Here is a 144,179-nt window from a genome sequence, read left to right as displayed (position 1 = left end):
GACCAGCCAGGCGCGAACAGGCGAAGGCCACGCGGCTCGAGCAACAAGCTCGTATTCATCTTTACAATTACCCCCGGTTGCAAAAGGAGCCAACCTGGCGACTTAAGGGGTGAAGGAGACCACGGTGTCATTGCAAGGCTTGATGTGTTGGATGTGCACTGTCTCGCGGCAGCGGCGAAGATCAGGACACGGCAAGAGAGGCTCAATAATATACCTGACAGGTGATGTCCGCTCCAAGACACGATAGGGATCATGATATTTTACGAGAAGATTCCTGGAGAGGCCTTGTGTAATGGGAGGTATTAATAGCCAGACGAGAGGCAGGCATGAAAAGTGGGCAGGTGGATCTTCTCCGTAGCGAGATTGTTGGTGGCATTGGGTAGCCATCGTGAGGGACCATGCGATCTGGCGACAATCTTCGACGTACTTGGCAGCTTGCTAAAGATTGTACACTGTGATGTGTCATGTTGGCAGCGTAACACAGTATAGACGGGAACGGAGAGAATGCGAGCATAAAGAAGAAGAAAAGGGGGAAATCCTTTTGTGGATTGTATGGAAGTATTGCACGCGAATGTAATATTGGGAAGGACAAAATCCTAATTGGTGTGGGTCGAGCTCACGCACATAGCCAGTATGTCACCCATATTGTGATTAAAACACTCAGTGAGGGCGTTACTTTGAGGTTAGAACGCAATGCACGTCTGATGAATTAAGCTACACTCTCGGATCCGAGATTGAATGGCGTCGGGCAAAAATACGCAGCCTCTGGCGCTGAGCAGCTCACGAGGGACACCGTGTCTACAGGTGAACCGCAGCAGAAGAAAGGATGCCACATCTTGCGCTGTCGCAGAAGGTATAGCGGCGCTTTCAGCATACTGCGTCAGGGACCTATGGCAACAATAATCCATCGTTTTCCAGATGCCATGTGCGCGACGGGCCTGCCTAATTTAATGCCAACACGGTCGAAAGGACGAAGCGGACAAGGGAGAGGCTGCGAATCTCCAGTAGTATGGTGAATGAGAGTTTCTCGGCGTTGTATTGTGAAGTACGAGCTCACGTATTTCAATACGAAGTTGTACATGCCACGCCAGTTATATCGGAGGCTGAGGCGTGTATACGTCTCGAAAAGGCCCGTGTGACAGCATTGCACGGCAGTGGCAAAACATGGCAAATTTAGACCCGTAGGTGTAGTGGAATGACGAAGAGTCATTTTCGTCCCTGGGAATGGTAATTTAGACGGTAGTGCAAGTTGTCGCGGTGGTCAAAATGTGAAGCTTGACGCCGCGCTACGCGCGATGGTATAGCCCCCGAGGGGTTGCAGAGAAAGTCGAAAAGAGCCTTAATCTAAGGATCTTTGTGCTGCTCAGAAGACATGTTTCTGATGGCGAGAGACGAGGCAGGAGTCTTGACGTGGAAGAGGCTAGCTATTTCTGCTGGTAGCACGGTGCGGGACAAGGAATCGGCGTCCTGGTGCTTACGGCCGTACGTGTAGGCGATGTGGATGTAATATTCATGGAGCCGCAACGCCCGTCGTGCCAACCGGCCGGAAAGATCCTTTAATGAAGCCAACAGAGGGCATGATGGTCCGTAACGACATAGAAAGAACGGGCATACACGAAAGGGTGGAATCGGCCAACGGCCCACACAATGGCGAGGCATTCTTTTCCTGGTACAGAGTAGTTCTCCTTGGCTTTGGTGAGTGTGCGGCTGGCATACGCAACGACATATTCGTCGAATCAAGCTGTGCGCTGAGCAAGCACTACTTCGAGCAAGACCAGTACCACTGGCCTCCGTGTAGACTTCCGCTGGAGCCCTGGGGTCGAAATGGCGCAAAATTGGAGGGGTGTTAAGTAGACGACGCAGGGTGTTGTAGGCATTGTTGCACGCAGGTGACCAAGTCTAGAAAGCGGTGTCACTGCCGAGCAGCTTGAAGGCGCTGCAATTGATGCGAAATTGCAAATGCATAGCCTAAAATAAGAGCAAAATGACAAGAAACTTCGTAGTTCCTAATAGAGGAGGGCTTGGAAAACACTGTCCGAGAAAAAATTGTGGCGGGATTAGGGCACACACCATCTTTGAAAACAACGTGTGCGTTTATTTGAGAGTATTGTTGCTAACGTGGTGAACCATTTGAATAATAGCTGCACCGCAGCAAGATTCCTGAGAAGAGAGGAGTAAGTACAGGGTATAATCTCTGATGGACATAGTGACTTTACACGAGAATTCAAAGGAGCTATAAAAAAGAGCTCTTGAAAGTAGTGATGGACGTCTTCAAATAACTTTCGACATGAACAAACAGAAGATGAAAATAGGCCAATTTTTTAAAGCAACAAGAGGGCCTATTATCGCAAGTAAATAAAGTTGTAAGATTATGTAGGTGGGCAAATGGTAGGTACACTTAGTGTATCGGTAATCAAAATGAATAATTCTGTGACTTAGTAGTTTCGAGCTAAACTTGCTCCAGAAAAGTCAGGAGTGAATCAAACGTAAACGTACACAGCTTTTCGAAAGGGTAGATCAGATTTATGTACCTAGCTGTGCTGGCCGGTGTTCCAGCGGCCAGGTCGGCTGATTTTCATACATGCCAGAATGGAACCAATAATATAATTTGAGTGGGGCAAGGAGAAATAAAAGACAAATCTTTATAATGGCAATTATTTTTATACTGAACGAAAGTATTGATTATGGGGCAGGGAGACCAGATGATGAATCACTGTGGAATTAGATAGACACAGAGGGACGGTGATTAACAGCATATTTTATAGCGAAATATAACGCCACAAGCGCAGCGGGGACACACGATAAGAGTTTTTTAAAGAAGAACGCTTGATGTATAAAATATCTTCTGTTGAGCCCAGCCTAGCAAATGCAGCACAACCAAAGCGATGGGTGGTGCAGCCATCCGTCTAAATATGCGAGGCGTGCTTACGAGAATAATATCGGGTTGTTTCGAAAGTAGATTGAATAAAAAAATTGATTATAAGGAGCGATGATCAATCCAGGGATTGAGCAGAGGTTGCGTTTCATTTTAATGATAAGCTATATTACCACACTCTACAGATAGTCGTAGTGAGAAGAGCATAAGCTGGCCGCATAATTGATCGCGATAAATTGGCCAAAGAATTAGATATTCAAAAAAAATAAGGAAAATCGCTAACGGTACTAACGTATAGAAGCACAAATAGCTAGATGGGCAATTCGTTGAAATTAGAAAAGACAATCTTTTAGCCGAGAAAGAGAGATGCGAAGCCACCCATTGGAGTTGCTTAGGCAATTATGGAAAGGATAACCTTTTCATAAATTTGCGTGAATGTGGAGAAATCCGGAAATAATAGGCGGACCAAATTTAAACGTTGACTGGTAGAAGCAAGAATTTTAGTTTATGTTTAACATAAGGTATGAATATATATAAAACAGCGCTGAGAACTGGTCGAAATACGAATGGAGATGAACCACAGGCACGGGCGCTGACTAACAACCGAAATTTGATTTGGGAGCAAACGCATTTAAAGGTACATGAAAAAAGGGGCTAGGGGGTACATGAAGGGATGGAGCTATGGCGATGCTGCATGAGCTTGGAAGCGGAGTCATGAGAAAATAAACATAAAAACATTGCAAAACTAAGAGCGATACAATGGTCTAAAGGCCGGGACGTAAACAAATAAAACCACATGAAAACACAATAGCGAAGCCTAAACGGCTTATAAAAGCGTTAAAAGACAACGGTCACTGAAACACAGCGTAGTTACACAAAAAAAAAACATCGGAAAACTAAAAGCGATAAAAAACGGCGTAAAGGCCGTAACAAAAGCAGGTGAAACCAGATAAAAACACAGTAGTTTGACAAAACGACATATAAAACCATTAAAAAGCGACGGTAGAAAAACAGGGTAAGAAAAAGTTGCTTAAGGCTACTAAAATGGGAGAAAGCGTGAGAAACACTAAACAGTTACCGTGCCTCTCAAAAATTGTACTAGTTTTTCTAACAAACACAGGGAAGAGGCTCTTACACATTGCTCGCTGGCGCAGTGAATTTCAAGTGCTTCGGCGATTTCTCTAGATAGCCGATCTCGTCCTCTGCCTATAATGGTGCAACTATTGAATTTAGGGATACAGATATCATCAGGGCTATGAGTCTTGCACTTCATGCAATGGTTGGCGAGGCGCCTGGAAATTGCAGTGCTGCTACCGTTGTTATCATGCTCTTGAAGCCGAGCCTGCCTGTCTGACCAATTATCTCTTCCCACAAGAGACAGGTACAGCGTAGATGACGCAGGTTTCACAGGGAACGTGCAGTAGAGAATGCGTCTGCCTGCACCCACAGGCGATCGGTTTATTATTTACTTTTAAGCAGAGGGCAGAAAGCTTGTTCGGCGCTGAGAAAACAACATCAACCCCTCAACGTTTAGCGACTTTTTTGAGGTTGTGGCTGACATGGGGGGGGGGGGGGGGGGGGGGATAGGGCATCACGACAACTCTACTTCGCTAATTACAGGCCGCAGACTGCGTGCCATGTTGTTTTCGTTGTTTGCTGACGGAGCCAGCCACGGATACTTGAACGTTCAGAGGGTAACCAGCGGTTGAAAAGCACTCAACCTGGTTGCGAAAACTATCCTGAAAAATTTCTCACAGGATGCTTGAAGCGCAGCCTGTGCAAACACCTGTGAGCACTTCCTGGTGCCCCGTTCGAGCAATGACGTCCGCAGCTTTTTGGGTCTTTGTTCCTACACTCGTAGGTTCTTTCACGATTTCGCCGACATTGCTCATGCGCTCACAGATCTTCTTAGAAAAGGTGTACGGTTTTACTGGCTGTCCTCCCAGAGTCAAGATGTTTCCTAGTTTATCCGAAAGCTTACCACCGGGCGGGTCTAGGCGCACTTTGATGTGTCAGCTCCAACAGAAGTCGGCACTGATGCCAGTGGCCATGGCATCGGAGCTATCCTTTCCCAGAGTCTATCCGGAACTCATCGTCTATTTGCCTATGCCAGCCGCCCCTTGTCGCATTCACAGAAGAATGCGACATTCCTACTCCATTACATAACAGGAGAGCTTGGCCCTGGTCTGGGCTGTTGGAACATTATGAGCCTACCCATACTGCAGACCATTAAGAGTTGTCACCGATCATCATACACTGTGCTGGCTTTCTTGCTAAAGGATCCTATTGGTCGCCTCGGGCGTTATGCGCAACGACTCCAAGAATATGACTACTCTGCGCTCTACAACTCTGGTCAGTTGCAGAAAATGCCGACTGATTCTCTCGATATCCTGTTGCCCATACTGATAATCCCACGAGCGCATGCGACATTGACCTGCTGTCTCTGTCACCGCTTAAAACAAATGGCGAATAACAGCGTCTTGATGCGGAGCTTATCTCCATATTTGATTGCCTAACGTCCGCCCAAACCGACCCTTCACTGAACTGCTTTGTTCTCGTTGATGGCGTTTTATACCACTAGAATATACAGCCCACTGGTCTTGACCTCCTTGTAGTCACCAAGCAATTATGCAGAGTCGTTCTCCACGAACTCCGTGATCTCCCGACTGCTGGCGATCTAGCCGCTACTCGCTCATTCGATCGCATTAGTCATCGTTTCTTATCGCCTAGCCTCTACCGCTCAGCCCTCTAGATAGGTGCTTGCATTAGGTGTCAGCATCAAAAGTGGCCTGCCTACATCTCTTCCCGATGGCTTTCTTCAGCTCATCGCCGTCCCTCCGCAGCCGTTCTACCGTGTTGGCTTGGACCTTCTTCGACCTTTTCCCGAGTCCACGTATGGCAATAGATGGGTTGCGGTAGCCACAGAATACACGACCCGGTACGAGATAACGCGCGCGCTCCCCACGAGTACTGCTGCTGGTGTCGCCGACTTTCTTCCTCACGACCTCATTCTTCACCATGGAGCTCCCTGGCAACTGCTTACTGATCGTGGCCCCACCTTCCATTCAGCAGCTGTGGACGACATTGTTCGTGCGTGCTCAAATAAACACAAGTTGATGATGGCTTGGGGTGATACTAGCGCCAACGTATCTATTATGAGCGTTGAATTAAAGCATCGCTTTGCGGAAAGTGTTGTTTCAGTGGGACGAAAGTGTGCTGTTTTGTTGTGTTAGTGGTGAACCGTTGTATGCTATTGGAGTGTGCAGTTTTGAAGTGTCTTTGGGTGGTGAGGTGTTCAGTGCAGAAAGGTTGGTGCGCCCGATCAAAGCACGACGTCATTCTTGAGCTTGACGTTTTGAAGATGTATGGTGCCAACGTCGTTTTTCGCACTGGAGAGATTAGCGTCGGCAAATGTGTTAACTCAGCACTCATTTAAGACTCGTGTAGTGATGTAACCGTGTTTTCTGTTTCCAAAGATACCATTGTGCCTCCTTCATCGGCGGTGTGCGTACCGGTTACCTGCCGCGACACCACCATCGACATTTTTGACGCAAGTGTGGAACCAATGCACGACACTTGCTTAAAGAAAAATGTATCCATTTCGCACGCTTTGATGTCTGTCGCCAAATGTTACGGCGCTGTGTACTGTGAATTGCACCACCGATCCTGTTGTTATGCCCAAAGGCTTGAAACTTGCATCCTTTAGCGCCGACTCGCCTTCTGTAGCCTTGGGTACAGACGCCATCGACACAAACGTGACTGAGTTCCCAGATGAATCGCGATTAGTTCGCGTGATTGACCCTTCGTTCTGAACGAAGGAACGCCGTGCCCTGTTGGCTGTTATTGGGCGACACTTATGTTTTCTCAGGGTCAGCTTTCATTCCTTCTTATCGGGACCTCCATAGGATGGACGCTCCTGCCTCACATCCAATCCCACAAAAGCCCTACCGAGTGTCACCAGTTGAACGAAAAGTGATTACCGAATAAGTTCAGATGTTAACGCAGGGCGTTATTCAAGAGTCTTCTAGTGCTTGGGCTGCACTAGTAATTCTTGTCCGGAAGAAGGACGGCCCATGGCGTTTTTCCGTTGATTATTGTCGTCTAAATGTGGTCACCCGGAAAGACGTGTATTTGTTTCCCTATATAGACGATGCAATTGACTGCTTTTTTTCAGCGTCCTAGTCTTCTTCCATTCATCTGAGGTCTCATTATTGCCAAATTCTAATGCATCCAGCCGACAAAGAAAAATACATTACATCCGATTGCCTTTACGATTTAAGGTGATGCCATTCGGCCTGTGCAATGCACCAGGCACCTTCGAGAGATTCATAAGTACTACATTACATCCGATTGCCTTTACGATTTAAGGTGATGCCATTCGGCCTGTGCAATGCACCAGGCACCTTCGAGAGATTCATAAGTACTGCACTTCGCGGATTAAAATTTGTGGTCTGCATGTGCTACTTGGACGATTAGGTGATTTTCGCGAGTCGTTCAGCAAGCAGAACTACCGTTGAGATCTTTTGCTGGACTTTATGGGTAAAGAAGGCCTTATGCTTAACTCGAAGAAATACCGTTTTGGAGCTCGTCAAGCGCTTGTTCTCGGGCACCTCGTGGATAAAGACGGTGTAATACCGGACACTGCCAAGACTGAAGCGGTCGCGTCATTCAAGCCACCCCAATCTGCCGGAGAGCAACGGAGCTTCTTGGGCTCGTACTTTTGCCGTTTTATACATCGCTTTGCGGACATAGTGCACCCCTTTACAAGCCTCCTTCACAAATATGTGCTTTTCGAGTGGACATCTGAGTGCGACTCCGCCTTCCGCCAACTAAAATTCTTCCTCACCTTGTATCCCGTACTCCGAAACTTTCATTCGTCTGCGCCAACAGAGATTAATACCGACGCGAGTGGCGTTGGAATCGGTGCAGTTCTTGTTAAGCGCTCCGAAGGCAAGGAGCACGTTAAGGTCTGCACCAGCCTCTCAATTAGTATTCCTGAACGAATTTACACCGTAACAGAACAGGAATGCCTAGCCGCCATCCTTGCTACGCAGCGTTTGCGATCCTATTTTTACGGACGCCGATGATTCTTTGTCGTCACAGACCACCATGCTCTCGGTTGGCTAATTATCCTCAGGGATCCGTAGGGCCGCCTTGCAAGATAGGCCCCGCAGCTACAAGAGTGTGATTTCACAATTGTGCACAAAAGTGGTCGTCGGCACGCTGACACAGACCGCCTTTCATGCCTCACGGACAGAGGCACTTTATTTGTCTTTACTTTTGGTCTGCCTCACATTAATATATGTCCATATATATGTATTTCATGCTTGCCCCTTTCTACAACAGAGCCCGATGCCGATAATTCCGACAATTGCGTCACGTTGGTCTCACCGGCTCTTCTTTACATGTCGATGTTCAAGAAAGAGCAAAAATCTAACCCTAATCTTCATTCGCAGAAGCTCAAGACCAATCAGGTATACACAATGTTTGTGTGAGTGAGGGCCTGCTATGGACGCACAACTTTTCTTTTACGGGCTCCCGCTTCCACCTACTTGTTCCTAAAATCCTGTATACCTGTCTTGCAGACCGTGCATGATGACGCTACCTCCGGCCATCTTGCAACTGCGCGAACATTCCACCGCGCCCAGGAATGGTTCTATTGCCCAAAAATGCGAGCGACAATTGAGAGACGTCGCCAGCTGCATTCAGTGTCAGCGCTATAAACGTGCCACGAGCGTTGCAGCGGGGCACCTTCACCCATTGACTCAACCCGTGTACCATATGAGCAAGTGGGCGTTGACCACCTCGGACACCTCCCGGTATCGCATAATGAAAATCGTTGGATTGTTGTTTGTGTTGACGACCTGATTAGGTATGTCGAGAGGGCAGCCCTAAACGCGGCCACCGCATCTTATTTGTCGTGTTTTCTGCTCCAGGTAATAGTCCTCCGCCACGGACCTTCGAGAGTTATTATTAGCGACCGTCGTCTCCAGTTCACTGCCGACGTTGTGGAGCAGTTGCTTCGTTCGTGTGCCTCTCATTTTCGCCATTCATCGCCTTACCATCCTCAGACGAACGACCTAACTATAACGAGTGTCCTGTCCTTGTACGTTGATTCCAAGCACATTAAATGGGACAGCGTCCTGCCATATATCACGTACGCTTTTAATACCTACCGCCTTGAGAATACTGGCTACAGCCCATTCTTTTTGCTTTACGCTCGTTCTCCCCGATACACACTGGACACCATCCTCCCTCTCCCTGCCGGTCCTGGTGAAGATTCCTCTTTAGTGGAGACAGTGTACCTTGCCGAGGAATCCCACCGCCTTTTCCGCCTTTGTATTGTCGCATCTCGAGATCGCTCAAAAGCACGCTACGACGCTCATTGCTGTCACTTCACGTATCAACCGGAGGATTTGGTCTTGTTGGCGGCTTGTGAGGAAGCGGGGCTTGTCCCGAAAGCTGCTGTACCACTATAATGGACATTTTTTCATCCTTGCTAATCTCGGCGAGCTAAATTACCGCATCACGCGCCTCACAACCAGCGGCCGTCGTTCCGCGAATAGTGAAGACGTACACGTTCCTTCTCTGGAGCTCTTCTAATCATGCGACGTCATTTAATTCGCAAATAAAAAATTAGAAATACAATAACGCACACAGGTAATAAAATGGCATATGAATCAAAAAGAAAGCGCAAGTAGAGAAATGAAATCAAAGTAACCGCAAAAATAAATGCCTTACAGTAGGAAATACAAAACCTCTCGGCAGCATTAATTATGCAGTTCTGCAGTGCAGTTTCTGCAGCGACCTGTAAGTCTTTAATATAACAGCAGCGATCTTCCCTAGCAAGCATCAGTAAATCATACCCACCACTTCTCGTTCACTACGTGCCCAGCTAACACGTCTGATAAGAGCCACTCTTAGTGGTCTACGTGTTGCACGCCCGTCTGGCATGCAGGTGACCTGGGTTCTAACTCAAATGGCAATAAATTGATCTCATTGAATGCATTTCATTGCTTTACGTTAAAAAAAAGGGGGGGGGGGATTTAAATCTCCGCAACAGGTCATGTGGTTGCAAATTCATAACACTGTCGGCCAATCAGCATTTTAAACACATATATTACCGACAGGATTGACCCGACTTTTACTGTTAAGACACCGACAGCTTTAAAAAACAAACAAACTGTATACGCTTCGCGTAATAAAGATATAGAAAATGTTTTTTACATCTTCATTTGACTGGAGAAATGATACAGTAAGAGTAATAATTTTATTTTTAGTTTTTTTACATACAGGCAACCTACGGAGGGAAAACATCCCGTGTGTGATTAGCAACGGAGGAAAATTATAAGCACACCCCCTTTCCATATCCTCCTTTTGCAGTACATTAAACAAGATTCCGGCAGGCAACCGATGTGGATACCGAAATTCACCAACAAATAGGCCTGCCACCCGCTAGAATATTTATGCTAGCATGAAAATAGCATACTGATCAGAGGGGATTGTTCAGTGCTTATACGACGAACACCTAATATCAGCGGAGCTGTGCCCAACGACAATGACTATTTTATAACAAGGCTCACGTCTTTCGGAAAACCGCGTAGCAGATTCCGTTCATGGCTGTCACGTGCGCTATCCTGAGAGGATGACAGAAATGCCAGAGAAAAAAAAAGACTTCTTCCTTTCAAATACTAAGCTTCCTGCGTTTTATGATATGCCTGCATACATTCATTTTAGTATCACTCACTACTATACGGACGACGCTGCTGAACTTCTGGCGCATGAAATGTGAGAAAAACATATTTTAGGGCCTAAATAGGAAGATTTGTCGTAGGCATACAGTGTAGGTGTAAACACGCACGACTATTACTTTGTTGGGCGGCATGGGTATAGGAAGTGTCAGCCTCCCCGGTTCATTTTACTTTCAGACGAGCATTCTAAAAGGAGCCATAATAAACTTACATGCGAAATAGTTGGCGCTGCCGTGGTTGCATAGCTCAAAGGTGAATACGTCAGCACAGCGCTCTGTTATTTGGACCTATTGCGCACTTTACGGGCTGTGATTATATATATATATATATAAATATATATATATATATATATATATATATATATATATATATATATATATATATATATATATATATATACGCATAAATTTTTTATAGGTCTGGTTCGAAGATTACACACTCAGTCCTCCTGTATACCGTTCTTATCATTCTGTGTTAGTCTACATGCGAATCGCTGTCAAATATTTATAATCATTATTGTTTTTTTTTTGTGCTTTAAGCATTTGAATTCGCTGCTGTTCGAACTACTGCTTTGCTGTCCATTCCTTTGTTTTGCTCTTTAAGACTGTATTATCTGTTCGCATACGAGGAATAAATGGTACTTTAAAAAATGTTTGCGCTTACAAGCTTGAACGCGTAGTCTCATTAGGCTCGTTAAAAAATGTAAAATGACCATTAGAACTTTGTCGAATAAATGGCACGACGTTGTCACTGGCCTATTTTGTTTTCCAGATTTACGTCATGATAGTTCCACGTCACATTACTGTTTCTGTTAACACCGAGCTTGGCTTATTCATATATAGCTATTGTAATTTCTACATCTCGCCACTTTGCACTTTGCTTTTATATCAGCCGCCCTTTTTTACCACGTGTTCACATTCCCCCTCCCCCTCCGCCCCTCGTAGGCGCATTTTCTACGTCTATATATGCAGTAGTTTATGAATTAGGAAAATAAAGTTGCAGTTCAGCGCTTGTTTACTCACTGGTTTCCTCCGTGCTCATCCTGATAAACACACCTGAAATTTGACATTACCTTATCCTCTCGATTTTACTCTTCGTCACTTGATGGGCCGCTAGGATCGTAGCGATGAAGCTACTTTGATGATTAGAATATCCAACAGTCGACATTTCCAATGCAGGTTTTGTTTATTTATCGATTTTTTTCATTAATTCAAATGACCAAGTCAAACATCGTAGGCACGACAGCCGAACCGATTCCCTCAATTAACGACGGAAAGCTGAGCTAGGACACTGGTAATGTCACGCACGCCATCTGCTTCTACGGACAGCGCCTCGGGCGCGCTTACAAAATCTAAATTTAAAGCCATCTGCACGAACTTCTCCAAAGAATATATGCAACTCCTTTATATAGTCACACGTCGCTAATGCTATTTTAACTATTTCACAGAACTAATTTTTCTGCAGCTACTTTTCCGTAGCAATGCTGGGATATATTTAGCTGGATGCCTCAATGTTTCTGAGTTCTGGTTTCTGAGTTGTGCTGCTAACTTCGGCTTCAAGCTTTCGGAAACTTTATCGGCGTCACTTGCGGACGACAACTTAAGCAGTTTCAAACCGAGGACACTAAGCTTTCGCTAACAAGGAACTGCGCAAGAAACTGCGCAAGGAACTGCGCTTACCGGAACTGCAGCACCGACAAAGCGCGGTGTCGGTGTTGTGAGTAGAGATAAGAAGGCCTGAAAAACGCTGAAATTTTGGGAGAAAACCAGCTTTTTTTTTTCTTTTCATTAGAGAAGAAAAAAAAAGGATAAAAAGAAGCAATCGACAACTTCCCAATGCAATTTCAAGAGTGTATCAATCTCGCTTTCAGTTTAAATCACTACAGCATACAGTGTTGAATGACTGGACTAGCCGTCGTCATCGCCGGTGCCAGTAGTGCTTTTCAAACGTTCGTGCTGCGAGTGCACGGGCTGAGGGCCAGGCCACATAGATTATCGAGGCTTGACTTAAAAGCACACCTTTATTACTTGAACTCACGGCTGAAGGTGAGAGAAATGGCTGAAAACTGTTCAGCGTAACGAACACCGCACAATATAAAATAGGCTGCTGGGCACGTAAGTGGCTTAAGCCAAATACAAGCTTAGCATCTTGACGACAGAGATTAGGTGGGATGGCTATACGGTAAGACCAGAAACTGTGGTAACACTAAATGAGGTCTAGCGTGATGAACTAGCACTACCACTAATGAACTGTAGGCACATCCAAGCGGGACCATTAACTACTAACGGCCTATAACGACTATAGTGGACAGGGCTTCAGAGTGCTGCCATCTGTACTGTAATCAAACGCAAGAACGATTACTCGGAGCGCATGCCACTTCGTTAGCGTGGTAGACGCTTCTGGTTGTGACAATGGTTCTCCCGCGGTCGGATGTTTCTTTGCGAAACATCCACTGGCGGAACAAAGCTAGTAGTGTGCAAGTCCTTCTGTATTCAGCGTGGATTTCCGAATGCCAGCACGTTTGACAAGGCATCTGTTGGGATGTAAGAAATGCTCGCTGGACATCAGGGAAATTGGCTTCAAGGAAACGAATACCAAACATCCTGATGGTGCGTCAACTCAGTCATAAATATAATCAAGTGAGTCAGAACTCTGCATACATGATGCAGAGCAGTCACAGGCAAACAATATCAAGAGTATTGCGTCTTTTGGTCACCGCATGACTACAGAGCTGCTAGGCCAAATCGACACTGCTTTGGCTCGAGCGTCTACTCAAGCGATGTTCCTCTTCCTGTGACTGAGAATGAACATTGCAGAGCAGCTTTTAAGATCCTTCGATCATTATATTCTCTGCCTTCCCGGCACCTTCTGAGTAGACCTCTGCTGGACCCAGAGTACACGCGAGTAAAGAAACACGCTGAGGAAATACTGAGAAACGCTTCGTGTCTGACATTTTTGACAGATGGATGGACGAACATTCCTGGCGAGGCATTCATGAATTTTGTCATGGCAACGCCAAAGCCATTCTTCTACAAAAGTGGTGAACGTGGCCAAAATCATCACACTGCGGTGTATGTTGCTGCCGAGATCTTCAAAGTGATTTAATCGCTTGGAAGCGATAAAGTAGTGGCGCTAATCACAGACAATGCCAACAACATGCAAGCAACCTGCAGTATTGTTGAAAACAGATATGAGCATAGCACATGTATTGGATGCGCTTTTCACGGCCTGAACTCGCGTTTGAATGATTAGATGAAACTAAAGACGTTGTAGGATGTCCAATATACGGCAAGGCAAGTTATAAAATACGTGAAGCGTACCCACATAGTTGCTGCGACGTTGCAGCAGAAACAAGAATCAAACGATGGTAAAGGGACATCCGAAAATTGAAAGCTTACGAGCAAAACAAGCTGGAGAGGCATGGCTCTGTCACTTCAAAGCCTTCTGTGAAACAAGGAAGCCCTTCAGCAAACCGTGACATTAAGTGAGCCCAAAGTAAATATCTCTGTGTGAGAAGCTTTTCTGGACGAAGACGGTTTCTGGAAAGCCGTGCAAAAGCTACATGCTCCTAAATACAACAATTGCGCCAGCCATAACCTCAATAAGTTTGGACGCTGAGATCGCTTTGAAGAGGCGATTCGAAATCGTTTCGGGAATACCGCGACAAGACGAAAATCTGCTGAGCAGACTTTATTCCAGCGAGCCCAAGTGCCTGGCGAAGCATGTACAACGTACATTGAAGAGGTCCTAAAACTCTGCAAAGCGTTGAATCCCAGCAAGATAGAGTTGGCCACCTATTAACGAGCATCGCGGTGGGCGTATATAATTTTTAATTACAATAAGCAACTTTTATTCTCCCACAACCGGGATCAAGCACTGTCGTACGTTCGAAGCTTTAAAGCTGCGTCGCACAACCTCGAAATTCGGCCGTCGGCCTAACGTGACCACTGTTGCAAGCGTGGATTCTCACGAGCATTCACATGAGCCCCCGCATTTAGCCGACATGATTCGCCAAATTGTCCGTGATGAACACTCTCCCGCCATCAAGATGTTGTGAGCCGCAGTGCAATCCCCTGTGATAGCTGTTCCCTGCAGGCAGCTCCCATCCAGCACTCTTCTTCTTGGGGTTCTACGGCTCCTTTACCCGTCCGTGACCACCGATACGACTCTTACGGCCCTGTTAGCCTAGCTCGTTCCCACTACACTGCGCGACCTCCTCCGCAACGACCCCAGCGGCTGGACTTTGCTGATCGCTTCGATCCTGTTTCCGAGGACTAATATTCGGACCGTGTTCGTGAACCGCCAGTGTGTTACCGCTGTGGTATGCTTGGCCACATATCCAGATTCTGCCGCCGCCGGAACCAGGCACCACGCTATTAGCGCCAATGGTTAAATCGTCATTCTACCATGAGTCCAGAAGTCCGTGACCCGACCTATCCTCCTCCTTCGGGCTCCTACCGCCACGCACCACCACGAAACGACTCTCCAGCTTCTGGCCGCTGCCTGAGTCCTCCTGCCCACCGCTCCCGACATTTACCCTCTCCCCGCCGTTCTTCTCCACCACCGGGAAACTAGCGTGTGCAGCCGATGGAGGTGCGGCCGCCAGGTCATCGATATTGCCAATTCCTCTATCGGTCGTTATGCTAAAGAACCGCATGGAAGTGTTAGTGGATAGTGTTTGTGCTATGGCCTTAGTAGATACGAATGCTACAGTTTCCGTTATGACCTTAAATTTTAGGAACCATCTCAACCGCAAAATTATGTTTGGTTGAAATAGAACTGTCATATTTCGAGGGGGGGGGGGGGAGTATCATTGGTTCCGCGTGGTATTTGTTACGTACATGTAGCGATCGCTGAACACGAGTTTAGAACTGAATTTATGGGGCTCCCTCTCTCTACACACGACGTCATTCTAGGAGTTGACTTTTTACAGCAGTGTGGCACAATTCATGACCTCAACAGTGGCGAGATATCAGTAAGCCCCAGCTTTCAATCAGCCCTCATAGAATAATCACCGCGGGCTGTCCAAACGTCTTCTGTTTACGAGGATACCGTAGTTTCGGCGATGTCCGCCATCTTCGTCCCAGTTGTGTCCTCTGGCGCGGTATTTAATTTCTTCGACGCTCTGGCGGAATCCATTTGGCTTTCCTGTGCAAAAAGAGTGTGTTGGTGCCCCGCAGCGTTGTTCGAATGAGCGATGGCCACGCCGCGCTTTGAACTGTCAACCATTCCAACCAACTTCCCGTATTGCCGCGTGGTTTGAAACTCGCCGACTTTGAAGAAGGCCGCCTTTCTATACACATCGCCACGTTCAGGGATGGCGTTGCTCGTTCAACTATAGACGTCCAGATCATGCCGATTCCCAGTTTCAGTTCATGATAAACGAATCGCTACCCACCAACGACCGCCGAATATTGATGTAGGTTCCTATGAAACATGGGGATGTGTTCGACTTTGCTCGAGATCAGCTACCACCGATTCTGCCTTCCCGCACCCATCACATGATCGACACTGCATCTGCACACCCGTTTAGACAGACGTCGTACCGTGTCTCTGTATGGATGCGAGTGTTGTACTGTGAAAAAGGCTGATCGCCGAAGAATTGACGCGTTTGAATTGTGGTGCTGGCGAAGACTCTTAAGAGTTCCTTGGACTGCCAGAAGATCAAATCAGTCGATATTGTCGACCATAAACCCTGACTGCTCATTGGAGGGTCAAATTCTAAAGTTAAAGCTCAGCTACTTTGGTCATCTGATTAGAAGAGAGGAGTCGCTGGAGAAAGATTTGATGTTGGGAAAGGTTGAGGGTCGCCGGAGAAGGGGTAGGCAGCGAACGCGATGGTTAGATGGCATTCTTGAGGCATTGCAGATGAAGCTATGTGATGTTAAGAAGATAGTGAGAGACCGGAAAGCGTGGCGTGACATGGTACATAGGGTCACGAAGAGTCGGACACGACTGAACGCCTGAACTGAACTGTACCGTGTCTCACCTTCAGAACGTAAGAAAATTGACGAGCAGGTCCGTAATATGATGTAGAGGAATTATTCAAGAATCATTTAGCCCGCCCCTGTGATTCTCGTGAAAGAGAAAGATGGCACATGGCGATTTTGTGTCGACTATCACCGCTTCAATACTGTCACAAGGAAGGATGCTTACCCGCTCCCGTGTGTTCATGATGCCATTGCCTGCCTCCATCCAGCTTCTTACTTTTCCTCCGTTGATTTACGGTCCAGATACTGGCAGAAACCGATGCATCCGAAAGACAAAGAGAAGATGGCATTCGTGACTTAAGGTGGGTTATATGAATTTAACGTGATGCCTTTGGGCCTATGCAGCGCTCCAGCTACCATTCAAAGATGTATGGACACTATTTTGCGTGGACTGAAGTGGCCAATTTGCATGTTTTAACTAGATGACGTAGTGATCTTCAGAAGGATCTTCGCCGAGCTAAACTGCCTTTTAGCTATGGTCCTTAACTGCATGTAGAAAGCGGGTCTCGTGCTGAACTCTACGAGCCGCTTCGGTGAACGCCAGATCGTTGTGCTTGGGCATTTGGTTGACAAAGATGGTATTAGGCCTGACCCACCGATGATTACAGCTGTCAGCTCTGTCAAAGGGTCCAAGTCTGTGAAAGAACTCGGGAGCTTCCTGGGACTTTGCTCTTACTTTCGACGCTTCATCCCTAACTTTGATGACGTAGCGTACCCGCTCACATGCCTCTTGCAGAAAGATATTCCTTTGAAATGGACTTCTGAATATGATTCTGCGTTTCGCCAGCTCAAGTTTCTTCTTATCTCGCGGCCCATACTGCTTCATCTCAGCTCGAAAGCTCCCACTGAACTCCACACTGATGCAAGTGGCATTAGCGCGGGTGCAGTGCTCATACAGCGGCATGACGGAAACCAACACGTTGTCGATTACGCAGGTCGCACCCTTAGCACGTCTGAACGCAACTATACTGTTACAGAGCAAGAGTGCTTTGCCGTCGTTTTTTGCGTACAGCGGTTTCGCTCGCACCTTTATGGACGTGTTTTTACAGTCATCACCGATCATCACTCGCTTTGCTGGCTGATGAATCTACGCGACCCCTGCGGTCGGTTGGCCCGCTGGCCATTACGCCTTCAGGAGTTCAACTTTACAGTGTCGTGCAAAAGTGGCCGCCAACACGCTGACGCTGGCTTCATCTATCGGCTGTCTCTCGCTGCTACCTCTTCCAACTACCCTCTGCGATGACAACTTTAACGACTATGTTGCCGCCGGTTCCGTACATTTCCGAATCTTGCCGCTTTCCAGCGAGAACAACGAAAAGATCAAGACTTGGTACTACTTTTTGAAAAAGCCCGTGATCTGGCATCTTCGAACCCTTTCTGCATTCGCGATGGTTTGCTGTATCGAAACAATTACTCATCTGGCGGTGCGCGTTTTCTGCGAGTCGTTCCGGCTAGCTTCTACTCCTCTGTTCTACACTATATGCACGACGACGTTACAGCTGGGCACTTGGTGTTTGCCAGGATTCTTACCCGCATTAAGGATCGTTTCTACTGGCCAAATATGCGTCGAACGACTCAGAATTACGTGAACTCCTGCTTGCAGTGCCAGCGCTACAAGCTTTTCACTTCTCCGCCAGGCCACTGTCATCCGGTGACACCACCGAGCACGCCATATGCGCAAGTGGGTGTTGACCTCATAGGCCCGTTTCCCCGCTCGTTCAAAGGCAATCGTTGGGTCATCGTGTGCGTTGATCATCTCACGCGTTACTGTGAAACTGCCGCCATCCCTTCCGCCACCGCCGCTGATATCTCTTTCTTCTTCACGCTGCCGTCCTCCGTCATGGGCCTCCTCGTGTTAATATTAGTGACCGAGGCCACCAGTTTACGGCAGATGTTGTGGAACAGCTTCTGCGCTATTTTACTTGACAGTGGTGTCCCTGTACGCCGTACCATCCCTAGACAAATGGTCTCGTTGAACATACAAACTGGACACTGACGAACATGCTTGCGATGTATGTTGACTCGCAGCACAAGAATTGGGATGATGTGCTTCCATTCATTACTTGCGCCTATAACACCTCGAAGCATGAGACAACTGGTTATAGTCCCTTTTCCGTCCCTACGACCATGCGCCTCGACGTTCTCTCGGCAACATTTTGCCGTTCTCTCTCGACACCGAGCCTTTTGTTTCGAGCACCCTATGCCGCGCTGAAGAGGCTGTTCGGGTCGCCCGATTACGCACTCTGGCCTCGCAGGACCGCTTCAAGCAGCGCTACGATTGTCGGCATCAGGATGTCTCTTATCTTCCTGCGACGTAGTGTGGCTCTGGACACCTCTCGGCGAGCGTGGTTTGTCTCAGAAGCTGTTGTCGCACTATACAGGCCCATTTATTGTGCTCACACGCATCAATGAGTTGAATTACATCGTGTCTCGCCAATGTTCCCAAGGCCGCTCCTCTCGGAAAAGACAAGTAGTCCATGTTGCAAGAATGAAGCGCTGCCACTCTCGGGACTCTGACTGACAGCCCAGGGGCATCGTCTGCGAAGAGCGAAATATCAGGCATTCGCACAGAAGAGGCCAAGGGGGTGTCCTCAAGGAAGTGTCGAAAACTTTTTTTCGTAACACAGGGAATTAATAATCACTAAAAGCTAGAGTGTCGCGCTTAGCTTACTTGCTGTTTTGGCCATTCTTGGTAACAAATTACACAAAATATGTGATATATTAGGTAGCTAAAGACTATCTGACTAAATATATGCATGTCTTTATTGTATTCGGGTAATTTTGCTTTTCTGTGTAGTGTAGACGTGTTATAAAATTTCGCAAAATCGGCCCTGGGAGCAAACATTTACCTGCTTTTCAGGCCTTTATGTCAAAAACATTTATGGCAGAGCAGCAATAATCCCACACTATGTTCTCAACAAAGTTATCTATCAAACAGCTAAAGCTTATATTCGTACGCTTCGACACATAGATACCACCGCGCTAATTTCAAGAAAACGCAAGCAATGAAAATATGAAGACAAAAGAAACCTTTTTGGTATATTTTTTTTAATTTGTCCCACTATTATCCTCGGCTTCAGCCTTCAGAATCGTTAAATGCATGTTGCATAATTTTGTTGCATTCGTAACTATCGCCACTTCAATAAGACCCTTGTTCAAGGCATTGTGCACCACGCCGGCATAAACATTCAACGGCATTTGTAATTGCCCACAATTTAAAAATTTGGCATAATATTGTAACAGGGAGAAACAACAGAGGATCAAATATATATACATTGAGAGACAGATAAGCAGCAATGCAATTATGACCTAGCTTTCGACGTAATTCCCTTCATCTTCCACAAACGAGAGCGCCACATTGTCCCCTAGTTCTCCACCGCTTATAAAATTGCATCTAGTAATTTTTTTCTTCACATTGCAAATTAGCTGTGACAGATACAGCAATGAAGGATTCCGAAAAATTTTTGTACGTGCGGGGTTCCTGATGCGATGTGGCATCGGGCAGCACACAGATGTTTTCGCATTCATCATCACCATATGTGGATGCCCAAAAGCAAGATAAAGTTCAATGAGGAAGCAACATATTTCGAATCATTTTTAATGAAATAAAAAAATTGTGAAGGGCATGCAGAACTGCCTCAGTAAAACACAGTATTTGCGGGCTGCATTCGTTCATTCGATTGATTCTACAGCGCACATTATTTGCATTCCTGTAGTTTCTTCCGTGCAGTGCCAGCTATGCGTGCCAGCATTAAGAGTGAACAGCAGATCAAACACGCGCGTATCGCTCTCACGATGGCTTTATCGAGAAACTTATTATATGTTCACTGCGCTCTCCAGCCGTATCAATATTTTTGTAGGTGAGGCGCCTTTTAGCTGCGCTCTACCATGCAATCACGCTAAGCTCTTGGGTGCGTATTGCAAGGCGGAGCCTCAGCATATAGCGTATAAGCAAATACTTGCTACGTGTGCAGAGAAGTTAGGTGAAGAGTTCTCACGCAGTGTGCCGAGTAACGGTGCAGTAGCACCCGCCTGTATATCCTCTCTAAACGTAAAGGTGAATCTCGCGCAGTTTGTGGCAAAGAATTTGCGCGGTGTCTTGGGCCAAAGTAGACCTCTTTTTCTCGGAAGGGGGAAGGGGTGGAGGGGAGACTTCATAACTTGCTTTCTTCGGCTGTAACAATATTTTGGTAATGGGGCATGCATAAAACTAACTCTGATATGTATTGTTTAATTCAATTACATGGAATTATATGCATCAGCTAAGTGCAGTAGCAAAGTACAATTAAGAATCAACAGTTATTAGGTATGAAAGCGTATACGAGTATACGCGAAGCGTGTTTAACACGACGAACGTTATCGTTGGGGAAACTAAGGCGCAGTGTCTCCATTCTCAGTGGACACCTGAAGTTGTCAGATGTGCGTATATTGTCGGTTTGAATCGTAATTGCAAATTAGCCTTCATCTGGACTAGAAAAAGGATTTAAAATGGGGAGCAAAATGGCATGACCGCACACTGAACGCTGCACAAATTATTCGACCCCGCATACTTGGGCACAGTAGTCGAGCACCCTGACCGCTGCACCACCACGACAACGTAAGGGTGACCTGAAAATAATCAAGATCGTTCGTACTACATGATTGAGCTCGTGCTCTACTGTGCCTCGCTCGGCGATAGGAACAGAATCATGTAGTGTAGACATCCTGAACATGACATGCGTCGTCCTTGCCTTTCGTAGTGCTGCAAATAAGTTGTGAAACAGATCGAGTATAGCTTTCATATCCCAGTATTGAAAGTCGTTTCGATAGAGGTGTTCGAGAAAAGATTCACGTGAAGAGACCTATTCTGTTAATTTCAAAAACAACGATGTTCCTTGCATAAACATTTGCTGATAATTTCAAGAAAAAGTACATATATACCATGCACTGAAAAAAGTCTGTCTTATATATAAAGAATATGCTGTTATATTTGTTTTAAGAATATTTCAGTACCCAAAACAGAAAATCTCCTGTTTTGTTGTGTTATTTATCATATAACACAATAACAGGTCAGCGACTCAACGCTGTAATAAAGGTTCGACTTCTGTCACCGCTTTTATATAGGAAGCCTATCTCACAATAAAATAAGCTCGATAAAACGTGTGTATCGCGACTATCGTCAATCGGCCTAATTTTCTCTCCACAATTAGCGTCGGCGACCCTTCCGGGCCGCTTGAAGCATTGCACGCCGCACCGGTGTCCCAATGGCACTTCGTGTGACTGTATGCGCATTCTGCGATATAAGAAACTGTCGATTTCAGTTCACTGTTGCCAAAACTAAACTTAATGATCGTTTGTATTCATTATTATATGTGAATTTTCTTTCAACAATCACCAGATTTACACACATGAAGCGGCGTTCAAAACGGCGAACGAAAGCGGTGCCTCGACCAGAGCGATTCAAATTATATACTCGCGAGCATTTACGTGCACTCGTTCATAGTCGAATATTGCAGGAATTTGTTCAAAATTGTAGCAAAGCGAGCGACCGACATCGGCTCAGCTACGAGCAACAATTTGTCGCAGGGCGTTAGCGACAGCTGCGTGCAGGCGACATCGGCATGTTTCCGAATATTTCGTGTTGTTGCGGCGTGCCAGGATCGCTAAAACGACGCAAAAATCATGTTTACTAAAACAGTTGAACCATTTTATCCGCAGTGTGACTCCGCCATGAGAGCGTAATGCATTGAGCGTTACAGCCTAATGAAAGGAGAGGTAGAAAGTGTCACGGGGAAGGCGACAAAAGACAGCTGACGCGTCTTGACAACGGATTGAATGGGGTCGCCCATGAAGGCAGTCTGCCACCATAGCCCATAATATTTCATCTCTGAGCTCGCTATTACTGGAGCAAAGTTATTTGCTATATATAAGCTATGTACTTAATGCCGCCGCCGGATTTATAGCTGCTCGGGACCCTTACGCTATCACCTACTGAAATAAATTTAGCCATTGGTTTTAAACCAAGGCACATTGCTGGATAGGCGGGCACTCAGGCTATAGACCACGAAGGAATGAACACATTGTGATGCTTATAGCTTCACAACTTGTGTTCTGTTCGGGTACACACTAATGTTACAATAGTAATGTACTCAATTCAAAAGAGAAAATTTTTAAAATCTCGACAAGAAAAGGCGGTTTTAAAGGCCTGTTGCGGGTACAGCTAAGACGAAGCTTGAGAATTCACCTAATATTTATTTGGCCACCCCCTCGACATCACGCTCGATTACTTCAGTTTCATGGGGCAGTTATTTTGAGCTGTCACGCACGCCCTATTCTGTGTTGTGGTTGGCAAGTATTTCATCGGTTCTCTAAAGGAATGCTTAAATATAAAAGCATATCATTCAATCTCCACTAATTGCGCACATTATGTTTGTAGTGTAGCTGCTGACGATGAACACCGGCGCAATTGTTGATTACACGCTCTTTAAAATATATGCGACAATTCAAGTGGCAGACAGCTCTGTTTAGTCTAACTGTTATTTTTCGTCCAACGCCGCTAGTGTCTTGCATGTTTTGCACAGCCCGATAAATCTTTCAAGCTTATGAATGCGGAAGGGTGCGAAGAAACGCATGCTAACATTGTTACCGCCGCGCACGACAAGCGCTTTTTTATGGTTTTATCTGGCTTAGCCAATTTCACAAAATCTTGACATAAAATGTTTAGTGCGAAAGCACTTCTTCGTACCACTAAATATTTCGTCAAGTTCCGGAATGTTGTCTTTGTCCGCCTGTGTTGCTATTGCAACAAATAATCCTAGCTTTGCTAAAATGGTAACAATTAACTAACCCAAATAATGTGTATTCGCTTCTGTCTGTTTGAAATAAACTAATTGAATGGTGCGGTGATTATAAAATAGATATTTACTCTAAAAAGAAAAACGCCTCACACTTTTACCTCTTTTAATGTCATTAAGGGTTTTCTATGAATGCTGCTTTTCTACAAAAAGCTGGTAATCAGCAGTTTCTATTGCAGAATGGCATGGAGCATGCTAGAGTTTAATCATTTTGCGGAATGCTCACGTATATCAGATTACCTTAAAGCTTTTTGAAAGTTTGGGATGCTTAGCCGCCATTTCGTCATTGCAAATTCTTTCATAACAAATTAAAGTTACCAAACTCTTATTATTCAAGCACAGAATACGTTTTATCTGATGACGCCCAGTTCTACCCTAACCGTTTCAACCCGCAATAAAGGAGCTAATTTCATTTCTTCAGCATATTTTACAACCAATGCAGTGTTTATTAAAAGTTTCAATTCACAATCTGTTGCTTCACGAAGGAGATATTTATTGTTTAAATTTTTTTCATACCATATATATCAAACAGACATTGAGAATTTTCCCGCTCCCACGTTGTTACTTTATCTCGCGTCTCATCTTTTCTTCATCACGCCAACAAAACCAGCCTTTCGTGTGTACGAAAAGCACCTAAATTCACCCCCGAATTGCGCAATAATGTAATGAAATGAGTTGCTGCCTAATATCGCCGTTCTCTGGAATTACTAACCGTTCAAAGATTTCTAGCCTTTTTAAGTCCCTTGCAGTTTTGTCATGCTCTGTAAAGACACCTTTTTTCTTTCTGTGTCATCTGTGTGTCTTTGACTCGATGTTATTGCAAACGCTTTTTGTTACCCTTTCGACTGCGTATTGAGTTTTCGGCTGTGATGATTCGCTTTATTGTAATGGTGAGCGTTCAGCTTAGCAAGCCTCCATTCATATTATACATGCTTCTAATATTTGTTTTCTTGTGTTGTGTTGTGTTGTGTTGTGTTGGGTTTAGTGGCGCATAAGCAACTTAGGCTATCATGCGCCAATTTCATGGTTAAGAGTGTTGTATTTATGTAATTTAAACTTACATTCTGTTTAGGACGTTTGCTTCTATTAAAAACCTGAAAACACAGGGCAAATCAACAAGCGCATTTTCACCTAAAAGCAAAGCTGGATGAAGAGGAATGTGTTGTTTGTAAAACTGTGTAAAATGTTTTTTCCTCAGTTTTTCAAGTTGTCTGCATGAGATTAAAATGTGGATGTCTGTTAGCTCGTGTCCGCATGAATCACACAGGGGCTTATCCTGTTTAGTTAAAATGAAACTATGTGTTAAATGTGTGTGTCCTATGCGAAGACGGCATAGAGCCACTTCTTTGGAACGTTCAAGGTGGGTGCTCGATTTCCACTCTTCTATTACAGGCTTTATGAGGTGTAGTTTGTTATTTGTTTCAGTGTTCCAAGTGGACTGCCATTTTTGTATCAGTCTACTCTCTACCAATTTCATGCAGTCTTGAGATGGTATCTGCACTTGTTTTATTTTCTTGTCTCGAGCTTTGGCAGCGCACATATCTGCTTTTTCATTACCTCGGATTCCTACATGACTGGGTACCCAGCAAATTTTTATGCTTCGTCCTTCATCTGTAAGTGTTGCTATGCTGTGTATGATGTTTCCAAGTATTGGTATAACTGCATTTCTTGTGTGAAGGGCTGTGACTACACTTAGGGAATCTGTGTAAATAATACTTCTCCTGAGGTTTTCTTTCATTATTTTCTCTATGGCAACAGAGACAGCATAGCATTCAGCAGTAAAGATGGACGCGCACTGTGGAAGTCTCATTATTTCCTCCCATTCGCCTTGAACAACTGCGCTTCCGACATAATGATCTGTTTTCGAGCCATCCGTGTAAAAGTCTGTGAAGTTACTGTATTTTTCTTTCAGCTGAAGGAATTCTTGTATGAAGTGCTCTTGTGGGGTTATTGTTTTTTGGAACTGTGTAAGAGAGAGGTCGCAAACTGCAGGGACCAGGTACCAAGGAGGCAGAGGGTTAGGTCTTTTGGCAATGCTAGGTAAACAATCCGGTAGCTCAACCTCTTGACACATTTGCTCAAATCTTAGGAGCAGTGGTCTCACTGCATTGGGTTTGTTGGTGAATAGTGTTCTAGAAGGGCATTTAGTTACTAGAGAATAGCAGATATGCTTTGGCAGAGATCTGATTTTAAATATATAGGCACATGTAAGTGAAGTTCTTCTGATTTCAAGAGGAGGTTCATTTGTTTCCACAAGCAGACTGGATATAGGAGAAGTTCGGTATGCTCCACATGAGAGTCGAAGTCCTGTGTTATGTACCGGGTCTAGTTTTTTTAAATATGATGGTCTAGCTGACCCATACACTATGCAGCCATAGTCTAAGGTGGAGCGTACGACAGATCTGTAAATGTGTTTAAGGCATGTCCTGTCAGCGCCCCAGTGTTTACGGGAAAGAACTTTTAGTATGTTTAGAGATTTGGAAGCCTTTTTCTTCAGGACATTTATATGAGGAAGAAAGGTGAGTTTTTTGTCAAAAGTTACGCCTAGAAATTTGTGTTCGTTTTTCACCGGTAGTTTCGTTTTGTTCAGGTGTAGTGTAGGATCTGTTTGTAAGCCTCGTTTGAGAGAGAATAGGAGAGCCACTGTTTTTTGAGGAGAAAACTGAAATCCGTTTGTGTCTGCCCATGCTGCTAGTTTATTTATGGTCAACTGCACCTGTCTCTCACATGTAGATACGTTAGAGGATGTGTATGCAATCTGTAGATCGTCAACATAAGCTGAATACATTACGGATTTTGGGATAACTGTGCTTATGGAATTCATTTTTACTATAAAGAGAGTTGTGCTTAAGACGCATCCCTGTGGTACGCCATTCTCCTGTACAAAGTTCTTTGAAAAGGTTGAGCCCAAACGCACACGGAATGAGCGATTTGACAAGAAGTCCTTTAGACAGTTTAACATCCTACCACGTATGCCTAAATATGCTAGGTCACGGAGGATGCCAAACCTCCATGTAGTATCATACGCCTTTTCCATATCAAAGAAGACGGCAAGGCAGTGCTGTTTGTGAATAAATGCTTCATGAACAGTGTTTTCAAGGCGGACTAGATGGTCCGTGGTAGAACATGCTGTTTTGAACCAACATTGGTGTATGTCTAGAAGTTCTTGGGAATGAAGGACAAAGGCTAATCTGGTATTAAGAACACTTTCAAAAGACTTTGCTAGGCAACTTGTGAGAGCTATGGGTCTATAACTGCTGGGGGCGGTTGGTGGCTTTCCTGGTTTCAGGAAAGGCACAATAATAGCTTTTTTCCAGGCCTCAGGAATACTCCCGGATACCCATACTTTGTTGAAAAATTTCAGAAGTGCTTCTAATGCAGGTGTAGAAAGATGTGCAAGCATCTGATAGTGAATTTGATCTGGGCCAGGTGCATTCTTCTTGCCGGCAGATAGAACAGTGTTGCTTTCTTCAAATGGCTGCATATTTCCTTCCTATGGCAGCTCTGTTTACTTGTAGTAGTGTTTGTTCGCATACATCACCCAATTTTATGCAGCCTTATCTTCTAAGTTATCTTTTACCCTGGCCTATTTTGATAAAATCATATCTGATTAAGTCTGTGCTTGAATTTTGTTTTGCTTTGATATTTTTCCTGTGTAATCTCCTGCGGCGAATTGATGGCATTTCAAGTAGCAAAAGAATACTATGACTTCATATGAGTGGTCATGTCTGCCACAAAAATTACAAGCATGCCGGAAGCCGAAAACAATTCAGATTATGCCTAATTACATTGAATATAATATGTGAAATATAGGTTACGATCTAAATTTTGAACTTGCCTGAACCCACATTAACATAAGTATACCTTCGTAAGCCTGGTTAGAGATGCAGGCAAAAAGTAACTTTATGAACCTACCCAGACCTCAAGACCTCTATGGTCGCATTAATGTATCATTTTTCTATGCTCTGTGAACACATATTAGATGTGATTACACCTTCCTAAGTCGAATTGGATTTAGAGAGGTTAGAATGGCCGAACAGAAAACAGAAGCCTATTTTATTGCGAAATAACTTCTTGATTTTGCGCGTGAAATTTGCGCTTAGCCGCACAAAGCCACTGTGTTTTCTACAAATATGTTCAGTGACCGTCCGCCATAAATAAACAATTTGGGAGGACAGTGAAGTCCTTCCCTAAAGGGATAATACGACAACCGTAAAGATTGTCGTTTGCCATCTGCCAGTACGGATCAACATTCAAGTGCATGTCCTTTGCTACACGCTTATTCACTGATGTTGAATTTGCTGTTCTGTATTCCTAAACAGAATAGTTATGCACGCTCTTAAATTGCGAGAAAATGGGATTTAATGAAACGGAACATGGAGAGGTAAGCAGGGGGTAAAGAGACCCTGGTCGGTAAGTCCACAGTGGGGAAGGGCAAGAAGAGAAGTAGAAATAAACAATAATTAAATGCCGAAAGAAGCATACTGGGGCATTATAATAAAGACCATCCTGAAACGATGAAGAGCTCTGCTTGAACCAAGCCAAAAGACGCGTCGGTATGTTTTTGGGGCACTGCGTACCTCCCCTATCCAACATTCCTGTAAGACTGGATTCTGTTCTCGCCCTCCCAGCTCATACACGAAGGCTGATTTGACAGCACCTACCAATGCATCAGGTCATGCGGTCCCACGACGTCGCACACCTGACGACCATTCAGTCTATGCTCATGACAACGACCAGATGCCACCTACCCGAGTCATGCTCATGATTTTCAGCTCACAACTACAGATGTAAAAGTACACGAAATTTCCAATGGCGTGAAAAAAACACATTTCTTTGCTACAGCACAACGATCAAAATTAATACTCCGAAGTTCAGTCTAAAATGCAGTCATAATGTCGTATTGTGAAACAAAGTTCTTGTTCTCTTGCACCGAGAAGGTAAAAAATGCATTGCACTTCAGGCCACTATGGAGATACAAATACCATATTGGTGGAACAAACTTCACGTTCTATTGCACCAAGAAATGAAACATGAATACTGATCTATAAGTCATTCCATTTAGAACTCAAAGTCACTGTCGCTGAATGTGGCACTATGCGAAGCAGCATAGATTGAAGTTGTGTCCACATCAAGGCTCTACTGCACATACACAAGCTATTGAATGCGTTTTCCTGAAAGCATATTGCGATCATAGTATGGACGTTTCCGAAACGTGACCAGTTTCGTTCGCAGCGGACGGAGTGTGGTAGTATCTGCAGCAGTCGGTAAGCCAGGAGAATTAGCGGTTAGTTGGTAAAAAGGCCACGCCAGCAGGTGGATGGGGCCAACTGCTTCGCTGAGTCCCATACCCTCTCCAGGACCAAATTCTTGCTGATGTCCTGTACTCTGCTACGTTGGAAACCAGTTTAATGATGTCCAGTGAAAGGTGCCCTGCTTGCAGAGATACTCAGTCAAAGCTTCCTGCAACCTGCGCAACGTCGAGGTGTTTTCCTCTATACGTTGCATCCAGCAAATTAGCAGCATGTGTACTGGTCACAAACAAAGGCTTTCGCGCCTGCTGATAATTTCTTTCGTTCAAATCGGTTCCTGACTTGTCAGCGCGGAGGTCGCCAAGTTTGCAAGTTTGCTTCTAATGGAATGAAGGCTTCTGGAATGTCGGACAGTAGAGTATTGTCCAACTTTATTAAGGTTATGGCTAACGCAATTGTTGTATTTAGGAGCATGTAGCTTTTGCACGGCCTTCCAGAAACCGTATTCGTCAAAAAAAACCTCTTGCAGGTAAATATTTACTTTGGGGTCACTTAATGTCACGGTTTGCTGAAGGGCTTCCTTGTATCACAAGAGGCTTCGAAGTGGCAGAACCATGCCTCTCCAGCTTGTTTTTGCTCGGAAGCTTTAGATTTTCGGATCTCGCTTTACCATCTTTTGATTCTTGTTTCTGCTGCAATGTCGCAGCAACTATGTGGGTAGACTTCACGTACTTTGTAAATTGCCTTGCCGTATATTGGACATCCTCAAATGTCTTTGGTTTCATCAAATCATGCAAACGCGAGTTCAGACCGTGAAAAGCGCATCCAATACATGATATGCTCATATTTGCTTTAAAATACTGCAGGTTGCTTGCATGTTATTGTCATTGTCTGTGACTAGCGCCACTAATTTATCGCTTCCAAGCGATTTAATCACTTTGCAGATCTCGGCAGCAACATACACCGCAGTGTGATGATTTGGGCCGCGTTCACCACTTTTGTCGAAGAATGGTTTTGGCGTTGCCACGACAAAATTCATGAATGCCTCGCCACGAATGATCGCCCATCCATCTTTCAAAAAGTGTCAGACACGAAGCGTTTCTTACTATTTCCTCAACGTGTTTCTTTCTTTACAAGCGTGTACTCTGGGTCCAGCAGAGGTCTACTCGGAAGGTGCCGGGACGGCAGAGAATACAATGGTCGAAGGATCGTAAAAGCTGCTCTGCAATGTTTATTCTCAGTCACAGGAAGAGGAACATCGCTTGAGTAGACGCTCGAGCCAAAGCAGTGTCGATTTGGCCTAGCAGCTCTGTACTCATGCGGTGCACAAAAGATGCAATACTCTTGATATTATTTGCCTGTGACTGCTCTGCATCATGCATGCAGAATTCTGACTCACTTGATTATATTTAAGACTTAGTTGACGCACCATTAGGATTTTTGTTGTTCGTTTCCTTGATGCAAATTTCCCTGATGTCCAGCGAGCATTTCTTACATCCCAACAGATGCCTTGTCAAACGTGCTGGCATTCGAAAATCCACGCTGAACACAGAAGTACTTGCACACTGGTAGCTTTGTTCCGTCAGTGGATGTTTCGCAAAGAAACATCCGACCGCGGGAGAACCATTGTCACAACCAGAAGCGTCTACCACGCTAACGAAGTGGCATGGGCTCCGAGTAATCGTTCTTGCGTTTGACTACAGTAGAGATGGCAGCACTCTGCAGCCCTGTACACTATAGTCGGTATAGGCCGTTAGTAGGTAATGGTCCCGCTTGGATGTGCCTACAGTTCTTTAGTAGCAGTGCTAGTTCATCACGCTAGATCTCGCTTAGTGTTACAAGAGTTTCTGGTCTTACTGTATAGCCATTCCACCCAATCTCTGTCGTCAAGAAGCTAATCTTGTATTTGGCTTAAGCCACTTACGTGCACAGCAGCCTATATTATATATTGCGGTCTTCGTCGCGCTGAACAGTTTTCAGCCATTTCGCTCACCTTCAGCCGTGGGTTCAAGTAACAAAGGTGTGCTTTTAAGTCAAGCCTGGATAATCTATGTGGCCTGGCCCTCAGCCCGTGCACTCGCAGCACGAACGTTTGAAAAGCACTACTGGCACCGGCGATGACGACTTCTAGTCCAATCACTCAACAATGTATGCTGTATTGATATAAAACAATCCGAAACCGAAAGCGAGATTCATAAACTCTTGAAATTGCATTAAGATATTGTCGATGCTTTTTTTTTCCTTTTTTTTCTTCTCTAAACAAAAAAAAAGCAGTTTTTCTCCCAAAATATCACTGTTTTTCAGGTCTTATCTCTACTCACAACACCGACACCACCTTTCCTTGCTAGCGAGAGCTTAGTGTCCTCGCTTTAAAACGGCTTAATTGGTCGTCCGCAAGTGACGCCGATAAAGTTTCCGAAAGCTTGAAGCCGAAGTTTGCAGCACAACTCAGAAACCGGTTATCATTGAGGCATCCAACTAAATATATGCCAGCATTGTTACGGAAAAGTATGCTGGAGAAAAATCAGTTCTGTGAAATAGTTAAAGTAGCATTAGCGAGGTGTGACTATATAAAGGAGTTTTATATAATCTTCGAAGAGGTTGTGCAGATGGCTTTAAATTTAAATTTCTTAAGCATACCCGAGGCGCTGCCCGTAGAAGCAGATGGCATGCGTGACATTACCGGTGTCACAGCTCAGCTTTCCGTCATTAATTGAAGGAATCGGTTCGGCTGTCGCGCCTACGATGTTTGTCTTGGTGATTTGAAATGATGAAATAAATCGATAAATAAACAAAACCTGCATTGGACACGTCGACTGTTGGATATTCTAATCATCAAGGTAGCTTCATCGCTACGATACTAGCGGCCCATCAAGTGACGAAGAGTAAAATTGAGAGGATAAGGTAATGTCAAATTTCAGCAGTTTTTATCAGGATGAGCACGGAGGAAACCAGGGAGTAAACAAGCGCTGAACTGCAACTTTATTTTCCTAATTCATAAACTACTGCATATATAGACGCAGAAAATGCGCCTACGAGGGGCGGAGGGGGAGGGGGAATGTGAACACGTGGTAAAAAAGGGCGGCTGATATAAAAGCAAAGTGCAAAGTGGCGAGATGTAGAAATTACAATAGCTATATATGAATAAGCCAAGCTCGGTGTTAACAGAAACAGTAATGTTACGGGGAACTATCATGACTTAAATCTGGAAAACAAAATAGGCCAGTGACAACGTCGTGCCATTTATTCGACAAAATTCTAATGCTCATTTTATATTTTTATCTAGCCTAATGAGACTACGCGTTCAAGCTTGTAAGCGCAAACAGTTTTTAAAGGACCATTTATTCCCCGTAGGCGAACAGATAATATAGTCTTAAAGAGCGAAACAAAGGAATGGACAGCAAAGCAGTAGTTCGAACAACAGCGAATTCAAATGCTTTAAGCGCAAACAAAAAAAAATAATGATTATAAATATTTGACAGAGATTGTCATGTAGACTAACACAGAATGGTAAGAACGGTATACAGCAGGACTGAGTGTGTAAAGCTTGAACTAGATCATTAAAAAATAGTATGCCTGTATGTATATATATATATATATATATATATATATATATATAAATCTTCCTATTTAGGCACTAAAATATTTTTTCCTCACATTTCATGCGCCAGAAGTGCAGCCGCGTCGTCAGTGTAGGGGTGCGAGGTACTAAAATGAATGTAGGCAGGCATGCCACGAAAAGCAGGAAGCTTATTAGCATTTGAAAAGAAGAAGTCTTTTTTTCTCTGGCATTTCTGTCAGCCTCTCAGGATAACGCACGTGACAGCCATGAACCGAATCTGCTAAGCGGTTTTCCGAAAGACGTGAGCGTTGTTATAAAATAGTCATTGTCGTTATGCACAGCTCCGCTGATATTAGGTGTTCGTCGTATAAGCAGTGAACATTCCCCTCTGGTCAGTATTCGTTTCATTGTCATGCTAGGATAAATATTCTAGCAGGTGGCAGGCCTATTTTTCGGTGAATTTAGGTATCCACATCGGTTGCCTGCCGGAATCTTGTTTCATGTACTCCAAATGGGAAATAAGGAAAGGGGATGTGTTTATAATTTTGCTCCGTTGCTAATCACATACGGGATGCGTTTCCTCCGTAGGTTGCCTCTATGTAAAAAAATACTAAAACTAAAATTATTACTCTAAAGGTATCATTTTTCCAGCCAGATTAAAATGTAAAAAAATTCCTATGGCTTTATTACGTGAAGCGTATACAGTTTGTTCTTTAAAGCTGTCGGTGTCTTAACAGTAAAAGCCGGCCCAAGCTTGTCCCTAATATATATGTGGAAAATGCTGATTTGCCAACAGGGTTATGAATTTGTAACCACATGACCTGTTGTGGAGGTTTAAACACCCTATTTTCAAAGTAAGGCAACGAAATGCATTCAATGAAATCAATTCATTGTCATTTGAGTTATAGCCCAGGTCCTCTGCATGCCGGACGGACGTGCAACACGCAGGCCACTAAGAGTGGCTCTTATCAAACGTGTTAGATGGGCACCTAGTGAACGTGATGTGGTGGGTATGACTTACTGATGCTTGCCAGGGAAGATCGCTGATGTTTTATTAAAGACTGCAGAAACAGTGCTGCAAAAACAGCACTGCGGAATTGCATAAATAACGCTGCCGAAAGGTTTTGTATTTCTTACTGTAAGGCATTTATTTTTGCTGTTACTTTGATTTCATGTCTCTATTTGCGCTTTCTTTTTTATTCATATGCCATTTTATTAACTGTATGCGTTATTTTATTTCTAATTTTTATTTACTATTTTATTTCATTATTTTATAACTACATATTAGTAATGTTTGCCAACATCACTAATAAATATTATTCATTTTGTATATAGCGTAATAATTATTTTGCACTATTAATCATTGGTTTCCAGTAAAGGAGAGGCGCTGTCTCGGTCACTGCTTTCTCTGGACACCTAAGTCGTGCCCTAAGGCGGTGGTAACAACTTTTATTGCCACAAAATGCAAGAAATTATTTTGGACGGGGGTGAGTCCAGGGTGGCCTCCAGTCGGAAGCGACATCTTGAGCTCGCGTGACGAGGGCCAGTTGCGGTGTTTTTCTTGGGCTGACCAACTACTTGTCCCATTCCTCCGCTGAGAAAGCTGGCAAGAGTGTCTTCGGAGGAAGAATGCTGGCGCATTACCATAGTATATGGTCTTGGGTGGCCAGCGTCCCGTCACCCCAGTGCCGCAATGCAGGGTTTTATCCTCCGTTTGTAATTAAACAATCGGTAGGGCCTAAGGAGGAGGAGGAAGGTGAAGAGGAAAGTCAAGGAGGTTAACCGCGGTAAAAGGGGGATAAGAATGGTCTTTGTTTGTAGGCGTCTGAGTGTCGTGGCTAGCGCCCAGTCCAGATAGGGGTTAGGGGCGAGTCATGTACGTGCATCTTAGCTCGCGATAAACGTTTATCTCCGCGTATGTGCGCGGCGCCTGGACAGGCGCGTCCGTTCCGATAGATCTCCCGTCTCCCGGTTGGTTAAGCCTCGGGCTAGAAGGTCGACCCCTTCGTTTCCGGAGTTACCCGCGTGTGCCGGAACCCATACGAGATTGATGTTGTGATTGAGAGATCGGTTGCGCAGAATTGGTGTCGCGAGAAAACAAGCAATTTTGAATGGCGCTCCTTGAGTCGCTTAGAATAGTTTTTGTGCGAGGATGCGCGATGTCCAGTGCGATAGCTACTTACTCTACCTCGCATATGGAGCTAGCATGAAATGTTATGGCGTTAATGAAGGCTGATGTTGGAGTGGGCCGCATATGCTCCGTTTTTGATGTGTTGAGCTTCATCCACGTACAGTGAATGTGGATTGTTCTCGTGCTCTTTCTCAAGTGTTTGTGTCCTTGTCTTCCTGTGGGCATCATGTCTGCCTGGTAGCATGATTTTGGCTATTGGCTTTACAAATAGTCTGATAGTAATATCAGCCGATAAATGGGATGTTGCGCACATCTGGTCAGTGGGGTGTGGGTGGAGCTTGTCGAGAATTACGCGTCCCGCAGCGAAAAGGTTTGGTTTATGAGGTTTAACCTTTTAAGTGACTAGGGCTGTAAGAGACGCCGTAGTGGAGGGCACGGAATGTTTTAACCACCTTGGTTTTTTAATGTGTACTGACATCGCGGAGGACAACAGTGCCTATCTTGCTTCCGCTGAGGAGCGGTTACCATGGCCGGAATTCGATCCCGCATCTTCCAGAACAGCAATCGAGTCTCCTACCCAAATGAACTACCACGGAGCGCTGTAAGAATAGGAAGTGAAAAGAAAAAAAGAGAAAGACGTACCTCAGTGGAGGGCATCGGAGTAATTTCGACCACCTGAGTTTCTTTCCTGCCGAATGCTGCTGATCGGTCTGGCCCTTCATGGCCCCCTTCTGACATCAGAAGAGGACCGTGAACAGAGGCTTACGCGGCCAGCGGCAGTCGCCACTGAGATCCCTAACTAGTGTCTCCACCTATGTTTGTAAGGCTTGAGGCTCCCCGCGAAGCATACATCTTTGTACACATTAACCCAAGATAAAAATGTCTCCCCACCACCAGTGCGCCATTGGTGTGGTCTGTACTGTGGCTACAGCCTAGGATTTAGAAAACGTGTCAGAAAAATTAATCTATAATTTAATACAGACACTGTGGCGCAGACGTTCTCTACTAGCCTGCAGGGTTATTTAAAACCGTGTCTATTCCAATTTAGCATCCATCTTCAAGTCAATTTGGAGCATAGGTTCGAATAAAGACTTCAGCCGATGAAGTCAGCCCGTACAATTTTAGTTGGGAACGCACTTCTCTTATGCTGCTCAGTACCGAAAACCAGGTAAAAATAGTGCTCAATCTTTTACACCTAATGAAATTTGGGCAGCCCCTAAAATTGTAACTTCCACCCAAATGTTAACACGTGGGCCAGCCCGGACCGCGCCGGTACTATTCGGGTAATCGAGGGATTGTTCGTTTGAGCGCTAAAATGATCAACACTGGGGCGGCACCAGCTTTTACTGATTTGGGTATGCTGCCTACGTTCGCCCCAATAGCCAAATGTAGGCAGCCCTATCTGGGCTGCTCACAAATTGGTAGCCCAGGCTGGGCCCTTCTGGGCAAGAGCTGCAAATCCCGCATGGGCTGCCCCCATGGGATAAGCAAATGCCCACACTTCATAGCCCACTGTGTGCTGCTTGGACGTAAGTCGCCATAATGGCTCCTATTAGGCTCAGGACACATTGTACAGAAAACGACAGGGATAGCTCGAGCCGCACGGTCATCACCTGGTGCACGCGGCTGCTTGTTCTCGCTGATTTTGCCTGCTTGTGCGTCTACTTCAATTCCGTAGCATTTGCAAATAATCCCCACCTTACATTGGTGATGCTCTGGAGGCATGTTCTGTTGCAGCAGGGGTATTTTTAGTCGCCTCGTGAGTTCCTTCAGTGCATCAGTCTTGCGGCCCATATTCATAAGAAACCTCTGGTCCTATAAGTGTGTTTCGTCCTTCTGAGAATTATCCAGTCTTTAGCGGTAGACGTTTTTGCCCACTACCTCTTCTTCCAACATATTGTACACCCCCAACAGTATTAAAATATATGTTATAAAAGCAGCCTTGATACAGTAGCGTGGCTTCAAATACAAATCTCGCAGATGTTTATGCCAGACAGCAAATTTACTTAAATACCGGTGATCTTAATGTCGGGATTGTATCTCTGCTTCTTTAACACTAGACTATGCACCAGGTTTCGCTAATGAACGTATTCTAAATGCAATATCTGCATTTTAGGGGTCAGTGAGGAGGTGTGGCGCCGTCTGGTGCGTTATTACCGAGGATATATTCTATAGGATATATTGTTATCCTTATCAGGATAAGAATATACAATAGGGAGTATATTGGGGGTTGAATAGATATGGAGTGACATGATCCGTTAACTGCCTTCAAGTGTAAGGAGAACACCGCAACTAGACGACCTCTAGGAGGGGCGAGATGCGAGGATGGCGAGGAGGGGCGAGATTACAACGGCACGAAGCAGTTTTATTAGGCAGTATTCTCTGAGGCCTTTTTTTCCTGAGAGAGATTCGCCTGAATATCCCCGTTGCCTGGTCGACATACGTCTGAAGCATTTTTCAGGATGGTGGTGTTTTTCCTATTCTGCTGTAGGAAATACCGCAAGATCCTAATGGTACTGACTCTCGGTACCTTGCTCCCTCCCACGTATACCTCCAGTGGTTTTTGTAGGTGCGGTAGGTGGGAATCTCTGGTTAGTTTTGATTTGCTGCCCATTGAGTAAAGTTCAAATTTGTGAGGAGAGCAAGGTAGTTCTCTATCTAGGGCGTAGTTTTGAACTCTATACACCGCTTCCTGCAGCCTATGCGATATATCGGCGCTGGAACCTCCATCGGTCCAGATTGTTATATCATCTGCATAGATGCTATGTTTGATGCCTGCTATCTTATTAAGATGAGACGAGGGATCTTTCATTGCAAAATTGAAGAGTACCTGGGAAGAGGACAGATCCCTGGGGCGTTCCTCTGCCCCCGGTACTGATGGGCTCGGACCTAAGTCCCATGAATCTAAGTTCAATTTTCCTGCAGGTGAGGAAATCTTTGACATAGATGAAGCACTTGTTTCCCACTCCTGCCGAGTTGAGGTCTTCGAGAACCCCTCTGTGCTCAACATTATCAAATGCCTTAGCGAGAGCAAGTCCCAGGATGGCTGTATATGATGCATCGTCCTCGGGAGCGTCCATGATGTCGTGCTTTAATCTGAGCATGACATCCTGTGCGCTTAATCCCGGTCTGTACCCTACCATCTCCACTGGCCAGAATTCCTTAGTTTCCATATGCCTAGAGATTCTGATTTGGACCACTTTTTCCATGAGCTTTCCCAGACAAGAGGCGAGAGATATGGGCCTCATGTTGGATAGTTCAAGTTTCTTGCCGGTTTAGGAATAAAGACCAATCTGGAGATTTTTCACTCCTCTGGGATTTCGGCCCCTTCCCAAATTTTATTCATTACTTCGCAAATGAAGTGTAAAGTGTCTTCGTCCAGATTTTTAAGCATAGTGTTAGTGATATTGTCTGGCCCTGGAGCAGATCTCTTTTTGAGATCCTGCAGGACCGCCCTGATTTCTGCCAATTCAATTGGAGCATCTATGGCCTTATTCTCGGGCCCGGTATAGCAGGGTAGAGGGGGCGTGCGGTATTCTGACATGTATATGTTGTCCTGATTGCATCTAGCCGCTCCTCGTTTCCCCCTTGGAACTTATGCTTGATCTTAACCTAGTCTAGTCTGGTCCATCTCTTAGTGTTGTTGGGATCAATGAGGTGGAGGAGGATAGCCCAGGTCCTCGGAAGGCTCATGTTGAAGTTCATCTCATCACACACCTCGACCCAGCTCCTTTAGGACAGCTTGTCTTTATACTGTTCATTTCCTTATTGGGGTTAGAACCCCTCTTCTGAGATTTCTGTTCCATTTTTTAGTTTCCCACCTTCCCTCCAATTGTGTCTTAAATTTAAGATGTAGGAGGTGTTTTTCTAATTTTGGGACTTGGAGATTCGTCGCCTGTCCTTCCGTGGCCTCTTTTATATGCCGATTAAATTGTTGTTGCCACTCAGTCAGAGAAGACCAAGATTTATTGCTTGCAGCCCTTCTGGTGGACCGAAATTTATCCCAGTCTATGATTTTGGCTCATAACACGGTATCCGGAAGATTAAATATAACGTGTACTTACATCGCACAGAATACTGGCGCGTCTTTCTTTTCACCCCCATTTAAAGGCGGCTACTGTCGCGAGAATTTGACCACGGTTTTGCTGCCGAGCACCCTTACCACTCAACCATCAAGGACGGAGAAAGGATACGCTGCACAGGCAATACAGGTGCGGATTTGATTGGTTACAGTACTTAACTGCACAGGCAATACAGGTGCGGATTTGATTCATTACAGTATTTAACTGCACAGGCAATACAGGTGCGGATTTGGTTGGTTACAGTATTTAACTGCACAGGCAATACAGGTGCGGATTTTATTAGTTACAGTGTTTAACCTCCCAAAGCAACTCAGGCCACGATAGGCGCCATAGGGGATTGAGGACTCCAGAAATAACGACCAACTGGGGCTCTTTAACGTGCATTGACATCACACAGCACACGGACGCTTATTCGTTTCCCCTCCGCCGTAGCAAAGCCGGCCGCAGTCGGGTACGAACCCGGGTACTCCGGTAGAGTAGTCTGGCATAATAACCACTGCGCTACCACGGCGGCATGATTGCGAATTATCATGGCCGTCCTAAAATCAGTAATAGGTATACCGATCAGGATACCTGGGTTCGAACGAGACAGCGGCGGACGCATTTCAATGGAGGCGAATAAGCATCTTCTTCGCCGTGGGCAAAAAAAGCAAGATATCGGTGTGCTGTGCGATGTGAATGCCTCTTCAAGAAACCCATGTTGTCGAAATTATTTCGTAGCGTTCCATTGCGGCCCGCCTTTCAACCGGTCTCTCCCACCTCATTCCCTTCCTTCACAGTGCTGTTTGCCCACCGAAAAGAAATTCAGGCTGGTACTGAACTTTTCTAAATGGCTCCCCGACAAAGCTAAGAGCGGGAGCCTGCTCCGGTTCCTCATGGAAAACCATTTACATGAGTTTATATAATATGCCTTATGGCAAGCTTGCGTACAAAAAAAAAGGTACTGGACATTTCCCTTTCTCAAATCAGCTTTCCATTTTTTATCCGCTCAACCTCAGAGTTCAGTTCTAAAGCGGTGCATTCAGACGCTGTTCAAGCAATGTACACACAGCCACCTACCGCGACGTCTGCATGAGACATGCTGACAATACACCGTCTGACCGTCCTTAAAGGGAAGCTGAAACGTATTCCGCACAAAAGGAGTTATGCGCGGCATTTTATAGCTTTTGTCCGCTGAACAAGACTATCATACTTAAAAGAGGCAGAAAGGAGCGCAAACGGCTGTTTTTACAAGAAAACGAGCACCAGCGGGACCACCCTCCAAGCAAACACCGCTGTTGTCTGTAATTGGCCGGACCGATCGTGACGTCAAGTTTGGGTATGTGAGGCCAGCGCTGGCGGTGTTGCTGCGTGCGCGTCGCTTTAGGGCACTTGAGAGCTCAATCTAAAATTTTATTTATTATTTGAACAATGTAAAACACCTCTAACATTTACCGTACGCGTTTGAGCAACCAGCAGTAAAAAAAAAAAAAAAGAAACGGCGCCACGAAAGACGCTATCGACGAAAGCAGAGTAAGCACATTTGCGCGAGTCGGAAAGTACAAGAGCTGGTCCGCTTTAGCAACTGCCCTTTACACACCAAAGCTCGTCTCAGTAGCAACAAAAGGAATAGGCATTGTATATAATGCAATCGTAGTCGACAGCGCGTATATACAACTTTCAAATATCGCCTAACAGCGCAACAGCTGCCCGTCCTATATACCATTGCGGCTAGTTTGCGCGGTGCGCCGTTCAACGCAACGCCGAAAATGGTCCGGCTTCAACCGCATCATGAAATCACAAATGTTCGCAGCGCCTACAGCGCCGGATGAAGCGACCTTACCAGAACGGTGCCGGCATCGAGCGTGGCGGACGAGCGCCCTGGTCGTCGCTAGGCCTATGTTTTGTTTCGCTTCGGCGCCACAGCAGACGACGCTTGGAAATTGAGCAGCGCTGTAGTAAACAGGCTACTCGTAAACTGCCTAATATGTAAATCACTTTGTCTCACAATGAAATGAAGATATCATTTATTACGATGTTGCCTCAGAAAATGAGCTAATGTATACGTATACAAGAAGACCGGATGAGCAGCGACGGAACCGGCGACTGCCGCTACACAGCTGTGAAGAGAAACTTGCTTGTGTCGCAGTTATCCTACCAGCATCTTGGTACGGGTCAGCGATCCTCAATAAGGGTTAATTTTTGAGATTCCACTATCCCTGCGCTTATTTTTAAGACAGCAATAAATTTGAGTACGCTTTCTTGACGCTAACGCAAGGGATCCACGGACAGCTTGTGGAAGGCGCGGCCGGCGCGGCATGTGGGGGCAGTGCTGCGTTCGAACGATGCTTGAGCGCGCGCTGTTGCCGAGCGAGCAGCACGGCAATCCAAACACTACGTTGTAAATGATAAATGCGAATGCAGCTTCATTCTAGCGATCATATTAATTTCGTTTACTGTACCTAATTGGTAATTGTTGACGTAGCCAAGAAGGGCGGCGAGCTGTGTAACCGGGCCGCGAATCGCGTTTTAATTCCGTATTCTCGGTTAAGTGTTACAACGGTGCTGCCAGCCGTACAGCACTGGTATTAACCTAATTAGGTTTGGGAACAATGACAGTACGACCGCGGATTTCAGTTGTACTGATTGATTTGAAATCCCAAATGGCCGCAATCGCTGCCAAGATTCGGTTATAGTCATCGGCATGCAAATCATCTGTGCAAAACACAGCTGATTCCAAAGGCAAGATTTTTTTTTCCTTTTCACGACAGATGCCCACAGCACCGAAAATTTCTTATCCTCTGGGGAACTACAAAGCGCCATATGTCGCCTGGACAACCAAAGTTCGCACAACGGAAAAACCGTGCTGATAGCCATCAGTTGCTTCACGCACTCGCAGGAATGCTTGTTTTCTAATGACACAAAAAAAAATTCTAGCATTGAACGACGTTTATTTTACAACTGAGCAAAAGAGGCTCACTAGCCAGCGGGCGTCGAACAGCGCGAAGCGCCACTCCGGAACAGCTGCGTATCTGCTGGTTGAACTCATGGGATCTTTGAACATGCGGGACCTCCAGCATAGAATATTAGAACTGGTGAAAACAAAAAACGGCACTAGCAGCAGACTACGCTGATCCGTAGATCCCTAAACCGCTGGACGGAGCAAAGCAAGCTTGTAAAACGCGTGGCCCGCATAGCCGGCCGGCCGGCATTCCCAAATTGACGTCACCGCCGCCTGTTCCCCAGCTTCGACGCCACGCCTCCTCTGCTCCCGGCAGCGACGAGGGCGTGACCGCGGCGAATGTTTAACACGCGATTTCTGTTTTTCTTACCAACAGAATTGAAAAAAATATTGACGCACATGATTAACAATACCCCTTCTTTCCAACCACCGAATTTATTGAAATTTGATAACCGCTTCAGCTTCCCTTTAAAGCTTAGGCGCAAACTTGCTCTCTCATGCTGTACTAACAGCATGGGAGAGCAACATTCGAAAACGTCTGTCGATGAGAAGCCAGGTTTACGTTATGAGCAGGTGCTTTGAATTATATTAGAGCCATATTTTTGTCCTGTAGCAGTACAAGCAGTGCATGTAATGTTACAGAGTGAAATATTTTTTCAGTGCAGAAAAAAGTGATGCTCCGCCTGCATACACTTGGCATTTTTTCCTCGTGGTGTAGCATAAGAACTACACATTCTACGCCGCTTGCTTCCAAGATGTACATAAGCAGACGAGAAAAACTATAGGGGACACTTAAGCTTCTTCTTCGAGGTCATTACGCGATAGCATAGCGCAGATTCAACCAAGCCTTACCAGCGTGTCCTCGTGGCATAGAGGTAACTGGAATGCAAGGCTTCTAGCAGGAAGTCTTGATCATCATCATCATCACCAGCCTGACTATACCCACTGCAGGGCGAAGGCCTCTCCCATATTTCTCCACTTAACTCGGTTTTGTGCTAGCTGCATCCACTTGACCCCTGCGAAAGTCTTAATCTCATCCGCCCACCTAATTTTCTGCCGCCCCCTGCTACGCTTTCCTTCCCTTGGAATCCAGTTTGTTACCCTCAGCGACCATCGGTTATCCTCGCTTCGCACTACATGTCCCGCCCATGTCCATTTCTTCTTAATTTCCACTAGAATGTCGGTAACTTGAGTTATTTCCCTGACCCACTCTGCATGCTTCCTATCTCTTAATGTCACCCCTATCATTTTTCGTTCCATAGCCCTCTGGGTTTTCCTCAACTTAAGCAGAACTCTCTTGGTTAGCCTCCACGTTTCAGCCCCATAGGTGAGTACAGGTAAGATGCAACTGTTGTATACTTTCCTTTTGAGGGATACCGGTAAGCTGCTAGTCATAATCTGCGAGTGCTTGCCAAAAGCGCTCCATCCCAATCTTATTCTTCTTGTTATTTCCTTTTCATGGTCCGGATCTGCGGTTACTACCTGTCCTAAGTAGACATAATCGCCAACTACTTCCAGTACTTCGCTACCTAATGTGAACTGCTGTTCCTTCCCGAGACTGTTGAACATTATCTTAGTCTTCTGCATATTATTTTCAAGCCTACCTTTCTACTTTTCCTGTCTAGGTCATCAATCGTTTTTTGCAGTTCATCCCCCGAGTTGCTCAGCAAGGCAATGTCATCAGCAAATCGCAGATACTGAGGTATTCTCCATCTACCCTTATCCTAAACTGCTCCCATTCCAAGTCTCTGAACACTTCCTCTAAGCAAGCTGTGAATAGTACTAGGGAGATTGTGTCTCCTTGCCTAACCTTTCCTTATGGGAGTTGTCACTTTCTTTATGCAGAACTATGGTTGCTGTGCAGCCACTATACTATATATATTCCAGCACTTTCACGTACTTCTCGTCTACCCCCTGATTTCGCAATGCCTGCATCACAGCCGATGTTTCAACTGAGTCAAATGCTTTTTCGTAATCAATGAATTCTATGAATAAGGTCTGGTTATATTCCGAGCATTTTTCTATCACCTGATTGATGGTGTGGATATGATCGATAGTAGAGTACCGTTTCCGAAAACCTGCTTGATCCTTTGCTTGGTAGCAATCTAAGGTTGTCCTGATTCTATTAGCGATTACCTTAGTAAACGCCTTATACGTAACAGACAGTAAGCTGATTGGTCTGTAATTTTTAAGGTCCTTAGAGTCCCCTTTCTTATGAATGAGAATAATGTTTGCATGAAGGAGAATAATGTTTGCATTCTTCCATGGTTCCGGTACCGTCGATGACACCAGGCACTGCGTATACAGGGTGGCCAGTTTTTCTAGCGCGATATCTCCCCCCCCCCCGTCTTTTAGCAAATCTGTGGTTATCTGATCATCTCCAGCTGATTTCCCCCTTTTCATAGATTCTAATGCTTTCTTGACCTCGTCCTTCGTCACTGGTGGAACGTCTGACGGTTTTTCCCTGCCGCCAATCTCGTTACGGTCCTGACTACTTTGGCTGCTGTAAAGATCAGTATAGAACTCCTCGGCTACTTTGACGACCTTGTCCATATTGGGGATTACGTTGCCCGCCTTGTCCCTTATCACATACATCTGGTTTTTGCCTATGCCCAATTTCTTCTTTACCGCTTTAAGGCTTCCCCCGTTCTTTACAGCATGGTCTATTTTCTCCATGTTATACTTCCTTATATCAGCCACATTGCGCTTATTGATTAGCTTTGATATCCCGGCCAATTCGATCTGGTATGTTGGATTGAAAGCTTTCATTCCCTGGCGTTTCTTAATCAAATCTTTCGTCTCCTTCGACAGCTTACCGGTATCCTCTCTAACTATCCTACCGCCTACTTCTACCACACACTCCGTAATGATAGCTTTGAAATTATTGTTCATTGCTTCTGGAGTAATGCCGCCAACCTCGGTTAGAGCCAAATATCTATTCTGTAGCGAGATCCTGAATTCTACTACCCACCCCCTCACCGCTAATTCGTTGATGGGTTTCTTACTAATCTGTTGCGCTCCTTGTTCTCATCTAGGCCAATTCGGGACCTCACCATCCTGTAGTCACTGCATCGCACTTTCCCAACTACCTCTACATCTTGCACAATGGCGGGGGTTGGACACATTACGAAGTCAATTTCATTTTTAGTCTCCCCGTTAGGACTTTTCCATGTCCATTTCCGGTTCTTGCGTTTGCTGAAGAAGGTATTCATGATTCGTAAGTTATTGCGCTCTGCAAACTCAACTAGTAACTCCCCCCTGCTATTCCTAGAACCAATGCCATAATCACCTACTGCCTGGTCTCCTGCCTGCTTTTTCCCTACCTTGGCACTGCAGTCGCTCATTAGTACAGTATACTGCATCTTCACTTTTCGCATTGCCGATTCTACATCTTCGTAGAAGCTTTCAACTGCCTGGTCATCATAACTACATGTAGGTGCATAGGCCTGTACAACCTTCAGTTTATACCGCTTATTAAGCCTAATTACAATGACTGCTACCCTCTCATTAATCCTATAAAATTCATCTATACTACCCGCTATATACTTATTGAAAAGGAAACCTACTTCTAGCTGTCGCCTTTCTTGTAAGCCTCGATAAGACAGTACATGCCCATCCTTCAAGGTCCACGGAAACGGCCCCCAAGAAACCACTGATAAACGTGTTCAGTGTGTAGAACACGTCCTTTTGAGCATTAACGCAAAGTATAACTCCTTGGAACAATGCCAGCGATTTATTATTAATTTTTAAAAACAGCGTTTTTTTAAATTCGCGGGCAGAGGGAATGTCGCTTGGCGGTGTCGCATGGAACTATTTCCTAATCCCGTGACGTCACGGGTCGGTTGACTGGCAAGGCTTGCTAGAAGCTGCCATTCGCTGCGGTCACTGCAACCATGACGTCACGAACACACTTCCGGTAGCTGCGAAAGTCGTCTGCTCGTGCGCTGCTCGAACTCTGTGCGGGCTGTTACAGCTCGCCGCCCTTATCGGTTAGGTGGCCATTGCCCATTAAGTGCAACAACCGAAGCGACGCAGGGATCGGCAGAACGAAGCTGCATTTACAAATATCTTATTTATATAACGTGGTTTCAGGAGTATCGGAGTGTCGTCCGACGAGGCGTCAACAGTACGGTCAAGCACCGCACGATGGCAGCACCTCCTTGACCGCCGTAAACATCGCCGCTGTGGCCCCTCCTCCCGCATACCGTTCGCGAACCACACGGCGGATCGTTCGCACCGATGTCCGAAATAAAGCGTGCTAAAATTTGTTGGCGTCTGGAATATTGAGCCAAATATCAAGTATGAAGCCCTCGTGAGGATCGCTGACCAGCAGTAAATTGCTGGTAAGAGCGATAGCCGTGATACAAGCTAGTTTCTGCTCAAGCCAGCTGCCGCTGGTGCATTTCGGCTGATCCGATCTGCTCGTACTAGCTCTGCGATTAATGCGTCGGCAGAGTTAATTCTATAATTATTTTACTATGGCAGGATAGGAATCACTATAAGGCAGTTTCATAAGTAGACGATTTACGACAGCGTTGATCATGTTCCAAAGCGTCGACCGCCGCGGCTTCGAAGCGAAAGGGACGGTCATGCACGGCGCCGGCGTTCGCCGCGCTCGCACGTTCCACCCCCGCGGTAATTGTGTAACGTACCTCAGCCTGCTCGTGGCATCCCGTGCTGCAAGCGTTGCAAACTCGTGTACTTTCATAGCTAAGGCCGCGTATTTTTTGGCGTTCTGCTCAGCAACAAGCCGTTCAAACGATACTGTAGGCACGACAAGGGTTCAGTACGCAGTCGCTGCGCTGTTGGCCGTAATCGAAGACGTCGGGCGGCACCATAATCTATACATCGATCTTTAAACGTGATACAGTGGGCAAATGAATAACTTTGTGAAGCAGACCCGCTCGTACGTTTCGCGCACTCGGGCGCCGACGAGTAGCTTCCGTCAACAGACTCCGTCATAACCTCGGTTAACGACGCAAACCGAGGTCGTCAAGCTCGGTTTGCGGTAACCGCGGTTAGTGGTGCAACCATGGTTTGGTCCGCCGTGTAACATAAGATAACCACGCGTTCGCGGTTACACTAACCGTCGCTGCGCGAACTGGCGAACTCCTCAGGCGTGTGCAAGCGAGGACGGGTTGGCGGAGTACGCCAGCGAGCGAGCGCGCGGCAACCGGAAGTTCGTCGAAGTGACGTATGTCTGGGCGGAGCTTTGAACTTGCTTGTATTCCTTGTTTTTTTATGGCTCCCTTCGGCGTACGAGTTGAGATGGAAAATTGGAAGGGTCATTTTTAATCGCCGATATCTCTGGTGTTGCAGAAGCTAGATCGAAAATTTTTGCGGGAGAATGATGGGTGGTTCAATAGTGTTATGGCGTTGTTTACCCTTCTTGGTGACCCCTTTCTGGGGACCTTTCAGTACAGTATATGCCTCATTCGGCCTCCTAACCTCACTGAGCCCTATGACATCCCATTTCATACCTTCTATTTCCTCTAACAGTACTGCTAAACTAGCTAGGGTTCTAACGTTAAACGTTGCCAGGGTCAGTTTCCAATGGCGGTCTGACCAGCGGAGCCAGGAATTCTTAGCACCCCCTGCTGCGTCACAGGTCTGACCGCCGCCGCGGTCAGTTGTTACGCAGCCGCTGGTGACTGAGGGCCGGGGTTTTATGGAGCTTATCATGAGAGGTTGCGGCGAATTACTGCACCAGGGTGGCGAACTCCCGTTCTGGTTAGGGAGTGCGTTGCCGGAGGTGTTCACCGGCATCAGGTCGCACCCCGAACCTGTTTATGCAATTCCATCGACACGCGGATTTTTTTTTTAATTTTAATACGGTGGAGAATGGCGCGGCACCGGAATTTGAACCCCGGTCCTCTTGCATGCGAGGCGGATGTTCTACCGCTGCGCCACCGCTGCAGCCTCTTGATATTACCCTCATATACGAAACGAGAGACACGAGTTGGCAACGCGTATCAAGCATAACGTCATTCGACTTGATGTTGATGGAGTGCCTAGCCGTGGAGTGCGGGGCAGTCAAAGCCACGTTCGTGATTTTTCATTCACAATGCCAACGCCGGCGCCGGATTTTCTGGTGGGAGGGGTCTCTAACGCTATCGCGTTTATGATCCACGGACCGGTATAAATTCTCGGTTTGTTACGGCCCTGTTGGAACATTCTGACGTACTTTGGCAGCTGAGCACAGTAGGATGCTCCTCTGCGTTCATCATTTTCGAGTGAGAATCGAAGGCCTTTCTTTTTCTAGTGGGCTGTGGACGTATCCTTGTGAATTCAGAAATCCTGGTCCACCTCGGTACTGAAGTGATTCTGCAGATGCGGGTGGGGGGCAAGCTCGCGCATTTGGCTTTTTCGTCAAGGTTAATTACGTTACTGAGAAGACAAATTTGTGAATTGCGAAACAGAGCTTTCGTGCTCGATGTTGCGCAATCGGCCGCTCGTTTTCAGTTGTGCTAATCGACCCACGTTGCGCGTGTAACGGTTATCTGTGATAACTCACATTCAAGGGTTTTTACCGCTTTCTGGCTGACTTCAGTCACGATCGGAGAGCGTTGGAAATCAAACGATCTCCTGCGAAAGGGTGAAGAATTCCAGGTAGACGATAGAGGCAGCTCTCCACAGACGACTCGATGACGGGGATTCTCTGGATGGCTATATACGTACGTCAGCCCGATGAGAACCACCTTCCAGGCCTGTATTACGCGACCATTTCCAAAAAGTGGCCAAAATGCGCTTGGAGTTGGAGTTTGAAAGGGAAACAGGAACGATAGTCACGTATACGTGTTTCTTCTTTCGATCGACAAGGCGTCACCGTGATTTTTTCTTATAATGAAAAAAAAAAGAACACTTGTTCTCAATAATTGCAGAGCGTGACAATGTTAGGTTGTTTTCGCTCTTTCAGCAGTTTCAATATATACATTTCGTTGTATAGATGCGGCTACGTTGCAGTTTATTCCGCTGGCAATTGGTTTTCGTACGCGTTTGTTCTCTAGTGGCACGACCATGTAATGGACCTAGAGCGCGGCAGCAGCAAGACTGCCATTGGCAGTGCGAATTGTGCATGAGACGGGTTGCTTGCGTATTATTTAGAGACGACGGCGAAATGAGGAGTGGAAATTAGACAGTCTGGAGCCGGCATCAATAACGGGAGAAACATATAAGCACCACCCACACTATTAGTGGAGCGGGCTCGGTACGTGACGGGAAGGGGTGAGGGAAGGAACAGCGCGGTACTAACTCTCTGCACCAGCCAACGTATAAAAACGGTCGGTACCCAAATTACGAATGACATCAGCACTGACGGAAGATATGCCCAACGCGCGAGCAAGTCAAGCAGATAGGGCGATATTAGGGGTAAGCCACCAGTAGGTTTGTGTTACCAAAGACGGGGCGAGAAACACTGTTTGAGGGACTGAGAAGCGATCCCAAGCAGGCGCTCGGCTTGACGACACGTCCATGTTCGAACATTGCCTTGAGCGAACATTGACCTTGATGAAGTATACGTTGTCTCGGCGTGTGCGATATTGAGATGAAGGGAGTCATGACTTCGAATTCTCGGCGGACGATCAGGGTCATGTTAATGTGGATCGAGAGATGTCGCGGAGTTGCGGGTCATCACATGAAGAGCTACATCAAATTAAATCTGCGTGGCACACGTTAATTTAAATGTCACATTGGCGAGCATCAGTGTTGCATTCCGCCTAGTGTGCTCGCTGATAAGTTCAAATGGGCTAACTAGTGCTCCAAATTAATTTCATCGGTCTGGTAGAGTATTCCCTGGTCCCAGGGGTGGTCCACGAAGACCGGTGTCACGGTGGCCAGACAGTCTTCTACGTACGTTGCGCCTGTACCAACCCAGTGGCTGCGGGAATAAAGTTTAGCACTCGATAAATTGCTGTCTCCTCTACTAGGAGGTGTTACGCTAAAGATTCGCACAAAATTGCATTTCACTTTCTATGGCAGTTCATCTACAAACAACATCATCGTTGTCGACAGGGAGACCATGTCATTTTACCTTGCAACGCAAAGGAGGTGTTTTTGGGACAGTTTTATTCTAAACAATATCTCATATTCGCTAGACACCAGCAGAAACTTCTGAAAGCACGAAAGATGGTAACTAATCATAGCCTTTCACGCCGCCAAAACTTATTGTGCGCGTTTCTTTTATGACGGTAGCAATACTACCCAAGGCAAAACCGTTCTTCACGGCAGCCGGTGGCCCCTCGCGCCGCCCGCCGCTTGACATTAAGCCACCGCCGCGTTTAACTGATGACACGCTGTCGCGATGACAACGCCGTTGCCGTAGCAACGCGATGACGTTCGCTCGCTCTCTCCTCTCTCGCCTTAATGCTCGCTCAGCGGTGGTTCCGCAGGAAGAGAGGGAATATGTGCTCGGCGGGGAGAGGACAGGAGGTGACGCTTCACAGATATAAGGGCACTTGGCCTCAGTGGAATCAGCCTGCCATAAAAATTGAATTCACATTACCTCTATGCCGCGTACAGGAGCTGCCAACTTGGATCGCTGCTTTCTTATGGGAGAGTGATATCAGAATCATCCTGCCAGAACGTTTGCAATCTCGTTATCCCTACCACACGCAGGCACGTCCATACGGCTTGGCTGAAGCGTGACTTTATATGTCACGCTTAAAGGATAAGTTTGTGTCCCCAATAATGTAGCACCTTACACTAATAGGCCACGATAGTGGGATAATGTAGCAAGCACAAGAAGCTTCCGCCGTTGCTTTCACAATTCAACTAGGATTAACCAGAGCTAAACCACAGTGATCCCCTTCATGGATCACTGCCTTGTCGTGGCGGAGGGGCTTGCGAAACTCGATGAAGTCGTGAGCTCTGCTGCGTAGGGCAACCCAAGATAGACAGGTCACGGCAGAGAGTTCTGACAAAATGTGATTCACTGGAGAAGGTAATGGCAACCCACTCCAGTATTTCCTGCCAAGAAAACCCTATGGCCAGTCACAATACCATTAATAATATGGCGCCGGAAGATGAGCCCCCCATGTTGGAAGGCGTCCCACATGTTACTAGGAATGAACAAAGGGCGATATCCTAGTAGCTCCAGGACGAATGAAGCGGCTGGGCTAAAGCCAAAAGGACGCTCAGTTGTCGATGCGTCGGGAAGCGACCGGAAAGTCCGATGTTGCAAGGAGATATATCACATAGTAACATGGAACGTAAGATCTATGACGCAAGGTAAACTCGATGTCGTCAAGCGAGCAATGGACAGATTGAACATTGATATCTTGGGTATCAGCGAGCTCAAGGGGACCGGAATGGGAGAATTTAACTCCGGCGACCATTATGTCTTTTTTTTTGTGGGCACGAATCCAAGAGAAGGAATGGGGTCGCTCGCATAGTAAACAGAAGAATGGGCAAAGCAGTGCTAGGGTACAACCCCAAAAACGAACCGAATTATTTCACTTCGGATCCAAGGTCACCCTTTCAACGTAACAGTTATCCCAGTCTATGCACCGACCACTACTGCTGCAGAAGCTGACGTTGATAGATTTTATGCGGACCTAAAATGCCTTTTAGACCGCGCCCCATCATCAGACGTCGTTTTTCTCATAGGAGACTGGAATGCTAAGGTCGGGAGTGAAGAAATATTCGGAATTATAGAGAAGTTCGGTCTTGGCGAGCCGAATGAGGCTGGGCAGAGGCTAGTAGAGTTTTGTAAAGAAAACAACCTGACCATAGCGAATACTCATTTTCAACAGCACACGAGGCGCCTGTACACATGGACTTCACCGGACGGTCTGTACAGGAATCAGATCGATTATATACTATGCCGGCAGAGATGGGGAAGCGCTATACAAGCAGTAAAAACAAGGCCTGGGGCCAATTGTGGCACCGATCATCAGCTTCGTTTTGCCAAAATTAGGCTTCGATTGAGAAAAACGCACAAAACTAGAAGGCCTTTCTGGTATGATCTGGATCAAATTCGATTAGAATATGCTGTGGAAGTGAGGAATCGATTTCAAGAATTAGATCTAGAAGACAGAGCCCGAAGAGATGTAGACTGATGTTCGCGATATAATACAAGAAGTTGCTACTAAGGTAGTTCCAAAGCAAAAGAAATGCAAGAAACCAAACTGGTTATCTAAAGAGGCTTTGCAAATAGCTGAGGAAAAGAGGATGGAAAAGGTTATGGGGGAAAGAGAAAGGTACAAGGTTCTCAATGCGGATTTTAAGAAAATAGCAAGGAGAGATAAGAATGCCTTCCTGAACATACAGTGCCAAGCAGTTGAGGACAATAGCCAATTAAGGAACACAAGAGCTCTGTATAAGACAATCAAAGATATCAAAGGAAGCTTCTCTGCTAAGCTGGGCGTGATAAAGGACAAACGAGGCAAGGACATCACTGAAGCCTCAGAGATAAAGAAGAGGTGGCGGGACACAGAAGAACTGTACAAGAAGGACCCGAATGTGTAACCCCAACATAAGAGGGTTGTGATTACTGATCTCGAGCCGGGAATCCTGAAGAGTGAAGTTGAATGGGCCTTAGCCAGCCTTGCTAAGAACAAAGCTAGCGGAATTGATGGAATTCCAGCTGAGTTGCTTCAAAACCTCAACCATGACGCTGCTAACATTCTGCATACATTATGTCAGAAGATTTGAACAACCCTGCAGTGGCCACAGGGTTGGAGGAGGTCAGTTTACATCCACATTCCAAAGAAAGGCAGTGCCAAAGATTTTTCCAACTACCGCACGAGCGCGCTTATTTCGCATGCTAGCAAGGTGATGTTGAAAATCCTCAAAGGTAGGCTGCAGCACTATGTTGATCGGGAGCTTCCGGACATGCAAGCTGGGTTTCGCAAGGGCAGAGGAACTAGAGACCAAATTGCCAATCTTTGCTGGATCATGGAAAAACCAAGTGAGTTCCAGAAACTCATCTACTTCTGCTTTATTGATTATGCGAAAGCGTTTGACTGCTTAGATCTCAGCAGATTGTGGCAAGCTCTCCAAGAGATGGGAGTTCCAAGTAACCTCATTTGTCTCTTCAGGAAACTGTATGAAGGACAAGAGGCCACAGTCAGAACTGGGCATGGTCTTACTGATTGGTTTCCGACTGAGAAAGGAGTGAGGCAGGGCTGTATATTGTCGCTCTGCCTATTTAAACTATATGCAGAGTGCATCATGAGGAAGGCCGGTCTGGACGAGTCTTCAGCGGGAGTGAAGATTGCTGGAAAACGTATCAACAACCGTAGATATGCGGATGATACCACTTTAATGGCAGAAAGTGAAGTTAAACTCAAGAGACTTCTGATGCGCGTACAAGAAGAGAGTGAGAAGTCTGGGCTTAAACTGAGCATTAAAAAGACAAAGATCATGGCGTCTTGCCCTATCAAGTCCTGGAGCATCAATGGACAAGAAGTGGAAGCTGTGACAGATTTTCTCTTCTTGGACTGCAAGATTACCTCGGAAGGAGACTGCAGCCATGAAATTAGGAGACGCCTGCTTCTGGGAAAGAGAGCAATGGTTAGCCTTGACAGCCTATTAAAGAGCAGAGACATTAGTCTGCCAACCAAGATTCGTATAGCTCGTGCTATGGTTTTTCTAGTTGTGATGTATGGATGCGAGAGTTGCACTGTGAAAAAGTCTGACCACCGTAGAATTGACGCGTTTGAAAGGTGATGGTGGCGAAGACTCTTGAGAGTTCCTTGTACTGCCAGAAGATCAAATCAGTCGATATTGTCGACCATAAACCCTGACTGCTCATTGGAGTGTCAAATTCTAAAGTTAAAGCTCAGCTACTTTGGTCATCTGATGAGAAGAGAGGAGTCGCTGGAGAAAGCTTTGATGTTGGGAAAGGTTGAGGGTCGCCGGAGAAGGGGTAGGCAGCGAACGCGATGGTTAGATGGCATCCTCGAGGCACTGCAGATGAAGTTATGTGATGTTAGGAAGATAGTGAGAGACCGAAAAGCGTGGCGTGACATGGTCCATAGGGTCCCGAAGAGTCGGACACGACTGAACGACTGAACTGAACTGAACTGAAACCACAACTAATTTTTTTCTGCTAATTACATCTCTATCTGCGAGTACAGAAAGGCTGCTCTTGAGATGGAGCAGTCGCATGCCGAAGATATTGGTTGCAGAAATCTCTAGACTTCACTTCGCCTGGTGGCCGTCTAGTCATCGTGGATACGAGTGTAAAGCTCGCTGAATGAGCGCGATGCGACGGCTTTCTTCAGGATAGCCACTTGGATATTCAGTTAGGTCAACTGATTTTGATGCCTGTCTGAGGCGTCCGTTTCCAGCTTTTACTAAAATAGGCACCTATTTGCTCGGCTCGGCAGCTGAGGTCTTGAGCGAGAGTGTGTGCCTGGGCGTTTTCGCTGAGCGACTCGTGGGCTAGAGCCCAAAGAAGTAAGCGAGATGTGGAAGAGGGTGCTGTAAAACGCAGAATTTGTAACGCCTGGCAAGAGCTACGGCCAGCACCGTAATTGCGAATAGCCTGTTGAGAGTCACTGATGACGACTTTGGTATTAGGGTCGGCTAGCGCTAGCGCAATGGCAACCTCCTCAGCTGCGGTGACTGTTTCTGCATTGCGAATGCTGCAGGCTGTGTACCAGCTGCGGTGAGGGGTGAGAGCTACTGTCACCATCGCTGGCCTCGATGAATGGTAAGAGGCGTCCGTATACGTGACGTCCGGACGTCCGCTAAAGCGTTTCTCGAATTGACGAACCCGGTCGGCCCGTCTCTCGGCGTGGTGTTCCGGGTGCATCCGTTTGGGAATAGGAGGAATGCGGAGATTTAGGCGATATTCCGGTGTAAGTTCTGCGTAAGTTGGAGCCGATCTCGGCGGGGAGATCCCAACTTGCTGCAGTACCGCTCGGCCAGCGTGTGTGAGTGAGAGCCGCTCATACTGGGCGGTGAGGGTTGCCTCGATCAGTTCGCTCACGGTATTGGAGGTTCCGAGAGCCATGAGCTTATGGGTAGCTGTGGACATGGGAAGACCTAGGGCCGTCTTGTATGCTTTTCGAAGTGACGCCTCTTCGCTTTCGGCAAGTGAGACGTAAGTAGGGTTCAGAGTAGGTGATGCGGGAGCAGATGAAAGCTTGAACGAGGCGCAGGAGGTTGGACTCTCGCTTGCCATGATGCTTGTTGGAGATTCGCTTAAGGGAGGCGTCCGATCTGTACAACCAACTGGTCGATCAGCCACCCTGCTTCCACTGACACTGATATCTCCCGCGCATCTCTACTCCCCACTTACACGGACATACTCCAGCACTACCGACTCCAAAGGTGCCCGTATTCTCCCGCACACCGCGATCTAACAATACGCGAAGCCGTCCGATGGCGCAAATTACAAACTGGCAGCTTCCCACACCCACTCTTATACAGCAAGATCTTTCCGGATTGTATAGCCCCCATGTGCAAACACTGCTCAACTCCGGCCACACTCATAACATGGTATCGTCTTGTACACATTACAACACAGACAACACAAACACCCCAGAGACGTGGGAGTGTCTCCTGTGTACTTCCGAGCCAGCAGAACAACGCTTGCTTATCCAGCGTGCGGTGAAGGCCGCGGCATCCCAGAGGATCCCCGCCGACCTCCTCTAAGTCAGCGCAACCGGTCCTTTGACTGGTCCCCTGTTTTTGGGCGCAATAAAAGAGTTCACCGTGCTCGACGCGCAAAACACTCCTGAGGAGATTCATTATGGAACTCTACTCGCATTTGACCAGCGTGCGTGCTTTCACTTTCACAAAACATTGTAAGCAGATTTAGTTCTTTGTTGCGTAATGATCAAACAAAGAGAACACGTGTACACCACCAGTTTAACATTGAAAACGATTTACTCTTCGAAAGCTAGTACAACGCTGGTACCTTATTCACGTGGCTTTCTCAACGGCGTCGTTCGTTCAGGGCCGCCGCAGTACGCTGCGAAAAGCACTTACGACAATGCCGACCTTTGAAGTGCAGGTATGGTTCATCACTAAGACACCACGTACCACGGTATGAGTCCTGCCTTCTGTGTGGACTGCTAGAAACTACTGGTATTTGTTGTATTGCGTAATGAGCACCAACATAGAAGCCCCCCTGGAGCAGAGCTTCGGCATTTCCTGTTCCCGCACCGCACTGTTATGAACTATCAGATTCGTCTCCAGACAGTGACGTCACAGCAGACGGGAAAAGCGGGATCGCGTTGCCTGTGATTTTTGTCACATTCATATAGCGGGGGTCGCCAAGTGGTTGGAGCAGGGTGCGATGCCAGGAACCACGTGATAACCGAATGCTCTTTACTGCGGTTCTGCGGCAAGGCGTCAGTCGGCTTGGGCGAGCTCAAGTCACATGGGGACATGTCAAGCCCTCCCTCTATTGGTATAGATAAGAAAGTTCTCTATTGGCTGAGTATGCTGGAGTGGGCATGCTGGAATCTTTCTGTCAGGAATCTCATTCTGCTACTTCTTTTGAATTTGAATCATCGGAAGGCGTGTGGATGGATGCAGACGGCTCCGCGAGTCACATGCCCACGTAGCCATTGCCAACCTAAGAGCACAGACATGAAGTGCTAGAATAAAGATGGATCCAATTATGAAAAAAATAGCACTTGTGTGCACAGTTTACGCATGGTCTTACACAAAACGGAGAAAAGAAACAGTAATAGATAAGGTGCGAAAACACATTTCCGTTTTAAGTGTTCTAATTATTCCGGTTCATCACGCTTTAGGTTGGCATTACCAAATGATTTCAAACTTTTATCGCTGCATTTTGGGATTTGCGAATTGTTCCGCTTGATTGAAAGGACGAAGCAATTAATGTGATAAACAATATTGTTTCCAGAGACGGAACAGTGTTCCGGACAAATACAAACATTATTTAATGACTATCCGCCTCCAAGTTTTATTGAAATTTGCAAGCATTAGCAGCGGGCGTCAAATTACATGGCGTGATTTCACACCTAAGTTCACGAAACACGAAGTACCGGAGTGCCTCTTTACCCTATTTCGTTTTTCAGAAATGTCAAAGTTGGGGGGGCGGTGAAGCTTCGCTTTAAGAATATATACGATGACACCCTTAATGCCTCTTTTTCATGATGTGAATTCAAAACTCACGTTATCACGTCGCATGTACCTCACTGTGCAAACTAGGACCCCATATATCATCGTTGGCAGCGATCACCCTTAGCGGCCTATGCGTTAGTAAAGCGCCAGACATGTAGAAGGCCTATGTTCGAATCCTAATGTCTGCATGTTTTATTCAATTACTAATATATTTTGAAATACCCCATATATAGAAAATTTGTCGACAATTAGTTCACTTGGACTTTCCCGTAGTTCGTGAGCTCGACTTGAGTTCGAGGCGTTGGAAGTTCTCACGCAAAGATGTGCGATATGTAGTGATGTCACGCCTCTGTCGACGTAACATGCATTTTTCCCTGTCTACGGTGGCGGCTGCTGCTTTCTGGCGGATTACCCAACACGTGTTGAATGGGAGCTATGGATTGAACTGTATATATCACCTGCTCGTGTGTTTTAGGATGCTAATCATCCATTCCTTGCCTTGCAGGGCTTCTCTCCTTTATACGTCAGTATGTACTTTATCAGTGGAGTACTCAGAAAGAAAATGAGAATATTTAAAAACAATCAAAAGTTGTGACTTTTAAGATTGTTTTTTATTTATCGGGTATAACATCGAAAACGACTCAGACGATGAGAGGTGCCATAGTTGAGGGTTCCGTAAGTGTCAACCACGTGAGGTTTTTTAAGATGCACTGAAATCATACAGCACAAAGGTGTAGGTTTATGGCTTCTATTAAAAAGCGGCTGCCTTTCCAGGATCTGATATCGCATCCTTATGTACTGTACCGCCTCCTGCTATATAAAACATGTGACTGCATAGCTGCCACGCATTGTGAAGCGCGGCACGAGAGTGGCCATCGAACGAGGTCGCAAGATACATACGTAGTAAGTAGCACTGCCTGCACTCTCGCGCAAGGAGATAGTGCCTTAAACTATCGCCAGTTGTCGGCCGAAGCGGTGGCCTTGTGGTAGAGCATCCGCCTCGCATTCGGGAGGTACGGTATTCGATCCCCAGTGCCGCCGGGTACCCACCGGTTTCCAATGGGTACAACATTTCCCCCGGCCTGGTGGTCGGCTCTTTGGGGGTGAAATGATTAAGAAAAGGGGCCATGAACCAAAATGTTGGTTCAAGGGGCCTACATGCTTCACTTCTCGAAGCATGTAGGCTACGTGTTATCATGTTCCAGTTAACATTGGACCACACTGTACAGCAGGCGAGCATCCTAACCACGAGGGCACCCTGGTTGGGCGCTCCTTTAGCGAAAATATACCCAAATACTGACTACAAAACTAACATAGCATGGACTCTTCTTCTCTCAGAACTGTTCGCTAAGAGGCAGAAAGGCCGCAAATTTCTTGTGCGTGGAAATTCCTTGGATGGGAAGTATTGCAGAAAATGGAAGTTATTTATGATCTTGACCTTAATCGTGTAGTTTTTACTTCCTCCTTCCAACGTAGTTCAGGTGCACGAAATAAACAAACATCGGTGATGAACGAAGCACATAATTTGAAAAAGAAACAAAAACAAGGACTCGATATGTTTTTGCCAGAAATATTATTTTGTAGGCCCAAAATATCACACATCACTGTATACTGAAAGAAAGGTCTCTAGTGCCATGTGTTTGAGTTGCAATTTCTCCGCCGAATATATCGTTTACAGTCCAGCTTTAATAAAAAGGCGGCCGATATACTTTTGACCTTGGCAGATTAGCAACAGTTTTACATCATTACAGCCTCGTTGCCGTCCATTCCCTCGTGTGCCGGTATCCACAGGATTGTATGCTTCAAGTTGCCCACCTTTTTTTCCCGCTCCATCATCCGGTGTGAATGTTTACATACGCGCCCCAGGAAGAAGGCCCGACAGGCCTTTTCGGAATCACCCCGCCGGGGTGGCGGAGTAGTTAGGGCGTTCGGCCACTGTTCCCAAGGATGCGAGATCGAATGCCGGCCTCGGCGGCCGCTTTTCGCTGCAGGCGAAAGGCAAGGCGCTCGTGTGCTGTGCGAAGTCAGTGCCAGGTAAAGAACTCAAGGTGGTCGAAATTTCTGAGGTTCACCACAATGGCGTCTCTCATAGCCTGAGTCGCTGTGGCCCGTTACACCCCCCAAACAAAACCTTTTGGGAATAGCTGAGTATTATATGTTTTCCACATTGGCTGCTGGCGTGTTTAACTGCAGGGGCGATTGCTACTTCCTCTCCATCTTCTATGTTGTCATTGGTGTTGATCGATGAGCTGGTCACCTCTCTTCCGGTGTGGTCAGCTGTGGTGGCTACCGCCGCTTTTCTTGAGGGCATACGTTCCGTGCACCTGCGCCAGCTGCCCCAGAAGCTTAAACCCCTCTCACATATGGGGAACTGACACTTCATAGATTACTGCCTTGTCGTGGCGGAGGGGCTTGAGAAACTCGATGAAGTCGTGAGCTCTGCTGTGTAGGGCCCCCCAAGATAGACAGGTCACGGCAGAGAGTTCTGACAAAATGTGATTCACTGGAGAAGGTAATGGCAACCCACTCCAGTATTTCCTGCCAAGAAAACCCTATGGCCAGTCACAATACCATTAATGACATAGCGCCGGAAGATGAGCCCCCCAGTTTGGAAGGCGTCCCACATGTTACTGGGAATGAACAAAGGGCGATTCCTAGTAGCTACAGGACGAATTAAGCGGCTGGGCTAAAGCCAAAAGGACGCTATGTTGTGGATGTGTCAGGAAGCGACCGGAGAGTCCGATCTTGCCAGGAGATATATCACATAGCAACATGGAATGGAAGATCTATGACGCAAGGTAAACTGGATGTCGTCAAGCGAGAAATTTACAGATTGAACATTCATATCTTGGGTATCAGCGAGCTCAAGTGGACCGGAATGGGAGAATTTAACTCCGGCGACCATTATGTCTTCTATTGTGGGCACGAATCCAAGAGAAGGAAGGGGGTCGCTCTCATAGTAAACAGAAGAATGGGCAAAGCAGTGCTAGGGTACAACCCTGAAACAAACCGAATGATTTCACTTCGGATCCAAGGTCACCCTTTCAACATAACAGTTATCCAAGTATATGTACCGACCACTACTGCTGAAGAAGCTGACGTTGAGAGATTTTATGGGGACCTACAATGCCTTTTAGACCGCACCCCATCATCAGACGTCGTTTTTCTCATAGGAGACTGGAATGCTAAGGTCGGGAGTGAAGAAATATCCAGAATTATAGCGAAGTTCGGCCCTGGCGAGCCGAACGAGGCTGGGCAGATGATAGTAGAGTTTTGTAAAGAAAACAACCTGACCATAGCGAATACTCATTTTCAACAGCACACGAGGCGCCTGCACACATGGACTTCACCGGACGGTCTGTACAGGAATCAGATCGATTATATTATATGCCGGCAGAGATGGGGAAGCGCTATAAAAGCAGTAAAAACAAGGCCTGGGGCCAATTGTGGCACCGATCATCAGCTTCTTGTTGCCAAAATTAAGCTCCGATTGAGGAAAACGCAGAAAACTTGAAGGCCTTTCAGGTATGATCTTAATCAAATTCCATTAGAATATGCTGTGGAAGTGAGGAATCGATTTCAAGAATTAGATCTAGAAGACAGAGAGCCCGAAGAGATGTAGACTGATGTTCGTGATATAATACAAGAACCTGCTACTAAGGTAGTTCCAAAGCAAAAGAAATGCAAGGAACCAAACTGGTTATCTGAAGAGGCTTTGCAAATAGCTGAGGAAAGGAGGATGGCAAAAGTTATGGGGGATAGAGAAAAGTACAAGGTTCTCAATGCGGATTTTCAGAAAATAGCAAGGAGAGATAAAAATGCCTTCCTGAACATACAGTGCCAAGCAGTTGAGGACAACAGCCAATTAAGGAACACAAGAGCTCTGTATAAGACAATCAAAGATATCAAAGGAAGCTTCTCTGCTAAGCTGGGCGTGATAAAGGACAAACGAGGCAAGGACATCACTGAAGCCTCAAAGATAAAGAAGAGGTGGCGGGAATACACAGAAGAACTCTACAAGAAGGACCCGAATGTGAAACCCCAACATAAGACGGTTGTGATTGCTGATCTCGAGCCGGGCACACTGAAGAGTGAAGTTGAATGGGCCTTAGCCATCCTTGCTAAGAACAAAGCTAGCGGAATTGATTGCATACCAGCTGAGTTGCTTCAAAACCTCAACCACGACGCTGTTAACATTCTGCATACATTATGTCAGAAGATTTGGACAACCCTGCAGTGGCACAGGGTTGGAGGAGGTCAGTTTACATCCCCATTCCAAAGAAAGGCAGTGCCAAAGATTGTTCCAACTACCGCACGATCGCGCTTATTTCGCATGCTAGCAAGGTGATGTTGAAAATCCTCCAAGGTAGGCTGCAGCAGTATGTTGATCGGGAGCTCCCGGACGTGCAAGCTGGGTTTCGCAAGGGCAGAGGAACTATAAACCAAATTGTCAATCTTCGCTGGATTATGGAAAAAGCAACAAAGTTCCAGATACCGATCTACTTCTGCTTTATTGATTATGCGAAAGCGTTTGACTGCGTAGATCTCAGCATATTGTGGCAAGCTCTCCAAGAGATGGGAGTTCCAATTCACCTCGTCTGTCTCTTCAGGAACCTGTATGAAGGACAAAAGGGCACAGTCAGAACTGGGCATGGTCTCACCGATTGGTTTCCGATTGAGAAAGGAGTGAGGCAAGGCTGCATACTGTCACCCTGCCTATTTGACCTATATGCAGAGTGCATCATGAGGAAGGCCGGTCTGGACGAGTCTTCAGCTGGAGTGAAGATTGCTGGAAAACGTATCAACAACCGTAGATATGCGGATGATACCACTTTAATGGCAGAAAGGGAAGTGGAACTCAAGAGATTTCTTATGCGCGTACAAGAAGAGAGTGAGAAGTCTGGGCTTAAATTGAACATTAAAACGACAAAGATCATGGCGTCTTGCCCTATCAAGTCCTGGAGCAACAATGGACAAGAAGTGGAAGCTGTGACAGATTTTCTCTTCTTGGGCTCCAAGACTGCCTCGGAAGGAGACTGCAGCCATGAAATTAGGAGACGCCTGCTTCTGGGAAAGAGAGCAATGTTTAGCCTTCACAGCCTATTAAAGAGCAGAGACATTAGTCTGCCAACCAACATCCGTATAACTCGTGCTATGGTCTTTCCAGTTGTGATGTATGGATCCGAGAGGTGGACTGTGAAAAAGGCTGACCGCCGAAGAATTGACGCGTTTGAATTGTGGTGCTGGCGAAGACTCTTGAGGGTTCCTTGGACTGCCAGAAGATGAAATCAGTCGATATTGTCGACCACAAACCCTGACGGCTCATTGGAGGGTCAAATTCTAAAGTTAAAGCTCAGCTACTGCGGTCATCTGACGAAATGAGAGGAGTCGCTGGAGAAAGATTTGATGTTGGGAAAGGTTGAGAGTAGCCCGAGAAGGGGTAGGCAGCGAACGCTATAGTTAGATGGCATCCTCGAGGCACTGCAGATGAAGTTATTTGATGTTAAGAAGATAGTGAGAGACCGAAAAGCGTGGCGTGACATGGTCCATAGGGTCACGAAGAGTCGGACACGACTAAACGACTGAGCTGAACTGAACTGAAACCACAACTAATTTTTTTTCTGCTAACTACATCTCTAATCTGCGAGTACAGAAAGGCTGCTCTTGAGATAGAGCGGTCGCATGCCGAAGATATTGGTTGCAGAAATCTCTGGACTTCACTTCGCCTGGTGGCCGTCTAGTCATCGTGGTTGCGGGTGTATAGCTCGCAAAATGAGCGCGATGCGACGGCTTTCTTCACGATAGCCACTTGGATATTCACGGAGGTCAACTGATTTTGATGCCTTGTCTGAGGCGTCCGTTTCCAGCTTTTACTAAAACAGGCACCTATTTGCTCGGCTCGGCAGCTGAGATCTTGAGCGAGAGTGTGTGCCTGGGCGTTTCCGCTGAGCGACTCGTGGGCTGGAGCCCAAAGAAGTAAGCGAGATGTGGAAGAGGGTGCTGTTGAACGTAGAATTTGTAACGCCTGGCAAGAGATACGGCCAGCACCGTAATTGCGAATAGCTTCTTGAGAGTCACTGATGACGACTTTGGTATTAGGGTCGGCTAGCGCTAGCGCAATGGCAACCTCCTCAGCTGCGGTGACTGTTTCTGCATTGCGAATGCTGCAGGCTGTGTACCAGCTGCGGTGAATGGTGAGAGCTACTGTCACCATCGCTGGCCTCGATGAATGGTAAGAGGCGTCCGTATACGTGACGTCCGGACGTCCGCTAAAGCGTTTCTCGAATTGACGAACCCGGTCGGCCCGTCTCTCGGCGTGGTGTTCCGGGTGCATCCGTTTGGAAATAGGAGGAATGCGGAGATTTAGGCGATATTCCGGTGTAAGTTCAGCGTAAGTTGGAGCCGATCTCGGCGGGGAGATCCCAACTTGCTGCAGTACCGCTCGGCCAGCGTGTGTGAGTGAGAGCCGCTCATACTGGGCGGTGAGGGTTGCCTCGATCAGTTCGCTCACGGTATTGGAGATTCCGAGAGCCATGAGCTTATAGGTAGCTGAGGACATGGGAAGACCTAGGGCCGTCTTGTATGCTTTTCGAAGTGACGCCTCTAGCCGTTCGCTTTCGGCACGAGTGAGACGTAAGTAGGGTTCAGAGTAGGTGATACGGGAGCAGATGAAAGCTTCAGCGAGGCGCAGGAGGTTGGACTCTCGCATGCCATGATGCTTTTTGGAGATTCGCTTAAGGAGGCGTCCATCTGTACAACCGACTGGTCGATCAGCCACCCTGCTTCCACTGAGACTAATATCTCACACGCCTCTCTACTCCCCACTTACACGGACATACTCCAGCACTACCGATTCCAAAGGTGCACGTATTCTCCCGCACACCGCGATCTAACAATACGCGAAGCCGTCCAATGGCGCAAATTACAAACTGGCAGCTTCCCACACCCCCTCTTATACAGCAAGATCTTTCCGGATCAGATAGCCCCATGTGTAAACACTGCTCAACTCCAGCTACACTCATAACATGGTGAGGTCTTGCACACATTACAACACAGAAAACACAAACACCCCAGAGACGTGGGAGTCTCTCCTGTGTACTTCCGAGCCAGGAGACCAACGCTGGCTTATCCAGCGCGCGGTGGAGGCCGCTGCATCCCAGAGGATCCCCGCCGACCTCCTCTAAGTCAGAGCAACCAGTCCTTTGACTGGTACCCTGTTTTTGGGCGTATTAAAAGAGTTCACCGTGCTCGACGCGCAAAACACTCCTGAGGAGATTCATTATGGAACTCTACTCACATTTGACCAGCGTGCGTGCTTTCACTTTCACAAAACATTGTAAGCAGATTTAGTTCTTTGTTGCGTAATGATCAAACAAAGAGAACACGTGTACACCACCAGGTTAACCTTGAAAACGATTTACTCTTCGAAAGCTAATGAAACGCTGGTACCTTATTCACGTGGTTTTCTCAACGGCGTCGTTCGTTCAGGGCCGTCGCAGGACGCTGCGAAAAGCACTTACGACAATGCCGACCTTTGAAGTGCAGGTATGGTTCATCACTAAGACACCACGTACCACGGTATGAGTCCTGCCTTCTGTGTGGACTGCTAGAAACTACTATTTGTTGTATTGCGTAATGAGCACCAACATAGAAGCCCCCCTGGAGCAGAGCTTCGGCATTTCCTGTTCCCGCACCGCACTGTTATGAACTATCAGATTCGTCTCCAGACAGTGACGTCACAGCAGATGGGAAAAGCGAGATTGCGTCGCCTGTGATTCTAGTCACATTCATATAGCGGGGGTCGCCAAGTTGTTGGAGCAGGGTGCGACGCCAGGAACCACGTGATAACACGATGCTCTTTATGGCGGTTCTGCGGCAAAGCAGCAGTCGGCTTGGGCGAGCTCAAGTCACATGGAGACATGTCAAGCCCTCCCTCTATTGGTATAGAGAAAAAAGTTTTCTATTGGCTGAGATTGCTGGAGTGGGTATGCTGCAATCTTTCTGTCAGGAATCTCATTCTGCTGCTTCTTTTGAATTTTAATTATCGGGAGGCGTGTGGATGGATGCAGACGGCCGCGCGAGTCATATGCCCACGTAGCGATTGCCAACCTAGGAGCACAGACTTGAAGTGCTAGAATAAAGATGGATCCAATTATGAAAAAATTAGCACTTGTGTGCACAGTTTACACAAGGTCTTACACAAAACGGGGAAAAGAAGCAGTAATAGATAACGTGCGAAAACACATTTCCTTTTAAGGTGTTAATATTCCGGTTCATCATGCTTTAGGTATCCATTACCAAATGATTTCAAACATTTATCGCTGCATTTTTGGATTGGCGAATTATTCCGCTTGATTGAAAGGACGAAGCAATAAATGTGATAAATAGTATTGTTTGCAGAGACGGAACAGTGTTCCCGACAAATACAAACATTATTTAATGACTATGCGCCACCAAGTTTTATTGAAATTTGCAAGCATTAGCAGCGGGCATCAAATTAATGACGTGATTTCACACCTAAGTTCATGAAACACGAAGTACCGGAGTGCCTCTTTAGCCTATTTCGTTATTCAGAAATGTCAAAGTGTGAGGGCGGTGAAGCTTCGCTTTAAGAATATATACGTTGACACCTTTAATGCCTCTTTTTCATGATGTGAATTCAAAACCCCCGTTATCACGTCGCATTTACCTCACTGTGCAAACTAGGACCCCATATATCATCGTTGGTAGCGATCACCCTTAGCGGCCTATGCGTTACTAAAGCGCCAGACATGTAGAAGGCCTATGTTCGAATCCTAATGTCTGCATGTTTTATTTAATTACTTATATATTTTGAAATACCCCCTAATAGGAAATTTGTCGACAATTAGTTCATTTGGACATTCCCGCAATTCGTGAGCTCGACTTGAGTTCGAGGCGTTGGAAGTTCTCACGCAATGTTGTGTGATATGTAGTGATGACACGCCTCTGTCGACGTAACATGTAATTTTCCCTGTCTACGGTGGCGGCTGATGCTTTTTGGCGGATTACCCAACACGTGTTGAATGGGAGCTATGGATTGAACTGTATATATCACCTGCTCGTGCGATTTAGGATTCTAATCATCCATTCCTTGCCTTGCAGGGCTTCTCTCCTTTATACGTCAGTATGTACTTTATCAGTGGAGTACTCAGAAAGAAAATGAGAATATTTAAAAAACCATCAACAGTTGTGACTTTTAAGATTGTTTTTTTTTTTATCGGGTATAACATCGAAAACGACTCAGACGATGAGAGGTGCCATAGTTGAGGGCTCCGTAAATGTCAGCCACGTGAGGTTTTTTAAGATGCACTGAATTCATGCTGCACAAAGGTGTAGGTTTATGGCTTCTATTAAAAACCGGCTACCTTTGCCAAGATTTGATACCGCATCCTTATGTACTGTACCGCCTACTGCTATATAAAACATGTGACTGCATAGCTGCCACGCATTGTGAAGCGCGACACGAGAGCGGCCATCGAACGAGGTCGCAAAACACATACGTAGTAAGTAGCACTGCCTGCACTCTCGCGCAAGGAGATAGTGCCGTAAACTATCGCCAGTTGTCGGCCGAAGCGGTGGCCTTGTGGTAGAGCATCCGCCTCGCATTCGGGAGGTACGGGGCTCGATCCCCAGTGCCGCCGGTTACCCACTGGTTTCCAATGGGTACAACATTTCCCCCGGCCTGGTGCTCGGCTCTTTGAGGGTTAAATGCTTGGGAAAAGAGGCCATGAACCAAAATGTTGGTTCAAGGGGCCTACATGCTTCACTTCTCGAAGCATGTTGGCTACGTGTTATCATGTTCCAACTTTATGGGTCACTGCCTTGTCGTGGCGGAGGGGCTTGCAAAACAGGATGAAGTCTTGAGCTCTGCTGTGTAGGGCCCCCCAAGATAGACAGGTCACGGCAGAGAGTCCTTACAAAATGTGATTCACTGGAGAAGGTAATGGCAACCCACTCCAGTATTTCCTGCCAAGGAAACCCTATGGCCAGTCACAATACCATTAATGATATGGCGCCGGAAGATGAGCCCCCCAGGTTGGAAGGCGTCCCACATGTTACTGGGAATGAACAAAGGGCGATCCCTAGTAGCTACAGGACAAATGAAGCGGCTGGGCCAAAAGGACGCTCAGAGGTGGATGTGTCGGGAGGCGACCGGAAAGTCCGATCTTGCAAGGAGATATATCACATAGCAACATGGAATGGAAGATCTATGACGCAAGGTGAACTGGATGTCGTCAAGCGAGAAATGTACAGATTGAACATTGATATCTTGGGTATCAGCGAGCTCAAGTGGACCGGAATGGGAGAATTTAACTCCGGCGACATTTATGTCTTTAATTGTGGGCACGAATCCAAGAGAAGGAATGGGGTCGCTCTCATAGTAAACAGAAGATTGGGCAAAGCAGTGCTAGGGTACAACCCCAAAAACGACCGAATGATTTCACTTCGGATCCAAGGTCGCCCTTTCAACATAACAGTTATCCAAGTCTATCCACCGACCACTACTGCTGAAGAAGATGACGTTGAGAGATTTTATGCGGACCTACAATGCTTTTTAGACCGCACCCCATCATCACACGTCGTTTTTCTCATAGGAGACTGGAATGCTAAGGTCGGGAGTGAAGAAATATCCGGAATTACAGGGAAGGTCGGTCTTGGCGAGCCAAATGAAGCTGGGCAGATGCTAGTATAGTTTTGTAAAAAAAACAACCTGACCATAGCGAATACTCATTTTCAACAGCACAAGAGGCGCCTGTACACATGGACTTCACCGGACGGTCTGTACAGGAATCAAATCGATTATATTCTTTGCCGGCAGAGATGGAGAAGCGCTATACAAGCAGTAAAAACGAGGCCTGGGGCCAATTGTGGCAACGATCATCAGCTTCTTGTTGCCAAAATTAAGCTTCGATTGAGGAAAACGCAGAAAACTAGAAGGCCTTTCTGGTATGATCTGGATCAAATTCCATTAGAATATGCTATAGAAGTGAGGAATCGATTTCAAGAATTAGGTCTAGAAGACAGAGAGCCCGAAGAGACGAAGACTGATGTTCGTACGTGATATAATACAAGAAGTTGCTACTAAGGTAGTTCCAAAGCAAAAGAAATGCAAGAAAGCAAACTGGTTATCTGAAGAGGCTTTGCAAATAGCTTAGGAAAGGAGGATGGCAAAAGTTATGGGGGAAAGACAAAGGTACAATGTTCTCAACGCGGATTTTCAGAAAATAGCAAGGATAGATAAGAATGCCTTCCTGAACATACAGTGCAAAGCAGTTGAGGACAACAGCCAATTAAGGAACACAAGAGCTCTGTATAAGACAGTCATAGATATCAAAGGAAGCTTCTGTGCTACGTTGGGCGTGATAAAGGACAAACGAGGCAAGGACATCACTGAAGCCTCAGAGATAAAGAAGAGGTGGCAGGAATACACAGAACTGTACAAGAAGGACCCGAATGTGCAAACCCAACATAAAACGGTTGTGATCACTGATCTCGAGCCGGGCATCCTGAAGAGTGAAGTTGAATAGGCCTTAGCCAGCCTTGCTAAGAACAAAGCTAGCGGAATTGATAGCATTCCAGCTGCGTTGCTTGAAAACCTCAACCATGATGCTGTTAACATTCTGCATACATTATGTCAGAAGGTTTCGACAACCCTGCACTGGCCACAGGATTGGGGGAGGTCAGTTTACATCCCCATTTCAAAGAAAGGCTGTGCCAAAGATAGTACCGCACGATCACGCTTATTTCGCATGCTAGCAAGGTGATGTTGAAAATCCTGCAAGGTAGGCTGCAGCAGTATGTTGATCGGGAGCTTCCGGACGTGCAAGCTGGGTTTCGCAAGGGCAGAGGAACTAGAGACCACATTGCCAACTTTCGCTGGATCATGGAAAAAGCAAGACAGTTCCAAAAACCAATCTACTTCTGCTTTACTGACAATGCGAAAGCGTTTGACTGCGTAGATCACACCACATTGTGGCAAGCTCTCCAAGAGATGGGAGTTCCATTTCAGCTCATCTGTCTCCTCGGGAACCTGCATGAAGGGCAAGAGGCGACAGTCAGAACTGGGCATGGTCTTACCGATTGGTTTCCGATTGAGAAAGCAGTGAGGCAAGGCTGCACACTGCTGCCCTCCCTATTTAAACTATATGCAGAGTGCATCATGAGGAAGGCCGGTCTGGACGAGTCTTCAGCTGGAGTGAAATTTGCTGGAAAACGTATTAACAACCATAGATATGCTGATGATACCACTTTAATGGCAGAAAGTGAAGTGAAACTCAAGAGACTTCTGATGCGCGTACAAGAAGAGAGTGAGAAGTTTGGGCTAAAACTGACCATTAAAAAGACAAAGGTCATGGCGTCTTGCCCTATCAAGTCCTGGAGCATCAATGGACAAGAAGTGGAAGCTCTGACAGATTTTCTCTTCTTGGGCTCCAAAATTACCCCGGAAGGAGACTGCAGCCATGAAATGAGGAGACGCCTGCTTCTGGGAAAGAGAGCCTTGGCTAGCCTTGACCGCCTAGTAAAGAGCAGAGACATTAGTCTGCCAACCAAGATCCGTATAATTCGTGCTATGGTCTTTGCAGTCGTGATGTATGGATGCGAGAGTTGAACTGTGAAGAAGGCTGACCGCCGAAGAATTGACTCGTTTAAATTGTGGCGCTGGCGGAGAATCTTGAGAGTTCCTTGGACTGCCAGAAGATCAAATCTGTCGATATTGTCGACCATAAACCCTGACTGCTCAGTGGAGGGTCAAATTCTAAAGTTACAGCTCAGCTACCTTGGTCATCTGATGAGAAGATAGGAGTCGCTGGAGAAAGATTTGATGTTGGGAAAGGTTGAGGGTCGCCGGAAAAGGGGTAGGCAGCGAACGCGATGGTTAGATGGCATCCTCGAGGCCCTGCAGATGAAGTTGTGTGATGTTAGAAAGATAGTGAGAGACCGGAAAGCGTGGCGTGACATGGTCCATAGGTTCACGAATAGTCGGACACGACTGAACGACTGAACTGAACTGAAGTGAATACAATACTTTAAATTAGAAAATAAGTGATATGAAGAACCACACACAGACCTCAGCAGACAGCAGGTAGTAACCTGTAGGAACATACAGGCTAGGACCTAGCAACGCATCACAAAATCTGGTCCAAAAAATTCAGAAATAACACATGCACTGCATGCGGTGAAGTCTCGGACATCCTTCACATGATATGGAACTGCAAAGAGCAATTTGATATGAAGTTCGAACACTCAGCCAAGCGAAGTGGGAGGCAGGGCTGGCCCACACGGGCCTCTGTGAGCAGCGCAGCCTGCTCACTAATGATATCCTGGACTCAGGAAACCACCCACAATTTTGTTAAACAATTAAAGTTTACTCGCTCTCTCTCTTATATCATTACAAAGTAGGCCAAGCATGGTTCACGCGAAACAATTTTAATTTCTATTCCAACCGAGACTAGGGCTGCAGACCAGTTATCACTCTATTTTGATCACAAAAGGGAGAAAGGTGGCCCAATGGTTTCAGCATTTCTATCAATGTTCTCAGAGGAGTTGTATTTCTTTGCGCGAACCAGGTATAATGTCTATTGATATTAATTGCGCTATATTAAAGAACACCCGCTTATTTCGTCGTAACCTCTGCATATTAAGGCAAAGAACGCGCTTCAACAAATATTTCATGTAAATAAAGGAAATTATGAACTACTTGATGAGAAACAAGGCTATGGCCGTTAAGACATGAAGCATGCACCGCTTCACGTGCTAGTGGTATTTTGACTGTCACGCACTGGCGAAGCCACTCGCTTTACTCAATTCGGCTTCTTGCCCAATTCCTTGAGAACTTCATCCACAGACTTTCCGGACATTCCCTGAATGTCTTCTGGAGCCAACGTCTTGCTGACGAGGTCATCAACGGAGCCGCAGATTCCGCCGTCAAAACCGTCCTGGTAGCAAATGCAGTTTCCGCTACATCCGTCCGCAGGATGATATTGGTTGCACTGCATGGGCAAAAAATAATAAAGCTTTATTTGGTGCAAAACGTTAACCCATGGATTCCGCTTTAATAATAATAATAATATTAAATAATAATAATTGGTTCACAGGAAGGGAAAGGCGAAGTATCTGTCACACTTGTGTCTGTGGACACCTGAACCGCGCCGTGTGGGAAGGGAGGAAGGTGGGAGTTAAAGTGGAAAGAGAGGAGCCGTAGTGGAGGGCTACGGAGTAATTTCGACCGCCTGGGGATCTTTAACGTGCGCTGACATCGCACAGCACACGGACGCCTCTTCGTTTCGCCTCCATCGAAATCCACCTAATCGTGCAGATTTCAAGTTATATTACGTAAAGAACTGTTTCATTGAGTTACTGAGCTTTAAATTCTAATTTAACGTCTGCAGTTTGGGCATCCTCTGTACACCCAAATACTGATCTGTGAAGCTGACATTTATACTTCCTTCAGACAGACTGCATACAAAAAACGTTTCAGCAATAGTATTAATTTTATAAGGCACCTCAAACTAGCATTCTCTGAGCCACACCTGTGACAGTTCGTGCACTTGCACCACAGCGATTTGAAGAAAATTAATATAATGAATAATAGTTACCATTAATTTACTCATTTTATTGCAAAAAATATACTGCATTTGATTCCTGTAGACCCTTTACGTGATATGTTGCGTAGGATGGCACCAGCTGATTACACAAACTAATATAAATCCTTAATCTATACGTCACAGTAAGGTTATCTACTGTGCGCGCCGTTGTGCTTCCCGTCAAAGGCGGTGTTGGATGCAAGATACCACAACACGGCCAATGCATCGTGTCCAGCCCACAACCTTCACATCCTACATTACGGAATCTTGCATCAAATTTTCTTGTTCATCTCTACCCTTCACGTTTCCGGAAGAAATTATCTATGATATGTGCAGTAGATCATTACGTGAAGATAACTAATATCTTCCTCTTCTCTTTAAAATATATGCCATCTATGCGCGTTACCTGTTTTCAAACACCTTTTCTGCACACTTCGAAAGTGGTCACTCATCAATAAAATACACTTGTATACGAATGCATTTACAAGCTACATTTGCACAGCTGCTTTTTCGATTGTGAGGGTCGCTCTCCGTTGTGACCTGCCCGAGTGCACAAACTACCGCGCAAATGACGTCACAATTTTTGGTTTTCTATTGCTTGAATGTTTTGTTCACAACATCGTGCATTTGAGATGCCCCCAAAATTTAGTTTTATCTCTTGAGATACAGTAACGATACTGGAAGCGCTGCTCGTGCATTCCAAAAGCAATTATTGTAATAAAAATTTGGCACAGCACCCACTCATGCAGTGGCTGCACGTGGTACTCATTTGTCCGCTCCGTGTACGAATTGCCGTTATGAAGCATGTCACGCTATATATTGACCTTCTTAGTGCACTCTTGCCAGGACAAGACCCATTAGAGCAGGTACATTCTGAACCATTTAATCGCTTTCTCTGCGTCCATAACCTACACATGGGGGTGACATAGACAGAACGTCGCACCATCATAGCAAAATTGGAAGTTCCGCTCGTCAACTGCCCTCAAATAAACTCGACACTAAGCACCTGTGCCAGGCACCGTGGTTTTAAGCCCTATACAAACTTCTGTATGCCACGATTGCAAAGAACCCTGCCGAAAAGCCACCAGCAATGTCACTATTATAGAAAATGCCTAGATAGCAAATATCTGCAGCAGCATCAGACAGCAAGATGAAATATTTTACGTATTTCACCGAACACATGATTTTACAAGCCGTCCTGGAGGACAGCAGAACACACAGGCAAGGACAGAACGCAATGTGCTCACACCCGTTGATTTTTCATGTTCAAAGTCATGTGTAGATTCATAAATTATAAGCGTGCCACAGATATGCCGCTACTGTACGCTCAACCGAAGGGGAAAATTCTTCAGGTTAAATGTCTCTCTGTGTGTTATTTAAATAAAAGATGGTGCTGGCCTAGTTGGTGAATCATACTCGCTAAGAAGGCAGCGGAAAAAAAAAGTACTCCCCGGAAGAGAGGACATGACACGAGAAGAGGTGTAATGCCCGCTCTTCTGTGTTTGTCCTTTTTTTGGGCTATCTTCTTACCGAGCGTATTATTGGTGAGGCTGTTATAGAAAAATGTACATGCTTTAAGGCCTCTGACTATACTTCTGCTAGAAGTGAGCCCTCTAAAACCGTTATGGAGAGACTGCTTGCCAAACAATTGTTTCTGCTCATTCGTTCGCCACTCTCACAATAGTTTATTTGAATTGTGTTGCTGACAACGTTATCTGAGTTCCACCCACAATTTTTTCCTCGTCCTTCTTGAAGTTCTGTGAGTTTCATTGTATATAAGTTGCGCAATTTGTATTATATTTTTATGTGTATGGCCTTCCACTTTCTTTTTATGATATAGAATGTTTATCCTCCGGCAGTCATGGTTAATGAGTGATGTCGGTATATCCCTAAATAAATAAAATTTGCTGTTAACCTCAAATTTAGCATTATGAGCCAAAACGCACGAGCGCCCGTGTGCTGTGCGATATCATTAAACGTTAACGAACCCCAGGTGGTCGAAATTTCCGGAGTCCACCCGACGTATCTCATAGCTTGAGTCGCTTTGGGACTTTAAACACCATAAACCAAACAAACCACAACCTGACGAGCATACCTCTGTAGGGTGGCAGTTAGCAGCCAGATTGAATGATCTCGGCAGACGTCATTGAATGACATCATCAGACATGGACGAGTTGGCAGGAGCTTCCAGTTCACATGGCTTCTGTGCGATGAGAGCATATGGCAAGATAACTCAGCCAGTGAAAACCATTGAATCTTAAGCAGGATACGCTACGTATACGCCGCGGGTGTACGTTAGTACGGCTTGATTAAAGTGGAGCATTATTTTAGGTGACCTTTCACCCTATGTGTAGCTGCCTGTATCGTGAGGAGTGCGCGTGACATATTAGAGGCCCAAATTAAAGGCGTAATGATTAAGCGAGCAGCAAAGATCATTTGAGCAAACGAGAAGCCACCAAGGGAGCCAATATTATCATCGACCTCGCGTCATCTCATTAAAGCAGAAATTAACTCGCCCAAATTTTATTTTTTTCATTGCTATTCAGCAATTCAAGTTTGCGCTTAAACTGAACATTAAAAAGATAAATATCATGGCGTCTTGCCCTATCAAGTCCTGGAGAAGTGAAAGCTCTGATAGATTTTCTCTTCTTGGGCTCCAAAATTACCCCGGAAGGACACTGCAGCCATAAAATTAGGAGACGCCTGCTTCTGGGAAAGAGAGCCATGGCTAGCCTTGACCGCCTAGTAAAGAGCAGAGACATTAGTATGCCAACAAAGATCCGTATAATTCGTGCTATGGTCTTTCCAGTCGTGATGTATGGATGCGAGAGTTAGACTGTGAAGAAGGCTGACCGCCGAAGAATTGCCTCGTTTATTTTGTGGTGCTGGCGGAGACTCTTGAGAGTTCCTTGGACTGCCAGATCAAATCAGTTGATATTGTCGACCATAAACCCTGAATGCTCATTGGAGGGTCAAATTCTAAAGTTACAGCTCAGCTACCTTGGTCATCTGATGAGAAGAGAGGAGTCGCTGGAGAAAGATTTGATGTTGGGAAAGGTTGAGGGTCGCCGGAGAAGGGGTAGGCAGCAAACGCGATGGTTAGATGGCATTCTCAAGGCGCTGCAGATGGAGTTATGTGATTTTAGGAAGATAGTGAGAGACCGGAAAGCGTGGCGTGATATGGTCCACAGGGTCACGAAGAGTCGGACACGACTGAACTACTGAACTGAACTGAACTGATTTCAACAAGCTTTCATCTGTCTGGTCACGGTGGCGAAAGGAAGGCCGTATGCAACGTGGTATCAAGTTCTCTCTTTAGCTCTTAATTATTACTTCTGTTTAAAATATATCCCACCTTCTGAGTAAAGGTGTTGAGATCTATCCTTATTTATCAGGTATCCCACACCTAGTTCTCATCTGTCGCTAAACCATAGTTCGTCCGCAGTCTTTAACGCTGTATATAATTCATCTGTCCTCTTAACCTCACTAAGCTTATGACATCCGATTAATCCACTCAATTTCTTCGAACATCAGAGCCGCACTATATAATCAAGCTATATCATTTTCTGGCAGTAAACGCTATCAACTTCGCATTTTAGGGTAACTGCCATGCACACACGCATATATAATGTGTCCCATGGTGTCATGCCGTTATGCATCCCGTTAACCAATGAGTGTGATTTCGGCCATTCCACGTGATCTGGCGTCATTAAGCTCTCAATTAAACATTTTATGGCCGAGTTGCAGTTCCCATGGTTCGGGCAGGTGACAGGCGAACGCTGATTTGTCTTCGGGGTATGTGACACTATAAACTACGAAGCATGGCTGAGTAGTCAAGTGGCAGTTGAGAGGCTGTGTGGCCGAGTTAAGTGGTTGGCATAGTATCTAAAGTCAAGAGGCTACGAGCACGGCCGTGTTTGAATACGAGCAGGCAGTTAAAAGAAAGGACAAGCGCTTGTCACATGCCTTGGAATTGTATAGGACTTAAAAACAGAAGTAAAAATATGATAACGACCACCCTGGGCTGCCATTAACGAAAAGCAGCAACTTATATTCCAATGCCTCAGATTTCCCTCTCCTAAATTTGCTTAAGCGTTGTTATAATTTATTTTTTTATTGTTAGTGCCGCAATTTGAAGACACAAGTCGGTAAAGAGCCCCACTAGACAGTCTTTTCGGCGTATTCTTGCAATCATGTCCGATGCTCTGCTCATCCTCTAAAATGTATTTATTTAGAATCTTTTTTTGTTGTTGTTGTTGTTGTTGTTGTTGTTATAGCCATTCCTTATTTTCATTTGCATAGAGTCCTAGTGCCTGATTTAGCATCTCCGTAATTCATACTGGGCAGAATACAACGCCAAGTAATGCGGCAGAGGACCTACGCAGGTTGTTGATGATGATGATGATGGATGTTAATGGCGCAAGGGCGACTCAGAGCAAAGAGCGCCAAACCCAAGGTTAACGGTGTACTCAAGTTTATGTAATGAAATAGTTGTGATGTTTCATGAAGGGATAAAAAACAGTGGTGTATAGGGCCTAAAAAAGTATTCGCTCTGTAATATCGCTAAAAACAATGGTGTATGAACCTAAAATTCAATACCGATATATAATGGATGTGCAATGTATAAGTAGATGTTTTAAAAGATCTCCTCCGTCCTCTCAAGGAGGAGCGTGCTGAGACCCACGTCGATAAAAAATTTCATGTAAAAAGCCTACTTGTGATAAAAATTTAAGCACCTGTTTTATAGGAAACATTGGGTTGTCGCCAATAAAAATGTATGGGTGTGCAGGTATTTGATGAGTGAACAAGAAGGAAAAATGACGTCTTCTTTTTTGTTCCAGTTGTGCACATATGATTAAAACATGAATGACAGTAAGCCGATCACCACATCTCGAGCAGTGTGGTGCAGAAGAGTTGGTTAAAAGATATGTATGGGTTATGTATGTGTGACCAATTCTCAGCCTGCACAGGGCTACTTCTTTAAATCTGTCTTGTATTTCTGTAGTGTAACTGCCTATCCTTGGCTTTATTGTGTGTAGTTTATTTTCTGTGGCTGCGTCCCATTCCTCTTGCCATTGTTGTCGAATCATGTTTTTAATGTGTGGCTTGAGGTCCTGATATGATATGTTGTCAATGTCTGTAGTGTATCGAAGGGCAGCTGATGCAGCAAGCCTATCAGCTGCCTCGTTACCTGGTATACAGCGGTGGCCTGGCACCCAACACAGTGTATTTTAAGTTCTAGTTTATCGGCAGACATAAGGGTGTTATAGAGAGAAGACATAAGGGTGTTATAGAGAGAATTCAGGACTGGGTTCTTATTATGCCACTTCCAAAAGGATAGGGACGTTAAAACACTGAGGTAGTCTGTATAGATGATCGATGTCTGTATTTTATTTTCTATAATGTGTCTCACAGCTAGCAGGATTCCATGGCATTCAGCGGTAAATATACTTGTGTGTCTGTTCAGTGTTTTTGAAAGTGAAAAGTGCGGTCCGTGTGCTGCGCAGGGCACTTGAGCAGACTTTGAAGCGTTGCTGTAATATTCATCACAGGTTTACTTCGCCTGCAGTGACATGAAGTGCTGCTGTATGGCAGTAGGGGATGCGTGCTTCCCCACTTCAAGAAACGACAGGTGACAATTAACACCGTGCATTTCCCAAGGAGCAATTAGGTATTTTATGGAAGTTGTATGAAGACTAGTAACCGGAACATCCAGATATTCAGTATGCGTGGCAACTCTGATTGGATATGGTGGTGTTAGAGATGGTTTTTTGAGAAAAGTGCTGTGCCAGTTTTGTCAAGCAGGAGCCGACGACATGGATGGTCCAGTTGGCATAGTACCTTCATAACATAAATTAGAGAAGTAAATTGCCTCCTTCGTTGCAGTGACCAACGGTTCGCCTCGACATAGAGGCTAGCAATTGGGCTAGTTCGAAAAGCGCCCGTAGTGAGGCGAAGGCCGAGGTGGTGCACGGGATCGAGCAATTTTAGCGCAGAGGATGATGCTGACCTATAGACCATCGAGCAATAGTCAATGCGTGATAGAACTACACTATTCAGAAGGTTCAGAAGGCAGTCGCGGTCTGTACCCCATGACCGGTGAGAGAGAAGTTTTAGCAAATTCATTGCTTTGAGACACTTCAGTCGCAACTGTTTTATGTGGGGAATGAAGGAAAGTTTTTCGTCAACAACTACGCCAAGAAATTTATGTTCCTTTTTAAAGGCAAGGTTCTGACCATTCAGTTTAATGTTGGGGTCAGGCCTGATGCCACGCTGCTTAGAGAAAAGTATACAAACACTCTTTTCAGAGTTAAATTTAAACCCATTGTCATAAGCCCACCTGGACAATTTGTTTACGCCTAGCTGAATCTGTCGTTCACAGATGGCCAAGTTGCAAGATTTGAAGCTTATCTGGACGTCATCAACATATACAGAACAAGAAATCGTTTTTGGCAGCACGCTTTTTAAAGTGTTCATTTTGACTACAAAAAGTGTGCAACTGAGAACACCACCTTGAGGGACACCATTTTCCTTAATGTACTGCTTTGAATATGCATTGCCACCACGAACTTTGAAGGTCCGTTCAGACAAGTAACTTCGAATTGTATTCAACATGTTCCCTGTGATGCCAAGAGAGAAGAGATCGCGGATGATACCATAGCGTAAAGTGGTATCATATGCTTTTTCAAGATAGAAAAAAAACAGATAAACATTGTTGTTTATGTACAAAGGCATTCCTTGCATAAGACTCAAAGGCAATAAGCTGATCAGCTGTTGACCGCCCAGCTCTAACACCAGCTAGGTTTTGATGAAGAAGACCATTGTATTCAAGGAAATGGCGAAGGCGACAATTTAACATTTTCTCTAAAAGCTTGCATAGACAGCTGGTTAGTGCGATAGGCCGATACCTAGCAGCAAGTGTGGGTCCTTTTCCGGGTTTTAATATTGGGATGATGATCGCTTCCTTCCATGCTTCAGGAAAGCATCCTGTGGCCCATACTTTATTATACAGGCAGAGTAGGGTTTCAAGAGTGTTCACATGCAGATGCCTGAGCATTCCATATGTGATCCTGTCAGGACCTGGAGCTGTGTTACCACATGTGTCTAGTGCAGTCCTCAGCTCCTGCATGGTGAATGGGCTATTGTATCCTCCTGAGGATGGTATTTTATATTGTATGTGCTTCCTCTCCTCTCTTGCCTTGTGCCGCAAAAAGGAATCTGTATCGTGTGCTGAGCTAAATATGTATTCAAAGAGTTGCCCTAGTGTGTCGGCTTGATGTTTAAGAGAGTCACCACTGGTGCTGACAAGGGGCGTTGTGATTGTGCTATATCCTTTGAGTGCTCTTATCCTGTTGTGTGCTTTGTGTGCATCAGAATAAGAATTCGCAGAAGAAAGGAATGATGACCAGCTTTCTTGCTTGGAGATGCGTCGAATACGCCTGCTATTTGCCTTTGCACGCTTAAAGGCTATTAGGTTTTCGGCTCTGGGGTATCGGCGTAGTTTCGACCATGCCCTGTTTTGAGTTTCACGAGCAGTCTTACATTCTGCCTTCCACCAGGGTCTTCGTTTATTTCGTGGCTTACTTGATGTCTGTGGAATGTATTTTTCTGCTGCCTCTATGATGTGCAGCGTGATCAAGCGTTGAGTTGCATCAACGCCTAAGTCAGTAACTGGTGAACAGGCCAATGATGAGTGTTCCCTGAACATCTCCCAGTTGGCTGCATATTCTTTAAACTTTCTAGGATTAAACGCATTTTCATTTTTATTACCTGCATACTTTCCAGAGATCGGAAAATGGTCACTTCCATATAGATTGTTAATTACAACCCACTCTGTAGCTGCTAAGAGCATTGGTGAGCCAATAGCTAAATCTATGGATGTGTATGTGTTATGTAATATGTTGTAGTATGTTGGCTCTTTTCTGTTAAGTAGGCATGATCCAGAGGACAATAAGAATTTTTCGATTAGCACACCTCGGGAGTCCGTTCTTTTACATCCCCATAATGAATGGTGTGCATTGAAGTCTCCAACCAGCAGCCATGGTTCCGGAAATTGATCAATTGGCTTTTCTAAACTTTCGCTACATAACCTATAATCTGGGCGAATCTACAGAGAACGCACTGTTGTTATTTTACCAAAAATTAAGGCTCGTATTGCCACTGCCTCTAGGTCTATATTAAGTGAGATGCTTCGGCATGGGATTGATTTTTGAGTTACAATGGCAACACCGCCAGAGGGGCGAGTGCTGCCTTACCTATCCTTCCTGAATACGTGATACTGCTTTAGGCAACTTGTGTCTGCTGGTTTTAAGTGGGTTTCTTGCAGAAAAAAATATGTTTGGTTGGTGCTCGGCAAGGATTTCATATACATCATCCAAATTATTTAGTATTCCCCTACAGTTCCAATAAACGATACTCTCAGTAGCCATTTTCGTAAGTGCGGGATGTGGATGAGACAGTGGGATTAAGACTTGCCGCCTTTATCAGGTGGCTTAACTGGCGTATGGGTTTTTCAATTTGGAGCGGTCCGGCAGCCACCGCCTCTCATTGGCGGACTCCCTAGGCGCCACTGACGCTGTGGAGTCCACGCTAACCTCCATCGCCTCTGGTGAAGGCATGGAGGCAGGAGGTTTTTACAGAGGAACCAAGTTCCTCTCAGATGTCTTTGTGTCCCGGACGTCTGGGAGAAAGTGACCTCCGGGATTGCAAAGATTGGGGCAGCCGGTGGCTGCTTAGTTAGGAGCTGTGTTGGGAGCATGTCGGCAGCATTGCACTGCGTGCCCACCGTTACTAGACGCGGCCTGGCCCCTCTACGGGCTGCGTCAGCATAGGGAGCAGAGGAGAGAACTTTATGTTTCTTCCGCGCCTCACCGTATGATATATTCTCAATTACTTTCAGATTGATCACTTCCTTTTCGGCCTGAAAGGCCACACAGGACCGTGAGTATGCAGGGTGTGCGCCCTCACAGTTCACACATTTGAAGTCAGTTGCATTGCAATTATCAGTTGCATGGTCATGTGCACTGCATTTTGCACAGGTAAGGCGTCCTCGGCATGTCTGGCTACCATGCCCGTACCGCTGACACTTGAAGCACCTGCGGGGGCTTGGTATGTACGGGCTAACTTTGCATCGGATGAATTCCACATTTATGAATTCAGGAAGTGTGCTCCGGTTGAAAATGAGAACAATATGTTTTGTTTTTATTCCTTCATTCTTTTGCCTGACTGTTATTCTTCGTACTGCTGATACACCTTGGTTCTGTAGGCCCTCAAGGAGGTCTGATTCCGTTTCATTTAAGAGGTCTCGCTCAGAAACCACTCCCTGGCAGCTGTTAAGACTGCGGTGGGGCGATACCTGAACGTCAAGGTGAGCAGACTGGCTTTTGTCTGATACCTCTATTAGCAAGTCACCAGATCCTAGTTGTTTCGCTTTATAAATTGCCCCAATGATGGCCTTCAGAGAGATGGCAATCAGAAAGACTGACAGTTCGTTTACTGGTTTAGATTCGGTTATAGAGCGCAAGACAAGAAATTTTGGAAAGTTCTCAGTTGGTGTCGCGATTTTGTGCGTCACTTCGGTGCGACTCCTTTTCGGGGGTCGATCAGGTTTTTTTAAAGGTAGTTTTTCCATGCAGTATGGATTGTTTAAGGGGTCCTAATATATGTCGCCCCTGGTGCACCCTTATACGCAGAGGAAGGTCCCGGAACCCCACACCTGGTAGACAGGTGGGGAGCCCGTCGGCCGAAGCTTGACCACGACCTCGACCGCCACCGTTCACGATTTCTTCCCTCAACCTTTCAACCTATCGCCACGGTACGGATTACAGCTTCGGTATGGGGGCTCAGGGTCCGTGGTGGCGCCAAGCACCAACACCTCATTGCACAAGGTGCCCCTGCGGGTACGCAGGTTGTGTTGCTGAGCAAGTTGGTACTTTTCGAACATCGTGAAATCGCAGCGCTGGTCGACGAGGACAAAGGCTGGCCATGATTTAATCCGCGCTATATATTTACCAGGAGGGCATCAACGTGCGAGTACATTTACAGGACAGTTATCACAATCTCAGTAGCCACAAAACCCAGCGCGAGAAAAGCAGCAAGAAAAAGGCAAAGGTCAAGTACACAGTAACAAAGCCGAGCAAAACACTGACGGAGCTAAACACGAGGCAGAAAAGAAAGTTATAAAAACAAGACACGATAACATGTGAAAAATGTCAAGGATGCGCCAACAATTGACTAGGCAGAATTCATGACAAGGTGAAGGTGCATATAAAGAATGTAGGCCAACAAACCACACGTCAAGAAACGTGTGTGAGGCTACACATCAAAGCAGGTCAAATAAATTCATAAATAAGGCAACGATTAAGAGCCTAAAATTCAATGAGTAGCTAAAATCAGCTTAAAGAATGACATAAGCGAGGCGGCAATTAACAGTCCAAAAGGGATAAAAAGGGCTACGAAATGGTCTTTTAACATTGCTTGAAATGCAGAGCAATCATATTTACCCGGACAAGAATGTGATCCCATTTTCTAAGAGGGCAAATGAAAGCACGCTGACGCAATCTCCTTTCAGGTTGTCAATAACGGCCACTACAATTATTTCCCGCCTTAGTTGGTTCTTGTTTTTTGCCACGATTCTAGTGTTCGCAATGTTTGGAGGGTGGATTTTGCAGGATAAGCAGTCACGACAGTCGATGGCCAAGTTCCTGATATTTCGTCATTACGTTCAATATATGCTCCTCTATGGTCTTTTGTTTACACAGCAATCTTTCTTTCCAGAGTAATCTTTGCCGCATGAAGGAGGAATAGTAAAGACAACTCCCGTGGCGCATGAGACAAACGGTTTTTATGCTTTATTTGGCATCATTTCCTTCGTTTGGCAAGTTTATTGACGCGTTTACAAAGTATGAACAGGCGGTGAGGAGCTGAAAAACTACATCTACTCCTAGCTTTTTCCAATGTTTTGTAAATTGTGCGATACCATTTGAAAGAACCGAATGACGGTAGGTTTCTTGTTCTGATCGCTTTCTTTCGACGCAGTAAGCTTTTCGTTTTCCATAGAACTGAGCATTTTCGCAGCTTTTGGAAAGAGACGTCATGCCAGGTATCCGGTTTGACGCAATTTCTGAGCTTTATTCTGAAAACTTTCGTCTAAAGAGTGTTTGCAAGACTTGATTATTGCGTTATTGAAAGCGGCTTCCACAAAGTTTCTTTTATTAGCTTGGAATGCATGGAGTCGTATGGTAACACAGGCGTGTTGGCTCTTCGATCGAATGACCAGCTAACGTCTTTTGGAGAAAACCTCAGCCTGAGCTCACGAAAGCGAATTAAGCCATTGTCAGGTATTTCATCCGTTAAAGTCAGTGGTCATAAGCATTGATTTAAAAATATAAAAACTGTCCTAACCTAGTGCAGGAAATCACCCATCCCCCCCCCCCCCCCCCATTATGGCTTTCTAAAACAGCTAGATAATCTAGGTATCTGAACATTTTCAAAAGCGGTGAATTTTGCCAGCTTTGTGCTGAGTGTTCTAGCGTGCATGGCTAAGTGCAAGTCGATCAAGAAGGGTGGGGGGGGGGTGGGTATATGACCCGATACACGTTTGCACACATGTGCTGGTCTATTGATCCAAGAGCGAACAAGCCGATCTTACCTTGCAATCTCGCGCATTGCAAGCTAATAAAGAGAAGCGCTATGCAAGCCGCTTTCGATACCGTGTTAACCCAGGCTTCTGGGGACTCTTTAGAGGCAATTTTTTGGAATTTAGCCCAGATAGAGTTTATACCTGGATATCCTGAATTGCTTCTTTCTTCAATAGGGGAGAAAATTATCAGTGCCATGCAAAACAAAACGCCCACTCCTTCCAACGAAAGAGATCGGAACAAACTTATCGTCATTCCGTGTATTTACCAATATCCCACAATTTACAATGAATTGGGAAAGAAATACGAGCTTGAGTAGTCTTTGCCGCTCAGCACCGCCTGTCCAGCCTGTGTAAGCGCGTCAATAAACCAGCCCGACTAAGGAAATAATGCACAATAAGGTTCAAAGAGCTGTTTGTTTCATGCGCCATAGGAGCCGTCTACAGTATTTTTCTTTCCTGAGGCAAAGATCCCTTTGGGAAGACAGGTCGCTGTGTGAACAGAAGACTAACGGAGCATATATTGAACGTAAATGACAAACCTCAGGCAACTTGACCATCCACTATTATGACTTAACTCTGCACGATTCACTCTCCAAACGTTATTAACACTGAAATCTTAGTAATTAATTAAAGAGCACTAAGTAATCTGCATTGTAGTAATGCGAAACGCACGGATGTGTCTGTTGGTTACTTCTGGTTGCTTCTAATTACTTAATACACTTATTGTTTACTCATTTTAGCCTTTGGTACTTTAAAATTGCGTATCAATTCCTTCCTATGCTCTTTTTCGGCTCTACTTCCAGTTGCGTGACGTCGTATCATAGACGTAACCTTAATTGGCTGATTTAATTAACTATTTAGTATATGATACATCTTGACGTCACCCTCATTGACTGACACATTCAACTATTTCAGTATTTCAAACATTTTCGCCTTTACTTTTACATTTTTTGCCTCAAATTATTCTACCTATAGATATTATTGGACTAATTATTTTTTCAGACAAAACATTACGTCATCTTGTATCAATTGACACCACTCATTAACCTCTAACAGTTCTCAATTATTCACAACTGCTGTGGACACGATTGTGCGGACATGTTTTGCGGACGCGGTCTGCGGACGCGGTCTGCTGACATAAATCTGTGAACATAGCGTAGTAATACTTTTGCTTTAAGAACAAGAACCAGATGACGCGCGAAATAATTAATGCTTCCATCATGTATCAATGACGGAAAGCAGACTGCGTCAGCATGGCTTCAATTACCCTCCTAAAAAAAAAGGATCACATTCCCTTCTAGGTAAATATGATTGCTCTGCATTGAAAGCCATGTTAATGACCATTTGTTTAACCCACTCGTTTGCTTGGCCTCTTAATTGTCGCCTTACGTACGTGGTCATTTAGCTGATTTTAGCTACTCATTTAATTCTGGCTATTAATCGTTGCCTCTGTTACGCCTGTTTTTTACATGCTTTCATGTATCCTCAATGAAGTTTTCTGGCGTGATTATGTTGTGGCTTCCGTTGGTTTTCATGCGTCTTCAGCGTTCTGTGGATGTTTTAAGGCGTCTTCACTTTTTCGTGAATTTTTCCTTGTTAATTCTTCTCTCATCCTTACCATGTTTTGCTTGCTATCGTGCCTTGTCTTTTTACGTGCTTCTATGCCACATTTGTAGCCTGTGGACCGGCTTCTGCCTTTTCTTCCTGCCTTTTTCATGATACAAAAATACGTGGCTAATGAGAGTGTCATAATTTTCTTGCAGCTGCGCTTGCGCGTTGATGCCATCAGTATAATATAAAACGCGGATAAAAACGCATCCACAATAAAGATCAAATTTCAGCGCAGTTGCGTGTTCATGTCCTCCCTTTGTCCTCATCTGCCAGCGCGGCGATTCAATGATGTTCAGAGGACCGAGATGCACACAGAAAAGCGCTGGCTCACAATTATACTTTATTACTAAGTGTTTACAGCTATACAATTATAGCTGGTTACTCGAACCCTAGCTCAAGCACACATGCGCAGAGTACCAACTGTGGAAGCCAGATCCTATTTCACACCCATAGCCTTTACATTCGGTATCTCAACGGAATCACAGCCGATATCTGGACAGTTGTGAAACCATAAAAATTCTTTAAAAAGCCAATACAAGAACATCAACTATCAACAAGGAAGGCAGTTTATTTGCGTAAAATTACCATTGACGGTTGATTGATACATTCTTGTCCTTTTTGAATGATTCATTTACCTCTCTTGTTGCTTTATTTTTGTGACGGAATAGAATGGGCGTGTGCGCGTTAATGGTCCATACTATTTTTTGTATTGTTTGGTGCATCCTTGAGAATACTCATTTCGATGCCAATACTCTATTTCCAAGAGTCATCTAATGTTTTCCATGTACCCAATAATAATACATCTGCCGGTTTCTCCGATATAAACTTCTGAAATGGTTTTTATGGTTTCGCGCCTGTCCTGTTACCGCTTTTTGATAGTTTTTAGCCTTTGACGTATGATTTCCCTTCTAAGGTCGGTACCTTCGGCAGTTGGTGGGAACTGTGAGTGAAGGAACCAGCAGTAAATGCGTTTTGGATTTCGAACTAAAATATAGTTGCGAGTCAGCGCTTGTCTGTGTTCATCTTGGTCCTCTGTCCGTTGTCGATTTCGCTGTGTTCTACCATATGTGAATCACTTTCAAATAGCCCAAATGAACATTTTACTAAACCATCGTAATCGCACGACCAGAATTAATAAGCTACAATTCGGATACTCACCTCTCCGTGACATTTCGGCGGTTCCTTAGAAGATGAATTACTTTTTCTGAAACGAATTAGCGAGTCATATGCAATTATTAATTCACTCATGTGAATGCCCAATTTACAAAACCTATGTCCATATATACGGCAATGCTGCCTTCTAGTAACGCTCTTTTGCGTAATTTCGAAATGTTTCTTTACTTCCTTCAGCTTTATTTGAAGGAATAGAAAATTTTGTTTTGCCACTCCTCCACTCACCTTATCCTGGTTACTTCTGCTACTCTAAGGAACTCGGCATAAATCTTCGTATGTATAAAATATGATAAGCAAAATAATAAATCATTGCTCTCTTCGTCTCTTAGCTGGTAGTTCTGATGAGGCTTAAGCCTTCCTGTCGACCACTTTTAGCTATCTGCAATTTTAACAGGTCTAAAATGCTCAGAATCTCTAATATAGTGTCACGGCAACTGCCTCCTTTTTAATCAATAATGTTGAAAGCTCAAGTTTTTTTTCTTTGTGACCAGAGTCTTTCATGCAGCTCCACAACATGCATTTTGGGATCAAAAAGCCACGAGAAACCCGTGTCCAACTAAAAGAAGGTTTCTCCGCATACTCCTATGCACATTCCCGAACGCTGACCACCGGGAGAAAGCTGAAACTGCTTTGCACTCTCGTAACTAGCGGACGAACCAAACCGACCGCATGGCGACCGCTCCTAGAAGGAGGAGAAACTTCGCCACCTCATGCGTGGGCAAAACAAGAGCTGTTCGCGGGTATTGTGCACTGCCTATACCGTACTGGTGCGAAATTTCTCACCGAGGCGCTCACCACGTAAAGGAAGCTTCTACAACGAGCCCGCCCACACAGTCGGGATGTAAGCAACCGTAGACACTTTGTCAATGTCCCTAGGGTGCGATGAGGCCATTTTGAGTGACCTATCAAGGTGGACGCGTCATGGTTGTCAGAGAGGAATTACAAGCCATTCAGCTGTTTTCAAGCGCGCCTGTCTAAAGATCGATGTGTGAAGTCAATACGGCACGAGGTGTTCCTGGCTGCACAGCAGCAGCAGGTCTCTGCGGTTCCTCGCCAACTTGACGTTAGACCTGCATATGCATCTGTCTTCTGTCAGCACCAGCACCAGGCTACGACGTGAATGCCACGACTGAGGCAGTGCGGCAGCCCAGTCTTACCTTGGGTCTTGGTTCGCCAGTTGTCAACGACGACAGAAGTGTGTCGGGCACCGGACCGTCGCCTCCCCCCCCCCCCCTTCTATGCTACCACTGTGGTGAGGTGGGCATTTTTAAAGGCATACTCTTAGCGCCGATTGGGTCTACGCGGTTTCGTTCCTGACGAACTTGCACACGGAACGGTAAACGGCAACTTGAGATCGGAGCTCATCTCACGGTCCTACGAAATCATGCCTCATGAGGCTGCTTTTATTCTCGATCATCGTCTCCTCAGGTACAATAGGACGCAGGTTATTGCGCTAGATATAGATCTGATTATTGCAAGAATTGCATGCCTTTGGAGGCATGATGAATCAGTCACACTGCTAAATTAGGATGTTGTGAACGGGGTTTGGAAGCAAACAATGTACAGTGAAAGTCCGGGACTTTGGAGATCAGCTGACAACTATAGGAAAATCATTTAGCAGGAACAAAGCGACACCGGTTCAAAAACAACCGCCATTTCTACAGTTGAGAATAATTTACAGTGAGCGAAGCAGCGCACTTACGCTAGGCAAGGAGAAATATGAGCTCGTACGTCAGTTGTTGGTATGAAGTGCAATGTGCACATCGACCAGAAAGATAAACATATACAAAAACAATGAAGAAGCGCACGACATTTGGTATTTAGCGCAGACAGCGCGGAGAGGTTCCGTTTTTATTTGTACTCCTCACGGGCATTGATTTTATATGGCGAAAAAGAATTGCAGGTGCCATTACGATAAACATGTCCAACTTGCTTGGACTTACTTTCGACAATATATGGATTGTTTTCTCGCGATCCAAAAATCGGCTGCGGAGCCTCCCGAGAGGCTCCCAAAAGCAGAAATGCTTGAGGCGGTGTGCTAATTTTAGAAAGACGAAGCTAGAACTAGACTAGTTGATTCCGACGCCGCAATATGTATATTGTGCATTCATCACACCTTGTGTTCTGTTTCATTCTGATTGTAGTGCTAGTGTTGTTTTTAACAAAGCCTGTCAATAAATAAATAAAGCTGGTGTAGAGAGGCGATAAAAGTGCTTGGATACAGCCCGACATTATGGTGGTCGAGCCATTGATACATTTTTTTCTTACTTTAGTTTCTAATGTATCTTGGCTATTTTATACATCTGCTCTTATTTCGAGCCCGGGTGGGCTTTTTTTTTTTTTCAGATACAGAGACTCATACATGGCAATCAGGATGACAGCCTGTTTCATCTCGGCCTATTCTGTATTCCGAATCGCACAATAAATTCGTTTCGGATGCTTAATACCATTATCGTCGGCTAAACACCTTCAAGAATAAAGAGGTTTAGCCTCATCAGCACATTTTTGGCGCATGAACTATATTCATATCACTTCCTAATAAATCATGAGATTGTCAGGGTAATTGCAGGTTCTGATGCATTCTTAAAAAGGGGAATTGTGCTAAAAAAGACACGGACGAGAAGAGGACATGGACGGGCGCAAACTCGCGACTGATTTTATTCAGAAAGAACACAAATATATACACCGTGAAGCTTATCCAATTAATGCCTAAGCGCACATGCCAGGAAAGTTTTCTCTTATACAACTTGATACTAAAATCGCTTACGCATTCATCACCTGACTTGTCAATGAAAAAAGCCTCTGCGAGTTCACGTGCTACCTGGTTACGACTGCGCCTTTATGTATGTATTAGTATGTATGACCGACTAGCCCAACAACGTGCTCTCTTAAATTCTGATGCATTCGCCGAAACAAAAAAAAGCTAGCATTTGGTGGCCTTTAAAAAAAGAGCTAATGCTGCGATTTGTACTTTTAAACCTAAAGCTTAACTCAGTTTCTTGCCTGGATTCAAAAGTACATAATCTTCGCTGTTCCGCAAAACGCTCTAAAATAATTCGTTGCTTCTAAAATAAAATGATCGCTAAACCGGGCACACCGTCTTCAAACGTCATGAGGGGTACTGCGAAATATATCTGGATTATTTTCACTTCCGCATAAAAGGTTTTACATTATTGGGAACAATTACATGTACAGGGATAGTAAAAAGTTCCCAGGCCACAGGTTCTGCTTCTGCTCGGCATATTTTGTCACTTGAGATCCCATTAAACCTATAAATTATCTCAGAGGTTAAATTAATGTTTCGTCTACCCTCCACAGATATGTTGAGCTTTGAAGGCGTTGCAGCTGCCTCACTATACTGCTCAGAAAGAGACCATGTGGGCGGGAACTTTTGAATATCCCTGTACATTTCCTGGCACTTCGTAATTCTGTCATAGGCTTGCAACTTGAAACTTAGTGCGGCAAATAGGGTCAGTGGCTGTGTTATGCAGTGGCCGGCCATCACGCTTGTTGCTATCCCCACCATCGAGCTCCACGTCACTTAATGAATGCCCCTAAACCCAAAAAAAGATTTTTAAATGCCACTCGAACCGGAAAGTTTGCTGTCGACGGCATATTTACCTCACTTCACACTTTCAGCGGCGATGTGCTTTTGAAACTGGAAGCAGATTGTAAAGATCTTGGGAAATTATAAGAGCCTTCTACTCACTCGATAGCGCTGAAGAGTTCTAGAGCAAACAGCAGGAAGACGAAAATCGCTCTCATCTTGACGATTCACCTCGCGCTTCTTCGAAACCCTCATTTTGAGCTATTGCTTATATGTGATTCCAATGCTTGAATGCAATGAGATGTCGGAATAAGTAATGGAAATAGAATTCCCGGTACAGCACCTGCGTCAGTTTGCCATAAAAGCTTTGCCTTCGATTTCAGATACGTAGGTACCTACGAATGATAAATAACCGATTTCAAGCCCTTTTTTCCTATATAGAGCTGTGTATTTCCTGCAACATGAATTAGAAGATAACACAAGTGAACCAGGGAGTGACAGAAAGATGGGTTAAGGATATTACGACGTTTGCGTGGATCTAATCGATGCAGCTGGCGCAGGACCAGGCTTATTTAGAGGTAAATGGCCGACTTCTTTTATGTACAGAATGTAGTCATGCTGGATGATCAGAATATATACAGCACTTGCTCGCTGATTTCATCCTACTTCACAGAAATCGTCAGAATGCCGGAAGAGGAGGCAAACTTTAATCAAACTGAAATTTCTGAGCTATGTGGTGTCGCTGCTTAGGATGAAACTTAGTACATCCCTACGCCGCTCCTTTGTTGTTATTGCCACGGACTAAAAGGTATAGAAAACAATGCCGAAAAATACTTCTCACATATTCCCTAAACACAAGAGACGCGGCGGAAGGTAACAAATTTACAGTAACGATATGTTGCTTATCTTACCAAGGAAATGCCACAATTGGTTCGACAGCCTTTTGACGTGTGCTTTATTTTAGGCCTGGGACAAGCCTCGGTTTGTTTATTGGTTCTGTAGCTGTCACGATCTCTAAGGGAAGATGGACGGGGAACAGAATGGGTTCATTACACGCAGTTGCGATCAGGCCCTCACTTTTGGGCATGGCCCACCCGTGGGGGTTAGCCAGAGGTGCATTAACATCATTCTAACATGGGATCTCATCAATATGAATCTTGGGGTGACTTTTGCGAATTCGTGTCGCCTCCAAACAGTGTGAAATAACAGCGAGCGCGTGAAATCCCAACGTCATGTTCGTCCGAAATTCTGCTTGAACGAAAAATTCACGTAATTTTATGCGGTCACAAAAAAGAGCTATAGCGGGTCAGGTAGCTTGTGACGTTACAGGCTTCCCGAACACTGAGTAGTAGATAGTAAAAATTACATCTACTCTGGGAGATCCATAACTGAGTGCTTACCGCCTTCGGCGTGACAAAAAAAAAAACGTCACATGGCCGAAGAGGGCAGCACTCGGGCGCGGTTTTGTTGCATGGTTGGGGCGGAATCCACTTCGTCTAGTGATATACCAAAAAGCATTATGATGGTCATCTGGAGAAAGATGGACCCTTTCTGATAATAGTCATAGCTTGCTAACCGGAATCGAGAGTGTCACCTGGAGAAAGACGGGCATTTTCTGTGAATAGAAATTGGGCAACCGGAGCCGCAAAATTCATCAGGAGAAAGCATTAATGGCCCTCTCTGTATATAGAATTTATTGGAACGGAGCTCAAGGGTCTTGGAATCGTGCCCGTTCCCAAGGGTCTTAGAATTGAGCCATGGGTCCTAAGCTTGATTGATGGATTGATTAAAACTTTAATTTCCACCGCTTTAGGAGCCCCTCTACTCCCCGCTCCTGGCACGCAGGCCTGAGGAACGGGGGCTGGAACCTCCTCGACTAAGGACTGGCGAATATACATTGGTTATTCGCGGCCCGCCAGGCGGACGGCTTTTTGCTGGTCAGCGGGGACATCGTTTCGCAGCAGGGTTACCCGGGCTTCTCTACTTTTATTGTCGTATCTAGCGCCCGGAGACTTAGGTCATTCCCAAAGGATATGGTCGAAGGTCCCCTTCGCTTCGCAGGCTTTATATTGATCATTTTTTCTCTCATATATTTGGCTGTGCAACAACCAGACAGAGTTTGGGAAATTTCCGCCTTGCCAAGCTTGGCTCGTACTTTGTCGTCAAGTTTTTTGTGAGTTGCTGCACGGAAGTACCAGACATACTTCCGTTCTCCCTTACATAACCGTGCCACATCCTTCGAGCTCCTTGTGCATAGCCACACTATAGTGTAGTAACATCACGCGCCTCGCACATAGAAATTGGGATGAATACAAACCCACGCATTCAAAACATCAATTTTAAGCAGCATATACCTGTAAACCTGTAGAGAGATTTCGTAGGACGAGACGACTGCCTCTGAGGATTTATCATGCAGCATCTCTATACTAAACAGGCCTTAAAAAGCTAAGCAGTTAGCAATAAAATAGCAGAGCTAAACAGTCAGTAACAAAAAGTCCCATAGAACTATATAACTGTCCAGTGTCAGTAGACCTCGCGTACAGCCTGATCTAAGCCTCCTTTTTAAAGGTTCTCAGACTGTCTCCCAAATTTATAGGGCATCATAAAACTTAGAAAGTCGTGCGAAAAGTCTCAGGCTTTTGACACAGGTGGCTACCCACTGCCCGTGACACGAAGATGCCTTTCGACAGGTAAACTCGATTACTAAATTTTAGAAAAGAAAGTATTTTAGACAATTGAATGCACCCGTCTCTCACCCGGTTCACAATACTGCTCTCTAGAAAGGCGGACTGCTCCTACACCGGTGCTTAAAGTACTTTTTTCATCCGTCTTCTTGAAAGGCTGTATATATATATATATATATATATATATATATATATATATATATATATATATATATATATATATATATATATATATATATATATATATATATATTTATATATATATATACATATATATATATATATATATATATATATATATATATATATATATATATATATATATATATATATATATATATATATATATATATATATATATATATATATATATATATAATATGCTCTAATTGAAAACCTACATCAGGGAAGCAAAGTGTGCAAGCCATTTCACTGAAAAAATGCTAGAAAAGTGTCTTTACTTCAATGACCAGTGGGCGCATACCGAATATAAACTGGGTGCGTAATTGTTTTGAGCGCGCACAGCTACCTAGATGGTATAGTTCCCTGTTTAAGAAAAGAAAAACTGTGAAACATGTGATAGAAAAACAACCGAAGTGAACCGAACCGAAAATCGAACTGAAGGACGCAGGACAATTTCGACCACCTGGAAATATTTAACGTCCACTCAAAATCACACAGCGCACGATCGTCTTTTCATTAACCTCAATCCAAAATCGACAGCCGTGGCCAAGATCGAATCCACGTCCTTGGATTTAGAAGCCGAGTTCCCCAACTACTAAGGAAAATTGGGACGGCCTGCCTTTTTTTCCTAGTGGCTAAAGCTTGAGTTCTCACTTGTTTGGTTTGTAACTCAGAAAATTCACAATTTTAAATATTTTTGCCCGCTAGCATACGTTCAAGAGGCTATAACCACCTCCTGGGCTAGGTTCCAGTTACGTGTTTAGCTTTTATGGATGAAGAGACGTCAGCCTCCTCTAAAAGCAGTCACCAGATTTCATCCTGTCGATCACATGGTGATTCCGCGAGAAAAGCAAGCACGAAATGCGAGTTCGCATAAGAAACCTACCACGCCTGGTGGAAAGTGAGATACAAACAGATGTAGAATATTTAATGCTTTAAAAAGCATAATACGTAGTCTATTTGTAATGTATGTTAGCCTCTGAGACAGTTTCGTTTTCTGTATTCAGAAATATGTTTCCAGCAATGAAAATGCGATTCTGAAATCTGGAGTGTACTAGACGATTTATGTAGAGGGAGAATCCAAGTTTTCTACGTTGCTGAAATATGGGCATACATGAAATTAGGCTAGCTTCACCAAGCTCCAAAACGAAAACCTAGCTCTACGGGCCCAACGGATTGCTGTGAGAGTGCCGCACAAATACCGGAAACATTCTGTGTGTCGCATGTACGTTTTACGCGAAATGTTTACAGCTCTCTCGGCCGAACAGCCATTGCCCAGGCTGCAACCCAAATTGAGAAAAAAGTGTCGACGAAAATAAGCGCGTGATTTTGTAACAAAATTCTGATGCAAACGTACTTTGTACACCTCATAACCATTTAGTCTGCGTTCCCATTTGGCTTACATCTCATTTAGCATCAATAATCCGCTAACGCTGAATGCTGGTTTACAAGTGAGTCACAAAAGTTTTTTCAGTTCAGTTCAGTCGTTAAGTCGTGTCCGACTCTTCGTGACCCTATGGACCATGTCACGCCACGCCTTCCGGTCTCTTTTTAGCAACAAGGATTTTCCCGTCGTACGTGGAGCCCTCCGTCCAAGGCCCCAGTAGCCTTCGTCGTCTTGCGCGCTCTGTCGATCAGCTGAGCTGGTCATCACGTGTCGAGCAGGACAGCGCAGCCTCTCATTGCTTAGATGTTATTAAGGTGGTTATTGGCGCTACCTTTGTTTTCTAGCAGGTCATGCAACATGGGAAAGGGTAGTATGTCATCTTCATAGAGGGCGACTTTCTTATATGTATTCGAGAACATTTTTCTGGGCAGACTCCAGGATATACGCTAGTTTTATTTGTCTTCAGGCAACAAACTGCTCTCCATTAATGAATGAACAGTTGGTTAGGTAGGTCCTCCTTGGGGCTCTTTGTTGTTCAATGATGGCTCCATAGTGTCTAGTGACTGCGTCCATGTCCCCGTCAGCGTGGGCCTCCTGGTTGGCGGACGCTCGGGAATTGACGTAAATAAAAAGCTGCGCTATCGAGACAAAGACGAAAGAAAAGCAAGACGCTCACAAAGAAAGACTAACTGGGTTAGTCTACGTTCGTGTACGTCTTGTCTTTCCTTCGTCCTCGTCTTGGTAGCGAAACTTTCTTTGCATCGAATTATGAACCAACTAGCTCGCAAACTTCTGTTTACGTCAGGTTCATGGTTGTTTGACAGTCTCATGGTGTGGTGTCCCTGTTGTGAAGCATCTCGAACAGGTGATTTTTCTTGCCTTGAGTATACAGTTGGCCACAGTAGATATGCGTCCGCTGCTGTACTCTCCGCACACTTCTATCGAGACCGTAATGATTTGTGTAGTCAGCTTCTCGGTCTGGTGTGTGACAGTGAAAACGATTGCTGTTTTCACAGCCTCGAGAGTATTCTTGCCTTTGATGTGAGAGAGGCATTAAAACCGACGAAATATGCAGCGCTGATAAAGTGTAGTAGTCCGATAGGAAGAGAGATACCGCGCCCTCGTTACCCCAAAAACGAATGAAGCAAAAAACATAAATGCATACCGAAGTGCAATGGCGGCGTTAGAAGCGCTTTGTGTTCACTCTAAGGCAAAGCTTGAGTGTTCCCTACATTTTATTCTTCCAGAGTAAAATACTAGGCCAGCTTCACAGTCACGAATACGTGCAAACTTGTGCCTTTATAAGCAGAGGCAGCTCTTTATCCATCCAGGCCTGTGTATAGCACCTACGAACGGTAGTAAATGTCGGCTGTGCCACTATTGCGATCCTCCTCCAAGAAAGTAGGCATATACGGTAAGATTTCAGGACCATTCCTGATCTCTTGAAAACCTTTCGCTCGGGACGTCAGTGACCTAGAGAAAATTATTTCGGTAGATCTGTGTTAGGAGCGAAACTAAATTATTCTCACAAAAGTCATATGCTATGCGAATCCTCGGCAATGGTCTCTTTCCCGTAAGCGAAAAGGGAAACCTTAGCAACATATGGCTGAATAATTATTACGCACTGCGGTCGATATATTCTAGTGTATTCATGCAATAATTCATGTAAATACCAGCGGTGCTGGCGCGTAGCGTTTTTGAATGGATCATGATGTAAAATATGTTGGGTACGTTGTCGATTAATGATCAGTGTTGAAGTTGACCTTTTCTAGTAAGTCATATGCGTTAATCAAGCTTTCCTACATTTTCACACAGAAAGATGAAGCGCACCTCATCTAAAATTTTGCCATAATATTGACTTGGCTAACGTCATCTCATATTGTGCCCAATTAAGCACGTAATATATATACCGTTTTGAAAGTTACACCTAATCATGCCACACCCTCAAAGCTACAATAATAAATATAATACCGCAAGCTGCAGAAAAGAAAAACACTGCTAAATATGTTATAGAAATCTACTTTGCATAAAGGCAGGACGGAGTAGCGTTCGTTCAAATCGGTAGTTTAGAAGCCTTATAGGGCATTCCCATACCGTGGACAGCCGCAGGTCATTACCGCAAGAAAAATTAAAGGTTCAAGTTAAGACCACTACTTTTCACTACAAGTCAGCACAGCAAAGCAGAGATGCAACCGAGCGCTCCTAATTATTTCATTGATTTTGCTCTACCAAATAAACCTAACCATGTAGGCTACTAATTCGCAACTACTAAGCACATCTGCATATCAGGAATGATGCTTATTTGTTCTAAAGGAGCTAAGGAATAAGTTTGCGGTTAATACTACCTACTCATGGGAGTATACGTGCCTCACAGTGGTGTCAATGCTCCTAATTGGGCTAGTTGGTGAACGAATTCAGGCATGGTGCTAGCGCACAAGGAGGACACACATGTGTTTCCTGTCCGCCTACCCGCCGTGTGTGTCCTCCTTGTGCGCTAGCACCATACCTGACTTCACAGTGGTGCCGATGTGGACTTCTGCCGACAGCCCCTAGTGTCCTAGTAATACTACTGCAAATCGATATCATATTTCATGCTTAAATCCGCCGACACGCGGCCTTATGACTTGATGACGGGAAAAGCAACCTGATATTCGGAAGTATTGTAGCCGTACTCTGCAGTGTTTATTATATTCACATGGCTAGGATGTCTGGGAAAGCACATTTTCACATGAGAAACACAGACGTTTTGTTTATGTAATATAACTGCAGACATTTATGCATATTTTATGGATAGCAGAACACTTTACAAGCGTCCTGAAATACTGGGCCTGCATCCATCTTCCTTACTGATACGATGCGTAAGCAGTTTTACCTTCTCAAAACATCCCGACTCGCGTTTGTAGCGAATGCATTTTCAGTCTTTAGCTTCAAAATATTGTCACATGTATTGTGATCGTACGGGCTGTTGCTGTTCTATTTTCACCCTTAACATTTGGTGCTAGTGCTGAATAGATCTATGCCCTTTGTCCCCGACGGAAGCGACCAGAGTAGTAAAGACATCACCGCGCTCACCGGATTTCGAACAAGCCGCCGCCTGCGAAGCCTTCAACTCGAATCAGCTACTCACCTCAGCCCCCCCCCCCCCCCCTCACTGACAAAATAGCCGTCACAACAGCTACTCAAGCAACTAGCCCACTAGATGCTACAGGTCTCACATTCGTCATCCGTTCGCCACGCATCCAAGATGTTTCCATCGCGACACATTTGAAGAGGTTCAAGACTGACTCTACTACTATGACCGCGTCGCCACCTGCAATGACTGGAACTACCATCGTAAGTTGCGGAACGTCTAGGTTGCTTGTAGGGCCTCTGCCAAGACATGATCCGAGAACATGCGTCGACCGCTACGACTCAGCAGGCGTTCCTTAGTCAGTTTCTGCGTGACTTTGGAAGTGTAAAACTGAAGGAAGGGGCTGAAGTGTCGAATCCAGAGCCTAAATTAACGCGTAATGTCGGTTGTTTAAGACATGACCTGACATTTCGGCGTGCTGAACCGAACATGGCAGAATTCAAACAGACGCTTTATTTATTGTACTGTCTAAAGGCGCAGCTGTTTACTGATCTCACTCGTTGTTCCCCGACAACGGTGGATGTATTTGTCAACGAAGCTACCACCATGGAACGGGCACTGCAGCAACGCGGCACCAATATTACCGCACACTGCAACTCTCAGCCGGCAATCGTCCTAGCTAGCCACGAGATAATGATCATGCGCCCCGGGAACTGGTGCGCCAGACTGATCGGGAAGAATTGCAACCCCTCCTCACTGAGCTTCTCCAGCCAGCGCTCCCTGCCTCCATTGAGAACGTTATACGCGATGAGGTACGAGAAGGAATCAAAATATAAACAGCGGAAACTACAAGGGACAAGAAAAGAAGAAGCGACAGAGGGCGAGCGCTGACTCACAACTAGAGGTTTATTCACCAAACAATCAAAGGAAAGATCACTAAAATTATGAAAAGCAACACTAAAAACACCTCTGAGATATCATCGTAGCCCCGTCAAGAACTCCGAAAAACACAATCTCCCTATCGCAAGGAAAAAAGGTTGGTTTGCTCACACATTTCTGCTTGACCTTTGCAATACGCTAAAGATATCAACAGAAAGAAACAATTTCAGCAATTATTTGTGTCATTGGCAAGTGATTTATGATGCAGCCCAGCAGCTCATAAATAAATTAAAGGGCAACACTAAGGAACGTTGTCACGTAGCATTTGCTACGCGACAATGTTCCTTGCTGGCTGAGAGGTAATAAGGCCAGTTTGCAACCCAAAAGAGTGAGGTTAAATTCCGATTTAAACAAGCAACTATTTTTAGAGGGAATAATCTACTTTTCTAATGCAAAAGATTAAGGTCAGTAAATGTGATGTTTCACCTTCACACAAGAAGGAGCGCCGAGGAGTGGCTGCAACGTCATATCCCATGATGCGCATCACTTTGCTGCATGCTAGAGCTACGAGGCGTGCGCTCGCTGGTTCCCAAGCCATGTGACTAGCGAGTATGTATGCTCGCACCATGTCCGCGTCTTCTCCACTCGCCTTATCAATGCCGAGCGAGCGTTATGGAAGCACACCCAAGTCGACTTCTCGCGATAGACCCAAAGACGTATCAGGCCGTCGCTCTCCATGGAGCGATGCTTCAGACGACGAATGCTAGGCTTGAAGCTTGGGCAAATAAAGGAGGTGCCAGGCTTGCTAAAAACAGAAGTTTCCGCATCACAAGAGAGCCAGACTGAATAAAGTAACAAAATATACATTGTTACACAAAACAGTTATAAAGTCAAAGCAAAACATTGTCTAACAATATTTATGGAGCTCTTGCTCTGTATGCTTGGTTGAGTCTAGTTGAACCTGTGCGATTGCCTTTATTGAACTAGTGCCTTTGGCATAACACTGGTTCCACATTTTCCCCATTATGTGGTCATCTATGACTCTTTCACCTTTGAGTACTCGTCGGCGAATGGGAGTGAGATCCCTCGCTGGAGCAGAGGATTACCAAAAGCACGGTCAGCCCGCTAGCACTTGGCAAGATGCCGTGAGCTTGGTGCTCTCTCCAATTTTGTCAGAGTTTGCGCGACAGTAGTTAGTGAACGAAGTTAGTGCAAAAAGTACAGCAGAGAATAAAATGCTGAAAAAAGACCATGTGTGTCGACACAAGCGCCTGTACGTGCAGCTTCGTCATCTCGCCCACAACGCCATAACAAGCTGATTTGATAAAACTTTCCAGCGCTCATACTGTGATCAATACCTTGAATAACCAGCGATCTGCCTACACACTCGTTAAAAGCAGCTGCCACGCTTCTTTGGGGCGCTTGAAGGCTGTCTTAGCTCTTTCGGATTTTATCCCGCTATACACAGTGAAAGCCGGGCACACCTAGTGAACACACCGAATACATTTTTGCGGCAACCTTTCCCTTCCTTTTGATTTGTTTAAATGTCAGCGTATTATACGAACATATTGTTATAACGGAGATTTGACGTCGGAGCGCTGATCAACACGACGATAGGGCAGGAAGCTCAGCTGATCAACGGCAGCGCGTCCAATATGACAGTATTTTCTAATGTCTTTCTTCTTCACTTGCTCTGTCAGCTTCATCTTCTTCGGGGTTATTACATTTTCCCCATGGGCAGAAGAGTCCCTCCGGGCGAGGTAGTTATTCCTTCCCACGAGAGTGACACGGCTTCGTCAGGGCGACATGGGCAACTTTGGCGGTGACTTAGTGACGACCACTGGCTGTCATAGCGCTATTCGGTAGTTCACTTCGCTGACGCACTCGAGCACAACGTAATCAGGCCAGTGTAATGCGCCAACATATTCTGGGCTAAACCACGCTTTTGGAAAGGTCGCCAAAGTGACACTAAGTCTCCAGGGGCGTACGATACATGGTTATGCCGGCTGTCGTATCGAGCTTTTGAACGCTCTTGCGAAGCGAGAATTTGCAAACGGGAGATACGGCGAGCTTCTTTGGCTCGACAAAGAGTTTCCTAGGTGCGCGGTTCGTCAAGGACGGAGTAAGGAAGAATGGTGTCTAGACGTACCAAGGAGGGCCTATAGAAGGAAGAACGGGCTGTAGGCGGTCGTCTCATGAGTTGCAGTGCTGAATGCAAGCGTACGTTATAAACGGCAGTATAGTATCCCAGTTCTTGTGGTCAAATTCAATGTACATAGATAGCATGTTGATGAGTGTGCGACTCGAGCGCTTCGTCAGGCCGTTGGTTTGAAGGCGATATGGTGTGGAATTTCGAAACTTCGACGCACACAAAGGAAGAAGCTCTTCCGCAACATCTGCCATAAACTGGCGACCTCGATCGCAGATGATCACCATTGCGGAAAAAGCAAGAACAGGGACACGTAGTGAACGGTAGCTGAAGGAAGAGCTGCCGTTTCGCAATAGCGGGTAAGATAGTCGGCACAAACCACAATCCAACGATTTCCGTCAGAATACTTTGGGAAGGGGCCCATAAGGTCGATTCCGACTTTTTCAAATACACCACGTGTTGGAGCCACAGGATGCTGCAGGTACTGTGGCGTGGACTTAGGACGTTTGTGTCGTTGGCACTGATCAGTGCAGCTCGCCGCATATCACTCAGTCTTCTGGCGCTTCTTTGGCAAATAAAGCCGGTCGTGGGCACATAGGAGCTGCAGCGCCCAGGTGACCGGAAGTGGGGTCGTCGTTCATGGTACGCAGGATGCACAAGCGTTAGCTCTCGGGTGCCTTTTTGTACAGGAAGCCATCACAGCGATAGAATTGGCTGGGAGCAGTGAAATCTCGCGCCGCCGCAAGCAGTGGCTCGAGGGGCTTATGTCGGTCTCTTGCCCATTCCGCAGAGCCGAGGCGTCGGGAAACTGGGGCACGACTGGGGCGATGTAGTGATCGAAATCAGCAGAGTCACATTCGGTCGTAGGAAGGGGAAGACGTGAAAAACCGTTTGCATCAGCGTGTTTGCGGCCAATCTTGTAAAAAATAGTGAAGTCGTACTCCTGCAGATGAAGTGCCCAGCGTACCAGACGACTAGATGCATCACGAAGGTTGACGAGCCAACAAAGAGGATGATGGTCCGTCACAACCATGAAATCACATTCATATACGTAGCACTGAAATTGTTGAAGATTGAAAACTACACCGAGACACTCCTGCTCTGTAACAGTGTAGTTACGCTCAGGTTTGCTGAGGGAACGGCATTTGTAAGCAATTACCTGCTCGCCAGTTGCCGAACGTTGCACAAGCACAGCGCCAACACCAATCCCACTTGCATCAGTGTGGGCGTCCGTCGGAGCGGAGGGGTTGAAGAATCGTAGTATGTTACGTAAGCAGAAACTTTAAATGGTGGAAAGACGCGTCACAATCTGTGGTCCAGTTGAAAGGGACGTCCTTTTGTAGAAGGGACGTCGGAGGGTAGGCGACGTTGGCAAACCTTGGGATGAATCGTCAAAAGTAAGAACACAGCCCCAGAAAACTACGGGGTTCCTTTTGAGCCTAAGATCGTTGGAATGCTGCAACTGCTGCAGTCGTCTGTGGATCTGGTCGAACTCCATAGCGGTCGACGAGATGTCCGAGTACCAGCGCTTGACGTTAGGCAAAACGGCACGTTTTAGAATTCAGGAGAAGCCAGCCTTCTGGAGGCAATTTAAAACAATAGCGAGTCGCCAGTTATGTTCAGTAAAAGTTCGGCCAAAAAAAAACAATATCGTCTAATAGCACATGCCGATTTCCCACTTGAGGCCACCAAATATTGTGTCCATAAACATTTCAAATGTGGCCAGCGCAATACAAAGGCAGAAGGGCACGACATTAAATTCAGAGGCGCCGTCCAGCGTAACAAATGCAGTTTTTTCGTATTTAGCAGGAATCTGCCAATACCCCGATCGCAAATTAACTGTAGAGAAATAAAACGCGGAAAAAGGGCAATCTGTGGCATCGTCGATGCGTGGGAGAGGATACACATCCTTTTTAGTGATGGAGTTGGGGCGACGATAATTGATGCAAAACCTCCATGTTCCGTCTTTCTTCTTTACCAATACCACGGGAGCAGCCCAAGGACTAGAGTATTCCCGTATTACACCCCCTAGTTCAACATGCTTTGAACTTGCTCGTTGATGATCTTACGCTCTGATGGCAACGCATGGTACGGTTTTTGACGGATCGGATGGGCAGATCTCGTGTCAATTTTATGGCGTGCGCGAGATAGAGAAAAACGATGCGAGGCGTCGGACTGCGCGAAATCAAAGACGAAGACGTGCTGAGACAATAGGCTCGTCAAGATCTGGCGTTGCGAAGCGTTCAAAGATGCGCTGATCATCGGAACAAGCTTCTAATCAGCGGGTGAGTGAGAAGCGAGGTTCTCGAGGGAAAGAATAACGGGAGCAGTAACGAGAGCTACATAATTTGGTATAGCTGCGCTACACAAACCTAGTTTCAAGCCTGCTGAAAAAACAACGGTTCTGATGAGAAATTTATAGTCCACAGTCCACAGACCCAGCACCTCCACCAATTTGTTACGACGGGGGTTTGACGTCGGAGCGCTGATCAACAGGACGATACGGAAGGAAGCCCAGCTGGTCAACGGCAGCGCGTCCAACACGAGAGTCTTTTCCAACGTATTTTCCTTCACTCGTTCAGTCAGCTTCATCTTCTTTGGAGCTGCTACAATATTATACAGGTGATAAAGTAATTTTTCACTTTTGAATGTAACCAAGCTTTTATGAACAGCGAGGCTTGAGGCATCAGGCCAAAAATTGGGCACTGCTTTCATGAGTACCATTGATTCGAGATATATATAACATCAGTTGAAGAAATGCGTGGACGCGCAAAAAGACCAGAATGGGCCTATACTTCACAAATCAGGCGTGAAGGTTAGCTATGAGACTATCTCGAGGGAAAGTCGACCTCCCCCCTGCGCCCTCTATTGCGGCTGCGTTGAGAGCGGCACTGGCGATCGTTTCGGCCCTCTGTCTGTGTTGCTCAGTTGTCCGAGTATCCTGTCTAACAGCGTTGGCAAGGGTCGGTAGTGAGCCCCAGCTAGCAAGTACAAGGTAGATTGGGTGAAGAGTCAATTGAAACACACAAGAAATCTGGTAAAATGAAATACCGCCAGATGCGCTTTTGTGCCATTGCGTGTCTGCCTTCGCTGCAGAAGGTACAGGACGATTGCTGTAGCAAAACGCTCTTCGTATCCCTTCTTTTGACGATGCGATAAATGCACCGTGTATCGCTTTTTCCGTCCCGATGCAACAATTTTCTAGTGCTAACTACTAGAAGCAAATGACAGGTTTGGTCGAAGAAGACTGTGACAAAACCAAGAACTCGTTTACGTAAAAGCTTCGTCCAAAGGTGCATCTCAGTCCCCAGAATTATCTTCAAAGACCTTTGCATCTAGAGTGTGCTTGTCAAATATTTTCACTGTGACGCCCGTTTCCTCGTGTTAGTGGTGGCGCAGAAAATTAAAGCAATTAACTTTCGAAGTAATATCATTGCAGCACCTTCGATGACAGTGACAGTGGACCGGCATTCACCTGACAGATCCAGAGCTAAGCTTCACCACCAGTGATAGCACAACCTTGCGGACTGGGACCTTTTGTGTGATAATATTGGTGAATAGTGCTAATGCCATAATCCTGCTTCTCTGCCGCCTTTCTGTGTGGATAACGGCTGGAAATCCCATGCAATGACGGGCGGAAGGCTTTTTGTTGTGTGCTACATGCTTAAATAGCAGGTTATTGAGTGGTTACAATATTTCAATCCGGGGTAGCAAGAACCAGTACACGCTTCGTTTAAAATCGACAATGATGCTCAGGTTCATTTTCGCTGATGTTCGTTGCTCCTTTGCTCCTGTTAAGCCTCCACGCTCAATACTATTGGTCTGTACAAGCCCTGTTTGCTATTGTCGGCAAGCACGTTGGGCGTGACCCGACCGCAGCATGTGGCTGTAGGTAAAAACGTCCCCGTAAGACACTGCTTTTGAAAAAACGTCCCTGGAAAAAAAGGCCCTGAACAAGCGACCCCTTGAGAAGTTTCCAAAAGCAACAATAGGTCTTAACAAATAATTGTTCCGAAACTGACTACAAAGCAATTGCACTTTTGTACTGGATTCCTCCTTTGATAACAGATGTAACCATAGTTTGGGATCTGGGCCCGCATAGTGAAAAAGCCCACCACATCAAGGGATCCGCTTAGGTGTGTATATATATATATATATATATATATATATATATATATATATATATAATATACATTGCCACCTGGTGTCCCCATGTTCTTGCTGCGCCTGGAAGAGGACACTGAGGTTGGCTCGCGTGCTGTGCGCTGAACTTTGCCTGCTGATACAGCTTCGTCCCTTCGTTTCAGTCACGTCTAGCACTGTTGTCCGTGACATATTTTGGTGGAGGTGCTGGGTATCGATCCCAGTATATGTCCCGCACTCCTCCGCTTGCCCAAGATTCAGGTCCTGTACCAATAGACATTCTTGTTCACCGCGCTAGCCGGAGGAACCTAGGCCTACCACCTGAGCACGGGCCGTTGGAATTCACCACCGCAGCCGCCCCTCGACCTGTCATGCAAGCTCCAACGTATTACACTCTACAGAACCCACGACTGCCTAAGGCTTGCCATGGCTGTCAGACGGAAGGCGTCGAAGACTGGCTCGTCTAGTTTGAACGGGTCGCCGCATTTAATGAGTGGAACGACGCCGCGAAGCTCAGGAACGTCTTCTTTAACCTGGAAGATGGCGCTCGTACTTGTTACGAGAATCGCGAAGGCACCCTAACATCGTGACGCGAGTTCTGCCGCTGCATCCTGGACACCTACACCAGCCCGGATAGCCGAGAACGAGCGGAAAGGGCTTTACGCTCGCGCATACAGATGGCGAACGAGACTATAACTATGTACGTGGAGGACATGACCAGGGCCCGAAGAAAAAAAGTTGCACCATCTCATCCGCGGCGTTAAGGAACAACTGTTCGCTGGGCTCGTGCACAATCCGCCGAACAGAATTGCCGAGTGTCTTTCGGAAGCAAACACGGTGGAAAGGATGCTCCAGCAGCGATCAACGACCTACGGCAGCCCGGTACACGCCGCTTCGCTCATGGAGCCGCATTCGGATTTCGGGGCTAGTCCGGATCTCCGCGACATCATTCGCTCCATTTTGCGTGAAGAGCTCCAGACGCTTTTCGGTGCTCCCTAGCCGACGGTCGGCTCTATCGCTAGTATTGTGCGAGAAGAGCTTCAGCAAGCATTTCGGCGTTCGGTACCATCTGCTAACCCGCCATCCTTTTCCACCGAGTCCTGTCGGCCAACGTATGCGGACAGCTTGCGACGTCTCCCAACTGATTCCACATAATTACTGCCATCCGACCAAGGCTCGCTGTTATCAGCTCACCCTGAGCCGTACATCGACAATCACCGACCACCCCAGAAAATGCAGATCTGTGGTGTGCCCCAGATCGGCAGCGCCTGTGCTTCCACTGCGGAGAACCTGGTCACCTGTATCGACAGTATATATATATATTTTTTTCTTGGTATGAACGCTCCACATCATTTTAATGTTTGGCCAAATGCATGCGAATGGGTGGAAGCACCGGAACCAATATGCAGTAATGGTTTTGAACTAAAACAATAAAATATAACGTAAGGTGAAGCCGCTAAAGGTCCTTGGCAGTAACAGCTCTGAGCAACACTCGCTCCACAGCAAGGCGAACGCTAGGTTTTAGATTGCGCCCTCTTGGGGGCGTTTTTTGCCTAATTCGCAAACAAAGACTTTTTTGTCCGTGGACGTTTTTTTCTGGGGACGTTTTAACGTAAGCCGCGGCTGGTATGCGCCTGCGATTTACACGCCATGCTCGGGCATGACTTATGACAAGCGAAGTTGTACGGAGCTAGTGAATGGGCAAAGCTCCTGAGACAATCTGGGGACTATTTTGAGAGTGGGAGCTGTAGCGTAGGCCACATCTTTCAGCTGTGGTAAAGAAATGTCATTGTATCATCCGCAGAACTCTATCGTCATTTTTGCCTGTCCGAAATATCATTCTTCTCGCTGTCCGACGAGCTACGCGACAAATAACGTCTGCGAATTGTTCGTGGCGGGCCTCACGCATTCAAAGTCAAACAGCAATTTGGCTGCTTCCTCACGTTCTACGGGATGGTAGACACTGCGAAGAAACTTTGACACAGACAAGTTCACGACTCCAGCAGTCACAGTTATCAGCTGTGTAACTAAGCTATTCGACCATTTTATCAATTACGGGGTGGAGATGCGCTAGCTCACTCACTTTATAGACTACCGTCCAAACATCTTATAAGTGAAGTTCCAGTCCCTCTTCCCTACAGCATCATGTGATTTGTACATTTGATGTGTCAGTGGCATGTTCACTGGATATAAGTGCCTCTTAATGCAAACCCTTACAGAGTAGGTACATTAATGATATTATCAGGACATGTTTAAGCTGGAAACAGCTACAAAACAAGAAGCAACCAAAGTCCTGCAATGGTTTAATTGTTGGACTAAACATAGACGATAAATAAAGATAGCAAACCAAATATTGCAACCGGTTGTCCCTAGAAATTAGAATACACGCTATTTACTGCCAGGTGAGCTTCATGGTAAATCACCATACACGAAAAAAGCATGGGAAAATGGAAGACCATGGCAAGAATACACACACAGACACACACACACACACATAACATTTGAACTGCGATGATTCCGCGGTTTAGCTGGGAGAAGCATTCTACATCGCGCCTCTAATTGTGCAACACCCTATATATATATATATATATATATATATATATATATATATATATATATATATATATATATATATATATATATATATATATATATATAGATATATATATATATATATATATATATATATATATATATATATATATATATATATATATAATAACGTATATGTATTATAACGAACACTCTCAATTCCCCTAAATTAATCTGCTTGTAGCTTACGGGGGTCTCGGTTCTGGCAGTCTTGACGCCATAGGTGGCGTAATAGGGTTCTAGCACAGCTTTCGCCCTCGCTCTTGATCACGTTCTACGTGACGCTGGCGGTAACAAAGGACGTCCCACGTCCGCCGCTGAGGTTGAGGGTGGCGCTGGTGAACACTCTCAAGGTTCGTATACAGACAGCATAAATGCCCAAGCAAGTAGCAGGGGGAACAGCGGCCGATGTAGCTCAGTTAGAAGAGCACCGGACGCGATATTCGGAGGTCGTGGGTTCAGTTCCCACCATCGGCACGTTGTTTTTTCTTCTACTTTGTGTTTAATTATCTTCCCCTTAACACATTACATTACTGATTTCTGTGATTATCCAAGTAAACATTAAAAAAATACATAAAGTACCATCCCCAACGCTTTCCTTGGCCTCGCCGACTGTTGGCTTCTTTCCTTCATGTATTATAACGAGCACCCTCATTTCCCCTTTTTTGATCTGCTTGTAGCTTACGGGGGTCTCGGTTCTGGCAGTCTTGAAGCCATAGGTAGCGTAAGATGGTTCTAGCACAGCTTTCGCCCTCGCTCTTGATCACGTTCTACGTGACGCTGGCGGTAACAAAGGGCGTTCCGCGTTCGCCGCTATGGTTGAGGGTGGCGCTGGTGAACACTCTCAAGGTTCGTATACAAACAACATAAATACCCAAGCAGGTAGCAGGGGGGACTGCGGCCGATGTAGCTCAGTTGGAAGAGCACCGGACGCGATATTCGGAGGTCGTGGGTTCGGTTTCCACCATCGGCACGTTGTTTTTTTTTTCTACTTTGTGTTTAATTATCTTCCCCTTAACAGATTACATTACTGATTTCTGTGATTATCCAAGTAAACATTAAAAAAATACATAAAGTACCATCCCCAACGCTTTCCTTGGCCTCGCCGACTGTTGGCTTCTTTCCTTCATATATATATATATATATATATATATATATATATATATATATATATATATATATATATATATATATATATATATATATATATAAAGCCCTGCTGCCTTCAAGGCAACTTAGCTTCCCAGTTTTGCCATGAACGCCGTTCATTTTATGGTTGCTACGTATGCTCCACTTCCGCATATTTTTTGCCTTGCCTTTTTTAACTTTCAAACCAGTTCACAGAGACTTATAGCCTTACGGCTAGTGATTGGTCCAAATGCTACATAAGCACCATAACATTAGCTGATAGTATCACGACAAAACACAGTCACTCACGCACACTTCATTATTACAAAAAAAAGTTGGAATGCTGTACTACAACTCTAAGGGGTATGTTTGGTGTTCTGATAACACACTTAGATGTAAAAAATTCTAAATTATTCCATACAAATTTTATCACAACAGTTTCATGGAAATTCGTGGGACATGTTTTAAGCATGTCGAAAAGGTATTTCTTTTTTATTTCATTTGGAACTTCATTTCACAAATAGGCGCCCTTAGATTCTACGATTCTTTAGCAGTACGTGTTATAACAAGATGATAAATTAAATTGAATAGTAGTCATTGCTCTTGTTTGTTTCGTTAGTGATTTAATAAACTAAAGTGAAGGGGTCTGTTAGATGTTTCTAATATAAACTTCACTATTTTAGCTATCTTCACTTTTTATGCCATTGATATTGGTAGGTTGCAAAGATGCATCCCCTGGTAGGGTATGAACGCAGTAAATTATGTGAAAATAAGAAAATAATGCACAAATACTAATATTATAGCCGAATAAATGTTAAAGTTCTGGCTCGGGTAGCCGCAAGAAAGCTTATGCGAGATAAATGCGACATATCGTCCGTCAAGGAACCAAAAAAGGGGAAGGAGCAGACACTAATTTAATATGGCCGCAAGCATCGCGCGTTACTTGATGGAAAAACTACCGTCCGCTCCGCGAAGCGCTGCATCACAACTGTCATGTTATGCCGCGATCCCGAACTTACAAATGCTGCTGTTAGTGATTTTAAATTGTTTTAGGTAGTGTGGTAATCGTCCATGTTCTGTTAGGACTTGTGTGGTGAGTAAATGGTGGGGAAATGTGGCGGGATGTTCCTTGGGTATTTAATCTAATTGTAGTTGATCGTGTCGGTCTACTGTGCACCAATGGGTGTACCATTTCTAGAGCTTCTGTTTTCTTGGAATTGATTTAACGCATTTTTGGTGATGGAAATGTGCAGTTCTGTGCCGTGTTTGGATGCTTCTTTTGCTGCTTCGTCTGTTAGTTCATCTGCTCGTTCTGTTAGTTCAGGTAGTCTAGTGTTAAGCATGTCTGTGAGTGTTATTTTTCAAAGTAAAGGGCTGAGGGCAAAGCTTTCTGGGGGAACCTTGTAGAAATTTGTGTATGCTAATAGTGTTAATTCGGTCGAATGAAATTTTTCTATCTTTGAGTATTTCAGCAGCAAGTTTAGTGTGATGTTGATGACAGTTAGGTTGGTTGAGATATTTGATCACGTGGGTATATTTAATACAATGAAGGCATATTAAAAGCACTTTTGATGTCGAGGAAAATAAAAATTGTTGAGCAGTTTTGGGCCTTTTTTTATGTTGTTAAGAAGTAAGTGTAGTACCATTGTTACTGAAACATTATGTGTAAACCCGAATTGGTTAGGAGGAAAAAGGTTTTGTATGTAAAGAAGTTGTATATGAATTTTGTAACGAGTGTTGTACTTCAAAGACTCAAATAGAAACGCCTGTTTTTTTTTTAAATGTGCCTCAACAATTCACAACAATAAAAGTATCTTTTATGTGAAATAAATAAAACATACAAGATGGTTACGAATGTCTGAAGCGTGTATTAGCTTAAAAGTCTAAATGCAAAGAGTCCAAAAACAGGTTCCTGACTTCCCAAGGAACTGTAGTCGCATTTTAAAGTGACATTTATTTAAAGCAGTCCTCTCACATACGCCAGTGTTAACCTATGTAGTGCGTCTGTATACAAACTTGGTTCAAGTATTTTCCAGATTCCTTGCTCTGTCCGTAACCACCTGCCTTCACGGCAGCAACTGTCAGACTTATTACCATGACAACAACTTCGCGCTAAGTAGCCTCCCAAGACTGTAGACCAATTAAGTCTCGTCGCCTCAATAATGACTGTGTCGCTTCACAAGTTACGCGATGCTGACTGCCTTGTTTTCACAGCAATAAGCCTGGTTACCAATACGAAGCAATCTTCTGAGCTACAAATCTTTAAACTAAAAGGTAAGCAAACTTGCCGGCCTAACAATAATGGGTTAAAAAATTAAACTTTCCAGTTCTTGTCTTAGAATGAAAGGCGTCAAAAAAAAACTTCTTTATCCTTTTGCTGCGCTGCTCAGGAGGACTCATTAAGAACATTATATGGTAATCTGAAATAAAATTAGACATTGCTGTAATGCACTGCACGGGCGCTGTCCTAATTACGGTATGAGGTGATAGCACGGGGCATTTAAGCAACCACAATAAACAAACGACTCTCTGTGATGTCGCAGAGCTAGCGCGCCAGGCAATCTATCATTCAAGCAACGTTTCAATACCACCTTATCGTCATAGTCTTGCAGTGAAAGGGTTGCTTTATTTCGAGACACTTTGTAAAGCTGTTTGGCTGGATTGCACCACGTGGATGCCGTCACATCTTCCAGTTCTGGCACTTGAAAGTCACAGAACGTGGTCTAAAATTATATCGCATTATTTCAGCCATCTATTATCCCTGCGCCCCGCCGTGGTGGCGCAGTGATTAGGGCGCCCGACTACTGTTTCTAAGGAGGCGGGATCGATTCCCGGCCTCGGCGGCAGCTTTTCGCTGGAGGCGAAAAGCTAGGCATCCGTGTGCTGTGCGATGCAGTGCGCGTTAAAGAACCCCAGGTGGTAGAAATTTCCAGAGTCCTCTACTACGGCGTCTGTAATAGCCTGAGTCACTTTGGGACGTTAAACGTCAAAACCAAACCAAACTATTATCATTGCGGACACGAGTACGCAAAGGAGGAACTTGAGAAACATTACGGGGTCATCGGCGTCTCTATGTAAATGAGCGCTGTGCTATGGAGGATTCGGCAGGAAGACGTGTGGGCATTCATTATAACATGACTTCACGCTACTGTACATTCTTCAATTGTCTGGTATCTCTGGATGTCAGTTTTTGCGCCATAAGGAGAGTCGGGTTGTCATTCTCAAAACGGAAAACATTTATTTCATTTTTGTATTGCAGCCAGACTCAAGATAGACTTTTAATATCACGTGAAAACAGCTTACTTTCTTGGATTAAAACGAATTATGCGAAATAATCATGCGAACAGAAAGGAACTTGTACCAGCCGTTTCATTCTATAAATTAATCGGGAACTCGTCCCTTGGCGATTATACAGAGGGCTCTTCGCCCCTCTTATAGACGCTAAATCTCAAACAAAGAAACAACGACGTCAACAACTCGCCTTTCATCTGAAGCCGAAAGCTATAACAGCAACGCAATCGCCAGCTCTTCCTCTATGTTGTGCTGATACCACGCCACATCTTGAAGCTGGAACGACTGATTGAAACCTCTCGCACATTAATAAAGGTCACTTTCAATTACAACACAACACAGCGTTCTGATTTTTATTAGCTCTGCGCAGATATTCTACCACAATAACCTACCCGCGCACTTTTTAAATCTAGAAGAGATCAACTTTGGATGGCTCAGCTTTTTATTTTGATGCTTGCCTTCTGTTCGGAAAGGTTGCAGTCCCGGGTACCCCTTTTCTGCCAACTAGACTGCCGCCATGATTAATTCGCTCAGCCATCGTAAACCGCTATCTTCGGGAAGTAGCGATCAAATACAACAGTTCAGCTGAACCTTTCCGCATAGCGTAGTGTGCAGGTCACTTTCATTGAGTTTTCACTCCTAGCACATGCTTAATGGACGCCTGGTTCCGAACTCTTCACGCTACTCTATATAATGAACAATCGTACTACTTACTCAGCCATTGCACGCCGAATAATAGTAATCGTCACTATCGTTATTACTTCTCCTAAAATAAAGAATGCCAAATTATGCCTCATTGTTTACTGCAATGGTTGCGATAACTAGGATACAAAGCATGTCGATTGTGTGATATATGTAAAATATTGTCACCAGGCTTTGTGGGTAAAGACGCGAGCTCCATTCCGTGTGGTCTCGCTAAGCAGATAGGCGCTTTTCTTTGGCGCGTTCATCATGCAGGCGACATTCTCGTGACTTCAGCTCGCATGCTTAAAATTAAACACTTGGGTGTAGAGTAATCACGCAGACATTTTTTTTCGCGAGTCACAAGCAATAAAGACCTCTAAAACGAACCTTACAACCCGCGTCCTTCGAATCTCTAAAATATATCTAGCCTGATTCGGCAGCACAACGTCTAAGCAGGAACTATGTTTATTCGAAATTACCGGTACCTATAAACCTCTGGTTATATTAAAACCTCGCAACTCTGCAACTAAATCCATACGCTGCGTTTACGACAACCTACTGCTATGTGGATTGACCAGCATGAAATAAAGAGGTCTAAACCCATTAAACCTTGTTAACCGAGCGTAAGCTTTGTTAAGCATCACGGGCCACCGGCTAACAGCCTGCGCCGAAGCATTGACGCACTCAGTGGAAAGCATCTCATCCATCACTGTGCTGATCAATCAAGTCATGTTGCACTCACGCTTGGTCACGCGGTCAGTGTAAGCACCTTCCAGTGCGTGGCATGGAATTCGATGTAACAAAAGACCGGTTAAATTGCAGTTCTATATACGACACAGCTTTCCTACACTACTACATGGGATTTTAGTGGGAATACTCCGTGAGTTCGATATAATAAAAATTATAATTACCCGGGCTCGATATATCCAGGTTCAACTGTACGTCGCTTTCAACTTTTAATTTTGTATTCCGAATTTTGCGCAACTATGTCCTTTCATTTGTCAATCACTTTACTTCTTCAATCTGAAGGATAAAATTTATTCCTTTTTCTATGCCATGTACCGGTATGAATACAGTTGTGAAGGAGAGGGGATTTGGTGCGTGATACTATGTTAATTTTAATTGATTCTAATTGTCAACTGCTATTTGGTACCTCCAGCTAGCGGCTAGTCAGACATGGCCCTATCATAACACAGAGCCATGTCATTAGCTGTCTAATGGACGTACACATTTAGCGTGGGCTCATTCTGTGGGAAAGATCGCATTCTTCATAAATAGGGGTCCGTGGCACTTGAGCGACAGGCTGTTCGTCGAAATATTTTTTTTCAATGCTTTTGTCAAAAGCGCTGTTTGAATCTCCCTAAGAGCCCAAAATTGTGGTAAGGCACAGAATTCTTAAATTATGCTCAAAATAAGATAAAAAGACGTATATTACATATAACATTTTATTTCCGCTGTTCTGTCATTCGACTTCATTACTAGAACAATGCAAGAACTTTTCCCATTAATTTTTGTGACAAGTAACGCGAGAAGTGTGGCACTTCAATAAATTTCTTTCAATAACCTCAGTGTTACAGCGACAACAAAAATAAATTTACACTTTCATTTTATGCTTTACTCTTTGTCTAAAACTATTCCAGTTGATTAAACGGAGCTGTCTGAAATGCAATTTGCTTCAAACTCCGCACAAAATTATTTTTCTTGTTATTTAGGCAAGTATTAGAAAATAAGGCCTTCGAGATAAAAAAACACTTGTTGTAATTCATTGTACACAGTAGGTGCAAAGTAGTAGCTGTAGTCTTAACTTTTAATTTGGAAACGTTTTTGTTAGTAATTTTTTTTTGTCGCAAGAAGTTCTTTTTCAAATTCCATAAGCACCGTAGTAGGCGCACAGGAATTGAGACTTCATTGCAGGGCATGTAAGTGTCAACGCCTAATATCAAGGTTTCGTGTTTACAGTCGTGCTTTTAACGAAGCTGACTGTGTCGATTTAAATGGATCCAAATACATCGCAAACGATATATTGTAGTTAATTGATTACGTTCAATTTTGAAGGCACAAGACACTGAGTGGAGTTTGCTCAGCATTGATGTTGATTTTGCATTATCAGTCATTGCCCAACTTTCCTCTAGTCATTGCCCTGCCTGACATTGAGGACAGAAATATTATTGTGCATCAAACGCTTTACGATGTCTCGTGATAGGCGATTTTCGCCTATAAACGATTTGGTCCCATTTTGGCCTCCTGAACTTCGCGTTCTCTCATAAATTTATGCTTCAGCTTTTGAACCTTTCACGACCACGAGGTAACCGTAATGATCCTGAGCCATCTTCTACGGTGTCATCACAGCATTAGCCGTCTGGTGACTAAGGTCCGACAATCTTCGATTTTTTAGGTTGGAGGGGGGGAGGGTTGGAGGGGGGGGCTGCTTTTTGGCGTGTTTCTTCCCATTTTTCGAAATCTTTGAAGGCTAGGCAGGGGAGGTAGGTAAACTCGTGGGGACCGCTTTTTTTGGCAGCAAGACGCGACGCGGCACGTTTTAAAGCGCACGACCACTTTTCCTCCGTCGCCGATGGTGTAGACACAAACCTGAGCTCAAATAGCCTCTCACAAACACAGTCTTTTGATTGTAGAGCTCGGTCCTTCCCTTATATGGCCCACCGCCACAGCTCAAGCCTCTCATCGTCCTTTGATGTCGAAAAGTACGAAATATTTTCTTTGTAGCATTTGTAGTCCGTATTGCAGCGGAAAAAAAAGCATGTATCCCCTATCACATACTAAACGCAAAATATATCATGATCGAAGAAAGGAATGGAGCGTGAGCGTCAGCGATATGCAGTGTGTAATGAGCGAGGCAAACTAGTGTGCGATGCAAGTTGAGAAATGACTGCCTTGCGGCAACCGGCGGAACCTCGGCCCCCAACAGTCAACGCCGAATCTCGGCAGCCAGCGGAAATGCGAGCGTCTGTGGCGCCACTTGCTCTTCGCTGCAGAGCGGCCCGCTCACACACCTCCTCTATTCTAAGACCATCGCCACGACCTTGGTGAAATGCATGTATTTTGCGATCTTTTGACACATCAGGTTTCGTTTTTGCTAATGGGGTTTAGTCCCGAAGCAACAGAGGCTACTCGGCCCGTCATAATCGATGACTGCGGATTAGGTTCGAACTCCTGGCATCTTTTACGCGAGATGACATCGCACAGTACGCAGGCGCCTTGCGTTTGGCCTCCATCGAAACGATGCCGCTGGCGAGACTGAACCGCTACAGCAAATGACTGCCTAGCTACAGGTTCCCGATTGAACGATACGCTACGCGGCAGTCTTAGCACAGCATATATTTATCAGCTTATACACCATCACGCTATACGTAATTTTGATTAACTTTCTACTGCGCCTCCTTCAAGACTGTGATAGGAAGGCCTTTAATATTTCGTTACCGGCATGTTTGCTAAACTTGAATACCTCCGGTAAGCGGTGCCTTGTGCTACACACTTTCACTGCCAACTGGGCTTGGTCTATAAACGCACTCGGCTACTAAAGATTCCATAGTAGGCTCTATATTCAAACCACGGACACACGCGACGGCTTGGCGCCAGCAGGCATCCGAAGGAAGCTTCAGATGTGGCTAAGCGTTGTCCTCGAGGCGGGTCTGTCATATACAGTATTTGGGACTTGGGAAGTGTTTCTGTTTTTCAGTTCGGGTTGCTACCTGCTGCAGGGCTGTGCGGCCGCAGAAGGGGCCATTTAATGCTGAAGCGTTTATTGGAGGATATTCGCGGCCATTACAATGTCCGTCCGGCTACTAGAAGTGTCACACTTCTCGCGACATTCCGCGGAATATCTCTAGATTCTGCGTTTAATGGCTCAAAACTAGTGACCATGACCCTGTCCGTCCGCCCACGACTATCACACCTTAACTACTACAAATATTTATGGCTAATTATAAATAGTTATCAACCAGTAATACCTGACTAACTAGTCACTAACTAGTAGTAACCAATAAATACCTAGTACTAATTAGTCATGGGTAATGACAGAAATGACTGTGACTATCAGGTTATAAGCCGTGAGGTCATGACCGGATATGGCGTCACATCTAGTCTTAACATCACGGCTGATGACTTCATAGTCACAGTCATCTCTGTCATTACTTATAATTAAGGATCCGGTCATAACATCACGCCTCGGCATGATGCTAACAGACAAATCCCGCATGAGAAGCTGACCCCGCCGAGCATCCGATCCGGGCGTCCGTGTAGCGCTTTTCATATAGCCCATCCTCCAACCACGCAGTACATAGCACATAGAAGCAGATGCATTAGAGACGCATCAGCGGCGTTTAGAATTTGTTTACAGGAGAGAAGGGCGCAGTATATGTCACATTTTTCAGCGGGCACCTAAGCTGTGTCGTAAGGAAAGGTAGGAAGGTGGGAGTGAATAAAGATAGAGAGAGGGGTGCTGTACTGGAGGGTTACGGACCACCGTGCTGTAAAAGCTTTCACGTTATCGCACTTTAGTGGTCCAAAGGGTCCGCGAGTAATTTTAGAGGCTCTCTTCGGGGCTACTACTCCGTTCGTCGAAGCGGGTGCCTTGTACATCGCGCAGTTTTCGAACACTCCAAGTACAGAGCCCAGCATGCCCACTTCCGAAGTCCTCTCGGTCTCCTTGGAAGCCAAAGGTCCGCCTTCCATCTGACGTGTTTCGAAGCTCGCCATCTGAGAGCTCGTGCAGAGTGGACAATAGCTGCTGCTTACTTCGGTGTGGTGCAAGGTAGCAGTAGCTGTCTTCTTTGTCTTGCTAGAACCCATGGGTCCTTCTTTTCTTCACTGCTTCTGTAGAAGGCTTCGTCTTGCCTTTCTTCGCCGGTTTTGATGAAATCGCCTTCGCACAATACACGGCATTGGAGCTTCTTCGCTCCATTTGAGAGAATACCGAAAGCGCAGCCCCTGCGCACGCTTCGGCAACTGCCGGCATCGTTGTTATCATTGCGAATAGCACCATACAATAAGCGAAGATCTGTATATTACCGCTACCACCCATAAATCTCTGCAGTGTTCTCCAGCAAAGATGCCTGTTTTTATTAAAAGACCATAGGAGAGAGAGAGAGAGAAAAGAAAGAACAGAAAGGTAGGGAGGTTAACTAGGCAATACCCAGTTATCTACACGTGATGAGAGGAGCGAAGGGGGAAAAAAGAAACAAAAAACTACAATGAAATGTGTTTAAGTGTATTTACGATGCACTGTGATAACGGGAGGGAGGGTGCGCTAATTCTATAATGGAGAATTGAAACCCGAGTTTTCAATAATTTCAAGAGTGCTTTTATCGCTTTTCTTTGTGATGAATATTTTGTCGAAGGCCACCAAAAGAGCAGAGCTCGAAGGGAGCTAATGACTGTGCTCAATGGCGAACCTGGAATATGGAGCAGTCCTTGAACTTTGGAGGAGATATGAGGCTACATGAAAGCTGAAAACTAATGTTGAGATTTTATTCCATCAGTGACTAGGCATTTATATCACCGCGTTTCTTTCATGCAATCTATTTAAAGAGGGAGAGGCTCCACCGGGGTGGCGTAGTGGTTACGGCGCTCGACTACTGTTCCCAAGGACGCGGGATCGAATCCCGGCCTCGACGGCCGCCTTTCGATGAAGGCGAAGAGCAAGGCGCCCGTGTGCTGTGCGATGTCAGTGCACGTTAAAGAACCCAGGTGGTCGAAATTCCCGGAGTCCTCCACTACGGCGTGTCTCAGCCTGAGTCGCTTTGGGACGTTAAACCCCACAAACCAAACCAAAGCAAAGAGAGAGAGAGCTGAGAGCTTTGAATTTTTCGGAAGGAAAGCAAAATAAATCAGGTGGAAATCAGGGTAGAAGCCCCATTGCGCTATCCAACGGTGCTATAAATAAATGTTTCTTCTTTGTTTTCCCAAGATGAAGACCAGTATGCTTGTCGAAAATTGGCTAGCAAACTGAACACTTCCTTGAGTTTTGTTCGTTTTCTCTGTGTTCCTTGTTAAAATGTATGTTGACAGTCTATCATATGCTACAGCAGGTTTTTTTACCCGCCTGGCCCCCACGGGTACCCGATACTGCTGCTACATTTTCACTCTCCAGGGGCTGTATTCTAACATAAACACATGTCCAAAACGTAGCGCTAGAAAGACTTTTTTATTCCCAGAAGCTGCCAAGGCTGCTTAGATTTTTTATTTTTGTCGTTCTTTTAAGCTGAATGACGCTGCGCTGTAGCTACTCTGCCTTGAAGAACGCTCCCCAAATTAGGGTGGTGCGACTCCTTGTACCGGCCAACGCCGCCTCAGAATGTTTGCGCCCCCGCTTTCCGCCATTACTTCTCCCATGATCACCGTCACCTCCTGTCTTGCCGGCATACGCGGAGCGCTACTGCTTCCACATCGCTTTGTTCCACGCAGAATTCCTGGACGTTACGTTCGTCAGCTATTTAGTTATTCGAGAAATGGTCGAAGGGTGTTTATGTTCCACGAAGCTAAACAAAATGTTTCAAGTAGTTGTCGTGTATTTTATCGGAAGATGTGTTAGCTTCCACTGGACTCTAAGTTCACAAGGGCACCTGTTTATCGCTATTAAGGCGTCCTTGTTAGATATTGTGGGCACATTATTCCGACAGCATTTTCTTGCACGTAAGTAGCATCTACAGAGGCTGTGTACACTGGACTCTGAGTTGACAAGGACACCTGTCTATCAATATTAAGGCGTCCTTGATAGATACTGCGTGCATTATACTCCGAAAACATTTCCTTGCACATGATTAGCATTTACAGAAGCTGTGGACACAGCACGTCGGCAAATCTGTCCGCTCGAGCTGACACTTCAGAAACATACCCTGCCACCGCCAGCAATCGAGCCGCCATCCTTCGGCACCTCAGCCAAGAGCGCAAGCGAATACGCTGCGCTGATTACTTAAACAATTTATTTTTACTCTCGAAATAGTTCATGTAAATATGCTACACTGATTTCTTGAGAAAGTGGTCCAAACATTGATACAAAACTTCTTTTTTTATTTATTTATTTAATACTGTACATTCCGTCAGGGCTCGTAACAGGAAGGGCGTTTAGGAGTGCAGAGATGCAAAATATAGCGACAATAAATAATCGAAGTATATATCAGAATATGATACCAAATTATACACCAGAAAATATGTATAGCATTTGAATCCAAAGGGGGAATGGGTGACAAGAATTTGGTGGACTAATAGCTATACTAGAAGCAGAACACAAAAGAAATGAACAAATTCACAATGACATATGAACACTCTAATTACTGATACATAAGTAGATGACTCTCCACAAGTGTGACAAAAATATATCATGATGGACTACTAACAATGGATGTGTTTTTGTTTCTAATGTAGCCATGCTATTACATACCGCTGCTCGGTTTTCAGCCCGGACCGGCTTTTTTACACACAAGCTATGGCCGCTGGCTCATACAGGGCGATCCGGAATGACAGCGGGTTTCATGCTAAAAAATACGCTTATATACCGAATCTTCTACAATATTCTTTTCGGGTTGCTCAATAGTGCTATATTCGGTTAAATACCTTTTTAAAAAAAGGAATTTGTCCCCTTCAGCGCATTTATGGCACCTGGACAATCTGCAGTCTTCTCCTAATTCTCAACAGCTACCTGCGGCTAGTTAATGGCAGGTCCTGGCGCACCCGCCGAACCGGAAAAAAAGCTAGGAAGTTTTGGCATCTACGAAAAATTTATGCCCCGATCCGCGAGTTTTAGGTTAACGCGTAACTCATTGTCATGCCTGCAGTTCAATCTAAGCAATCCTCACTGTTCAACAAATCTCTGTAAAATAATTCGCTGATAGTAACAGCGCACATCTGATCTTCATATATGTCATGACGGATATCGCGAATGTTATCGGGAACCTTTTCACTAGGGAACTGGTTTTACGTCATTGGTAAATATTATGTACTCACGCACTCTTCACATCGTAATTCCGTCACAGGTTATCATATTTCAACTTGGTGCGGAGGGTGGCAAATAGGAACTGTTATTTTGTTGTGCAGCGGCCGGCTATCACACTTGTTGCTATCACGACCACATAAATCCTCAGCACTTTGTGAATGCCCCTCTACCCAATAAAGATCTATTCTCTGCCCCTCGCACCGGCGAGTGTGCTGTTCACGGCGTATTTACCTCACGTGACACTGTCAGCGGCCGTGTGCTTTTGAACCATGAAGGAAACTGTAAAGACCGTTAAATTATAAGATATTTCTACTTACTCGATAGCAGTGAAGAATTCGAAAGCAAAAAGCAGGAAAACGAAAACCGTTCTCATTTTGACGGTGATCCTAGCGCTTATTCGAAACCCTCATTTTGAGCTACTCTGGGGTTTTTGTTTATATGTAATTCGAATTCATCGATGCAGTGAGACGCCGGAATTGAAATAGAATTCATGATAGCGATACAGCAGCTGCAACAATTGTGAAAAGTTTTGCTTTTGATTTTAGACAACTAAGTCCCTAGGGCTATTTATAACTGTTCACAAGTCGTGTATTTTTTTGACAGAAAGAAAGATGGGGGGGAATTAAGGTAAGAAGTTTGCTAGATTAAACGGATCCTGTTGACCCAAGACCGGGCTAATTTGGAGAGGCATCGGAAGGGCCTTGGCTGTGTTGTCTGATCACGTCTGATCATGTCTGATCACAGTATTGCAATTGCTCCCTGTTTTCATCCAACTGCTCATAAACTCTCAGAAACCAGAAGTGAAGTCAAACTTCATTCAGACTCACATTTCGGAGCTATGAGGGAGCGCTGCTATTCTATTACTACCAACAGGAATACGGAACTGCGCAGAGCAACACATCGCAAAACACAAAAAGAACACAAAACAAAGCGGCGGGAGGTGATAAATCTTCTGAGAACAACGGTATTTGCTTTTGTATTACCATGGCATTTTCCCTGCTGGTTCAAAAGCCCTCTGGCATCTACTTTTTATTTTGTTCTGGGACAAACCTCAGCTTGTTGGTAGGTTTTGTGGCAGGAAAAAAAAACGCTCTGAGAAAGGACCCGATTGGTGAACGAAATGAGTTCATTACATGAAGTTGCTGGCGGGCCCCCAGGTATTGGTATTACCCACCTGTGGCTGTTGCCTAGGCGCGCAGTAACATCACTGTAATGTAGGATGTACTCTGTATGATACTACGGGTGACATTTACAAATTTATACTGCCTCCAAATGTGCGCAATAATCTGTACTTTTATTGTGGTAGCATGACAACCCGCATTCATGCTGGTCCGAAATCGAAGATGCATAGCAATATTCACTTAATTTGGTGCCGTCCCACTCAACATGCATATCAGCGCTGTGGCAGGTCACGTGAACTTGTTACGTCACATACATTTCTAACGACAGGTTACGATAGCAAATGTTGCAGCAACTCTAGCAGGCGAGATAAGGGAGCGCTGATTGCTCGGCAGGGCGTTTGGCGTAACAAGACCATGTCACAAGGCCGAAGTGGCCAGCGCTCTAAACGCGGTATTTTGAAGGGTTGTGCAGTATCCACAGCGTTGAGCTATGTACCAAGCTGTATTATGAAGGTTTTCTGGAGAAAGACGAACTCTTTCGGTAAATAGAAGAAGCTGGCCAACCGGAATTGAAAAACTGCCCTTTGGGACCCGAGTGGGGCACGTTTTCTCGATGCCAAGGTTTTCTTCTTTGTTGTTGTTTCTTTGTTGTTTAGAGGCAGCAGTTGGGTAAATGTAGAATGTCCGCCTCGCGTGCAAGAGGACCATGGTTTGAATTCTGTTGGCGCACTATCCTACACCGGATTGAAAATAATCGCGCGTTTATGGAATTACATAAACAGGTTTGAAGTGCGACCTAATTTCAATTAACACATCCGTAAACGCACTCCTTCGCCATAACAGGATTGAGTCAGCCAGATGTATTATCAATTGGCCTCAACCTACTATGAATACTCTAACAAACCACCGGCGCTAAGCCTCAGCAGCTGCGGAGCAAGTGACCCTGACGGCGGTCAGACATGTGACTCAGCCGAAGCTGCTACAAATGTCTGACTCCGGAGAGGCCGCCAGGCAACGTTTAACGCTAGAATCCTAGCTAATAAGTAGTTTAGCAGTCTTGTTCGAGGAAGAAGCTGGCATACAGTGGGATTCCTACCAAAAAGCTTTGAGAAAGCTATCAGATATCAATAACCTCATAGGCGTTTCTCACACTAAACTCGTATAAACCTCATATCCTCTCATACAGATATCATTAAACATATGAGAAATATGTGAGATGGTATGATATTTGTATGAGTTTGATATGAGAAAATCTGTATGACGTTACTTTGACTCATAGATTTATTTTACTTGGGATGTCGTAGGGATTAGTGAAGTTAGGAGGCAAAATGTGGTACATACTGTAGGCGGACTTCTGTTGTGTTATCGAAGTTTACCGCAGAGGCAAATTAGCAAGTCAGATGTCTATCAATCAATCAATTAGCGATGAGAAGAAAGGCATCACAATTCATGATCTCGCTGCAGAATAAATATTCAGCTTCGTTTCGCCTCCATCGAAACGCAGCCGACCTCGGCGGCTGCGTTTCGATGGAGACGAAACGAAGAGGCGTCCCTGTGCTGTGCGATGTCGTTGTTGTTGTGGCTGTAAGAAGAAGGAAAAGAAAATGCACGGGCCTGCTACTGGCTCTGTAGCTGAGCCACCTCCGCTGCCTTGTGCAGATAAAAGAGAAAATAGAGAAGAAATGAAAGCAAGAGGGAAAGAAAGACGCGCGCCGCAACAACAGCCGTCGTCCACCACCAGCGGTGGCGCGTGCAATGACGGCCTACAACAGATAAAAATTCGGTGCCAGGCCAGTCCCCGCCGCAAGCAGCGGTGACCCACCTGCACCAGCCCCATCAGGGCAGAGCTTACTGTGCCATGTCAGCGCACGTTAAAGATCCCCAGGTGGTCGAAATTACTCCGAAGCCCTCCACTACGGCTACTTTTTCTCTCTATCCACTTTCACTCCCACTTTCTTCCCTTCTCTTACGGTGCGGTTCAGGTGTCCACAAACACAAGTGTGGCAGATACTGCGCCTTTCCCTTCCTGTTAACCAATTACTATTATGTAAATGACAATGACAACCTTAGCATAGATGCGATGTATGATACATTGAGAGATATCAGTAACGTATTCACGGTAGAAGCAGGAGGTAGGATAGTCACAAAGGAAACCTCAAATTATTTGAGAAGACGAAACATCTGATCAGGATACTCCAAGATAGGAAAGTCACCAAACCAACCGACAGGATAGATCTCGCTTCTTTTCTCTGTCTCGACTTTTGGGTGGTTCAAAAACAATCATAAATGTAGCTGTGGAGTTATATACTGACCTAGACAATAACCGGCGCAGTCAGCGCTATAATGGGATTGGAAGTAGTGAACAGCCGTCACAGGTTTCGCCAGTCTCAAGAGACAAGATTAGGGTAACTTTAAAAACTGTGAAAAGGGAATGAAGATTGTGAGGAACAGGAAACTACACATTTGTTGAAAGACAGAGGGAAGGGATGTCATGCTAGAAAACTGGCTAACATTACCTTAATTCATCAGAAAGAGGGCACTAAGGACTTGAATATATGGACCAATCAGCTTACTATCCAGTGCGTGCAATGTATTTACTAAGGAAAATGCTGATAGAATAAGGACAACCTCAGACTTCACCCTTACAAAAATGGGCATCAACAGTCTTTAGAATTTGTATTACCACCTTATTGACTGTATCAATATTGTACGTACTTTTAGCCTCTATGGACATGTGTAAATACGAAGTTCATACACGGTTACTTTTGTGTATTTAGATCAGTTCATATAAAGTTAGTACATAGCAAGGTGTTAGGTGAATATACTTCTCTGTATATACGCCTGTCAATATACAGCAGGGGCTTAGCCAGGGCTCTGTTTCGAGGTCAGAACACCTTCCGAAAGTTTTTGAACTCCTTTTTTTGGCCTTTTTTGCAATTGTTTTTATTAATGCCGTATAACGCTCTAGACAATTATGTCTGGTTATACCACTCATACACAGCTATTGCATTATATTGAAGCAATTTGGCATGTCAGAAAAAACGTTCGGATCGAAAGTATATAGTCCCAATTAGCTGACCGAGTGCATGCTGTTCATTGCAAATCATATTTGAGTTACTTTTTCATTCTATTATGAGTAACATCTTTTAAAAAAAAGAAATGGAAAAAGACAATTGATACGACCAATTGGCAAGAATCATTGATAAAAACGTATAAGTTTATATTTTGAAAAATTTAACTGGTTACAATTTCACTCTTTCTTCATCGCGCATTTCTTCGTCAAGCGTCCGCTTTTGTTGAGGACGCACTGAGTCCTGTTATCGAGCTCGCTCGCACCATTAAAGACTAAAACATCACAAATGGAAGGTAAACGCGGACAGCACGGCGTCAGCCACCGCGCCGCCGACTTTACGATGGCGAATGTGCGCTGTGTGGTGTTGTCGGGTTACATCGCGCGATGCTCTCCAAGAGGCGCACGCCCTGGACGCTCGGATCCACGTAGCCCGGAAGCTGTATGGGCGGGACTTTAGCATTATTTGATGGTATACACACAACTATTGAGTATATGCACATGTTCAGAAAATCCCGAACGAGCTCCCCCCCCCCCCATCCGCCCCCTTCCCTTTTCACGCGCCGAAATTACTGGAAAATGGAGAGTGCTTTTCCCTGACGAGGACAAAACTTTCACCAGAAAAAAAAAATGAACTCCTCTTTTTTTTCTTTTATCGACACGATCGGGATTAGAACTGTGCGCCCAGACGCCGTCGAGCCACCCCACTGTTCACGCTACGCCCCTGCCCACCACTTATGCAAACAAATCGGCGTCCGCGTCGCCGACATTTTCTATCGCCGCGCTCAATATGTTAGCAATTGTCTTATTCACTTCTGCGCCACAGCTCCATCTGTTCCTGACCGCGCGCATGGTATGTTTCACTCGCGGAGGTTACCGAGACCACACAGCTGCCTTTGGGCATGTGCGTCAACCGAGCGAGTGCTCTAGAGGTTCTACTTTTGTTTGTTATGTTTTTGCTGGAGGTGGTGTCTGGGTGAGGTGCGTGCTAAGGGCAAGGGTAGAGAAAGGAGGCGCGCTAATAGTAAGAGAAGAGAGCGGTAGAGGGAAGGCGCAGAGAAGGGGGCGGTGCGGGCGAACTAGCAAACATAACGGCATAGAATGCGCCCGCAGAAACACGCATATTCGCTCTCTGCCTTCGCATTGCACTCATTCAGCCTGGTGAACTATATCACCGCGCAACCTGCGGTCCGCAGCACTGACCTTGCTCTGTGCATGAATTAAGCGCCCTTACGGCACGATTAACAGCAATTAACATGCAGAACCAGGGAATATGAACCAGCTGTAGCTGAACATATTCATCCTTCCATGTGTTGTGATCCATTAAGAACGTTATGCTAGTTCTAGCTGCAGACACCCTCTCGAGAGGGTGGTTGCAAGGTGTCTTTCAAATCCAATGCGCGGGAAGGATGCAAGGAGGCACTTGACCATCGGAGCGCGCGCCTTCGAGCTGGAGGAGGGGGTGCGCCTAGCCGTCCTGCGAGCAAAGCACACAGCAGCACGCACGCACGCATTCTTCACCCCTCCCCCCCCTTGAAGTGCGGAAGGTGTGAAAGGAGGAGCGGGCAGGCTTGCCAACGTAGACAGCATGGTATCAAACCTGTGACGGCTTGGAGCTGCCCTCGGCAAATCACAGAGCAGGTTGCACGCTTTCTTCCTTTCGTTTATTTTTTTTAAGTTTGGTATGGACTGCTTTAGCCTGATCGGCAGCTAGGTAGCGCTGGCAATTTGACTCCTACGTTAACATTTACGCGCCCTTCAATCAATCAATCAATCAAGCAAATTATCACTCAATCAATCAATCTTATTTTCAAATCCGAGGACGGGGGAGAGGGAGGGGGGCTCCTTAGCGAAAAAGCAGTTGCACACTGCTTGAGAGTTTACATGGAACACATTACAGGTACAAACAGTGCAGGCATTACAGAAATGAACAGCATCAAAAGTAAAAAAAATTACCGACGATTACGTTACTTCCTAATACGAAATTTGAGCGCAGCAAATAAGCTGTTTCACCTTTTCGATAGATTGAGGCAAAGAAATCGAGCAACACATGTATGCGCTATCACAGAATTTTTTTTTTTCACACGTATTCCTTTAACAAAGACTCCACTAACAGTTCTTGACAGTCATGAAGGAAGCTTTGTGGTCGGAGAAATAGACTGATATATGTTCGACTTGGTACACCAATGCTTGATTCTCAAAGACGAGATCTATACAAGTGCCTCGCGAGGTTGTCACAGCCGTGGGACGCGTTACGAGCGAGAGGAACGGGATACGAAGAGGCGTCCGTGTGCTGTGCGATGTCAGCGCACGTTAAAGATCCCCAGGTGGTCGAAATTACTCCGTAGCCCTCCACTACGACTCCTCTTTCTCTCTTTCCACTTTCACTCTCGCCTTCCTCCCTTCCCTTACGGCTTGGTTGCGGTGTCCACAGAAAACAAGCGAGACAGTTACCGCGCCTTTCCCTTCCTATAAAAAAAAATCAGTTTTTCTACGCGGTCATGCCCCGCCGGGGTGGTACAGTGGTAAGACGCCGGACTACTGCCCGGAATACCCGGGCTCGAACCCGACCTCGGCGGCTGCGTTTCGATGGAGGCGAAACGAAGAGGCGTCCGTGTGCTGTGCGATGTCAGCGCACGTTAAAGATCCCCAAGTGGTCGAAATTACTCAGTAGCCCTCCACTACGGCTCCTCTTTCCTCTTTACACTTTACCTCGTACCTTCCTCCCTTCCCTTAAGGCGCGGTACAGGTGTCCACAAAGTCGTGTGACAGATACTGCGCCTTTCCCTTCCTGTGAACCAATTATTATTATTATCTACGCGGTCACGTTGTCTTGACTCGCTAGCGGCGGCAGCGGCATCAGACAGTCGCTGCTAGCGCTTCCTCCGGCGACTCCTCCCCCCCCCCCCCAAACCCCCTTCCTTTCCTTGTGTCCTCCGGCTGCTCCGCGCTTCCTGCGAGGCTTCGGTTGCCAAGCGCCGGCTCGAACTGGGGGGGTGAAAGTGGGGAGGCGCTGGTTACGAGGCCGACGCCGACGCCGACGCGAAACCCAGGAACGAGCGCCAAAAAGCTGCGCTCTAAAAAAAAGGAAAATAGATATGTGTTTACCGAATAACAGCGCAATTTCATGGTAATACCGCAGTGATGTCATCAATACAGCGAAAAGGATGGCTTCAAAGTTTCACAAAATATTCACGAAGCTGTCTTCGAGTAAATGTAACCAAATCAGCAATCAGTTTTTCGTGTTTATTTAGCATAAATGGATAATGCTCTCAGTCTTGAGAGCTGTATCTTTTCCGCCACTGCAAATCTGCATGTGTGTGAGCGGGCGTGTGTGCAAATAACTTATGCGCAGGTACTGAATATGTGTGGCCCCGCATACGGTCAGAACTCAAGTTTTAATTACAATGAGGAAAGCAAACACACGATCCATGCAGCGCGCTGTGAAGAAGCGCGCTCGCCACTCCGAGTCTCTGCGTCGCCTCGAATACCAGCCACCCCACAAAACCACCGGAAGAAAAAGAACGAAAGCAAAAGATTGCGAACGCACAGAACCGGGGCTCGCTCGGCATTCCACGCTTCCCGCCTTTCGTCTGAGCAGCGCGGCAGCGCGACAAAAAAGAGAAAAAAGCGAACTCCACGATACACGCGTGAGCGCACGCCGAGACTACGGCTTGGCTACGGCACCCATGTGTCACGTGATTGCTCACCGAATGCCCTGCAAAAATAGAGGCATGCGTCACGTGATTGTGTCCCGTGGTTGTGCCCCGAAGATCTGCAAAAAAACTTCTCGGGGAGGCGGCAAGGTCTATGGAGGCGGCGTTTGGCGACGTCGAGCATGAAAAAAAAATACTTCTGCCAGAAATCTTCAATGTAAGTTGCCACACGTTTTCATTTCGTTTTTATAAACCCTTTGCGCATACTCACGGAAAATGTTATGTTTCTGAAATGAGCAGTTTTTAACTTACACGCGTTTACCCATTATTTATTTGCTGCACACAGCACGACCAATGTGCTAGGAAGATTTTTCATCGTTTAGCCTTTTTAGCACCTAGTTAAGTTCTAAAAAGTGATCCTCGATGGTCCGCGGCCTCTTTCCGATCATTTTGCAACAAAGTTCAGATAGTTAAGGCGTTTTTTTTTTTTTGCCGAGTTATTACCAATTATTCAAACATAAACAACCGCTTTGCCTCGCAGCCATAACTGTCAGCTTCAAATATTGAGAGAGGCCTTGTACTGCGTAAAAGCGATGTAGACGCTGTTTTAGAGCGCAGCTCTTTGGCGCTCGTTCCTGGGTTTCGGTCGGCGTCGGCGTCGCGCCTCGTAACCAGCGCCTCCCCACTTTCATCCCCCAGTTCGAGCCGGCGCTTGGCAACCGAAGCCTCGCAGGAAGCGCGGAGCAGCCGGAGAACACAAGGAAAGGAAGGGGGTTCGCGGGGGGGGGGGGGGAGGGGTCGCCGGAGGAAGCGCTAGCAGCGACTGTCTGATGCCGCTGCCGCCGCTAGCGAGTCAAGACAACGTGACCGCGTAGATAATAATAATAATAATTGGTTCACAGGAAGGGAAAGGCGCAGTATCTGTCACCCGAGTTTGTGGACACCTGAACCGCGCCGTAAGGGAAGGGAGGAAGATGGGAGTTAAAGTGTAAAGAGAGAAAGAGGAGCCGTAGTGGAGGGCTAAGGAGTAATTTCGACCACTTGGGGATCTTTAACGTGCGCTGACATCGCACAGCACACGGACGCCTCTTCGTTTCGCCTCCATCGAAATGCAGCCGCCGAGGTCGGGTTCGAACCCGGGTATCCCGGACAGTAGTCGGGCGTCTTACCACTGTACCACCCCGGCGGGGCATGACCGCGTAGAAAAACTTTATTTTTTATAGGAAGGGAAAGGCGCAGTAACTGTCTCACTTGTTTTCTTTGGACACCGCAACCGCGCTGTAGGGAAAGGGAGGAAGATGGGAGTGAAAGTGGAAAGAGAGAAAGAGGAGCCGTAGTGGAGGGCTACGGAGTAATTTCGACCATCTGGGGATCTTTAACGTGCGCTGACATCGCACAGCACACGGACGCCTCTTCGTATCCCGTTACTCTCGCTCGTAACGGGTCCCACGGCTGTGACAACCTCGCGAGGCATTTGTATAAATCTCGTCTTTGCGAATCAAGCATTGGTGTACCAAGTCGAACATATATCAGTCTATTTCTCCGACCACAAAGCTGCCTTCATGACTGTTAAGAACTGTTAGTGGAGTCTGTTAAAGGAATACGTGTGAAAAATAAAATAAAAAATCTGTGATAGCGCATACATGTGTTGCTCGATTTCTTTGCCTCAATCTATCGAAAAGATGAAACAGCTTATTTGCTGCGCTCAAATTTCGCATTAGGAAGTAACGTAATCGACGGTAATTTTTTTATCTTCCATCAGATGTGTGCGATCGCTCGCTACCTCTTTTTTATTTATAGGGTTTCTTTGCTGAGCTATTTGCACATAGAGCCGGTAATTCGAGGTTAATTGGAGTAGTCCATAAGCAACGACTTTTGCGCATATAATTATACTGTATTTTAAGCTTTCCTTTCGAATAAGCACAGATTGGGGGGGGGGGGGGGGGATGGTTGGGGTGATATATCATTTTATTCATAACAATTCGCAGACTCCAACACAGTAATAGTTATATTTGTATCCTCAGTAGGTCAGTACGTATTGTTTATTTAAGTCCCAACGGTTTTTTTTTTTTTATGTAGGCGTGGCAAGTTATGTGGGTCAAGCTAACAATTGACTGTGAATTAAGTGATTAGAGCTTTCAAACTTAGTCTTCTGTTTTGTTTAATTTCTAAGAACTTTTAAGCTTCACAGAGAAACAGCATATTTTGAAAAGTGAATTTCAACTATGGAAGTTCTTCGTTTATTAATGTTTACCATTGCTGACAAGGGTCAGAATTGAAACAGATGGTAGGATCGAGTTTTTTGGTAACTTATGGCATGTGACCTAGAGCTGCTAGGAATTCATTTTCTGAGACAGCTTTTCTTTAGGAGTATAGGGAAAGTAATGGTATGTTATGGATTTTGAGAAGCATGGATTTAATGAAGTTTTTCTTTTACTGCGTTTACGACTTGTTTGACAAAAATCCTTGCAGTCCAGCTGATGCAATTGTATTGTTACACTGCTTTTGCAGCAGATTTCATCTGCCATCGAGGGAGTTCTGCCTGAATATGAAGCAGACAGCATCATGAATCTGTTGAGGCAGTTTATTCTATCAGCCATGGGTGCCCTGCCCTAAAGCATCCTTCCTGTAAAGGAGACATTGAATTGGTAGGTATCACATGCTGATGTTTTTTGCATTCATGTGTTTGCTTTATAACTGTAAAATTTTTACTGGTTCTTGCTTTCTTGCATTTATTGTTTTCTTTTGAGAGTATAAAGGGCGGATGTGTAACAGGCTTCATTAAAGCAAAGCTTGAAACCAGCTCGGTGTTGTTATATGATCCTTGCTGTGTTTTTAGCGCAAGACTGACGTGTTGGTGAATCTTGCTCATAGTCTGCACTAAAGAAAATTTTTCGTGGCCTCTTCAGAGCTTTAAAACAGGAGATATACTTAGCTGTTTTATTGCAGTAGTACCTACTATTTCTAGTCGAGGCAAAATTGAGTAAACCTGTGTTTTATTAGCTCAGTGACAAACATGCTTTCATAATATAGCTGACTGTACTGTGCATATGTGTGCATGTTCATGCTGACATTCAGTTACTGTTTATTTAGACTGCCTCAGCATATGTACCCATACAGTGTTGCTTCACTTGAACAAAGTTCAAGGGACCTTAGGAAAAAGTTTGTTGAAATGAAAATTCATTGGACTGAAATAAATGCGTGGAAGATTGTTTCCATTAGCTTCAAGAAATATTCAGTTCAGTCGTGTCCGACTCTTTGTGACCCTATGGACCATGTCACGCCACGCTTTCCGGTCTCTCACTATCTTCCTAACATCACATAACTTCATTTGCAGTGCCTCGAGGATGCCATCTAACCATCGTGTTAGCTGCCTACCCCTTCTCCGGCGACCCTCAACCTTTCCCAATATCAAATCTTTCTCCAGTGACTCCTCTCTTCTCATCAGATGACCAAAGTAGCTGAGCTTTAACTTTAGAATTTGACCCTCCAATGAGCAGTCAGGGTTTATGGTCGACAATATCGATTGATTTGAACTTCTGTCAGTCCAAAGAACTCTCAAGAGTCTTCGCCAGCACCACAATTCAAACGCGTCAATTCTTCGGCGGTCAGCCTTTTTCACAGTCCAACTCTCGCATCCATACATCACAACTGGAAAGACCATAGCACGAGTTATACGGATCTCGGTTGGCAGACTAATGTCTCTGCTCTTTACTAGGCGGTCAAGGCTAACCATTGCTCTCTTTCCCAGAAGCAGGCGTCTCCTAATTTCGTGGCTGCAGTCTCCTTCCGAGGTAATCTTGGAGCCCAAGAAGAGAAAATCTGTCACAGATTTTTAGGTTGTTCATATCTTATCTGAGCCCATTTATTTGTCACTGCGCTGATTTGCAAGTGAAGAATGAGTAACCTTTTGCAGCACTTTTGAAAGTACTACAGTGGTTTTGAACTCGATTACTGTGCAAGCTCCTGAGAATCTTGCCTATCACAACGGCCTGCTGAGGAGAAAAGGCTTTCATTTTCTCCAAGCAGATCATGGTTAACCAAAATGCACACATTCGCAATTCTTGGAGCTAGAGGGCCTAGTAGGGCTGACGATCTATCTGGCTTTGACTGGCTATGGCTGTACAGCTAATTAAGCGTGCAAAGACAGCTATGGATTCATCTGGTTACAAGCTAGTTTAGACAGCGACTTCGCTTTAAAGCTAAACAACGGCCACTTTTCTTCACGCGATAATCAAGAGTGGTTCTTAACATAAAAATATGCTACAATGAGTGCGGACTGTGCTTTTTTAAGCGCTGAGTATGACTTTGAAGACACAGGATTGGCAGCACAGCGGAAAATGTTCGTTGAACTGAAATGAACAATAACTGAAGTTTGTTAAAATGAAGGGCGTTTGCATAGTGTTCAATAGAGCTTCAGTGGGGGGATTTAATAAAGTTCGTACAAATGAATACATAGTCGAAGTCACGTTCGTTCAAGTGGTATTCTTTTTTTCTGTGACTAAATGAGAACATTTACTTTGCTCGAAGCAACATATACACAAATTTTTACTTTCTTGCTAGTCACCAAGATTTGCAATTAACTTCCGAACTCATTTTATTCACAACCTAAATAAATGCATCGTTAACCCTAGAGCCAAATAGTTACTAGCAATAACAAAAGTAATATGTTGATATTTATCTGTTGGAGAACATTTTTTGTTTAATTGTTTTGTGTGTTTTTGAGTTCAGCAAACATGAGGGGGCTTGTTACAGAAGGGGTGGGCTGCAAGACGAAGGGAAGTATCAGTGTGGCGGCCCTTTTGTGTTTATCAAATAATAATGTATCCTAACATGTAAAACGGATGCCTTTACAGCCTGCTAAAAATCTTCATTTTTAAATTGCATGTTTGGGTTCTGCCTGGATAAACATAGATAGCAGAGAGAGATCTTTCTGCCATGGGGTGTGAACTGTATTTTGTGCAGAAAGCCAGAGGCTGTCGAACATGTGTTTATAGAATGTTGTGATTGGGTTTTTTGGGGGCAATATCCTACTGTGAACTTTGCTCAAAGATGTCCGTTTAAACCCCCATGGAATTTGGTTCTCAGGTGTTGAAAATTACAACAGTGTTCTGTAAGATATAAGGCTATTAAGCTTGCATAGCGCATGGAAGCGCCGAATGGTTGTTCGCCATGCTGATCTTTATTATCAGACCTATCCAAGAGTATAATGAGAGTTTTGTCCAACAGATGATGTTTTGAAAGCTCAGCCATGTGTACCTGTGTTTATCAATGTATTTGAAAAAAATTATCAGTTTGAATGCGATAATTAGAGGTATTGTATGTAAACTAGCTCTCGGCCAGCCTGTAGTGTTTGTGAAAAGGCAACAGTGACAAGAAGGGTGTTTTGCTAGAGCTTTCAAGGCTCTTAAATCTGTGCAGCTCTGCTTTAGTACATGCATTGTCTCCTGTACATGGCTTGTTAAATGATTTCTGTTCATTTTATTACAAAAAGTCATTCTAAATCTTTAGATGAGCTTGCTCACCTCTATTGTTTGTTTGCATTATATTCACGCATGCTATAGCTGGAAATGATGCAGTATTAGTTACAAGTAAATAACTAAAAGGAGCAGCAACTACATTTCCTTCGTCCGCACATTTTTAACAGAAACATACATGGGCTCATTAGATTTTAGTGTTGTTTGCAACTGTGTTTGATAGTGAAAGATCTTCCTGTCATTGCATAGAAATCTTTCAGAAACTTCTGAAATAGTTTGATACCTGGTGGTGTGGAGGTTGACTTCCCAGACAGTAATGTATTCCTATAGTACCGTATGCATGCACAATTGATAAACGTAACCCCTTGCATATATCACTGAATCTTCCATTCTAGAAGAGAATTTTGTGCACAAGCATTTTACTGTAGTTTGCCTCTGTGGAGCATTGTATTTCTAATTCTGTGCTTTTCTTTTTATGCCGTTACTCAGCAACATATGAAGTAGTCCTTGTTTGTTTCTGCTACTTGTGCATTTGACTTTTCCTTTTTTATTATTCAAAATAACTTACTTCCTGCTGTTCTGACTAGTGTTCTCGTATGCATATGCAGTCCTCTTGATGCTTCATTGAGCCATATCTGGAGACTCCCTGTTGCCGTGGTCGTTGCGGGCAAGTAAAAACTAGGCAACCTGACTTCCGGGACAAGTAGCAATGGGACGTAGCTGCATGGTTTCTTCAGCATCCATGTGGATGTCTTATAAAAGACAGGTATTTCTCCTATATTTGACTTTCATATGTGATCAAGATTTTACCTTGGTGACAAGCTCTTGAAGGAAAGGATGGACATGAATGGCACATTCTTGATTTCTTACTCTCGGGAATACACTATTACGACTTGTTAACTGCATATGTAGCAAAAATTATGTGTGACTGCATATTCCAGCAGTAAGCTGCATGATTTTTTAAGGATGAAATAATTTAGCTCCTATTGTCGGTAGCCTACTATTGACTAGCCAAAGCAGGCAATACTAGGTACCAAAAAGTGATTATGTGGGGCCGGGTGGGTTTTAATGAGACAAGCTCTCCACGTTTTAAGCCTTTGTACAGGGCCAAAGTGTCTCCCTGAATGTGTCTGGAACACATGCACGTCTTGTATCCTCAAAAGGACCTTGTCTAAATTTAAATAAAAGTAGCGCCAACCTATTTTGATACGACCAGTTCAGCAGTAAGCTCAAAATTGAAGCAAAAAGGCATTCATGTCCTGTGCGATGTCAGTGCACGTTAAAGAGCCCCAGCTCGTCGAGCGCTCTGAAGTCCTCCCCTACGGCATCTCTCATAGCCTGTTTTGCTTCGGGATGTTGAACCACATAAGCCAAACCACTCATTTTTTACCACCCCATCTGACTTGTATTTCCACGTATCTCCAAAAGATAGTGCCTACATAAGACTTGCCACTATTCCTGAGATTACCTAGATTATTATGTATTTATGTATTTTATGATTATGTAATTTTCCTCAGTGGAGCATTGCGTTTCCAATTCTGGGCTTTTCATGCTGTCACTCAGCAACCATATCAAATACTCCTCCTATGTTTCTTTTACTCGTGCATTTGACTTTTCCTTTATTATTCAAAAAATCTTTCTTCCTGTTGTTCTGATTAGTATTCTCATATGTACATGCAGTCCTCTTGTTGCTTCATTCGACCATATCTGGAGACACCCTTTTGCCGTGGTCTGTGCCGACAAGTAACAAGGCAACCTGACTTCCAGGACAAGTAGCAGTGGGACGTAGCAGCGTAGTTTCTTCAGCATCCATGTGGACTTGTTATAAAAGAAAGGTATTCTAAATTTTGCTTTCATATGTGATAAAGATTTTACCTTGGTGACAAGCTCTTGAAAGGAAAAGATGGGCATGAGTGGCACTTTCTTATTTTCTTACTCTCTTACACTATTGAGACTTGTTCCTGCATATGTAGCAAAAAGTATGTGTGACTGCATATTGTAGGGTAACTATAATATACTTCATCATTCCCTATTATTGCTCTTGTATTCACCTAGGTGCTTGGTGTAGCTGGTCTCCAGTAATTACTTAGGTGTGTGTGTTATCTGCTATGGCTAACATAGGCATCACTCAGGAAAAATGAGAGCAAACAGGCATAGTGGCATCACTTGCTGGTAGCATGCACCAAAATCTATGTATACATACTGATACGTTGCCACTCAACATGTGCATTTGCTTGATGTAGCAAATGGCAGAGGATAGAGTTTATCTAATGCCCAAGCATAATGGCGTGTAAATTTCACTCCTTTGTTTCCTGGGCCCCTATTGTGATAAACTAATGTCGAATGATATAGAGGATCAAAAGGAATACAACTGAACACAGCAAGTCTCTATCTCCTGAAGGTGTTTTGCAGGTAGTAATTTGTACAGAAAGTGGTTGGAAACCAGTTAGCATATATTGAGGAAAAAGAGGCATCTGAGTGAAGAGAGATGTGTGTGATGCTAGCACAGAGCATGTGAAATTGGCAGAGAACGTTTGAGCATGTATATTTCTTTTCTAGGTGACACCATGATAAATTTGATGTGGCTGCTACATCAAACACACAATGTCGTTGCCATCGGAAACCAAGTGTTTCTGTGTCAAGGGTTTGTGCAATAAATGAAGGCATGAATTTGCATCTGTTTTTTTCACCACTCTCACTTTTCACAAAATATTACACACATGTGAACAGTGAGTGAAATACACATTATTTTGGACACTTTAAATATAGTTAGCATAACGCAAGAAATTAATACTTTGTATGAACACGATTCTTTAAAATAACGGTGGCCAATTATCGGAACACAGTCGTTACAGTGTCCATATACGCTATCAATAGGCTAATCATAGGAGGTATATATACGTTCTATGTAAATACATTCTAATCAATCACGGTGGCCAATTGTCGGAAGGGAGGTCATACATAGATCATACGTGTTCTAAAGACTTTCTTTTGATGGTCGATAGCTTCTATGATCATATTGTCTAAAGACATCGCATAAAGTGATCATAGACATTTTTGTAAGGGCAATCAAGCAAAGAGTCAAGCTGGTTTTCAGAAATAGGACTTTAAAATGGATCACATGCAAGCCATCGACAATATGGCGGGTGAATGCTCGGAATTTAACCATCTTTTTTACATAACACTCATTGATACCGAAAAAAGCATATTACTCAGTAGAAACCTCAGCAGTCATGCAGGGATTGCGAAATCGGGGTGTAGATGAGCCGCATATTGCCGCGAAACCTTCAAAACTGTGGTATTTTTTTATTTAAATTAGCTCTTGATTCGGCTGACTTGCGCCCGCAAAAGAACTAAGCAACTTTGCAGCGGCGACAGCAACAAACGTGCTCGTCGATCGCCGAACAAAGAATGCCCGTCACACTCGTCAACGCTCAATTTAAAGGCTGCTCAGAACAATCTAGATAACGTCGCAAACTGCTACTAACACAACCTGGAACATTGTAGAAACATACCCAAGTGATCGGAATCTTTGAGACAGATCTCGGCTCGTCTTGCGCGTCAAAGAAAATGACAACGCGTCGTATCGCGACAACGAGCATGAACAAACACGGGATACAGAATTCATACCCGTTTTAGGATCAGAGTGATAAACCAGCATACCGGCGGCTGTTAAAAAACAACAAATACAGTTTTGAAGGTTTCGCGGCATTACAAAATTCTTCGCCGCGTCGGACAACTGGACTTTGAAGTCATTCCCGATGGTGCGACAGCATGCCAACAGCGACGCGCGTGCCCAGAAACCGTACATGTTGTTCGTCTGAAGCCTTATCACGCGCGTTAAAGAATCCGTTTTGTTTAAACTTTGTAATGTTTCTATTTATGTTGCTTTGTTTACTTTAGAACAACGTGGCGTTGATTTTTTAGGGGGGGAGTAATGCCGCGAAACCTTCAAATCTGTATTTGTTGTTTTTTAACAGCCGCCGGTATGCGGGCTAATCACTGTGATCCTGGCACACGTATCAATTCTGTATTTCGTGTTTGTTCATGCTCGTTGTCGCGATATGAAGCGTTGTCATTTTCTTTGTCGCGAAAGATGAGCCGAGATGTGTCTTGAAGATTCCGATCCCTTGCGTATGTTTCCACAATGTTCCAGGTTGTGATAGTAGCAGTTTGCGACGTTATCTAGATTGTTCTGAGCAGCCTTTAAATTGAGCGTTGACGAGCGTGACGGGTATTCTTTGTTCGACGATCGACGAGCACGTTTGTTGCTATCGCCGCCGCCGAGCTGCTTAGTTCTTTTGCGGGCGCAAGTCAGCCCAATAAAGAGTTAGTTTTATTACCACCAAACCTGTATTTTATTTTGGTGTCAACAGCCTTGCACCGCTACCTGACAATATGAAAGCAGTAGAAGATATCTATAGTGAATATACGGCAACTATATTTCGGCATATATATACAGTAACAAAATTCCCATAAATATTGTATTAGGCAAAGAGCCACCATCTCCCTAGCACTATTAACAGATTGCATAGAGAGGAAGCATTCGTAGACTTGGAAAGGAAGTAAAGTATAAGGGTTGACGGGGAATACCTCAGTTATTTGCGATTCGCTGATGACATTGCCGGCTGTAACGCAGCTGCTAACAACTGTCACGGACGGCAAAACCTTTTCTTTACTGTGTTGTTCGAAATAATAAGAAAACAACCTCAGACAGATGATGAAAAGAAGTTAAAACATTCGACAGTGGCTCTATGTGTTTGGCTGTTATCTATTCTTGCAGCAAATGTTTCAGTCGTGAAAAAAGTGGTCTCTGGATTACAAGCATCAACCGAAAGAATTTCGGCCTGGCAGTCTTTTATAAAGGTTGCAAACGCTGTGTTTGTAGAGAAGGGCCACGAAAAACTGAATATCCGTGCAACAAGCAGCCATTGGGGAACCGGCGACTGACATTCCTCGCGGAGAAAATTAGCGAGATGCCGTCTGAAGAACAAAAACAATTTCGCTGCAGTCTCTTGAGATTTATAAAATAGGGAGGAACATGCATCTCACTAGAAGACGACGATGCCTAGTAGATAGGCTGTCAACGTAATATACAGCGAAATCGAGATACAATATTTTTTCTGCTGAAAGCATTGTTCTCTGAAACTTTTTCTGGATAATAAACGGGAATTTGGTGAATGTCGCCCATTCTCTAAAAAGGAATCTTTTGATAACAAAATGGCTGATTTATTATTCATAAAAGCGGCTTTCGCTGACGTAATTATTGAAAATTATTCAACGAGATCACTATTCTATGAAAATAAATTGTCCACATTTTGTTTCTTCTCGCAGAAAGTCAACATGCCGCACCAATATACGAACGCAGCTATGGCGGCAAGTCACAGAAATTCCACGAACGCGACTTCTGCTGTCGACGACATTCATTGCCACTCGCCGAGCGCGAGCGCTAACAATCCGGTTGGCTAAGTCCTGGAGGCAATACTGAACTCGAATCGCCACATAGCCAATGCTACTGCCGCTTGAACGCCGAATCTTTATAACCGAACAATATTGATTTAGGATAGACAAATGGATCTAAAATTATTAACGGATCCTTATTCAAGAACAGCAGTGGAGATTTGAGAACTCTATGCATTGGCGTCTCAAGCACTAATAAGGGTATATGCTCCATCGGTTGGGCCCACAAATGCAGCGCGATTGGCACAACTTTTAAAATGTAATAAATGGCTACATTCGCATTATTTCAGTGCTCACAATATTACAGTCACCCATCTCTAGAAATCATTAAAATATAAATAGTAGATATAAAGCTGCCCTGCACTGCTTGTATTAGCACCCTCCCCCTCAGTGGTGCGCTACCGCCTCTCTGCGCCGCATAAATGTTAGACACGAACAGTAATCAGTATTGCAGTCCTTAGCTTAACCGATCAGGCGCATAAATGCCTGTAATTGCTTTCCTAATACCTTGACTGCTGCTTAAAAGCTTTTTTTTCTTTGTCAGGTACTTTCGAAATGCAAAATATTGAATGTGAAAGCTCCGAAACGGCGACGTGCGATACATGTCTCCGGTTCCGCGGATGCGACCGTAGATACCAGCATAGCGGTTGTTCTCAACTTAGCCGTTAGATGGTGCCACCTACACAAAATAACAGCGCCTATGAGAAAGCAGTCTGTAGAGGTAGTTCGACTGAAAAGCCGTGCCGAAGGAAATACGCACGAGATTTCGTAAAAAAATATGACGCAACCATACTTCGTACTTTCAGTTGCCATTTAGCCCGCTTCCCATTTAGCGTTCTTTCTATTTAGTAACAATAACCTAGTCATGTTAGATGCTCATTTACGAGTGAGTGAAATACTTTATTTTAACCAAATGGATTCTCCTGACCGAGTGGTGCCCTCAGTCCAGGGCTCCAGTGCTTAGTGGTCTTTGCCGTCTTGCGCGCTCTGTCGATTAGCTGAGATGGCCATCGGGCGTTTAGCAAGACAACGCAGCCTCCGACTGCAATGGTGTTTGTGGGGTGTTTACTGCGCTTAGCACTACTAAAGATACTTAGCACTGAAGACACTGATTTGCAACTTAGAGGAACTTATACCTATGAAGAATGATGCTTATGCGTTCTCAAGAAGTTAGGGTATAAGTTTCCGGTTAATGCTACGTGCTTCTGGAGTATACTTCTTTGCAATAGAGCCAATGTGGACGTATGTGGGAAGTTCGAAGCGTGATACTAATAATGACACTTCAAAGCCATATCATGTTTCATGCCGGAACCAGCCGTCATGCGGCCTTATCACTTGGTGACGTGAGAGGCAGCGGGATATCTGTGGACAATGTAGTCCCCCACTACTGCTTTTATATTGTTCACATTTCTAGGTTGTTTCAACAGGACATTCTTTATAATGGTAAATTTTTTGCAATATTGAAAATTTTATTACAGAAATTATTATATCCGAAGATCTCTCACGGAGAGGTGCAGCGCATTGCAAACACGGACGCAATACACACGAAAAACAGGACTAACCTAACTGCCATATCTGCTTGCGTATTACTTGCGTGTTTCCATTGCGCTACCCCTCTCTATGATACCTCACCGACTGACCCCCATAAAGGCATTAGATCTCTCGTCTAGAGGCTCGTAGATTTTTTCTACTTTTTGATTCATTTGATGTTGTCTAAAAGGCTTCCTGTTGCCTCTCCATGGCCGTGTTTACTTCCTGTGAGCGGACAAACTTCACAGGAAATATTCCATAGAATTGCTTCCTTCTTTTCAAACTTTTACCAAGAGTGTCTTGGAATATTTTACGGATGCCTCAATATTCAATGTTTAAGAAAGCTGGACTCTATTTCCGTAAAATTTTATTTGTCCTCTCTTCAAAGAACATCGTCAGATTGCACTTGAGAGCGGAGTGATTTTTTTCACTTCAACATTTCTATAGGACTCTTTTACACTTTTCCGCGGTGTACCTCAATTATTGCTATTTGAGAAAGACAACATTTTTGCTTTCTTGGTCATCTCTTCTAAGCCCAATATCAAACTGCAATCTACGACCAACTGATTGTCCTCTTTACGACCGCTCGCTGATATTGCTTTTACCGCCGCCATTGCCGTGATGTCTTTTTACTTTTTTTTATTTTTTTGCCGTGGACGCGAAAATCTTCCTCTAGAGGGCACCTGCCTTGTGTTCTCTCGTCCGCGGCTTCCTCACCACACCGTGGCGAAACGCAATATTTCTTAATTCAAACAAATTGCCATCACTGCTTGTGGCGCTATACTTAGCACATGACGACCAGAATGCTCTTGTAAGCCAAGCTTTTTTGTGACGTCAGCTTACAGTTCATCACGAAACAATCCTGAATTTGAGTGAAGCAAAGCGGCCACATGGTTTTCGATGTTCGCCGTCAGGAAATTCAGGCACAGTCGGATGACGCACATCACTGTGCTAACGAGGAACATTTGTTGCTGAATATGCAAATAGACGTTTCTGCGGAAATATTATATTGCAAAATGTTTAATAAATTGAGGGTAGGAAATTTCACAGCTTAAGTGAATGCACTAGAACAAGAATTCTGAGTTAATTGAAAGAATATGGGAGAGACCTTTGTATTGCAGTGGGTGCGGCTGATGATGATCACCATTTATTACCCGTAAGCATTAAAACAAATAATTCCTGTTCACATTAACGTTCGTCAATGTCAAATTATATATACCTTGCTCAGCCACGTTGTGAAATATTGAAACGCGCCTGAAGAATCTGATCTACGAATAACAGATTGTGAGGCGAGTTGGTGCATAATACCTAGAGCTGCAGCAGTTCTGGGTAATCTAACCTACAGCTGCTAGTGATTTTACCTTCATAAAATAAAAAAGTTCCAGCTCGATAAATTTATTCATAGCATGCTATTTATGACGCACAGCCTGCCGATCGGTCCACACCTGCAAACAAGCGGCATAAGTTAATTTTGCTGGAATCCACTGAGATCAAAATTACCCTGGAGTTGTTACCACGCTGCTCTTTCGATTATCCTTCAGCCTCGCGTTTCCCTGTTCATCTTTGTAAGGAATAATGATACACAACAGCAATAAAAATTTGCTGTGCCCTATCCTACGCATAGAATAAAGTGTTTCTTTTTTTTAGACAGATGGATATGCTCATTTCCATCATATACTATAAGCATCAATATCTGTGCACAATATGGTTATGGACAGCAGAAGGTTTTTAAAGCTTCCTGAATTATTGGGCCTCATCAATGTTTATTACTATTCAACCTTATAGCCTAACTTCAAAATATCGAACAAATCATAACTTTTCAGATCTTTGTCAATCTCAACGCTGTGGATGTAAGGGAGAGAACTTTTATTGAGAACATCTCGTTTACGAAACAACTTTTTTGGTCCTTCTGCAGGTAACAAGCGAAGGAGTGGTATGAAGTACGCATGAGAAGTATTTATTTTCGTATTCAGTACAATGTTAGACCGGTTCGAGGTACTAGGCGAATGTGAACAGGGGAATAAAATTTGCGACCGATATCCGAAAAAGATTTCCGCACAAAATATTTTCGTATCCCGATATATTATTTACATATGGACTGCTCGAATAAAAAGGAAAATCTCGCTTGCTGCAGTGCATGTTAAGTGGTGGCAGTGAATACAAAAAGCATTTGTGTTTAATATTTGCTCAAAACAGGCAATATTTTCGCGGATAATGAAGAATATGTGCTTTAAAATACCCCAGTAGATACTGCAGCAAAATATTATAGAGGGGCGAATATGTACTGAATGTTTCCGGGCACATATTTGCTCTCTAACTGCACGCAACTGTCTATGTGCAGCAAACATTTTGTCCAATTGTGATCACATTTGTGATCGAACGAATCCTACTTAATTTTCTTCTCATAAAATATTTGAAGTTTCGTTTTCAGCGATTACCACCCTTCGCCCTGGCCCAGGAGACAATGACATGAACGTTTCAGGTTATGCCAAGGGACAATGGGCCCTGGATTGAACGGCAGCCAAAATGATGGAATAAACAGGCGAAGAATCAATAGTGCGCCACACTGTCGAAATCTTCAAGTAATCTAGAACTTAGCAATCTGGCATAGTTAAAAGCTTGAACTTGGGCCGAATAAGCGGCCAAACTGGAAATGAAATATCACAATAATTGGCGTGCCATCTGCATTAAGTATCGGCATGCTTTCCATCAAGCGACTGCTGTAAAAAAGCTTGTCTAGTTAGTGGGTATTAACGTATATGTAATTCTTTTATAGACTCTCGGCGAGGCGCGAATTGTAGTATATCTGATCCATTGCCGTACTGTTTTCAAATTTTATAGCCACTCACCGGCTTTGCGCTTGCAGTCTGGCATTTAAGACATCTTAAACGCAAGCAGAAAAATACAGTATTCGAATTTATGCAACTCACGTTACATAGGACAAATGTAGCTTTACTGGATTGGAGGTGCTGACTTGGAGGTTCCTTAAAACGACTGTCATTAGGGATAACATTCACATGCATTTTAGCACTTCTCATTATCATGTCGAAGCTAGACTGGTGTACGAAATGAAGAGAAATCATTACACTTAAAATAATTAGGCATGATATGAGACTTCCTTTGAGGAATGTGGTTTTTGTCAAGTCTTAGTGTCCTTAATTATAGTGATTATATTTCATTCAAACCATGCAACCTAATGCAAAGCTGATGCTGCGACAATAAAATTTTGAAAAGGCATGTTGAACCGGAAGAAATACGCTCTCGACGGGAGGAGGCATTACTTTAAGTAGTCACCACGTGTCCTAACTTGGAGTTAAACCATTTTATTCTTTTCCTCCTTTCTTTGCGCATAGTAGCAGGCCTTATGACGTTTTTGGCTCGTTTTGCGTTTTTGTTCTACATAAACATGCACATTTCTGTTCTAACAAAGAGCGTTTTTCACGGCTACGTAGGCAATGCAAGATACCTTGTCTGCATTCCAGTGGAAAGTGCCCCTAATTAATGCCTAATTTGGAGCAGATATATACGATCCGTATGATAGAGAATGAAATGATCATGGCACTGTGGCATGATAGAAACTCAAAAACAGCTTCTGTCCTCTGATCTGCATCATTTGTTTTAGCGCTGCCGTTCCTGTAAACTTTGTTGTGCGCAGCTCCATATCATTGCGTTTCAAATGAAGTAAAGTATATGTAATGCTTCATCCGTATCAACAAATCCAAATATAGTACCAGGAAGCTAGATCAGATATTGGTTATAGGGCGAAAGCCCTGTCCATAAATCAGAAAGCAGTTTTAAATTGCTAGTGAGCTTTCCAGAAACGTCAAGCATATCGGAGCTTTCGCGCTCGCCATTATTTTCTGTCCTCGTTTTAAGCAATTAAGGGACTTATTGGTAACTGCTTCATGCTGTTGCCCGGCAACTCCACAAATAAAGTAATGGGCGACACTAAAATTCCCATGACCAGTGTCAAGCAACAGTGCTCCTTGATGGGTTAGAGGTAACAAATCCAGCTTGCGACATAGGGAGCGAGGTTCATTCCGTACTTGAAGAAGCAACTATTTTTACAACGAAAAGTTTTACTTCTCAATTGAAAGATGTCAAGGGCAGTAAATGTGACGCTTCACCTTACAACCAGTAGGAGTGGCTGTGACGTCGTATCACGTGGCGCGCCTCTCTTCGCTGCAGCTAGAGCTCCGGAGAGCCTTCGTGCGCTTGCTTGCGACTAAACAACGTGACTAGGCCCGATTTAGGCTCGCGCCGTGTCCGCTTGTTCTCCAGTCGGCTCAGCAATGCCGAACGCCCGCTATTCACCGCGAAATCGACCTAGAGGTGGCGTCACCGTCGATCCGATAGTGTGGATCGGCAGCCGGTGGCACTCGCAGAAACGCACGTGGCGTACGTCCGCATTCGAGTTGGCGGCAGGTTTGTTTGAGATGAAAACGTGCCTTATAGATTTCATTAGCAATTTACTGTTTAGAGTTTTTCAATATTGCAGAAAACAGAAAAAATATGGTAGATTTGACCAATGCAGTAAAAAAAAATATATATGCGCGGATAATAGGGAAACAAGGCACGCAACGACCAGTCTTTTCGATTTACTGGCATCGCTTAATTTCTACGCGTTTTACGTTGTACGGCGCTCGCAAGCCTGATACTTGGGCCTGAACATGACATATCGCCA

At 45.0% G+C, this 144,179-nt stretch overlaps 1 protein-coding gene across 3 annotated transcripts; it reads right to left on the bottom strand.

The window, feature by feature from the left end:
* Positions 1–69,829: 69,829 nt before the first annotated feature.
* On the bottom strand, positions 69,830–142,536 carry LOC146208948 (uncharacterized). Of its 3 annotated transcripts, none has more exons than XM_084596660.1 (3): positions 142,426–142,536; positions 85,479–85,524; positions 69,830–70,474 (listed from the first exon to the last, which is right to left on the bottom strand). In XM_084596660.1, the coding sequence occupies exons 1-3, from the start codon at positions 142,506–142,508 to the stop codon at positions 70,286–70,288; spliced, it is 318 nt and encodes a 105-aa protein (XP_084452786.1). In that variant the 5' UTR covers positions 142,509–142,536; the 3' UTR covers positions 69,830–70,285. The 3 variants fall into 3 exon arrangements, with proteins under 3 accessions (XP_084452786.1, XP_084452798.1, XP_084452791.1); XM_084596672.1 differs by having other exon boundaries at positions 142,345–142,491; XM_084596665.1 differs by lacking the exon at positions 142,426–142,536 and adding an exon at positions 89,203–89,332.
* Positions 142,537–144,179: the final 1,643 nt, after the last annotated feature.

The sequence above is a fragment of the Amblyomma maculatum genome, chromosome 1, assembly GCF_055883805.1.
Source record: "Amblyomma maculatum isolate TAMU_Amacu chromosome 1, ASM5588380v1, whole genome shotgun sequence".
Classification (NCBI taxonomy): domain Eukaryota; kingdom Metazoa; phylum Arthropoda; class Arachnida; order Ixodida; family Ixodidae; genus Amblyomma; species Amblyomma maculatum.
The sequence above is the reverse complement of the archived record's forward strand: the minus strand, read 5'-3'. Positions and strand labels throughout refer to the sequence as shown.

Bases quoted from the DNA above. Each gene is read 5' to 3' on its own strand.
- LOC146208948 (XM_084596660.1), bottom strand. From the start codon at position 142,508: ATGTTATCCCTAATGACAGTCGTTTTAAGGAACCTCCAAGTCAGCACC. The intron at 85,525-142,425 runs GTGAGTTGCATA...AATTCGTTTCAG, and splicing joins CTACATTTGTCCTATGTAAC to AAAAAGTAATTCATCTTCTA. The intron at 70,475-85,478 runs GTGAGTATCCGA...TTGCCCATGCAG, and splicing joins CGCCGAAATGTCACGGAGAG to TGCAACCAATATCATCCTGC.